Source organism: Arachis hypogaea, chromosome 14 (genome assembly GCF_003086295.3).
Source record: "Arachis hypogaea cultivar Tifrunner chromosome 14, arahy.Tifrunner.gnm2.J5K5, whole genome shotgun sequence".
NCBI lineage: Eukaryota > Viridiplantae > Streptophyta > Magnoliopsida > Fabales > Fabaceae > Arachis > Arachis hypogaea.
The window spans coordinates 133,706,287-133,850,465 of record NC_092049.1 but is presented as its reverse complement, the minus strand read 5'-3'; the positions used below and the strand labels follow the sequence as shown (position 1 = coordinate 133,850,465).

At 31.5% G+C, this 144,179-nt stretch overlaps 9 protein-coding genes, 1 long non-coding RNA gene and 2 pseudogenes across 44 annotated transcripts in view; 5 read left to right on the top strand and 7 right to left on the bottom strand.

The window, feature by feature from the left end:
* The first annotated feature begins 1,318 nt into the window (after positions 1-1,318).
* On the top strand, positions 1,319-4,703 carry LOC112744305 (phosphoglycolate phosphatase 1A, chloroplastic). The gene is made up of 10 exons (XM_025793883.2): positions 1,319-1,749; positions 2,514-2,581; positions 2,685-2,777; positions 2,872-2,943; positions 3,084-3,155; positions 3,321-3,380; positions 3,463-3,515; positions 3,638-3,735; positions 3,891-3,990; positions 4,261-4,703. Exons 1-10 carry the CDS (start codon positions 1,470-1,472, stop codon positions 4,469-4,471), a joined length of 1,107 nt encoding a protein of 368 aa, XP_025649668.1. The 5' UTR covers positions 1,319-1,469; the 3' UTR covers positions 4,472-4,703.
* Positions 4,704-15,689: 10,986 nt separating this feature from the next.
* On the bottom strand, positions 15,690-21,296 carry LOC112744303 (protein FAR1-RELATED SEQUENCE 5-like). Its single transcript, XM_072215092.1, has 4 exons — positions 20,952-21,296; positions 16,221-18,506; positions 16,052-16,127; positions 15,690-15,963 (listed from the first exon to the last, which is right to left on the bottom strand). The coding sequence occupies exons 1-4, from the start codon at positions 20,967-20,969 to the stop codon at positions 15,929-15,931; spliced, it is 2,415 nt and encodes an 804-aa protein (XP_072071193.1). The 5' UTR covers positions 20,970-21,296; the 3' UTR covers positions 15,690-15,928.
* A 13,367-nt stretch (positions 21,297-34,663) lies between these two features.
* Positions 34,664-35,494, bottom strand: LOC112743255 (uncharacterized; annotated as a pseudogene).
* A 13,832-nt stretch (positions 35,495-49,326) lies between these two features.
* Positions 49,327-52,366, bottom strand: LOC112743254 (probable receptor-like protein kinase At1g11050; annotated as a pseudogene).
* Positions 52,367-73,714: 21,348 nt separating this feature from the next.
* On the top strand, positions 73,715-78,669 carry LOC112744296 (chromatin assembly factor 1 subunit FAS1-like). The gene is given in 12 exon segments (XM_072215091.1): positions 73,715-74,412; positions 74,772-74,871; positions 75,058-75,205; positions 75,286-75,409; positions 75,783-76,138; positions 76,226-76,546; positions 76,681-76,762; positions 76,838-76,966; positions 77,094-77,504; positions 77,656-77,793; positions 77,951-77,996; positions 78,084-78,669. Coding segments are annotated over 12 exon segments (2,523 nt in total). The 5' UTR covers positions 73,715-73,893; the 3' UTR covers positions 78,233-78,669.
* A 282-nt stretch (positions 78,670-78,951) lies between these two features.
* On the bottom strand, positions 78,952-82,321 carry LOC112744297 (putative metallophosphoesterase At3g03305). Its single transcript, XM_025793870.3, has 4 exons — positions 81,892-82,321; positions 81,414-81,655; positions 79,643-81,169; positions 78,952-79,550 (listed from the first exon to the last, which is right to left on the bottom strand). Exons 1-4 carry the CDS (start codon positions 82,148-82,150, stop codon positions 79,434-79,436), a joined length of 2,145 nt encoding a protein of 714 aa, XP_025649655.1. The 5' UTR covers positions 82,151-82,321; the 3' UTR covers positions 78,952-79,433.
* Positions 82,322-91,621: 9,300 nt separating this feature from the next.
* LOC112744300 (CASP-like protein 2B1) lies at positions 91,622-95,538 on the bottom strand. 9 transcript variants are annotated; one of them, XM_072215089.1, is made up of 8 exons: positions 95,089-95,485; positions 94,766-94,967; positions 94,348-94,552; positions 94,109-94,241; positions 93,201-93,405; positions 92,962-93,094; positions 92,057-92,141; positions 91,622-91,950 (listed from the first exon to the last, which is right to left on the bottom strand). In XM_072215089.1, exons 5-7 carry the CDS (start codon positions 93,311-93,313, stop codon positions 92,112-92,114), a joined length of 276 nt encoding a protein of 91 aa, XP_072071190.1. In that variant the 5' UTR covers positions 93,314-93,405; positions 94,109-94,241; positions 94,348-94,552; positions 94,766-94,967; positions 95,089-95,485; the 3' UTR covers positions 91,622-91,950; positions 92,057-92,111. The 9 variants fall into 9 exon arrangements, with proteins under 9 accessions (XP_072071190.1, XP_072071188.1, XP_072071187.1 ...); XM_072215087.1 differs by having other exon boundaries at positions 92,057-92,261; positions 95,089-95,484; XM_072215086.1 differs by having other exon boundaries at positions 92,057-92,261; positions 94,348-94,967; positions 95,089-95,538.
* LOC112744298 (large ribosomal subunit protein uL30y) lies at positions 95,539-101,320 on the top strand. Of its 6 annotated transcripts, none has more exons than XM_072215083.1 (8): positions 95,539-95,950; positions 99,221-99,280; positions 99,375-99,528; positions 99,614-99,711; positions 99,813-99,870; positions 100,447-100,526; positions 100,618-100,720; positions 100,921-101,320. In XM_072215083.1, the coding sequence occupies exons 2-8, from the start codon at positions 99,231-99,233 to the stop codon at positions 101,134-101,136; spliced, it is 759 nt and encodes a 252-aa protein (XP_072071184.1). In that variant the 5' UTR covers positions 95,539-95,950; positions 99,221-99,230; the 3' UTR covers positions 101,137-101,320. The 6 variants fall into 6 exon arrangements, with proteins under 6 accessions (XP_072071184.1, XP_025649658.1, XP_025649656.1 ...); XM_025793873.3 differs by having other exon boundaries at positions 95,588-95,950; positions 99,369-99,528; XM_025793871.3 differs by having other exon boundaries at positions 95,588-95,950; positions 99,363-99,528.
* A 305-nt stretch (positions 101,321-101,625) lies between these two features.
* LOC112744302 (putative metallophosphoesterase At3g03305) lies at positions 101,626-104,751 on the bottom strand. The gene is given in 5 exon segments (XM_025793879.3): positions 101,626-101,880; positions 101,883-102,211; positions 103,064-103,644; positions 103,882-104,123; positions 104,362-104,751. Coding segments are annotated over 5 exon segments (1,599 nt in total). The 5' UTR covers positions 104,621-104,751; the 3' UTR covers positions 101,626-101,692.
* A 21,743-nt stretch (positions 104,752-126,494) lies between these two features.
* On the top strand, positions 126,495-136,653 carry LOC112744294 (glutamine synthetase nodule isozyme). 12 transcript variants are annotated; one of them, XM_072215070.1, is made up of 9 exons: positions 126,513-126,776; positions 126,898-126,994; positions 127,225-127,280; positions 127,398-127,504; positions 128,343-128,408; positions 128,699-129,462; positions 129,809-129,890; positions 131,110-131,175; positions 136,162-136,316. In XM_072215070.1, the coding sequence occupies exon 6, from the start codon at positions 128,874-128,876 to the stop codon at positions 129,348-129,350; it is 477 nt and encodes a 158-aa protein (XP_072071171.1). In that variant the 5' UTR covers positions 126,513-126,776; positions 126,898-126,994; positions 127,225-127,280; positions 127,398-127,504; positions 128,343-128,408; positions 128,699-128,873; the 3' UTR covers positions 129,351-129,462; positions 129,809-129,890; positions 131,110-131,175; positions 136,162-136,316. The 12 variants fall into 10 exon arrangements, with proteins under 12 accessions (XP_072071176.1, XP_072071181.1, XP_072071182.1 ...); XM_072215080.1 differs by having other exon boundaries at positions 126,511-126,776; positions 128,699-129,448; XM_072215073.1 differs by having other exon boundaries at positions 128,699-129,448.
* The window catches only part of LOC112744295 (uncharacterized), an 11,876-nt gene continuing 3,123 nt past the window's right edge, over positions 135,427-144,179 (bottom strand). Inside the window, exons 2-3 of the long non-coding RNA XR_011871424.1 lie at positions 143,591-143,701; positions 135,427-135,612 (exon numbers count right to left, since the gene is read on the bottom strand). This is a non-coding gene — a long non-coding RNA (uncharacterized lncRNA). The remainder of the gene's footprint in view (positions 135,613-143,590; positions 143,702-144,179) is intronic.
* The window catches only part of LOC112744293 (chromatin assembly factor 1 subunit FAS1), a 5,309-nt gene continuing 2,378 nt past the window's right edge, over positions 141,249-144,179 (top strand). For 5 of the 11 annotated variants that reach the window (XM_072215063.1, XM_072215061.1, XM_072215059.1 and 2 more), the window contains exons 1-3: positions 141,950-142,589; positions 142,699-142,843; positions 144,031-144,117. The gene's annotated coding sequence lies outside the window, so the exon portion shown is untranslated. Of the gene's footprint in view, positions 142,844-144,030; positions 144,133-144,179 lie in introns of all 11 variants that reach the window. The other 6 variants (XM_072215065.1, XM_072215060.1, XM_072215068.1 and 3 more) reach the window with 3 other exon arrangements.

Genomic DNA, 144,179 nt, shown 5'->3' with positions numbered 1-144,179 from the left:
ATCTCTTAAGGGTTTGATACCTTTAATTAAAAACCTGATATTCATTTAGTTCTTTTTTATTGAGGCAACCATTCATGTCTTTGATCACAAATTACAAATATTTTTCTTAATACTCTCGCATATCTACCTATGGAAGCAATTATGTCATAATCAAACAATGGATTGGGCAAAATAGGAAGCTCCAAGACCTAAAGGCAGTTAAAGTTACTGATTAAATACCAAGAACTTGAGTTTTGTAACATAAAGAGTCAAACATTACTCCACTGTAATAAAACATTTTGAACATAATACTTACAAAATTGGTAATAGGTGTTTAATTAACTTAAATCTATATAAAGTTTGGTCAAGTTTTCAGATTTAGTTAATTTTTATGTGAGACTCTTCTAACTTTGAAAACATTAATTTAGATTTAAAATTATTTTATTCAGAATTAATTATTTCTTTTTAGAATCACACATAAAAGTAAGACTTAGATAAAAATAGTCAATCATGACAAATGAATCAGTTCGTGCTTTATTAAAACTTGAGTTATAATATTAACTATGGTATTAATATATAATATTTTATTTATTAATATTAAAATATCTCATTTTAAATAATATTAATAAAATTTATTCTATATTAACTTTTAATATATATTCTTATAGAAACTTTAAATAATACCATATATTAACTATTAACAAGATTTTATATATGATTTTTCAATCCAAAATAAAAAATTAAAAAGATAAAATTTGAACAACAAAAAATAACTAGATCTAAATTCAATAGAAAGTACTCCATATATATAGATGTAGTACTCCCTCTTTAGTTGTTCTGCAAGCAAATACAATTTGAGTTTTCAAAATATAGATGCAGTTACATTCATCTTAGTATAATTACATAAATTAATATAATATAAGAATAATATTTTAAAAAATATTATTCATTTCAGACATTTTTGTTGAGTATATAAATATTGCAGTCTTTTCTCTCCTTGTTTTTAATTACTAATTAGTGATTGAAATTGTAATTATAAATAAAAAATAAACTTGAATGTTAATGGAAGGAGAAAATGAATACATATAAAAAATGTTTATGTGAAAAAAATGAATACCTATAGAGTAGTAAGAAATTAATTACTTGTTATATAGAACTTTTGACTTGTTTGATACATTACTGTTAGGGATATCCAACTTTATTGAATTCATTAAAAAAAAAACTTACAATATCAAGTTGTATGATTCAACTAAAAAAACTTTCACTGAATAGGTGTCAATTTTTTATATTAGTAAAAGTCCAAGACAATAACATCCATACATGAAGTAGATTATATGATCTATAAAGTGCATACATCATGGCCACTCAAAAACAAGAGGTTCCAACTCAATCTACATACACATGCCATCTAAGTTAGTGGGTGAACCCACACCACAAAAAATTGTTCTTAAACCAAAAAAGGAAAAAAAGGAACTTACACTAAACAGAAGATGCTTAGGACTGAGAGTGTTCTAACTACCCGTGCAGTTGTAACTGCACTCCCACAAACCCATAAAAGTAATAATAGTACATTATGGTTCCAATCAATTCCAAAAAGCTATAAATTGTGTTGTAATCCTTTATCTTTGAATAATTCTAGAAGGAAGGCTAGTTATTCTTCTTCTAACCGTTCAAGAATGACGAGTTTCACTACACGCGCTGCAGCACAACCTTTGAAAAATGCGGATGAGCTCATTGACTCCGTCGAGACTTTTATCTTCGATTGTGATGGTAGCAACACTTTTTCTTTTGTCACTTGAGTGATTCTGATTATGAGTTGCTGTTGTTTCTTTTTGGTTATTTTTACGAACAAGTTATCTGCAATTAAATTGATGCTTGTTTGTTTTACGGAAAGATGAAAAAGATACGGCATATCTCAATTGGGTAAATAGAAATTATTTTGAGTTGAGCTGATTTTGTGATTAGAATACTGTGAGCGAAAAGAATTGCAGAACACATTTAGTTGAAAGGGAGCTTCTTGGATGAAGAGTAAAATTGTGTAAAAAATGAAGATTTTGACTAAATTTATAGAGAACATGTCCATTGTACATGATTCTTTGGGTATTTTTTTATTATAAAGGAAATCATTCTTCACTCTTTATCGAAAGTTACAATGTACAGTAGCATCATCCTATCTGAAATGTTATTTTTGTTTAAAATTTGGACAAAACACTGGGATAGGTCTTTAGAAAGAAGAATATTATGTGTACTCAATTCGTCTCTATATTGCTGAATAGAGTGTGAAAATGATATAGAATGAGTCTCACACAGTCACACAACATTATTGCATGTCAGCTAGATGTATGAGATAAGAATGAGTACAAATAACACATCTTTAATAGGAAAAAAAAATTTAAATATAAGAACTTTACTTCTTGTTGAGTTAGATTCTTGATATTTCGCATCTTTTTATTATTAGAAAAATGGTTTATCCTCCCAATTACTAATACTGCATTCAAATGTTCACTTCTTTTCCATTTACACTTAATTTGTAGGTGTTATATGGAAAGGTGATAAATTGATAGAAGGAGTTCCTGAAACACTTGACATGCTTCGATCAAAGGTTGTATATTAATGTGGCCATTAGCCCTCTACCTGCAATTGCAAAATGTGAATAGTAATTATTCTTTAATTCATGATATAGAGCTTTTGATTAACTTCTCCAGGGAAAAAGGTTAGTTTTTGTCACCAACAACTCAACAAAGTCTAGGAAGCAATATGGAAAGAAGTTTGAAACACTAGGCTTGGATGTTAGTGAGGTTAGTCCACATTTTCTTCATAATTTTCCCTGTTTACATAGAAATTCTCAATCAATGTCCAGTTTAAATAATCATAATTTTAATTACCTTTTAGGAGGAAATTTTTGCTTCATCTTTTGCAGCTGCTGCATACCTGAAGTCCATTGATTTCCCAAAAGATAAAAAGGTAATGCATATCACCTTCTACTGCATATTTCAATACAATAAATTTCACAGAATCTTCTTTAAATTTGTCCAAACTAAGAATATTTTTTTGATTTTTTTATGAAGTTGAAAATAAAGGACTTATAATTAAGCATGATTCAGGTTTATGTCATTGGAGAAGATGGCATTTTAAAAGAGCTTGAACTTGCTGGATTTCAATATCTTGGTGGACCAGTATGTATTTAGTTCCATTATTAAAAAGCTTTAATGTCAATCAGATTTCATATCATAACATGCAACACTGTATTTTTCAATATTTAATATATGTATTGAATATTTTTCAATCGTGATTATTGATGTTTATCATTCTTTCTCCCTCTTTGTATGTTGCTCTTTTAGGAAGACGGTGACAAAAAGATAGAGTTGAAGCCAGGGTTTTTAATGGAACACGACCATGATGTGTGTACTTCCATTTCTTCATTTGTTATTTTTCATTTGATAGTATTAGGACTTCTTATTAAAAGATTATGTTTGTTATCAGGTTGGTGCAGTGGTAGTTGGGTTTGATCGTTACTTCAACTATTACAAAATCCAGTAAGATTTCAAACATTGACCACGAAACATAACTAGTTCATATGTATTTAGTCAAATTAACTAGTGGTGGCAGGTGATTCTTACATTTATAAGTGTGTTTTTTTTCTCTTTTGTGAGTAAAGGTATGGAACACTCTGTATTCGCGAAAACCCCGGGTGTCTCTTCATTGCTACGAATCGAGATGCTGTTACACATCTCACAGATGCTCAGGAATGGGCAGGTTTATACTTTATTCTTCTTCTTTCCTTCTATTGATCTTGTTTCCGAAAATTTTGTATATTATAGTTAAAACAGCAATATTTCTTGATCTAAGCATGCTATGTTACATTTGTTATGATCAACATAATTGCTTAAAATTGTAGTTTGAGTTTTCAGGTGGGGGCTCTATGGTTGGTGCTCTTGGAGGATCTACTCAACGTGAGCCTTTAGTTGTCGGAAAACCCTCAACTTTTATGATGGACTACTTAGCAAACAAGTAAGATTTCTTTTTCCTTATTTCATACTATTGATGCGCGATATAATCCATGACATGGATAATATTATAAGATTGAAGCGGTATACATACATAAATTAAAATTCTATCACATATTTTGTTTCGCCACATTTGACAAATTTACTTCTACAACATGATATCAATGTATTCTTTCTTAAACTTATCTTCCAATACTGCATATAATTTTACATGTTAATTACAACATCATAAATTTTTCTTTGACTGAGTTGTAACCTTACTATGGAACAATAGATTCGGCATTGCAAAATCACAGATATGTATGGTTGGAGACAGATTGGACACTGACATATTATTTGGGCAAAATGGCGGCTGCAAAACTCTTCTTGTCCTCTCAGGGGTTACCTCACTGGAGACTCTTCAAAGTCCCAACAATTCCATACAACCAGACTTTTACACCAACAAAATCTCTGATTTTCTCTCTCTCAAAGCTGCGGCAGTATAATTCAACTAGAAAAATTCCGCGCTCTAAATTCATGTGCTCAACAAAAAAGGTTTGAAATGGCAATATCTTTTAGAATATTATTCTTATATTATATTAATTTATCTAATTATACTAAGATGAATCAGACTACATCTATATTTAGAGTATTGAAGTTGTATTTGTTTGCAAAACAACTAAAGATGGAGTATTACATCTATATATTTTGAGTACTTTCTATGGAATTTGGATCTAATTATCGTTTGTTGTTCAAATTTTAGCTTTTCAATTTTTTATTTTGGATAAAGGAAAAAAATCGTAACTAAGTCTAAAACCTTGTTCTTTGTCACACATCAAGCTTAAAAGAACCAATTTTAGACACGCATTTGAATTCTGGGATGGGGTTTATTATGTTGGAATTCATCTTTTTTTTTTATATATACTAAATAAATATATTTTTACTTATACTCATCTTCAGCATTTCTTAGAGAATGTAATCATGATAACTATATATATATATATATATATATATATATATATATATATGTTAGAAGAATCGAAACAATAAAAGCATAAAATTCTATAATAAATATATAAAAAAGCTATATAAATATAGATGATATTAACTAATTTTAATTGATCCTAATTATACTTTAATATCCTCTTCAAATTCAAGTGGGAGCTAAGGATACCATTTTTTGCTTGGATATTAGAGTTCGAAAACGGGTAGGATGATGAGCCTTCGTGAAGATATATCTGATCCAGAATTTCAACAGCTATGAGACAAACAGCATCAATAAAGAGACGTTGCTGAACAAAGTGACAGTCAATCTCAATGTATTTGGTGCGTTAATGGAAAATAATCATTATGGGCAATCTGAATAGCAATGCGGTTGTCACACAAAAAATTAGTCGGGGACAACTAAGGAGCACCCAAGTTTTCGAGAAGCAAACAAATCGAGACCACCTCAATAGTAGTATCAGCGAGAGCACGGAATTCAGTTTTTGTGCTTGATCGAGCAGTGAGCATTTGTTTCTTGGCTCGCCAGAAAATGACAGAGTTACGAAGAAACAAACAATAACCAGTAGTAGAATGACGATCAGTTGTGTCACCAGTCCAATCAGCATCTGAGTATGCCTGAAAGAATAAAGAGGAATGGGCAGAAAAATGAAGACAATGAAATAGAGTGCCTAAGAATGCAAAGAGTTGACAAGAACCGGCTAAGAACATGAACTGGATAGGCGATGTCTGGTCGTGTGACAGTCAAGTAGACGAGACCTCCAACCAACTGTCGATAGAGAATATGATTATCCAAAACAGTGTCACCCATAGGGGTAAATTGAACATTAGGCTCAAGAAGAGTAGACTCAGTGCAACTATCTGTAATTCCAACTCGAGCAAGAAGATCCGAAGCATATTTAGCTTTAGAGAGATAGCTACCATCATCTGTGGATATGACTTCTAGACTAAAAAATAACTGAGAGAACCAAGATCTTTCATCTCAAAAGTATAGTGAAGGGAGGTTTTGAGATCAGGGATACCATCAACATCATCTCCAGTAATGATCATGTCAGCAACATACAAAAGTAGAAAAATAACTCTACGTTTACTTTTACGAATAAAGAGAGCATTCTCATAAGGGCTGCAAGTGAAACCGAATTTGTATATAGTGGTGCTAAACTTGTCAAACCATTCACGAAGAGCTTGTTTAAAACCATAAAGTGTCTTGCGAAGGGGACAAACTTTGCTGGAAGGATAAGGATATCCTGGAGATGGTTTTATATAGACCTTCTTTTTTAAATCCTCATTAAGAAATGCATTCTTCACATGCATCTGACTAAGAGACCATTTTTTGACCGCAATAATGGCAAGGAGAGCGTGAACATAAATGAGACAAGTAACAGGAGCGAAAGTCTCTTCATAGTCAATACCATACTCTTGCGTACATCCTTGAGCGACCAACCGTGCTTTATAACGGTCAATAGAACCATCAGAGCGAGTCTTGATCTCATATACCCATCTACTATCCACAATTTCATTATTAGAATGAGGATAAATCAAGTCCCAAGTGTGTACTTTTTCAAGTGCTTGGATTTCTTCCTACATTGCTTGCTGCCAAATTGAATTTGTAGAGGCTTCTCAGAATGACTGAGGTTTATGGTGATGAAGAATAGTAGAAAAATAATAATAATAAAGAAGATGAGTTGGTGAATTTCTTATCCTAGAAGAACGCCTGGAGGGAGGAGGCATGACAGTAGGAGCAGGATCATCGTCCGGTCTAGAATCATCGGGAGGTGAGAAGGCGGAAGAGTAGAAAGTTCGAGAGGTTGACTGGAGATAGAACCTGTAGAATCATCACTAGAAAAAATATCAATATTGGCATTAGTGAAGAACGGTGACTGAGTAGAAAGAATGGAATCAAAGGAGGAGAACTTAGAAAACATGTGATGTTCCCAAAATATAACATGACGAGATATATGAATACGTTTAGAAAGAAGATCCCAACAATGATAACCCTTGTATTCAGTGCCATAACCAAGGAAACAACACATGCGAACCCAAGGTTCAAGTTTAAAATGTCCATGAGGCTGAAGAAGAATAAAACAGACACAACCAAAAATTTGAAGAGAACTGTAATCTGGAGAAGTATGATAAAGAAGTTCAAAGGAAGTAATATTACCAAGGACAGAAAAAGGGAGTCGATTGATGACATGGATAGCAGTAAGGACCGCTTCACCCCAAGTATGCTCAAGACACGAAGAAGAAATAAGCATTATACGAACAGAGTCAAGAATGTGACAGTGTTTGCATTCAGCTCGTCCATTTTGTTGAGACGTATCAGAAAAAGAAAACTCAGACAAAGTACCATGTTCAGCAAGAAAAGTTAAAAGTTTGGAGTCATGGTATTCCATAACATTATCGCATCGAAAAATTTTAATGACCTTGGAAAACTGAGTTTTAATTATAGTGGCAAAGTTAATATAAATATGAGGTAGCTCATGGCGATTAGTCATCAAATAAACCCAAATAAAGCGTGAATAATCATCAATGAAAACTACAAAGTATCGAGCCCCTTCCATAAAAGCGGTGGGAGCAGAACCCCAAACATCAGAGTGGATAAGATCAAAAGAAGAGCAAGCAAGAGAGAAATTATTGTGAAAAGATAAAGCAGATTTTTTGATAGTTTGACAAGTGATGCAATCAAAAGACTTATGATTAACTTGACCCAAAACACCCTTAGACACAAGAGAATGCAATTTTTCTAAGGAGCTGTGGTCAAGACGATGATGTCATAAGTGAAGGATAGATGGAGAAGAAACAGCACAAAGATTTGACACATGAATATGAAGATTCTCGAGCTCAAACAACCTTCCAACCTTACGTCCAGTCCGGATGATCTGTCCTATCCGAGGATCCTGAACACGATAACCAGAAATTGAAAAATTGACATCAAAACTGAGTTCAACAAGTTAACCAACAGAGATAAGATTAAAGTGTAAGTTTGGAATAAAATAAGTATCAGGAAGATGAAGATTGGACTGTGAAATAAAACCCATATGTGTCTCATGCAAGAGGGAACCATCAGCAGTGTTGACAAAATGTGCATTTGTGGTGGTAGATAAAGATGAAAAAGGATGACGCAAATGAGACATGTGACTAAAGCAACCAGAATCAAAATACCATTTAGAATTACCTAGATGAGTGGAAATAGTAGTTGAGGTATTACCAGAAAATGATAGAAGTAGCTTAAGAAGAGACTCAATATTGGATGGAGAACAAAAGGTGGATTGAGAGAAGTAGAGTTAGTGGATTCAGTAGCAGTAGCAGCAGTAGAAGCAGACATATTCTTATTAGTGTAGTTGAAACGAGAATGATACTTGTTTTGATCCGAACGTGGTGGGCAAGTAGGACAGGTAGTAATCAAGTGTCCCAAGAGCTTGCAATAATGGCAGAATAGTGTTGGACAATGGTAGCTAATGTGAACTTTCTGCTTACATTTGCGACATTCAATAGAAGGATAGTATGAGAAGAGGTGTCCAGAATGGTTACAATTCTGACAGAATTTATCCTTTCTGTCTGTGGCAGCAAAGACATATGATTTTTTCATAATAGAAACAAAGGCGAAAGAGAGAAGAAACTATAAAATCGGGGCAAAAATTGAGAAAACGAAGTACAGAATCGAAAAGAGCTCACCAAAAAATCTTAGGGAGGGTCCCACTATCTACCATGTCAGCAGGAAAGGCCACGTGGCAATGCGTGAGAGGAGGAGGAGATCGCGTCAGCACTGACGCGGCAAGGAGGTGACACGTGGGTCGTGAGGAGGGTCGGGTTGAATCGGCAGAGTCATGGGTCGAGCAACGGATCCGTGGAGGAGTCGCAGCGTGACACGTGGCGCGATCGTGGGCGTGGATTCAACGACGCTGGAAATGTCTGGAGGGAGGAGAACCTCAAACGGACAGGGGACTTCAGGTGGCACGTTCGGCGACGATTCGAGAGGCGTTGAAATCGTGACAACGAGACGAAGATGATGACGAACCAAGACATCGGAAAAGGATCGAAAAACAAGGATAAAGAACTGTCAGAGGAGACAAAACATAAGAACTAGGAACTAATTGTCATTGAAAAAAAAAAAAACCTATATTCTTGATACCATGTTAGAAATAAGATAGTAATTTGAAGAGTGTATTATTAAGTGTGTAGTCGAAGGTACAATGTATAAGGGTATATATAAGTGTAAGAAGAATCAAAACAATAAAAATATAAAATCCTATAATAAATATACAGATATGCTATATAAATATAGATACTACTAACTTATCTTTATTGATCCAAATTATACTCTAACAGTTGATTCAGTTTTCATGGACCGAAAATGTTGAATTGGCCAACAAATTTAATAAAATCTCTAATTTTTCTTTAATCACAAATCCTAATCTCATCCTCTCCCAATCCCTCCACACTCCTCCCAATTTCCACCGCCATAACCTCTCACTCTATTCCAATTCTGACATCACTTTAACTTCTCATTATATAACTTGTTCTTCATCAACAATTACAAAAATGAATTTTTTATAGACAAAAAAAAAGATAGATATAAAAAAAAGAAAGATCGAGATTGCATGAGACTATGAAAACCTAATTATTGAGGAAGAACATTGTAGTGCCCTAAACTTCTTTCATAGTAGTAATTGGCAGTTACTGCTGTTAATTCTTTGAGGTTGAAATCTGGTAATTGTGTTCTTTTTTTTATCATCTTTATTGTGGTGGTGGTGTTCTTAGAGGTAGAGGTCTTTTCTGTTGACATAGGAGATGCTCTTGTGTGATTCGAGTGAACTCTGTCAAGCACTTCTTGAGATTTTTGTGAGTGATTATGGATAAAAAAATTGGTTCATTCATAAATTTTTATTATCATTTAGTTGCTAAAATTTTAATCTTTCTCCCTAAAAAATAGATGCATTTGGCTTGATAGTGATGTTGCATGATTGATGGTGATAATCCTCTATTAGTCCATTTTTATCTGTGAAGAAGAAGAATTTTTCAAAGAGAGAAAGAGTGATAATAGAACCAAGGAAAAATTAAAAATTTTATCAAATTTTGTTACCAACTCAATATTTTTCGTCAATGAAAACAAAATTAAATGATAGACGATTTCAATTAAATATGATGATGGTTTTGATGTCTAAAAAAATTATTCACATGACGTGATTATGTGGATCCACAGCTTATAGTGAGTACTTCACCTGTTGTATCGGTAGGTAGGCGAATTAAGAAACAGAAAAATTTTTATTTTGTCCTCTGTTAACGTGGTCATGAGCGCAGCTAGTAAACAACTCATCTATGGCTAGTAGAGCAATGGATCGACGTGTTTGATTAGTGGCTAGACCTTCGTATAGTGGGCATCAAGATTTTGCCTCTAATTTTTAGAAGGTATTGTCCTATTTTTGGTTATTTCCTTTGGCAAACAAGTGTAAATGGACTTTTTTTTTTTGGGTTTTAATTTTAATTTTGCTACTGAAATTTTTAGAAATCTCATTTCTTCACCTCCTCAAATCCACAAATTATATATAACACTTTACTCATAATTCAATTTTTATTAATTAAAAATCTTCACACAATATTCATTATTATTGTTGTTGTTGCCGACAAAAAAAAATTGATATTAATTTATTTAATGTGGTAGTTTAATTTAGATATTAATTACAATGAAATATTATATTATTAGAGTTTAAATTAATAAATAGTTAAAATATTATTTTTTAATTTACCAAATATTAAACCAGCACTTCTCCAAAAAAAACTTTACTAGTTGCAAGGCATTTTTTGTTCTATTTTCTATTTTCTCAGTAAAACATTAATTATGTTTCAAAAATTGCAATCTAAAATAATTTAATACAATAAAAACTCAAATAAAAGAAAAAATTTAAGAAATGTATGTCATAAATGAAGAATTTTTTATTTTAATAAATAAAATAAATATTTTTTGAGAATTTACCGATTTAAATTCTCTTGCTATATCTCGTTTATACTATAAATGAAATGATTTTTCACGTAAGTGTAAACGAGATATATATATAAGACAAATATTCAGCATCTATAAAAGGATGTGTAACCCTTAGTATTTTTCACACATATTTCATATCCTTTCTTTGTCTCCTTTTTCTCTCAAAACCAAAGCTGAATGGCCAGTAACAATCCATTCATAGTTGCGCTTCTTTATCCGAATTGTCGAATGAGAAATGGCGACAACAGGGTGACATTTGAGTGTCAGGATCCGATATTGTTTCGCACTCAGCGTGTGAAGACGTTGTCGGATTTGAAAAGTTTGATATTGAGCAAGGTTGGTGGGACACAAGTGAGAAAAATCGGAAGGGTGGCGTATAGGTTGCTGGCACCCATGGAAAATGGAGTCTTCCGGCTTCGACTATTCCGACTTCACGGGGACGAGCATATGCGACTGATGTTCGACATTCATGGGAGGATCATGTGTGAACAGGTAATGGAGCTGTCCGCCGAGGGGGTCACGTTGGTAGTGGGGGTTCTACACACGAAACCTATGTGCAGGACGACCAACCTCTCGCACCACCGCCCATTCATGTCGCGATTCCGGAGCATGAGGCAAAGGAGGGTGAGGAGGAGTCGGACGAGGATTACGTGGCAGACAGTGGAAACAATGAGTCTTCCGATGGTGGCGATGAGGATGAGTTTGTGCTGGAGACACCTGCAGGGGCTGTGCGCGCCATGTGCTGCCTCCACCTCACCCGATTCCAGTGCTAACGGCTGTGCCAAGTCACTATCACAATCCAACCAACCTAACACATCGAAGGAGAGCATAAAGGGTTCATTAAGTAACATACCAAAAGATTTAACAAAATTATTTAACTCAAATACATAAAAAGACATTTCTCACCTCGCAGCCAGTGGATACTGATAGACGCCTCTATCTGGTGGACACCACTGGAAAAATCTATGATAAATCCAGGACATCAACAACGGAGTGCAGCCAGCGATATCCATTATGCCCTGCTGAGCCGCCAAAGAAAGGGACTGATACGTCCAGGTCAGCACAGCCGAGCCCCAGGAAAACGCTCTACACTCCGCAAAGTCCCGGAGCAACGGTAGCCAATGAAGGTGCACCAGATTGTTGGACTTGTCGGTCATCAGATACCCTCCGATTAGTAACATGATATAACACTTGGGGTACTGTCGGAGGGTCTCGGGATCGTTTGTCTGGGACATCTGGCGGACACGATCCCGTAGCCACACAAGCTTCAGGGTGAACGACTCCATCCTCTGCACCGCCTGCTGTGCTGCCGCGGGAAGCCTGGCACCGAGGAGCTGCTCCACCAACGCCCACGTCTCCGTATGGTACCACCTACCAAAGTCACAGAGGCACCCCCGACGGGGTTACCGTCGCGTAGGCCTAAGTGGTACGCCACATCCTGCAGGGTGATAATGACCTCACCCCACGGGAGATAAAACGTGTGCGTCTCTGGACGCCATCGCTCCACCAGTGTCGAAATCAGGGAATTGTCAAAAGTAAAATCCCTGAGGGGCACGGTGTCGCCGAATCCGGCCTCAGCCAGATACGGGATGATGGCGTCCGGTGGAGGTAAAGTATGGCTCACTCGTCGGGGCAGTAGAAGGCAAGGCCTCTGAATAATGACAACCAAAAATAATATTTAAATTATATAAAATCAATTATAAGTTATAAATTATTTTTTAACATTTTAAAAAATTAATTTTACTTTTGATAATATTTATCTCTCAAAAGTCTCAAGATTAATTATTTTTATCATTACTTTTATTACAAATTAAATAATATAATACAAAAAAATAAGTCTTAAATTTCTAATAAAATAAAAATATCAAAATTTATTAATGTAAACCGTGTTATACTGTAATGGCATTAAATTTATAAATACTAACAACATAGCACAGGAATAACAGAGTTCCAAACTAATAATATTTATCTCATACCAACCTAACACAAGTGGATAGAGTTCTAAATTAAGCCTACAGACCTAACTCCTAACTCATTTACCAACGTTCCAGATCTTCATGACTACTCTAACAATGGCAACATCATTAAATTTAACAACCATAACGAAACTAACCTCGAAGTCGGCTGCCCCGGCGTAATGTGTTGTCTCGTTCAGCCTATTTATGTCCCCGTCATTCCCCACTTAGCGCGCCATCACCGTTTGGGTCAAAGGTATAGTCAGAAAGGGTTAAAAGAGGGAAGAAAGATGTTGACAAAGTCAAACTGGGGCCCGAAAGTCGGCTATAAACGACTTCTATATATAGACGCGCACGGGCCATATCTCGTTTACACTGTAAACGAGATATACACGTGTCACGCTGACGTGTCATATTTTGTTCACAGTGTAAACGAGATATAGCAAGGGAATTTAAATCAGTAAATTCTCTAAAAAATATTTATTTTGATAAATATTACATTTATTTAATTTATTAAAATAAAAAATCCATAAAATGAATAAATTTTATATTATTACATACTGCTATAATAATTCAATTATATATTTTTAAATTATAAAATAGTAGATGTAGTATTTATTATATTTGTAACTGTTTTATTATAATTAATATATAATAAATTATAATATAATTCATACTTGAATTTAATTCGCTTTAACCCCTTTTCATTCAAAATGCCTTTAGTTCAACCTACTCATTAAGACCAAATCTGTTATTCTTTTGTTTCATGTTTATTGGCACTTTTTATATGTTAATATTTAATAGGTTTATCTTTTTACATGCTCTAAAATATTATTCGCTAACTCTTTTTTATAATTAAATTAATAATACATTCTAGACAATTTTAGTTTTCTTCTTACATAATATTATTTATACTTTTTAATAAAAATATAATATTTTAAAATTAAATTTATGTTTTGTACATATTATAACTTTTAAAAAATATTAGTATTTAAAATTTTTTTTATTTCATAAATTTGATTTCAAATAAATTAACTTAGTACGACTCTATTATTGAATATATAATGATAATGACTTGAGAATTTTATTAAAAATAAGTGTGTATAATTTTAAAATTTAATAATATTTATCCATATATATATATATATATAACGAATTAAAGTTATGCCAATAAATAGAGTTTCATTGCATGATTGGGTTGTATTATTCACAGCCTCGCTAAGCCCAGCCCCGTAGCCCATGACATTTGAACGGAGCCCGGGAGACGTTTATATCCTACTGCACTATAAATTCGACTTCAACAACTTTTTAATTTTGTTCTCATTGCTCAACAGTTATTGCAACATAATTATCAAATTGGTCTTTTAAGCAAAACTCAAGAAAAGTTTATAGTAATTCACCGCACACAACACGACAAAAGTTTTAATTTCGACCGGACTGTATTTGACATACCAGTGTCACAATAAAGTAATGGCACACTTAAAAACTTTTCATATATTGACATACCAGTGTCATAATAAAGTAATGGCACACTTAAAAATTTTCCATCATTACCAATTAATATCTGTACAAAAATACATATTTGTCATATAATTTTTCTATTATACTACTATAAATAGATTTAATTATTTTATTATCAAAATTTTGATTATTCTATTATACTAGATTTGATTATTTTTGTAATTAATTATTTAGTTAAAAATGGTACGAATTAATTCTTTTTGACTTACAAGTCTTACCTAGCATAGTTCCCTAGCATGTAATACATTACCCCTAGCATAGTTCCCTAGATGTTATAGGAATCAGCATAGTTCCCTAGCATGTAATACATTACCCCCATCTGTGCCTCAATCCCTGTAACAGTGCTTTGTTGTCCAGGTGCATTACCATATATCTTCAAAGCCTTCTTCAAAAGCTTCAACCCTTTGAATCACAAATCAATGGTGGCAACATCTACTTCATGGCCATTTGCTGACATAGCCATGCTTGCAAGAACATAGTGCTCAAGTGCAGCCTCATAGTCACCCTTTCAAGAGCTGTCTAACAAATTCTTAAAACATTTATTATTAATGTATTATGTAAATCAAAGATATGATATGGCAAGTACTTTAAAATTCTAGCATAAAAAACTGAATTGGATTAATGTTTATGAATACTTGGAAGTTTCAAAATTATGAAGTATTAGCCATTTAGCCTCTTAATCCATGACAATAAGGGATGGGAACTCTGTTGAGCAGAATTTGAAAATTGATCCTTTTGAGCATATGTACCCAATTTTTGTTCAGTAGATCTTATACGAAAAGCTCTCCCAAACTATTCTTACAACATTGGCTTTCAATCTCTATTTCTAAGTAGTAAGTTTCTAGCAAAATGAGTTCTAAGAAGAGTATAAACTTGTATAGTCCCTGACAAATATATATATATATATATATATATATATATATATATATATATATATATATATATATATATATACACACACTAAGCTCTCATAGTAATTTACTAGTTTGGAGCTACCAAATATGTTCATGAAAAGAATAAAAGAGGCCACCCAGAGATCAACATATTTGATTCCTGTTTTTGAAAATTTTGAGGCTAATCATTTGATGAAATATGAGGAAAGCTTTAATGAATGACAAACAGAAGTAAGAACTAAAATATGACTTCAAGTGCAAATTCTAAATAAGGAAGGGAGTCAGCACACAATCATTAAAGAAACCAAGGTAAAAAGGACAAATTAATTCTTCTACAAATCAAAATAAGAGCCGGTAGAAGAGAGAACTATTGTCAAATAAAGATAAACCAATATAGCTTATGCTCAAATAAGGATGCAATGAAGTCAGGTCACAAGCATGTTGCAGATTAATGAGGGAACAACAATCCCTTATCTGAAATGAATAACTCATTCTCCTGTTCTAAAGTATTTAAGATTCAGAGTGATGTAACCAAGTTCCAACAGTAAAACTAATAGAAACAGAAAAAAAGTGCTGTTAAACTCCTCTTTGATTGTTGCAACGGATGGTTCACAACTCTGCCTCATCATCATCATCATTTGCCCCTAAAATTTAAGCAACATATTTTTAAGTTTAAAAAGAGTAAACTAAGTATAACAAAAAATAAAAAATAAAATTTAAAACATTTTATACCACCAGAATCGTAATCCATTGAGGACTCAGTCTCGCCACCACTCTGTTCATAATACCTTGAGGAATCTAAATATTCCTGGATCAAAACAGCAAATAGGAAGGCTTATGAGCTAGCCATACAATATTATATGTAACAAAATATACTTGAACTTAAATGTATTGAACTTACATCTTCCTCCTCAAACCATTCAGTGTGAACATACTCATCACTTTCAGCATCTACGAAGGAGTAGTCTTCACCCTCAATATTCTCCGCAGCGTCATCATCAAATTGGGGAGTCCTTTCATCCATTTTCTTCATGGAACACGTAGCAATGTTATGCCCACCCTTGCGACAGTAGCTGCAACGCTTAGGCTTCCTTGTGGTCTCTATCTCAGTACTTCCATTCTTTGCAAGGTCTTCATACATGTATTCCGCATGCTCCTCCATCATGTTATTGTCCCCGCTATGAGTCCTAATACATGAAAGTATATTTACCAATACATCTCGTGATTCATTAAAAATATCCCCTTTTAGGCACCCTTCGTTCATAATTTGTTTACACCAATGTGCCAAACATGCACGCCAACTGATAGCCAAGGAATCCTCCATCAAGCCGCCCATGTCATCATACCCACTAATGCCTTCCTTCGCTTTTCTAGTCCATCTTCGCAGCACTAATGATTTTGGCAGCTCTGCAATGTCTAGAAAACCCAAAACAGCAAGTATATGACTACATGGAATACCTATGGAGTCCATTCTCATGCATGAGCATTTAAATTCATCTTGCTCTCCGTGAAAAGACACATGCCATATCATATTAGGCTTGTAAAATTTTGACACCTGATAAATCTTGCAAGAACTCTTTTCCTCTTCATATATTACCTTCAATGTGCTGGCCTTGTGGAGCATTGAACGGAACAAGACAAAAATTTGCCAGGTATAAATGGTAGCTGCTGACCTTTCTAATTGTTGAAAGTGTGTCTGCATCACAGGTTGTCCAGTTGATGATTTAAAGTCTGCCAAATCCTCTCTGTGCCGCATGTAGCTCAAACAACGCTGGAAGTGTTGAACAAATTCTGTCAAATTATAGCGTGATTTAACATATCTTTTGAGGACAGCATGTAGACTTTCACACCTCGAAGTCGTTCTAAACCCAGCAAAGAATTTTCCTCGGATATGAGCGGTAGCCCACATGTTTCTTTTCCCATACATATCTGCTATCCATTCCCGATCTTCCACTCCAAAGAATCCAACCATTTCCTCCCACTTTTGTTCGAACACACCAACTTCGTAATCACCTAGCATTAACTTTGTAAACATTTTCGTAAATTGAGGTTTGTGAATATTGCTTGTTGCATTACGCATCAAGTGCCATGCACATAACCTATGATGTGCATTCGGAAACACCTCCTGAATAGCGATAGCCATCGATTGATGACCATCCGTAATTACTGAAGTCGGTATCTTTCCCTTCATTGCTATGAGAAGCTGTTTTAGTAACCACACATAGGTGCTTTTCCTCTCATTCGAAACTATCGCAGCACCAAATACAACGGTTTGATTATGGTGGTTAACTCCCGAGAATATTACCACCGGCAATCTGTATCTATTCTTCTTATATGTGGCGTCAAATGCAAGCACATCTCCGAACAGATCGTAATCCAACTGACACCGGCCATCACACCAAAAAATTTGCCGAAACACTCCTTCTCTGCCCTTTTCAACACTATAGAACAAGTTTCGATCCCTTGCTGCTAGCATTTCCAGGTAAGCCATTGCAGAGGTTAAATCATCAGGTAATTGTCTTCTTTGCTTCGCAACTTGATTGTGCATATCCTTAATTGAAAAATTAATGTTCTCATACCCACCACACTGGCTAGCTAATGACCCAAATATGTTTGGTATGCTGATCCCCACCTCTTTCATATGGTTCATTTGACTAATGTCAGGCTCAGTCATTTTCTTGTGAGATCTTAACATTCTTGCTAACTTTGGAACAACAAGATCATGATTGTGTTCATCACAAAAATCTCTCACTACCCAACTCTCAATTACCGCATCAAAGAAAACATGAAGTTTACTCATACAACCACATCTTGTCTCTGGTTTTGGCTCCCTAACTCGATTTTTCATATGGTTCCATTTTTCTAATCTATACCCTTCACAAGAACAAACATATGCTTTTTCTCTAACTTTTCCATCAACTATTCTACTCCTACTCTTTCGCACACTGAAGCCCCTCGTCTTGGCATATGAATTATAAAATTCGAATGCCAAGCCAAGATCAGCAAAGTGCAATTGACAAATATTTTTCATAGATAGACTTGAAAAATCAATCTTACCAATATCTTCCCAAGAGTTTATGCGATATTGATCCATATCCACCGCATCAGAAGTTACGTCTTCATCCACATGATCACTAACATTATGCACATTTTGATCACTTGTGTGTCTTTGACTATTTGATGCTTCCTGCAATTTATAGTGACTAACATTAATTACCCAAAAAAAATAGCATAAATTAGGTACAATTTATAATCTAATAAGCAAAATTAACCAAAAACCATTGAATTTTCAAAAAGAATCACAATACTAATTTCTGAATTTTCTTATGGCAGCTTAAACTCTATCTCGTCTCATATTTTGGTGATTAAGATCAATTATATAGATTCATATATGGGTGGGCATGGTTTGGATTTTATAAATCCAAACTGGATCCACTTCAGAACCAGTTTTATGGTTCATGAAACCAAACCAATACTGTGAACAAGAGGGATTACGATACAACATTTTTACATGATCATTTCAAGTTAAACAAGAAATCTGTTTAAAGCTTAGTCACAAACTGAACTAGGATATAGTTAAATATATCAATAATAATAGATAACATTCAACAAATTCAAATTTAAGCATAAATCAACAATGTGGGTCTTCTTAGGAGACAAATATTCCTGCAGAGTTGCAGTAATACACGAATTTGGAATTACTCAGCACAAAATAAAACAACAAAATAACATTTAAAATTTTAAAGCAAGTAAAAGAACAGCAGTTATATGTGAGTATAATATTTTTTTTTTCCAATCCACTATTAACCTTAAAGATCAAACCTTAGAGAGAACAAGAACAATTATACTTTAACTAAATACGAATACAGATAGTCAGATATCACAATAGCTAGTTCAAGTTCTCTAAAGTCTTAATGACCCCAAAATAATCATAAGAAAACAATTTATATAAACAGTATTAATTTATTACCACATAACAATGCAACCTAAACAAGAAAAACCAACCTTCTATTCAATTTCAATCCTTCAGTTCTCTCAGTCAATGCTATTTAAATTTACGTTTCATAGTTACTTTTGCACAGTAAATAAATATTAAAAAATTATTCAGAGTCATGTATATTAGACGAAGAACCAACTTTAGTGGGGACAAAGAGGTGAGGAGAAAAGAATGACATGTTTCACGTGGAGCACAACTAGAAAGCCAAAGTCAGAAGGGCAGTCTAGGATCTCAAAAACTTGAGAGCTTTCAATCTAGCTATGCTGGGGAAGCAATGTTGGCGGCTTCTAACTAAAGATCACTCCTTATTCTACAAAGTTTTTTGGCAAATATTTTGGTTCTATAATTGAAAAGTAACTAAATGGCAAGTTGGTAACTAGTATTGAATCAATATCCATTGAAAATTAATTAGAGCTAATAATTTTACATATGAAATGGGTCAGGCAATTCATCGAACACCTGTAATGCAAGGCAGTGATGTAATAATATGAAGCATGTATAAGAAAGGGAATTACTGTGTGCAAAGAGAGTGTTCAGGGAATTTTAAAAAAAGTGTAGGAAAATTAATTTGCAATAAGTAATTTGTTTAATTTTGCACTGCTGTGAAAGAAGCTGTTTTTTTAAAATTTAAAATAATTTTAAAAAAATTAGCTGATTTTCTAACATTACTCAAATCTAAAACACTCACTTTACAGGCACTTGCTTAGTCAACCAATAAATTGCAACAGTTCATAATAAGCTTTAAGCAAAATGATACTACTGAAATCCAAATTAAAAGCCAAGGGCATATATATGCATGTGCCTAATAAATATGATATATAATCATGTATCAGAATTTAGGTAATTTTCCTTATTTCACAGTGACATAGTCATTTCATTTCACTACCGCACATGTTCTCAAACATAATGTAACACTAGTCAACAAGCATTCAAAGGTTTCCTTGAGTCAGTTGTTAAACTCATAATAGAACCATAAATGTAAACAAACAGTAGAGCAATTTTCAAACTAAACTCAACAACTCCGCTGTTGTAGCCTCCAAAAGTAATGAAATAAAAAACACAACATCAAATAGCTAGAACTCATAACTTGTTCAATACTTCTATAAATAGTTTGGCATAAGAAAAATCATGATCTAGATGAACTATTTTCTTTTACTCATTTCATTAAAAAAGAATCATCTATAAATAGTTTGGCATTCTTCTTTTAATGCAAATTGCATAACTAACTAAACATTGGTTACTCAAAGACAGAATATAAGAACAGGTTAACTAAAAACCAGAACATCAGAGTTTGTTACATCACTAAAAAGTAAGAACTGAGAAATTTACTTCTTACGCATCCACATCCATTCTCGTACCATTGTTTGTAAAATCCATGAAGCCTCATGCCTCACTATGTTAGATACCAATAGAACAATAATTGGCATGAATCTTAGCTACGCCAAGATACTTGTAGCACAAAACAGAACAAATATAGCCTACAACCCGTGAATCAGAACAAATAAATAGAACAAAAAAATTGAATGAAATCAACGAAAGGAAGCAATACAACAGATTCATACAAGGGATTGGAGGAATGCAACAAGAAGATAAAAGGAACAAAAAGAAAATTAAATCAATGAAGTAATTTCATACCTGAGTCTGAGGCTCCATTGTTACTCTGGAAGTGGAGGATGCAGGGGGAATGGAGCACCAGAGCGCTGACAACCACTCGAAGAGAGAAGAGAGAAGAGAGAAGAGAGAAGAGAGAAGAGAGAAGAGGAGACGGGGAGGGAGAGCCTACGAACGACGCTGGAAGATGGATTGGACGGCAACGGCGACGGCTTGGCTGAACGGCGACGGTGAATGCTAAGACCAGTGGAGAGTAGAGTAGGTGGCGGCAACTGGTGAGGCAACTGGTGAGTAAACAGGGGGAAAGGAATTGGGAATTAGGGTGTGAGTTTGGGGGTGGGGCTGAATTTGGATTAAGGGTTTTGTTAGTTAAAACATAAAAAAATTATTATTATTATTAAACCCCCATGTGGGGTATATTTTTAATTTATATTTTGTGTCTATTAGAAAAGCTCAAAAGGCTTGAGCTTACTAAAGACAGACCCTTACAAGTTGGGCCAAACCCAACAGAAGTTACGCTCACCCGCAAAAACGTATTAACACGCGCATTACGTTTCTAAAACACTCTTTTACCATTATGAACGACTCTTCATTTTCTTCCTCGATGAAAATCACAACTGTCATTTTTTTTTTCGTGTTTCTCCTCATTCTCGTCCTCTTCTTGCTTCTTCTTCTCCTTCTTCTTTGTGTTTTTCCTTTTTTTCTTCGCGTGTTTCATCTTCATCGTCGTATTTCTCCTCCTTCTTCTTTTGATTTTGCAATTTCTTTGTTTGATTTTTTTCTCCCAAAAAGAATTATAAGAATATGAAATAAGAAGATGAAGAAGAAGAAACAGCAGAAAATGAGGAAGAGGAAGAGGAAGAGGAAGAGTTTTGAATTATGCAGAACTTATCAGAATAAAAATACACCCAAATATCTTTGTTTTACACCCAAATTTGCTGCAAATACAGAAATGAGTTATGCTATGTGTACACTAAAATCAACCATCAAAGTCAGCCACCAGTATAAAATACATACTTGAATACAAATATACGTTGAAAATAAATTAAAGCACACATGTATTTATACACAAATACATTGGTAGCTGATTTTAGTGTACAAATAGCATTTTTGTACAGAAAAATAGTTTCTCTAATACTACATTTTTTTCTTCTTTTTTTTCTTATTTCTTTCTTTCTTTTAGTTAAATGAATATAAGTTCATCATCTTCCAAGTAAGTTTACAGCATTATGTATTTTTTCTTCTTCTTTGTTTGATTTTTTTGTTTTTATTCTTGTTAAGAGAGTAAAATAAAAAGAAATTTGAGAAGGTAAAACAAAAAAGAAAGAATGAATAAGAAAAAAAGAAGAAGAACATGGTGATGATGATGAAAAAAAAAAGAAGCAGCAGCAGAAGATAAGGAGGAGGAAGAAGAAGAGTTCTGAATTATACATAATTTATCAGAATAAAAATACATCTAAATATCTTCATTTTACACCCAAATATCTTCGTGTTACACCCAAATATATTCGTTTTACACCTAAATTTGCTGCAAATACATAAATGAGTTATGCTATGTGTATACTAAAATTCACCACCAAAGTCAGCCACCAGTATAAAATACATACTGGAATACAAATATACATTGAAAATAAATTAAAACACATATGTATTATACACAAATACATTGGTGGCTGATTTTAGTGTACAAATAGCATTTTTGTACAGAAAAATGTTTCCTCTAATGCTACATTTTTTTCTTCTTCTTTTCCTTATTTCTTTCTTTCTTTTAGTTAAATGAATGTAAATTCATCATCTTCCAAGTAATTTTGCAGCATTATGTGTTTCTTCTTCTTCTTTGTTTGATTTTTTTGTTTTTATTCTTATTAAAATAGTAAAATAAGAATAAAGTTGAGAAGGTAAAATAAAAAAAAAAAGATGAATAAGAAAAAAAGAAGAAGAAGATGGTGAAGATGATGAAAAAAAAAAAGAAGCAGCAGAAGATAAGGATGAGAAAGAGGAAGAGTTCCGAATTATGCAGAACTTATCAGAATAAAAATACACTCAAATATCTTTGTTTTACACCCAAATTTGCTGCAAATACAGAAATGAGTTTGCTACGTGTACACTAAAATCAGCCACCAGTATAAAATACATATTGGAATACAAATATACATTGAAAATAAATTAAAGCACACATGTATTTATACACAAATATATTGGTGGCTAATTTTAGTGGCTGATTTTAGTGTACAAATAACATTTTTGTACAGAAAAATATTTCCTCTAATGCTATATTTTTTTCTTCTTCTTCTTTTCCTTATTTCTTTCTTTCTTTTAGTTAAATGAATGTAAGTTCATCCTCTTTCAAGTAATTTTACAGTATTATGTGTTTCTTCTTCTTCTTTGTTTATTTTTTTGTTTTTATTCTTGTTAAGAGCGTAAAACAAGAAGAAACTTGAGAAGGTAAAACAAAAAAGAAAAGATGAATAAGAAAAAAAGAAGATGGTGATGATGATGAAAAAAAGCAGCAGCAGAAGATGAGGAGGAAGAGGAAGAGTTTTAAATTATGCTGAACTTATCAGAATAAAAATACACCCAAATATCTTCATTTTATACCCAAATATCTTCGTGTTACACCCAAATTTGCTGCAAATACAGAAAAATATTTCCTCAAATGCTGTATTTTTTTTTTCTGAATTGAACCACACCTCAGTCACTTGATTGGATTCAAAAATAATAATCAATTTTATTCTTGTTTAATTGATAATCTGAACTTAAATTATTTATTATATTCAACAACGAAATCATTAATGATGGAGGAGAAAGAGAAAAAGAAAGGAAGAAAAGAAAATCCAATAAAAAAAGAACAAGGAAGAGGAGGAGGAGGAGGAATATGTGGTGTTGATGACGACGATAACGAAAAAGAAAAATAACGAAGAAGAACATGCAGTAACATGAAGAAGAAGAAGAAGAAGAAGAAGAACGTGCACGCGTTGATTGAAAAATCTGTTAAGGAGGAGCGTGAAACATACGTGCCATAAGAGATGCGTTTTAGAAGTAAGTGAATTTCAAAACCTGTAAGACTTGTATAGCAAAAAGACTTATATATAGAGATTAATTCTAATCTATATATGTTTTGTTTCTGAAAAAACTTAAAATATGAAATAGATTAGGATAAAAATTAAAAAAATAAATAAATATTTCGTGTCTAAAATATGTCATCATGTCTATTTAAAAAAATGCCTCAATAAATAAATGGAAAAAATTACTACACCATTTTATGTAATCATGTCTATTGTAAAGATAAACACTATTTAATCACTCTTATGTTTCTCAATTTGACCAGAAGAGAAGATTGGTCTATAATCGTATTCTCTACTATCAAACTTGATTTTTTATTTTGAAGACAATTAAAATTTTTTGAAGTAGTTGGATTTTTTGGAACATTCTAATATTAATAGCAATTGTCTATACTACACTTGCGGTACATAATTAGTTCTAAATTTAGATAAATGAGGAGAGTTGTGTTAGGCTTTTGACAGCCAATATAAAAATGGTTTAATTATTCTGTTGGTCTTTATAATTTTGCGAAATTTTTAATTAGGTCTATGTATTTTTTTTCCTTTTAATTGAGTTCTTGCACCAAAATTTCTTTTTAATCGGATCTCTACACTTTTTTTTCTTTAATTTGGGTCCCTGTACGAATTTTTTTTAAATTGGGTCCCTATAAAATTAAACCAATTACTGCCAAGAGGGACCTAATTGAAAAAAAAAATTGGTGCAGGGACCCAATTAAAAGAAAAAAAGTATAGGGACCTAATTGAAAATTTCGCGAAACTATAGGGACCAACAGAGTAATTAAACCTATAAAAATTTAGTCGAATCTTCATGACATAGACTAAAGACATTATTGCGCTAAAGTTAGGTCGTTGCCCGGAAGCAACGCGCTATATGGCTCGCGTATAGTGTCAAATGAGCAAGAGTCGATGTATCAGTATTCGGGTGTAGTGTTAAATGAGTAAAAGTTTCCGCATTTTCATGAATGGACGAGGGTAAATAAGTTAGTTTATAAAGAAAAAGGTAAAGATAAAGATCAAAGCGACAGAAGGTTGAGATTTGGGACTTGAAACATAGGCACTCTAATAGGAAAATACATGGAGGCGGTGGATACCATGATAAAGAGAAAGATTAACATCATGTGCTTACAAGAAACAAAATAGGTCGGCGCAAAGGCTAGGGAGTTGAATACTTCCGGGTTCAAACTTTGGTATACAGGAAAGGTGAAGAATATGAATGGGGTATGTATTATCGTAGATAAGCAATGGAAAAAGGGCTTTGTGGATGTCAAGAGGGTGGGTGATCGGATCATCTCTATCAAACTTGTGGTGGAAGGAGGTACTTTTCATGTGATTAGCGCCTACGCATCGCAAGTGGATTCGGATGAGCAACACAAGATAAGGTTTTAGGAAGATCTAGAGAGTTTGGTCCAAGACATACCTTTTGAAGATAAGATTTTCTTAGGAGGAGATTTAAATGGCCATATTGGAAGAGAATTTACTGGTATGAAAATATTCACAGAGGACATGATTTTGGAGTGATCAATACTGATGGTAAAATTATTCTGGATCTTTCCTCAACTTTTGACTTTCTCATCGCAAATACATATTTTAAGAAGAGAGACAGACATCTTATAACTTATAGGAGTGGCATAACAAGCTCTCAAATCGACTTCTTCTTGTTGAAGAGAGTCGACTGAAAATTTTGCATTAATTGTAAAATTATTTTGAGAGAGAGTTTAACAATACAACATAGGATGCTCGTCATGCATTTTCGCATTGAGTAAAAGTTGAGGAAAAGACATCGTACAAAGAACTCAAGGACAAGGTGGTGGCGAATGAAATGTGAGGAACAAATAAGCTTCCTAAGACGGGTAGGAGAAAAGACAAAGTGAGAAGGGGATGAAAGCACAAAGGATATGTGGAAGGAGATGACAAAACTTATTAGAAGAATAACAAAAGAAAGTTTTGGTTAATCTAGAGGGATAAGACAAGGAGTCCTGTTGATGGAATGCGAGTATACAAGAAAAGATAAAGGCAAAAAGAGAGTACTTTAAATAGTGGTCTTTGTACCATAATGCAAATAATTGAAAAAAATATAAGGCGGCTAAGAAAGAGACAAAAGTGGTTGTAAGTGAAACAAGAAAAAGAGCATATAAAGGTCTCTATCAGCTTTATGCATGAACGAAGGAGAAAAAGGTATATATAGAATCGCAAAGAGCCGTGAAAGAAGAACGAGAGATTTGGATGAGGTTAAGTGCATAAAGGATAAAGACGGAGATGTTTTGGCTCAAGATGAGAAGATCAATGAAAGGTGGAAGAGCTACTTCTACGAGTTATTTAACAAATGACACAAGACTCTTCCGAGCCTTGGTTAGTTATGCATGAGGGAAGAAGATCAAAACTTCGACTGCTATTGAAGGATCCGAGACTTCGAGGTAAAAGAGGCTCTAAAGCGGATGAAAAATGGCAAGACAATAGGACTAGATAATATTCCGATTGAAGTATGGAAGGGTCTTGGAGAGAAAGGCATCAACTGGTTAACCAAGTTTTTCAATGAGATTTTAAGCTCAAAGAAGATGTCAGATAAGTGGAGAAAGAGCACATGTATCTACAAGAATAAGAGGGATATACATAGTTACAAAAATTATAAAGGGATCAAACTCATAAGCCATACCATGAAGTTATGGAAAAGAGTGATAGAACGGAGGTTGAAACAAGAGACACAATTAATAGAGAACCAATTTGGTTTTATGCCCGACAGATCCACCACTGAAGTTATATACCTGTTAAAAAAGATGATGGAGAGGTATCGTAGTAATAAAAGGGATCTATATATGGTGTTTATTGATTTAGAAAAAGCGTACGATAGGGTGCCAAGGGAAGTCTTATGGATGATTTTGGAAAGAAAGAGAGTAAGAATCGCATATATTCGTACAATTAAAGACATGTATGATGGGGCTACAACTAGTGTGAAGACTGAAGGTGGTGTGACAGAGAAATTTTCTATTGGTATAGGATTACATTAGGGATCAACCTTAAGTCTATACATTTTCACATTAGTCTTTGAAGTACTCACAAAGCATATCCAAGAGCGTGTGTCATGGTGCATATTTTTTGCCGATGATATCGTCCTTATGGGAGAGTTAAGGGAAGACCTAAATAAGAATTTGGATTTATGGAGAAAAATTCTAGAAGTGTATAGTCTGCGCATAAGCCGTAGTAAGACAGAATATATGGAATGTAAGTTTGGCCACTGAAAAAAATATCATAATACAGAGGTGAAGATTGGAGAAAATATTATACGAAAAGTTAAAAGTTTTAAGTATCTTAGATACATCATATAGGATAATGGAGAGAATGAACATGATGTAAATCATAGGATCCAAACAGGTTGGTCAAAATGACGGAGTGCGTCTGGTTTTATATGTGATAAAAAAGTGTATTTAAAACTTAAAAATAAATTCTATCGCACTACTATCAGACTGGCTATACTTTATGGTACTGATTATTAGATGGCCAAAAGGGAGCAGGAACATAAGTTAAGTGTGGTAGAGATGAAGATGTTGAGATAGATGAGTAGTCATACGCAATTGAATAGAATAAGGAACGAAGATATAAAAAAGAGAGTTGGAATAGCACCTATTGTGAAAAATATGATAGAATTGTCTCTCAGGTGGTTTGGACATGTAAGAAGAAGACTGACAGATCACCCAGTCATGAGAGTGGATGAGATAGAAGATGAATAAGGGATGAAATGCATAGGAAGGCCTAGGAAGACCATCCATGAGGTGGTCAAACAAGATTTATATATAAATGGTCTCTTTGTAGACATGATACATGATAAAACTCAATGACGTTGTTTGATCTATGTAGCCGACCCCACATAGTGGGATAAGACTTTGTTATTGTTGTATAATATTAATAGCAAGAATATTTGATACTAAAAAACAATCAATAAAAAATTAATTATAAAAATTTAATTATTTTTTTAAATGATAAAAGCTTACAAAAGAATTAAAGTTTAGTTTGGTAAATAAAAAAATCGTATGCTTATATTTTTAGCTTTTAAAAATCAAGAATATTTTTAGAAGTATCTAAAAAGAATTTTTTAAAATTAATTTATAATTATTAAAATTTAAAAGTCTAATATAACATCATATTAAATGTAATTATTGATATTAATATCTATTAAAAATTATTTTTAATTTAATTTATAATTATAAGGTGAAAATTCACAAACATTTGTTTTAATATGAAGTTGCTAGTTAACAACGGGCGCGTCTAAAGCGAGCACAATAATTTTGTGCATATTGGATGTGCCATTTTCTACAAACCATTAGTTTTACTAGATAAAAATCAAAGAATGTTATAAAAAAAAGTATTGATAGACTTTATAAATATAGAACATATTAGTATATATGTAAATGAATACATTTTAGAGTATATAACTATATACTCAACTAGGTCGTCTCTGAGAAATTTTGCATCGGATATTTTGGTTTCCAAAAAATTTTTATTACATAGAGGTCCTTAAATTTTATAAAAATAAGACATATAGATCATTTTATCACACTTTTAAAGACTTATTTGTCAAAATAAAACAACATATTTGACTAAAATAAAAATTTATATATGCTATTTTTATAAAGTTCAGAACCTCAATGTAATAAAAAATTTTAGGGACAAAAACGTTCAATACAAAATTTTTCAAAAATCTATTTGAGTATATACACTATATTTTAATATATAATATTTTAAAAATGACACCCATAATTTTTTGCTTTAAAATAAATAAATATAAAGTATATAAACAAATCTAGTTTTATTTGTTAAGATTAATTATTATGCGGTATTAATTTTAATTTAATTATTTTATATTAATTAAAAATAATAGATTATTTGTTAAAAATAAAAAATATTAGAATAGTTAATTTTGTTAAAAATATATTATTATGCAATACAATATTTTTAATCCAAATATTTGTACCTGTTTTCTTTTTAGTTGACAGTTAACACCACCATTGGTGAGAAACAAGAATCTTTTGGTAATGTATACTTGGTGATTTAAATTTTAATATCGTTAATTAAGTGAGAGGCTAATAGTTATGTATACATCATACATGTCTATTTTTTCCATTAACCTCAAATTTGAGAGTTAATTACATCAAAAAAGAACTATAGTTCCAATTAAATTTATGTAAAATTATCTAATTGCTAGTTTATTTTCCTATGGCCATAGTGGTTACTCGTTATACCTCAAAATATTTTATTGTAAATATATTATATATGCAAGATCAGTGTTAGTAACATAAATCCAATATATATATATATATAAAAGATTATTATTATCATTGTATATTATACTAGTGTTAAACCCGTGCGATGCACAAATTTACATTTAAATTTGATATGGTTGGTAAATTAATATTTTATAATCATAAATTTATCGAGTTTGGTATAACACTATCATCGTCATTATTTAACATATGCTGTTTTATCTTTATTCAAATTAAAATACAAATAGAACAGTTTGAAGTCTATAGTATTCCTGAAAAAATAAGAACATATATAACTGTAATAGTAGCATATTAATTTTATACTAAACTTTATATCAAAATGCTAATGAAAATTTACCGATAACCTAGTATCTTACTAATCTCATTAGAAAAGCAATTGACATATGATATTGTACTCCCTGTTACACATTTCATCTCAAGTCTAAAAGTAGAGTTATAGATAAATTAGTTATATCTACAATAAATATTTGTACAAAAGTGTAAATCATAACATGTTATTAAAATGAAAATAATATTTTTCTTACCTAAATATTGTTAAAAACTTTTTTGAACACAACATTTGTTGTTGTCTTGTTGAAGACTTTGGATTGCCGTATTAGTCCAGAATTAGAACCTTGAGGCTACTGTGACTCTTAACTCTTGGCAAAGCAACATAAAGTTGTCCATGAATGAACACTAATTTTGCCAAGTAAAGCCCTACATGTGATAATGATTGACCCTGACTTTTGTTAATGGTCATTGCAAAACACACTGTTAATGAAAATTGTCTCTATTGGAACTTAAATGGCAATCCTAAATCTGAAGGGATCAACTTCATTCTTGGAATGTACACTTTGTCGCCAATATTTCTACCGGTCACTATAGTCACTCGAATTACGTTGTTGCCAAGTTTGTTAACTATTAACCTTGTCCCATTGCATAAACCTGAAGTCTGGTCTATGTTTCGCAGTATCATTACAGCGACTCATGGCTTCAAAGTCAATTTGTGATTGGGTAGTCCCGAACATTTGATGTCATTCAGGAACTCTGGTGTGAACCACTCATGTTGCACATCTTCATTCTCATCAACTTGACATGTTGTGTCAAAATTTAGATACTCCTTTTCCATCCCTGGAAAGATTGTCAAGACAAAATTGTTTACCTTCTCGACACTCTCAAGCGTGGGTGCAAGAATGTCCTATTCTGAAAATACCCGTAATCTGACATGTTTGGTAACAAATTTGGATATGTAAAGACTACCAAATGAGAGAGAGGGTCATCAGTAACTGTAATCAATAGATCATCTGAAATTTCAACTTCTGACTCATCACCAATAACAGAACCAATATTTTCATTTTCAACATCAAGTATCCAATTAGCAAATCTCTTCATTTCACTTTCAAGTTGATCTGAAGAAGACATTAGAAACCTCATGTTCGTATGTAGCTTTAGAACTTTACAGAATAACCACATATGGGATGAATTAATAGCTAATGACAATATATCGTGTCTACTCCTTTTCGAAATCATCGAAAGTATCTGTTTGAAATCACCTCCTAGAACAACAACCTTACCACCAAATAGTTGATGTGTCTTATGTTGATCGATAACTGAGATAAGATCCTTTAGCATCTAATCAAGTACTTCAAAGCACATTTTATTGAGCATTAGAGCTTCATCCCAAATTATTAAGCTACTTTGGATGAGTAGTTCAACCTTCAAACTGCCATGCTTGATGTTGCAAGTAGATTCATTAGTAATTGTAATGGGTAACCTATAATGAGCCGTTCTGTCACTAAGTAGGAGTAAAGACACAATTTCACTGGATGCGACATTTAAAACAATCTTTCCTCTAAACTAAATAGCAGAAAAAAGTCCATTCTAAATAAATGTCTTACCATACCCACCATACCCATAAACGAAGTAAAAACCACCAGAATCTGTAATGACAACATTGAGTATCTCTTCGAATACTAACCTTTACTCATGAGTCATCTTTTGTTCTGTATATAAGTTTGTATGAGTCAACTCATTTGTGTCATATGCGAACTCCTCCTCTATTAGCTTATTCTAAAAAAGGCGAACATCAGACATCTTAGAATATGACATTGATTGATGGTCTCTTAAAGATCTTCCATTACTATTGAGTATCTTCTTAATCTCAATAAGGCATAAATTTTTCAATTCCTCATCAGTTATGTTTAGTCCTAACAAAAGCACATGATGGTTTTATGAAATATTTAATAACTAATTCAATAATAAAATTATTAATATTATTAATAAAATAAAAGTAATAACAGAATATAATTTTGATATAAAAGAAAGACATAATAAAATACCTTGATTTTTCAATGTTTTTTTCCTTTCATATAGTATCTCGTCTGCTAATAATGTCCAAGTTACATTCCAAACATGCTCTGATTTGCTAATGCTATTAGATATCAGTAGCATCGTAAATAGTTTTCTCAATTGATGACCAAATGCAAGTTCAGCTACCTCATTAATAGCTGTAATGAATTCGCTATCATCACATAGTAATCTCATGAAATAGCAAGCATCTTGGAAGCTAGAATATGTAATTCCATTAACTATCGTAATAGACTCATATGTTGTGCAAACTCTCTAAACAGCTAAATAAATTCTCATATAGTAAATATCACTTATACCCGGTGGAACATAGTTTAACCTTCCGATAAAATACTCTTTTTTTGCGTGGATGTCATTCCCTTGCTTCTCTATCATAAACAAATTGATTTAGAAACTCGGCATATGTTAAAGTTTGACGTGCTTCAAATTTTTTGTTGGCCTCCATCCATGCTAATAACATCGTACATTTTCCTTTCTTTTCTTCCATAATTTTCTCAAAATTGTCATCATCTTTTAAAATGATATTTTACTCTCCAGACAAATAAAATGTTAATGTTAAATATAATTTTTTATAACAAAATAAACAAAAACTAATTACAATTTAAAAACTAACCACTCATAAAATAGTATCAAATTATATACATATTTTATATTTTTAAAATTTAAAAATTAACAATTAAATTAAAATTTCAAACACAATTTAAAAAAATTAATAATTAGTTAATTAATATTTTAAATTCATAAAAATCAAACAACATAAAAAATACTTTTTTTGTAAATTATGCTTATTATTTATATTTTTAATATTAACATGCCATTACAACTTAAAAATTAACCACTAATAATATAATATCAAACTATATATATTTTATATTTTTAAAATTTAAAAATTAATAATTAAGTTAAACTTTCAATCACAATTTTAAAAAATTAATAATTAATTAATTATTTTAAATTCATAAATATCAAACCACGTAAAGAATATTATTTTTTGTAAATTCTACTTATTATTTATATTTTAATATTAACATGCTAATAACATTTTACATAAAAAGATAGAAAAAATATCTCTTCAGTGATAACAAAGTTTTTTCAACAAATTGAAATTCTTTAAGCAAAAAAAAGTTTAATATTACAAAAATATTCATAACAAAATAAGTTGAAATAACAATTTAAAAAGATGATAATAAACTTTTAAATACATAAATTTACAATGAAGTCAATATCCAATTTTCTAGATTTACAAAAACAAATATATGATTATCCATCATCGACCTCTAATTCAATAATATTGTACTTGATAGACTTGTCATCCTTTTCAAAAGTTATTTCACTTCCAATTTTAACAAGATATCCAATAACATCTATAATTAATTAAAATAAAAAAAATTGTTGTCAATAAGTTTGTTAAGAAAAAAATACAATTGAAATTATCAATGATATAAATAAATTGATCAATGATTTATACTTTTTTCTAAAACAATAAACTTACCAACCAAATAGGTGTAATTAAACCCACGAGCATTAAGAGTGTCAAAACTCATAAAATTAAATCCATATTGTGGGATACTTGACGATTCTAAAAGTATGTGCATATAGGTATGTTGATTTAAATTAACTACATACTCACTATGTGTAGTCTTGAAGTTATCCATATTGAGCCCAACACCAAAAAAACTTATTTGATAAGATATTTATTCTCTTAATAAATTCATGAATCGAGACATAAGAACCTTATTAACTAAGGCATGTACTTTTTCTTCCTATAATTGATAAATAAAAATCAAAGAACAATTAAATGGGGATAAACAAACAAATTTAAAATATAAATAATATAAATTTAATATTATTTAAAAAATTGGAAGAAAACTCATGCCTTCATCAAGCCAAATCATCTCAATTGAGTATGGCAATAAGAATTTCCGTAACTTGGTAGTGTTCATAACCTTATCACTCGTATACATACACACAAAGTCTGTAGGATTGATCTGAAAAATTTTGTGAACATGAACCGCTATTAAAAAAATAAAAAAATTAAAAGGAGTAATCAATTATACTAAGTAAGAGAGGTATGATGCTATGTATCTCTATTTCATATTTTTATAGTTGACTTATAGTTAGAATTTTTTAAAATTTAATTAATTTTGATTTAAATTTAAAATATAAAATTATTATTGTTACACAAAAATTAATTAAATAATTATTAATTATTATTATTATTATGTAAAAATTACTAATTGAATAATTATTGATTATTATTGTTATTATGTGATTTAAATAGAACCATTTCGTTTTTTCCAAAAATTTTAGTGCCTTCTTTTGGAATATGCAGTAACAACCTAAGTAGATCATGCGTACATTAGATTTTAAAAATGTAAAAAGTAACAACTAAGCAGATAATTTAAAATTTAAAAAATAAAAACCTAAATAAAATAGTATAAGTAAATAATTTAAAAATAAAAAATAATTTAAACAAATAATAAGTTATAATTTATAAATAAAATTTGATAAAGCTCTAATGCTGACACCTAAGTAAATAATTTAAATAAGGGTAAAGTATACATTTTGTTCTTGAAGTTAGCTAAAAATTTTAAAAATATCCCTAAATTTTGATTTATTTTAATTTTATCCATCAAATTTTTGATTTGCATTAATTTTATCCTAATTACTAATTTTTTGATAATTAATATTTTTCTTTTTAAATATATCTCTCCCTTATACCTATCATCATCATCATCACAATCCTCTGTCTCTTCTTCTTTCTCTCTTTTCATCTCACCGTCATCTCCACCACCATCACTATTATTGAGCAACCACTGTCAACCTCTTCCTTCATCGTTGCCGGCCAAACTCCTCATTCTCCTTCTTTCTCCTTTCCCATCTCTGTTAAGCTCCATTCTTGATGACCACCACCCTTTTTCTTCTTCTTCGCGAAAACCCAATACCGTCGAAACCATCGCTCTTCCTCCTTATCTGTTAGCAAACCTAGCTTCCTATCTTTTCATTGTATGTATATATCCTGTATGCCCTAATCAACAATAATACTAATAAATTAGGTCCCTCTTGTATTTGACTGCAAATTGAGGCCTAATTGAAGATTCAAAGCTTTGTTATTACTACTGTGACTTTGTATTTGATGATTTGAAGAATCAAGAAAGTTGCAAGGCTTGAAGATGTTGTAAGCCCTATTATTATTATTATCTGTATTAGTATTAGAGAAATTAAATATGCAAGAATCTTGCTGTGGAGAAGCAGCAGCTTGATATGATGATGGTAGAGATGAATACCAATTACTATTTGATGCTTTTTCGACCAAAAAGTTTGAATCTTGATCATTGGGGTTGAAGCTAATTTGGGATTCTTCACAAACTGTAAAGTCAGAATAGAAGTTGTTGGAAGAAGGATCATAGAACCAAGGTGTATTAGTATTACTGTTGTTATGATTATGATTATGGTAAGAAAAATCATGATGATTTTTGTTTGGAAAATTGGGCGGTTGAAGATAGTAATTTATGGTGGCTTTCCTTGCTTGAAGCTGCAACATTTTTTTCTTCATCCTCTCTTTCTTGTGAACATTTTGGTGCCTACCAAGTGCATGTAAATTTGCAAATTTCTTCAAACATTATTGGCACTCAAACTTCTTCTCATTATTATTAGTGGTTGTGGTTCTTTGATCTTGTGCTGTGGTTTTGTCCCCTCATGAAAAAACTGGGTTAGATGATGAATTCACACTTTCATATGATCCTTCTGTAGTGTTAGGATCTTTCACATTGTTTGAAGGTGGATTTAGCTCAAATCCAAATAGCCTTAGCCTTTTCTCCACAGAATTATTGCCATTTTCACAATCCCATGCGAGAGAAAGATCACACACATCCCTTTCCATTTTTTTTCCTAAGCTGGGTTTGTTAACAGAGAAGGAGGAAGAGTGATGACTTCGACGGTGCTGGATTTTTGCGAAAAAGAAGAAAAATGGTGGTGGTCATCAAGATGGTGGTGATGGAAATGGAGAGTCGGAGAAGAAAGGAGAAAAAAGGAGAATGAGGGTTTGGCTGGCGATGATGAAGGAGGAGGTTGACGGTGGTTGCTCAATAATGATGATGGTGGTGGAGATGACGGTGAGGATGAAAAGAGAGAAAGAAGGATAGACAGAGAATTGGGATTATGATAGGTATAAGGGAGGGGTATATTTGGAAAGAAAAATATTAATTATAAAAAAATTAGTAATTAGGGTAAAATTGATGCAAATAAAAAATTTGATGGACAAAATTGAAACAAATTAAAATTTAAGGATATTTTTAAAATTTTTAATAAACTTTAAAAACAAAAAATATACTTTATCCTTTAAATAATTGATTGTATTGAGCAAGGAGTTATTGTATTATATATCTCTAATACATATTTTTATAGTGGACTCATAATTATGGTTTTCTGAAATCTAATTGACTTTGATTTCAATAAATAACTATTTAAGGCGCTTTTGAAATTTAGTTTTCACGATAAAAACCATTTAAACCAATAATAAAAGAGGAGTGTTAGGGCTTAGCAACTTTTGTGTTTTGTAACCATCAGTTGGCCATCAATAGTATTTTTAATGATGTGAGATTAAATCCAATGGAGTGGAATCATTCAATTTTCTTTTGATGGTTAAATACTGGCTAACTTTTTAAAGAATTGTTGGCCCCGAGACTTTTCCATATTAAAAAGTAAATACCTAATCACCTAAGAAAACGCTTTTAAAATTAATAAAGTAACAACCTAAGCAAACAATAATTTATAATTTATAAATATAATTTAAAAAAATTTTAGTGACGACACCTAAACAAATGAATTCTCAAACTCAACGTATGAGCGCCACATCAACAGATGAGCTCCTCATTTGTATTACTATAAAGATAAAGATAAAGATTAAGATAAATTAAATACCTAACAACCTGAGGTCACCAAAAAAAAATACCTAACAACCTGAGAAAGCGAAATTTAAAAGGTAACCACCTAAGCAAATAATAATTTATAATTTATAAATAAAATTAAAAAAATTTCTAAAAACGAGACATAAGCAAATAAATTCTCAAACTTAATGTATGAGCGCCACGTCAGCATAAGAAATTTTCATTAATAATTTATCATTTTTAAAAATTTCAAGTAACGACACCTAAGTAAATAATTAGTTTAATAAAATTAAAAACTAAATACCTAACAACTTAATAAAACATAATTTAAAATTTAAAAAGCAACCACCTAAGCAAATAATAATTTATGATTTACAATTTATAAATAAAATTCTAAAATTTTTTAAAGACGACATCTAAGCAAATAAATTTTCAAACTCAACGTATGAGTGCCACGTCAGCACAAGAGATTCCTATTAATAATTTACAATTTTTAAAGATTTTTAATGACGACACCTAAGTAAATAATTTGTTCAACAATATTAAAAACTAAATACCTAACAATCTAAGAAAGTGTAATTTAAAATTTAAAAAGTAACTACCTAAGAAAATAATAATTTATAATTTATAAATAAAATTCTAAAAAATTTTAAAGACGACGCCTAAGCAAATAAATTATCAAACTCAACGTATGAGCGCTACGTCAGCATAAGAGATTCCCATTAATAATTTATAATTTTTAAATATTTCCAGCGAAACCTAAGTAAATAATTAGTTTAACAAAATAAAAAACTAAATACCAAACAACCTAAGAAAGCGTAATTTAAAATTTAAAAAGTAACTACCTAAGTAAATAATAATTTATAATTTATAAATAAAATTTAAAAAATTTCTAAAGACGATACTTAAGCAAATAAATTCTCAAATTTAACGTATAAGCGCCATATCAGCATAAGAGATTCCCATTAATAATTTATAATTTTAAAAAATTTATAGTGACGACATCTAAGTAAATAATTAGTTCAACAAAATTAAAAACTAAATACCTAACAACTTAAGAAAGCATAATTTAAATTTAAAAAGTTACCACCTAAGCAAATAATAATTTATAATTTATAAATCTAGTTTTAAAAATTTCTAATGACGACACCTAAACAAATAATTTCTCAAACTCAATATATAAGCGCCACGTCAGCATGAGAGATCCCCATTTGTATTACTATAAAAATAAAGATAAAGATACATAAATAAATAAAATAAACAAATAAAAATAATCTATGAACAAATAAAAACATAGATAACTTTATTAAGATTAAGTACAGAAAAACGCATAATAATAAATTTATATATCTTTAAATAAAGAGATTAAAAATGAATAGCTTATAGCTAAAAAGAAAGAGAAAGAGTACTTTTATTGTGCAGAGACAATCTAAAAAATAACAATGTGAATTGAATAAAAAAAATTATAGATATAACAAATAAAAAAGTTTAAATTTAAAAATTAAAATTTTTAAGAAGTTACTTAATTAAGAATTCGTGTTAGAATTTCAAATTTTAAAATTTTAAATAGAGATTCATGATTATCAAATAGAAATTAGAATTAGAATTTGAAAATAAATATTATTTGTCGATAAAATATAAAACAAATATTTGTTTTAAAATATAAAACTTCTATATCAATTTTCTATTTGTTAAAACATTTCGAAGTTTAGTTTTCTGTATAAAATCTTATACATCTTAGCTAACAAAAATTTTTAAATGTAGAATATTTTTAAAATGTTATACTGTTTAAAAGGTTGCTAAAACATAGATAAAAATAATATATTTATTATCACGTAGATAAACTTAAATTAAAAGTTATTATCATGTTTAAATTATTATTATTATGCTCAATTCTTTGTTTCCATGTTAAAATTTTAGCGGCCAATTCTATTTGTTTCTCAATTTCAGCATACTATCTAAAAGGGCATTCTGCATAAGTAATAATGATTGTCAAATACCAACCATACAAAGATGATAATTTATATTAAAGAAATACTTTCATAAAAAATATAGACAATGCTATTACAATCTATTATAAACTAAAATTTAAAGATTCACTTAAAAAGTTAATATTACAATATTAAAATATTTTTTTCTTAAAAAATGTTTCAAACAAATTAATTTATACGCATTCAATTTATACGTATTTTATACGCATGTTATCTAAATTAATTTAAAATGAACCACTTATAAACGAATTATATTTTTATGAACTCGATTTGCAATTTTTTAAAAAGAATTGAATTAATTTGCCAAAAATTATATTTATAGAAAATAAAAGGTTTAAATATATAGCTAAAAAATTCAAAAAGAATTGATTATCCATCGTTGATTTTCAATTCAATAACATTGTATTTGATAGATTTGTGATCCTTTTTAAGAGTTTTTTTCACTTTCAATTTCAGTAAGATATTTAATAATATCCAAAATGAGTAATTCTCCACGTACAAGTGATTTTTCATATAAGTCATACAAGTCATTTATAAACACGCCGTTTCACGTTTTTTTTTTTTGTTCTTCTTCTTCTTCTTCTTCTTCTTCTTCTTTCTCTGTGTCTCTTTTTCTTCTCTTCCTCCCTCTTTTTTTATTGAAATTTCTTCTCCTTTTTTCGTTTTCTCTTTCTCCTTCATCAAAATCAACAGAAAAAACGAAGAAACATTATTCAAGGTACGTTTCTTGCCTTCTCTTTCTCCTTCTTCTTCTTCTTGCTACACGTTCTTCTTCCTCTTCCTGTTCTTCTTCTTCATTTACGTGCTTTTCTCTTTGTTTTCTTTCTTCGTTATTCTCGGTTTCCATTGTTTTTTGACATCAAGCTCTGAAATCGTTTTTGAAGAAGAAGAAGCAGCAGCAGAAGATGAGGAGAAAAAAGAGAAAGAGCTCTGAATTATGCATAAGGTGTACTTCAACGAATTTTGGGTGTATTTCTTAAATTCTTTGGGTGTATTTTTGTAATCCTTTGGGTGTATTTCTATAATTCTTTGGGTGTATTGATTTCAAGAAGAAATATACTGTCTCTCCCTATATTGGGTGTATTTCTTAAATCCTTTGAGTGTATTTCTGTAATCGTTTGGTTTATTTCTGTAACTGTTTGGGTGTATTTCTGTAATCCTTTGGATGTATTTCTATAATCGTTTGGGTATATTTTTGTAATCGTTCGGGTGTATTTCTGAAGTTCCATCATCTTCAAAACAATTTCAAAGCTTGATTTCAGAAACTATGAAAATCGAAAAAAACAGAAGGAGATCGAAGGCAAAGAGAGAACACTTTTCCATACAAATCATACAAGTCATTTATATTCACGCTTCTTCTTCTTCTTCTTCTTCTGTAACGCGCGTGTTTCTGTAACGCGCGTGTTAGGCCCAACTTGTAAGACTTGTAAACAAAAATGACTTGTATGTGTAGCACTCCTCAAACTCACACAAAACTAAATTCATATTGTGGGATACTTGATGATTCTAAAGTCTATGCACATTAGTATGTTAATTTAAATTCACCATGTGTAGTCTTAAAGTTACCCATATTGTATCCAACACTAAAATATGTGATTTGATACTCCATTCCTTCTGTAAGCAAATTCATGAATCAAGACACAAGAATCTTCTTAACTGAAGCATGTATTTTTTCTATCTAGAATTGACAAACAAAAATAAAAGAATAATTAAAATGAGGTAAATAAACATATTTGAAATATCAATAATATAAATTTAATATTATTTAAAAAAGTGGTAGAAATCTCACATCTTCATCGAGTCAAACTATCTCAATTGGTGTTCATAACTTTATCGCTCGTATGTACACACAAAATTTAAAAGGAGTAATTAATTGTACTAAGTAAGGGAAGTGTGGTGCTATGGATATCTAATTCGTACTTTTATAGTTTAGTCATAGCTAAAATTTTCTGAAACCTAATTGATTTGAATTTGAATTTAAAATAAAAATTCTGACAACTAACTAAAAAATGATATGATGTAAACAAAATTATTACCGTTACATGAAAACTAATTGAATAATTATTAATTATTATTGTCACTAGCTTAGGAATAAATTTAAATTAATTCGAGTTGACTCATACAATAATTAGGTAAACTTATTTGCTTAGGGATAAATATAAATTAGTTTTTTCAAAATTTTAATTTAATTTTAATTTATGAGCAGATAACTTAAAATAAAAAAGTAACAACTTAAATAAAAAATAATAATTTATAATTTAAAAGAGTAATTTATAAATAACTTAAATTAAAAAAGTAACAACCTAAACAAATAATAATTTATAATTTATAAGTAAGATTTAAAAATTCAAAAGAGTAATATGTAAATAACTTAAAATTAAAAAGTAACAACCTAAGTAAATAACTTAAAATTTAAAAAATAACAACCTAAGTAAATAATAATTTATAATTTTTAAAAATTTCCTGTGACGATACCTAAATAAATATTTAGTTCAACAATATTAAAAACTAAATACCTAACAACCTAAGCAAGCGTAATTTAAAATTTAAAAAGTAACAACCTAAACAAATAATAATTTATAATTTATAAATAAGATTTCTAATGGCGACACTTAAACAAATAAATTCTCAAACTCAATGTATGAGCACCACGTTATCATAAGAGCTTTCTATTTATATTATTTTAAAGATAAAGATACATGAGATCAATGCTAGAGATTTTCGTTTCTAACTTGAGTCTACAAGCTAAGTATAAATATTTTTTTAAATAAAATATATATTACGAATATTCGGATAAAAAAATTATTATATAGTAATATATTGTTAGGAAAATTAACTATTACAATATTTTTAATTTTTCAATGAATAATCTGTTATATTTTAGTAATATAAAATAATTCAATTACTTTATATTTTATAATTAAAAATAATACTACATAATAATTAATTTTAATAAGTAAAAAATATTTTTACATATATTTATATGTTTTATATTTTTTATTTTTAAAATATTATATATTAAAATATATTTTATTGATATATACACTAATATATTCTGTATTTATAAAGTCTATTAATATTATCCTTTTATAATATTTTTTAATTTTTATTTTGTAAAATCTAATGGTTCATAAAAAATGGCATATCTAATGCGTGCAAAATATTATACTCGTTTTATATATATTCCGACGAGAATTATTAAATAATAAAATTTAATATATTTAACTAAATTGTTATTCAATTATTTTTAACTATTGACTTTATAATTGTACGTGAGTTTTTATGGTAATTATAAATACTATAATTTTTAGATCATTAAATTTTTTTTTGATAAATTACGTATTAAGAGTAGAAGGTTTACTAAAACAAATTTTATGTTTTAAAAAATTCATACACCTATATTAATTAACACTTCCACAAATCTGATTCTCTAAGAGAAAAAAATCCTATTGGTCCACAACTTGTAAGGAAGTGGGAACAAATGAAATAGAGGGAAGGAAGCCACCAAATATTTGGGTAAGATGGATGTGCCTGCAACTATACTTAGATTTTAGAGTACTAAAGTTGTATTTGCTTACAAATCAACTAAAGATGGAGTACTACACTTATATATGGAGTACTTTCTATGGAATTTGGATCCAATTATCTTTTATTATTCAAATTTAATCTTTTCCAATTTTTTATTTTGGATAAAACAAAAAAACATAACTAAAACTTAATTAATAGTTTTTTTTTTAAAGAAAGAGCTCAACACACATGTGGAGCATAGAATACAAAACAAAATAAAGCAGTTGTACAACTCCTATGTCATCTCCGGCATTGCCATCAACAACATAAATTATTCACAACACCATTCTCTGGCATATGAAAAGGATTGATCCACGCAATCTGTAACCCCTTTTTCCTTATTATGAAAAATGACATCATTTCTGCGTAACCATATACTCCAAATCACTGAGAAGAAGCAAACTATCCAATATCTGCGCACCTCTTCCCTCATTCGGACAGCTCTCCAACTCTGAAATTGCTGTTTCACAGTACCGGGCATAATCCACTCTTGTCCAAATGCTGATATCCAAGCACACCACACCTGCCAAGAGTACTCACAAGTAATAAACAGATGTTGTATATTTTCATCATCTTTCTTACACAGCATGCACATAGTATCATTCTGTTGTAGGACACCCAGTCGACTAAGTCGATCCTTTGTATTGACTCGGCCCACCAAAACAAACCAGGAGAATAGTTCCACTCGTGGCGGGACTAGGCCTTTCCAAATGTCTTTTGTGAACTTGTAGTTTAGAAGCTCCTCGTCCATAGTCTCTTCCTGCAAAACCTACACAAATGAGTTAGTTGTATAAACGCCTTCCTTGTGAAACCTCCACACCACTCTATCTTGCACATCTGCTATCAATCTAACAGATTGCAGGACAAGTAGCAGCTGGTCCAGTACATTCGTCTCCCATTGTCGTAGCTCTCTTCTCCATTGGAAGTGCCACACCCACTCTATCCCATCCCAGAATCCACAATCCCCAATAACTGATCCTTTTTTGTTTGAAATCAAGAAGAGTCTCGGAAAGTTGTCTTTCAGCTTTCCCACTTGGAGCCATTTATCTTCCCAAAATCTGGTAGTCCTACCATCTCCTACTTCCATAGCAAGCCCATCAATCATCTTCTGCCTGACATGTTGTTCCTTTATTTGCACTTGACATATGTCTCTCCATGGTCCTCCCCTCTTTGGCAATATCTGAGTGGACAGCAGGTGATTTGGGTTCAAACTATTGCAAGAGCATACAATCCTCTTCCATAGGGGACAATCCTCCTTCGAGAATCGCCACCACCATTTAAACAATAAAGCCGTATTCCGAACCACCGCATCACCCACCCCCAATCCTCCTAACTTCTTTGGTGCCTGAACCATCTCCCATTTCACTAGTGCCATACCAGGTCGCCCATCATCCTTTCCCCAAAAGAATTTCCTCTGTAGTGAGATAATTCTCCGTGCAACCACGTTTGGCATCTTGTACAAACTCAGGTAATAAATAGGCAAGCTGTTGATAACTGACTTAATGAGTACTACCTTTCCAGCCTTGCTAAGAACCTTTGCCTTCCACAAGCTGAGCTTCTCTTCCACCTTTTCTATCACCGGCTTCCACGTTTTTACTAACCTCGGATTCGCACCTAAACTAATCCCAAGGTACCGAACCGGCAATGCTGTCTCCTGACATCCTAGAATCTGACACATGTGGCTGACCCATTCCTGGCTGCAGTTAACTGGTATCAAGTTAGACTTCTCGAAGTTGATGCTCAACCCAGACATCATTTCAAAACACCTCAATAGCCTCTTATAGTTCCTTATAGTTTCCTCTTCTGGCGGACAGAATAAAATAGTGTCATCAGCAAACTGTAGGTGTGATAGCTCTATTTTATCCCTACCAACTAACAGAGGAGATATCCGATTGTTCCTAACCGCCTCCCCAATCATCCTGTTCAGCACGTCCACCACCAGTACAAACAAACATGGCGATAAAGGGTCTCCTTGACGTAGTCCCCTCTCGATTTTGAGCGGTTTCGACGGTGATCCATTAATTAGAATAGATACTGATGTCGATGTAACACACTCCCTCACCCATGTCCTCCATGTTCTTCCGAAGCCCATCTTCTCAAGTACAATGTCAACAAAGCCCCATTTTACTCTGTCATATGCTTTTTAGAAGTCCAGTTTAATAATCGCTGACGCCTTTCTCTTCAGTTTTAACCATTGCACAGTTTCGCATGCTATTAGAGCTCCATCATGTATCTTCCTCCCCTTTACAAAGGCACTCTGGGATTCCCCAACTAAACCTGGCATTACACCCCTCATTCTCCTTGACAATATTTTAGAAATAACTTTGTAGACACACCCAACTATACTGATAGGTCTCAGGTCTTTTATCTCCTTAGCCCCAACAAATTTCGGAACCAACGCTACCCACGTGACATTAGCGTCTGTTGGCAAGCTTGCAGTCTCAAAGAAATTCAACACGGCTGCAGTGAACTCCCTTCCAATCTCATCCCAACACTTTTTTATAAAATTCATATTATAACTGTCACTCCCCGGCGCCTTAGAAGATTCACAGTCCCATACTGCCTCTTTCACTTCTTCTACTGATGGAAGCGCCTCCAAGGCTTCTGCTTCCTCCTTCTCCAGACGATTAACCAATCCATCCCTAAAAGTCACCTTTGGGGACGCTTCCTGGTGGTACAGCTGCTTATAAAAGTCCCGGATAGCAATCTTGATTCTTGCTTGATTCCTCACTAGCCTCCCATTGATCACCAAAGCCTCAATCCGGTTATTTCTTCTCCTCGCCGAGGCAATATTATGGAAGTACCTTGTGTTTCTATCCATCTCAGTAGCATATCTAGATCTTGACATTTGCTTCCAGTACATATCCTGCCTTACATACCACTTCTCACAGCACCTCACTAAGGCCCTCCTCCTTGCCTCTATTGTATTATCGTATCTTCCACTACTAACCATATCATCCGCCTTGCGTATTTCTTCCTCAAACCTCTTTATCCGCTCAGTCATATCCCCAAAATGCCGCTTATGCCATAAGCGTAGAGGTTCTGACAGTGCTTTCATCTTTTCCAGGAATTGTACATTGCCTAGTCCCCTCCATTCCTCCTTCACCATTCTCAAGAAACCTTCATGCGTGAACCAGGAGTCCAGACTACGGAACGGTCTTGGACCATCAAACCTTCTGATGTCTTCCATGATCAATGGGCAGTGATCAGATAAACCTCTAAACCCGCTTCTCAAACGCATCTCCGGGTACTTATCAAGCCACTCTACAGAAACCAAGCTCCTGTCAATACGGCTGCACGACTTTCTCCTAAACCATGTATACTTACAATCATTAAGTTCCAAATCTACCAGCTCCATATCATTTACCCATGTTCTAAATTCTGTCGCGGACGCTGGTAAAGTAGCAGCTCCTTTCCTTTCCTCCAAGAGCAAAATTTCATTAAAGTCCCCTAGAAAACAAATCGGTACCTGACACAATCCTGCAATATAACTTAGCTCCTCCCACATAGAGATTTTCTCAGCTCTCTCATGTGGTCCATACACCAAACAGATAGCACAATGAAAATTATCTTTTACTACAACTCCTTCTAAACATAACCATCTATTTCCTTTATAACAATTATACAGTTTAAAGGCTGGTTCATTCCATATTAGCAACAGTCCACCAGAAGACCCACTGGAACCTACGAACTCCCAACATGCTCTGTCACTTCCCCAGATATGAGCAACATCAAATTTAGTCATGACCTCCTTCTTTGTTTCTATCAGACCCAACATTTCTAGCCTAAATTTATTTTTAAAATTCTTTAACATACTAGCTTTTGCAGTACCTCCCAACCCCCTTATATTCCAAGAACTAAAAATCATTTTGCCAAGACATTACACACCTGTTTACGATTTTTTGGCCGGCTTCTTCGAGCTTTTTCTTTTTGCTTGGCCTGTCGTCGTTTCAACGCCATGATTTCGTTCTGCTCCTGCAAGATTGCCATGATATCTTCTTCATCACTGCACTGCGCACCTGACTCTACAGCTAATTTCCATGCCTCTTTGTTCTCTGCCATCTCTTCATCCCAAGTAAGTTTGTGCTCTTTGCTGTCTAACATTCCCGCCTCTGAACCAGAATCTGCGTCATTCTCATGTTCTTCTTCTCGTCCTTTACCTTTACTCTCAGCCGTAACATCCACCAAGAATTCCCCTTCCTCCAATCTGGAACCTATATCTCCTCTAAACTGGCTTTTCACCTCTGGATCGTTGCTTCGGGGTTTGACAGCATCAATTCTGTTTCCCCCATTTCGTGCTGTTCTCGTCCTTGGGGCAGCTTCAGGTGCTGCGTTCAACTCCACTTCCTTCCCCTTCAGTCGCCGGTCACTGCTGGCATAGGTAACCTCCTCGATAGTGGGCCTCTCTACACCAGTCCACCGGTCCTCCTTCTCCCGCGATTCGGCCTCCTGGTCGCCGCTTCTCCTTCGCCCGCTTTCATCTGCCATTCCCGATTTCCCCGCCGCACCCTCCATATCACCAGCAACACTGCGCAGAACTGTTGGCTTCCTCCCATGCCCGGTCGGTCTTTCACTCAGCTCACTTGTCTCCGACACGCTGTGTTGTCCAGCGTCGCTCCTGTTCGGCCAGCCTGCATCTTCTCCCAGCTGCGCCGTGCTTACCGTAGGTATCCTCGTGGATTTCTCTTCGTTTCGGGCAAGCATTGCAACCGGGTCAGACCCAGCCCGTTTTGGATACCCGCCCGCTGGCCCGCATCTGCTGTCCATCACCATCAGCCCATCATCTTGTCTCTTCTCATCCATAGTGGGCCTCCTTTTGTCCAGCCCTTTTTCTTTTCTTCCAGATCTGTTGTCAATCACCATCAGCCCATCATCTTGTCTCTTCTTAGCTATATTGGGCCTTCTTTCTTCCAGCCCATTATCCTTTCTTACATTTTCAAACTTATGGCACTCATAACCTTCATAATAATTGGAAACCATTTCTTTCGAATCCTTACTTTCACACGATCCCTTAGAATCCGCCCGCCCATTTAATTCTCCTTGATTTCCGTTTATAGATAATCTGTTTGAAATTTTGTAATGCCATTCGTTTAAAATGATACTTGAATTTACCACCCTGTCCCTACCCTGTTTGTCGTTCCTATTGTCAACCGTTGTCTGCACTACCGCCGGATCCCATGCCACCACCATTGGTTCACGCTGTATGTCTTCTTCATTTGTCATGTGTCGAACACTTGCCTCCTCTTTTCCTTTCCGAAAGCACTCCTCCCGATACACCTCTCCACCCACTTCTCGTACAAGGACGTCAAATTCACTTGTTCCTATTGTAACATGAATCCATTCATTGATCATATCAAAGGTGCATGTATCGATGAGGACTCTACCCGCACTGAAGGAAATACCCGATTCCGTCAGTTTATCACATTTCACTACTTCTCCCCATTGCTCTCCTATTTTATGAAAAGTGTTTCTTGACCATGCATGTATTGGGACTCCATAACATTCTAGCCATACCCTTCTCGACTCGCTTTTCTCGGTCTCATCCCATCTCCATACTATATAGAACATTTTTAATAATTCGTTCATTCGAAATGTGTAAGCTTCTTCATCTCTAAGCACCGAATTGAACGTTATCATTGCTTTATATGCCCCCAATTCCCTTACCTGTGTCACACCGGGCCAATCCCTATGAATCTTCTGCTGTAGTGAATTAAAATCAATCGCCTTCTTTGTGCCGCCTACAATACTTCTCTGTAACCAAACCACATTCTCACTCGATATCGGCACTTCTATCTTCTTTGTCCATCCATTACTACTTTGACCTTTTATGGGTTCATCTGATATCTGTCTCACCATTTTACCATCAACCACTCCCACCCTATGTACCCGTGTATTGTGGCTTCCAGCATCATTTCTGGTGATCACTTTCAGTCGGTTCTCAGTCGTATTTTGCACCGTAGCTCCTCTTCTATATTTCGCTTCTCCTACAAACAGCTTTCGTCCTCTCACCACCATGCTGTTCATGTCTGCAATAGCCTTCAAAGCTCCTCCCTTTGTGGTGTACCGTATAAAGGCAAACAGATATATCTGGCCATTTTTATTCTTACGCGACAGATATATGTCGATGATTCTCCCTGTTCATTTGAACATATCGAACAGTTCTCTTCTTGATATGTCTTCCGGCAGATTGTCGACAAAGACGGAGAAGGAATCAAGCTCCAAGCGTTGATACTCTTCTTTGTTCCAAACCCTAGGATCTTTACCCCCCGTGTGTTTTCCCACCTCCCAGACTCTCGAATCCTTTCTCTCTCATCCTCTCTCTCTCAAAGTTAATATAATTTAAAATGAGATATTTTAATATTAATAAGCAAAATATTGTATATTAATACTATAGTTATTATTATAAGTTTATAACTTTACTTTGTGATTTTAGAATTACTACACCTATAACTTCTTTTCAACTCAATATATAAATTTATTTTTTAATACGGGTGGCAAGCCAGTTGAAATTCGTCGGGTTAGCCCGTATAATTCATCATAAAAAATAGGTTGAAATGAAAATTTAAAACTGCCATAATTAAAAAATTTGCCTATTTCACGGGTTTGAGCCGCTTCTCCAGCGGGCTCATTATTTTTTATAATTGAAGATAATAATTGAAAATGTTCTAAATTATAATTTAGATTATATTCTATGTTTAATTGATTAAAAATTTAAAGAATATTTAATTATATGTTTTAGACAATGTTTATTTTATTTTTACAGTATTAATTTTATTATTTTATTTTGAAAAATTAATTGATGATAATGTTTATTATTATATATTTAAAATTATAAAAATTTTAATATTTAAAAATTATAAATTTATTAAAATAATTATAAAATTATACATGGAAGAATGAACTTTTAACTAGACAGGACAACACAAGTGAGCTCATTTGTTATCCCTATCTTTTAGCAATAACTGCATTTTTAAATAAAAAATTGAATTTTATTCGATGGGGTTACTAGGTTGGAACTCATATTTTATATAATAAATAGATATGAGTTAATAGTCAATTTCGTCCCTGAAAGATACCTCGAACTCCATTTTCGTCCTTGAAAGTCAAAATTAATCAAAATCGTCCTCCAAAGATACCTTACCTGATCACGTTCGTCCTTCCGTCATCTTCCTAGCTGAGTTGGCAAACGTCCGCTGACGTAGACCGTTAACTGCCAAGGTGGTAAATGCCAGGCTGTAGCATGTTGTTGATGACAAGATAACTCTTGTTTAAGACGTCAAATTAGTCCCTGGAACCCTAATCCCAATTTGAATGATAAATACATCGCCGTGAACACATGCATCACACGACAGATAAGCCAGCCCCTTTGCCACATCCAAGATTATGCTCTTCCTTTGAGGCCAAGTCAGCGATTTCTTCAACGTTTGCTGCTCACTCACTAGAAACAGATGGTCTTCAAGGTTTTCATTCGGCATGTAATCATAAACCAAAAACCTCTGGCTTCCCCTGCATTAAATTTTTCATCATCATCATCCACTACACAACAGCCTCGAAGAGGCACCAGATTCCGGTGCTTCAGGTTGCTAATAATCTCCACCTCATTACAAAACTCCACATCCCCTTGAAAATCATATTCCAAGATCCTCTTAACCGCCACGACTAAACCATCGGACAAAACCCCCTTGAAAACAAGCCCAAATTCGTCCCTGCCAATGAAATTCTTGGTTGAGAATTGCATCATCGTTAAGCTTCTTCCTATCATACCAAACATAAACCCCTAACAAACAAGACATAACTAACAAAGCAACACCAGCACCAATTAACCCAAAAACCAAACCCTGGTGACTTTTTCCACCAGAACCACCACCCTGTGTGTAAAGTGACATACCAAAGATGCAACTCATGGCACCATTGCTTTCAGGTCCATACTGATTCACAAACACAGCAGCATATAGAATAGTAAATTTGAAACAATTTTCAGAGTGAGAAGCATTACCATCAATGAAGACAAGTTTATGCTGCACCTGAAACCCTGCAGTAAGACACACATCACATAGCGAAAGATCAGTGAGGTCTTGTTTGCAACTAGTATCAAAAGGCGTGATTTGACCAAGCTTCTTGTCCCAATCTTTTAGTTAGGGTTTCAATTCCTGCGCAGACGTTTCGGGACATGACGAACTGGTGAAGGTCAAAGCACAAGTCAACGAGGTTGTTTTGGAGAGACAGGGAATTGAGCTGAGACTGGAGATCATGGACGCATGAGGTTGAGGTTTCAAGGTTTGGGAGGTTGAAATTTGTAGTTGCTTTAAGGTACTGTGCGAACCCTATTCCGATTAGAGATAAGAGCGAGATGCAACAGTTGCTCAAGTTTGATAATAAAGAGTGGAAATTCTCACATGTTGAAGGGTTTCATGGAACTCTCTTAACATAGCTGAAGTCGATGGGGCATGTTGAAGGAGAAGAAGGAGAAGGTGAAGGTGAAAGTGCTGCCATGGTGAACGTTTGAATCCCTCCTCTGAAGAGAAAACGGCGACGTTTCAACCCTAGGAGCGCTTTCTATCAAAACGACGTCGTTTTTGTTCTCTGCCACCTTGGCAGTTAACGGCCCACGTCAGCGAACGTTTGCCAACTCAGCTAGGGAGATGACGGAAGGACGAACGTGATCAGGTAAGGTATCTTTGGAGGACGATTTTGATTAATTTTGACTTTTGGGGACGAAAATGGAGATCGAGGTATCTTTTAGGGACGAAATTGACTATTAACTCAAATAGATATATTTTTACTCATACTCATCTTTAGTATGTAATTATGATCATATATATCATGTTATATATAGAAAAAAAATTTACAATTAATAAGTCTGGGTATAAAAATATATATTTGTTATATAATATTTTTTATATTATTATAAATAAATTTAATTATTATTGTAATTTTTTTATTATTCTATTATAATAAATTTAATTATTTTAGTAATTAATTATTTAATTAAAAGTTATATGAATTAATTATATATTTTATTTTTGGCAAAACTTAAAATATGAAAAGAGGTTCGGATAAAAATATAAAAAATAAGTATTTTACGTCTAAAATATGTCCCATATATATATATATATATATGGCAGAAATATTAGGTACCAGACAAATGACACGGCAAATATAGAGATAAAAAATTAGAAATTTGTATAAAATATGAAAACAATTAAATAATTTTCTTTGAGAATTATAACTTTTCTCTATCATAAGGAGACTACAATAACACTCTTTCTTCACAAAAGGAGAACACTCTTCTTTCTATCATATATAGGAGAAAACTACTCAAAGAAATATTATGTTATTCTATCTGGATGACTTGATTGAAATGAATTAAAGAAAAACTCAATTTATAGGTGAGTCTCTTCACTATGAGCCATCCGTCAATTAGAGGTATATAATTCTTCTCTTTTTCAACCATTAAAATCCTAAGGTTATAAACTAAGATTGTTTATTACCTTTCATTTTATTTAGTTATTATTTATTTATTTATTTTCTAAAATTAGCTTTACTAATTTTTACAATCTCCCACTTAAAGCTAATTTTGATAAATTTTCAAATTTCATGTTGCTCATGTATTCCATAGGCCGTATGAGGATTTACACCATTCAAACTTTTCTGTGTTGATTGGTTTTATCATGGCATCTGCTAGGTTATCTTTAGTGTGAATCTTCTGCATATCAACACTTCCTTCTTCTACTACTTCCCGAACAAAGTGATATTGTACTCCAATGTGTTTTGTTCTTGAATGAAAGGCAGGATTCTTTGCAATGTGTAAGGCACTCTAACTGTCACAATACACAGAAATCTTCTGTTGTTTGTGCCCGAGTTCTTCTATCAACCTTTGGATCCAAATAGCTTCCTTGCATGCTTGTGTAGCTGCCATATATTCAGCTTCTGTAGTAGATAAAGCTACAACAGTCTGTAATTTAGATAGCCAGCTCACAGCTCCTCCTGCAAGTATAAACACATAGCCTGTAGTAGATTTTCGTTTATCAAGATCACCTGCAAAGTCTGAGTCGACATATCCATTGACAATGAATTCCGATCCTCCAAAACATAATGCAACATTCGAGGTTCTTTTTATTATCTCAAGATCCTCTTAACAACATTCCAATGCCCTTTACCTGGATCTGCCATAAATCGACTTACCACTGCAACTGCTTGAGCAATATCTGGCCTTGTACAGATCATGGCATACATAAGGCTTCCCACTGCTGATGCATACGGCACTCGAGACATTTCCATCCTCTCTGCTTCACTACTAAGGCACATACTTGAGGATAATTTAAAATTCATAGGAAGTGGGGTTGAAATTGGCTTACATTCTTGCATGTTGAAGCGTTGTAAGATCTTCTTCAAATAATTATTTTGCGATAGCCAAATCTTCCTATCTTTTTTGTCTCGGTGAATTTGCATCCTTAAAATCTTGTTTGCTGATCCCAAGTCTTTCATATCAAACTCCCTAGCTAACTGTGCCTTCAATTCTTAGATTTGATCTTTGTTGGGACCTACCACCAACATGTCATCCACATACAACAGCATAATGATAAAATCATTATCACCAGACCTCTTGTAATAAGTACAATGATCTGAACTAAGTCTGTTGTATCCAAGACTAATAATGAAAGAATCAAATCTCTTGTACCAACACCTTGGCGCCTGCTTTAAACCGTACAGAGATTTAGTTAACCTGCAAACCAAGTTTTCTTTTTCTTTTTCTTCAAAACCTTCTGGTTGGAGCATATATATCTCTTCTTCAAGTTCTCCATGAAGAAAAGCAGTCTTTACATCTAATTGCTCTAGATGTAAATCAAATGTAGCACACATAGCCAAAATTACTCTAATAGTAGTTAGTCTCACCACTGGAGAAAATATTTCATTGAAGTAAGTCAACACCTTCTTTCTGAGCATATCCCTTGACAACCAATCTTGCACGATATCATTCCACCTGACCATTACTATCTCATTTGATCTTGTAAACCTATTTGTTACCAATGGCTTTCCGACCTGCTGGAAGTTCAACAAGTTTTCAGGTATGGTTCCTATGTAATGCCTCAATTTCTTCTTGCATTGATGTCATCCACATAGAAGCGTATGGATTGCGCATAGCCTCCATAAAAGTTGTTGTCTCTCCATCTTCTGTCAAAAGACAATATGCATCATGGTTTGTCAAAACATAATTTGAGTGCCATGATGGTGTTCTTCTTTGTCAAGTGGATCAACGAACTTCTATGTCATTAGCCTCTGCTTCTTGTTCTTCATGCTGTGGTTTTGCTTCAGAAAGATCACCTTTTCTGCATTTTTCATCTATTTGAACAGTGGTTATCTCTTTAACAGTGCTGTCATTTTTTTGTTCTTTTTGCAATTCATCTTCTGCAAATATCACATCTCTACTGACAACTACCTTACGGACAGTGGGATCCCACAGGCGATATCCCTTAACTCCGTCAGCATAACCCAAGAATATACATTTTCTAGACTTTGGGTCTAGCTTTGTTCTTTCTTGGGAATTGTACATCACGTACACAGGACAACCAAATATATGTAAAGAAGAATAATTAGGTGGCTTACCTTGCCACATCTCCATTGGTGTCTTTAACCCAATTGCAGTTGATGGTGACCGATTTATCACATAACAGACAGTTTTAACAGCTTCTGCCCAAAAAGACTTGGCTAAACCTGCAGTTTGTAACATAACTCGTGCTCTTTCTAAGAGAGTCCTATTCATTCGCTCTGCTACACCATTTTGTTGAGGCATATATGCAACTGTGAATTGTCGTTGAATACCAGTTTGCTTGCAAAATGTTAGAAAATCACCATCAACATATTCTCCTCCATTATCTGTCCTTAAACACTTGATCTTCTTTCCAGATTCAAGTTCTAACTTTGCTTTGAACTCTTTGAACATCGCAAACATGTCTGACTTCTTCTTGATCGGGTACACCCATAGCCTCCTAGAGTAATCATCAATAAATGATACAAGATATTTTGCTCCTTCTAGGGACATCTCCGACGATTCCCACACATCAGAATGAATCAACAACAATATGTGCTTGCTCCGAGCAGTTGATCTACCAAACGTCAATCTATGTTGTTTGCTTGTAACGCAGTACTTACAAAACGGTAAGTTTACCGATTTGAACCCGGGAATGAGATTACGTTCTACAAGAATCTTCAAGCCTCGTTCTGACATGTGGCCTAGTTTGCAATGCCATATCATCGTCATTGCTTCTTGGCTTGTTGAAGCAACTGATGCCTCTGCCTCTTGCAAAGTTTCTCCCACAAGCATGTATAGATTTGCTGCAATCTTTTCTGATTTTATTACTACAAGAGCTCCTTTAACAACTTTCAAGATCCCACCTTCAATATGGGTCTTACAACCAAGTTCATCCAATTGCCCAATCGACAACAAATTCTTCTTCAAGCCTTTCACATGTCTTACCCCTTGGAGTGAACGAATAGAACCATCAAACATTTTTATTTTGACAGTACCCATTCCAACAATTTCTAAGGCATGATTGTTTCCCATAAACACCGATCCTTCCAAGACAGGTTCATATGTACAAAACCAATCACGATAAAGAGTCATGTGCCATGTTGCTCCTGAATCAACAATCCAAACATCAGTGAGCTGTTTGCTACCTTTAGAACTAATTGTTGCTTTGCCATACAGGATTTCTCCATCATCAGAGGTGCTCACAACACATCCTTGAGAACTTGATCCTTCTGAAACCTTCTCTATACTCTTCTTATTCCAACAATCTTTCTTGAAGTGCCATTTCTTACCATAATTGTAGCATTTGACCTGCTTCTTACTTTGTGACTTTGGTCTACTTTGACTCCCACTGGAACCACGCTCCATTGATCTTCCTCTTGTCATCAACAAAGCCTCTGCTTGTTTTGAGTTCTCTAATCTATCTTCCTTATTTTTTCTCCTAGATTCTTCTTCAAGAACCGCAGCAGCCATGTCATCAAAAGAAAGATAATCAGTCAAAACATTATTAGTTAAGTTAATGATAAGCTGATCATATGAATCTGATAGACTTTGAAGTAAGAGCTTTGCACATTTATTTTCTGCTATGGTATATTCTAACGATGAGAGTTGGAAAAATAGCGTATTTAGATTGTTGATGTGATCTGTTGCCGACGTCGACTCACTCATTCGAAGAGTATAAAGTCTTTTCTTCAAGAATATCTTGTTGTGAAGTGACTTTACTTCATATAATTTGGTGAGAGCATCCCAAATTTCCTTTGCTGTCTTTTTCTCTACTGCACTTGATAAAACTGAATCAACTAGTGCCAAGTATAAGTTTGCAACAACATTGTTGTCCATCTCCTTCTATTTTTCATCTATAATTCCAGTGGGTCTACCTTCAATTGCTGTCATGCAATTGTCTTTTCTCATAATGGCTTTTATCTTCAAATTTCATATGGAAAAATTACTCCCACTGAATTTCGGAATTTTATACTTTGCTGCCATTTTTTTTAGACGGTAACTCGCAGCGGAAAAAAAATATATTAATCACTAACCTTTGGTTCTGATACCACTGTTAGGAACCAGACAAATGACATAGCAAACTATAGAGATGAAAAATTAAAAATTTGTATAAAATATGAAAACAATTGAATAACTTTCTTTGAGAATTACAACTTCTCTCTATCACAAGGAGACTACAATAACACTCTCTCTTGACAAAAGGAGAACACACTTCTCTCTACATATATAGAAGAAAACTACTCAAAGAAATATTATATTATTCTATCTGGATGACTTGATTGAAATGAATTAAAGAAAAACTCAATTTATAGGTGAGTCTCTTCAATATGAACCATCCGTCAATTAGAGGTATATAATTCTTCTCTTTTTCAACCATTAAAATTCTAAGGTTATAAACTAAGATTGTTTATTATCTTTCATTTTATTTAATTATTATTTATTTATTTATTTTCTAAAATTAACTTTACTAATTTTTACAAAAAAAAAATAGGTAATCATGTCTACTATAAAGATAAACACTATTTAATCACTGTTGTGTTTCTCAATTTGACCAGAAGAGAGGATTGGTCTAATAATGGAATTCTGATATTCTCTACTATTACACTTGATTTTTATTTTAAAGACAATTAAAATTTTGAAGTAGTTGGATTTTTTGGAACATTGTAATAATAATAGCAAGAATATTTTATATTAAAATATCAAAAATTCAATTTAAAATTTGTTATTCAATATAAAAATTTAATTATTCTTTTAAAATGATAAAAGCTTACAAAATAATTAAAGTTTTATATATCTATGTTTTTTGTTTTTAAAATTTAAACATATTTTTAAAAACATCTAAAAAATAATTTTTTAAAATTAATTTATAATTATTAAAATTTAAATATTTAATATAATATCGTAATAAATATAATTATTGATACTAGTACTTATTAAAAGTTATTTTTAATTAATCTATAATTATAGATAAAAATTTACATGCAGTTGTATTTATGTAAAATTACTAATTATAAATCGTTAGATAATTTGACATCTCAACTTTATAATTGCATGTGAGTTTTTATTGTAATTATAAATAGGGTTAAATACAATTTTGATCGTTGAATATAGGCCGAAAATTTGTTTCATCCCTGATCTTTTTTCTACACAAAATCATCCTATATTTAACTTAATTTTAAAACCATCGTTCAGATCGAAATACCCTTCTCCTTCTTCCCAAAATTTTTAGTTTCTCTTCTTCTTTTTCTTCTTCACCATCACACAACATTTCTTTTTCTTCTTCTTAATCACAGCACCAGCAATAACAACAATAAAAAAAATAATAATATAATAAACATAAAAGCATAAGAACAAATCAGAATTGCAACAACAATGAAAATAAAAAAAAGAAGATGAATGAAATTAGAAGAAGAACACAAAAAAGAATAACAATGAAATCAGAAGTGCAACAACAATGAAAACCAAAAAACAGAATTAGAATCATAAGTACAACAATAATAAAATCAGAATTAGAATTCGAAGTAGAAGAAATTAGAAGCATAATCGAAACTCTAAGGAGGACCAGCGGCGAGGACGCGAAGCGGCGGCAAAGTTATTAGCAGCGACGGCAGTGGCGGAGAGCAGTGACGAGGGACCCCTCTTCCTCTCCCTGGCTGTGCGTTCTCTCTCTCTCTCTCTCTCTCTCTCTCTCTCTCTTCGCGAGCTCCTCAACGGCGACAAGGCGTGGCGGCAAAGCTCGCGTCACTAGCTCGCGTCTCATCTCTCCCTCCCGTCACTGATTTCGGACGGTGACGGCGGCTCCAAGTCTCGCCGGTGCCGTCTCCTATTTCCCCCTCTTCTTCCCTTCCCCTCTCTTCCTCTCTCCAACTTCCTTCTCTCTCTCATCTCGTTCTCTTTCTCTCTCTTTTTTTTATTTTATATTTTTTTAGTTAGGGATAATTTAATAATAAAATTTAAAATTTAAGTAGAATGGATAATTTTAACATCAAGTTAATTTTAGGGACAATTTCATGTAAAAAAAGGTTGGAGATTAAAAAAATTTTTAACCTATGCTTTAGAGACCAAAATCGCACTTAATCCTTATAAATACTATAATTTTTAAATATTTTTCAAAAAATAAGTTTGATAAATTACTTATTAAGAGGAAAAGGTTTACCAAAATAAATTTCATTCTTTAAAAAGTTCAACACCTATATTAATAACACTTCCACAAATCTTATTCTGGAAGTGAAAAAAATTCCATTAGCCCCATAAATAGAAGTGTTTATGAATCAGATTTGATCTGCATATCGATTCAATCCGCAAGATTATCGAATTGTGGATTTAATTTAGTGTTATATCGAAAATAATATTTTCGATTAGGATGTCATTGAATTCTTTGATAAGCCAATGTTTGATAAGTTTAGACTTCGATGATTGCCAAGTACCAAAATAATATTTCGATCAACCCCAAATAATGTTACAATTAATTTTGGATTGGAGCCAATTAGGTACTTCGTATGTACTCTCTATTAATCAATTGACTTAAGTGTGGAAATCGAAGAGGCAGACTCGACGAAGGTCAACTATATCGAAGAAGTGCGATTTGTTAGTCGAAAAATAACAAAGTTGTGAACTTCGAGGTGGAGTCATCCAGGATGGTCAATCAATGAAGGAGAGAAGTTGTGAACTTCGAGGTGGAGTCATCGAGGATGGTCAATCGATGAAGGAGAGATTGTTGATCGACTAGGACTCATCGAGAAGGAGTGAAGCAATCGAAGAAGTGAAAAAATTAATAAGTGAAGATGGTTAATGGCAGTTACAGATGGCACTCAAAGAGAGCAGGAACGATTATTTAAGGATTGACGCACGTGAAAGTTATATCTGAATTTGATTGGTCGAAGACTTCCATAAATACGGGAAAGATCAAAGAAACAAAGGTTGGAATATTTTCGGAGAAAACACTCACACTCACTCACATCCCCAGCAACTTTCTGAGTCGGTCAAGGGTCTTTTTTCTTCGGAGAGTTCCTTCATATCTTTACTCTTCATTTAAATTCCCTGCAACTTTCCTTTTCATGCAATTTATCTTATTTGCAATGTCATTTCGATTCATTTAAATTCAACAACTTTTATCCTTTCCAGTCTTGACCTTTCAATTTGTCCTTTATTTTTCCAAACACTTTTTCTTTATTTAATTTGATTCCCTTTTATTCAAGTCATTTAAATTTTATTGTTCATTTCGAATTTCTGCAAAACTTAGTTCTTTCTTCTTCGTCATTGTCAAAGGCATATATTTTGATGCAGATAAACTGGTACCCGCAGAGGAGTTGGTTTCGCTCCCAGACCATTAGAATCGAACCACCATCGATTTGCTAAAAATCGACAAAACATTTAGATATTCGCATATCCGATCTGCATATTCGCGGATCCGCAAAAATAAATAAATAAATAGACAAATACCAAATTGGTATTCGAAAGATTTTGACGCTGACAAAATAGTATCTGACTTTTGTCATTGACAAAATAGTCCCTAAAAGATTTTAAAATTTGACAAAATCTCCCGACCATGAAAGAATGATGTCATAGTGAATGGAAGGTGCTGATGTGGCCGTTGGAAGAGAGTTCCGATGATGGCAGAAAGCTTTGGCAACGTTTTCAGCGACCTTATTCTTTTTCTTCGTGATCGCTATTTCTTCTTCTTCAACACGCCGATGTGTTCCCTTCCACCATGGCAGCTGAAGAAGAATACCTCCATAGCACGCCGCTACATCTCGCCGCGTTCTTCGTGTTCGCCACTTCTTCTTCTTCAACTGGCCGAGCTTCCCCTTTTGTGTCCCCTTCCGCCATTGCAGTACCTCGCCGCGTTCTTGTGTTCGCCGCTTCTTCTTCAACACACCATTGCGTCCCTTCCGTGTCTCCTTTGGTTGTTGCGTCCTTTATTAGCGCCATGGCAAAGAAGAAGAAAGAAGAAGTCGCTGGTGCTCTTGCCATTATCGTAACTTTCTCCCATTATCCAAGCTCTCTTCCAATGGCCACATCAGCAAGAAGAAGAAAAAAAGATAGGAGACGTCGCCGGTGCTCTCTCCCAATGACTACAACAGCATTTTTTGTTTACTGTGACGTCATTTTTGTATGGTTAGGTGATTTTGTCAAATTTTAAAATATGTTAGGGAATATTTTGTCTATAACAAAAGTCAGGTACCATTTGTCAGCGCCAGAATCTTTTGGGTACCAATTTAGTATTTATCTTAATAAATAAATAAGTAAATATTTTTATATTTTATTTTAACTAATAATTATTATATATGTTGTATTATTTTATTTTTATTATTTAAAAAAAAATATATTTAATAATATTTTAAGAATAAACATATTTAAAAAAAATAAAAAAATATTTTATTAATATTTTTTAATATAAAAATTTTTTTAAAATATTTATATATGTTATGAATATATGCAAAAACCGATCTGATCCTCAAATGTACGAATCAGATCCAAACTTAAAAATTATAAAAATTTGATTCGTGGATCCAATAATTTTAGTCCTATTTAATTATCCGATTCGATCCGAGTTATTCGCAACTTATTATCGAGTGGGAACAAATGAAAGCATGAAATGGAGGAAAGGGGGAGCCGCCAAATATTGTGCGGAAAAATTTCATGAAAAAGTTTTAATGAATAATCTATTATCTTTTAGTAATATAAAATAATTGAATGACTTTATATTTTATAATTAAAAATAATACTATATAATAATTAATATAAAAAATATTTTTATATGTTTTATATTTTTTATTTTTAAAATAAAAAATTATATCTATTATTTTTAAAATATTATATATTAAAATATATTTTATTTATATATGCAATAATATATTCTATATTTATAAAGTCTATCAATACTATTTTTTTATAATATTTTTTAATCTTTATTTAGTAAAATCTAATGATTCATAAAAAATGATATATTTAATGCGTATAAAATATTGTGCTTGTTTTATACATATTTGATGAGAATTATTAAATAATAAAATTTTATATATTTAACTAGATTGTTATTCAATAATTTTTAATTATTAATTTTATAACTGCACTTTAGTTTTTATGGTAATTATAAGTACTAAAGTTTTTAAATATTAAAAAAATCGATAAATTATTTATTAAGAGTAAAAAATTTACTAAAACAAATTTTATTCTTTAAAAAATTCAACACCTATATTAATTAAGAGGAAAAAAATCAGGTTCATCCACAATTAGTAAGGAAGTGCGAACAAATGAAATGGAAGGAAGGAAGCCGCCAAATGGTTGGATAACATGGATGTGACTATATTTAGATTTTAAAGCACTAAGGTTGTATTTGACTATTTGCTTGCATATCAACTAAAGATGGAGTACTACATCTGTACATCTATATATGGAGTACTTTCCATGAAATTTGGATTCAATTATCTTTTATTATTTAAATTTAATCTTTTTCAATTTTTAATTTTAGATAAAACAAAAAAAATTATAACTAAAACATTATTAATAATTAATGTATGGTATTATTTCAGATTAGTATACGAGTACATATTTAAAGTTAATATAATTTTTTTGTTAATATCATTTAAAATGAGATATTTTAATATTAATAAGCAAAATAATGTATATTAATACTATAGTTATTATTATAACTTTACTTTGAAATTTTAGAATTACTACACTTATACTTTTTTTTTTCAATTCAGTATATAAATTTATCTTTTAGCAGAGATGGCAAGCGGGTTGAAATTCGTCGAGTCGACCCGCATAAGTTATAATTTAAATTATATTCTATGTTTGATTGATTAAAAATTTAAAAGATATTTAATCATATATTTTGAATAATATTTATTTTATTTTTATAGTGTTAATTTTATTATTTTATTTTAAAAAATTTAATTGATAATTATGTTTATTACATATTTAAAATTATAAAAAGATTAATATTTATAAATTTAAAAATAATAAATTTATTAAAATAATTATAAAATTATATATAAGAGAACGAGGTTGCAGCGAGAATGATAAAACAAGTTAGCTCATTTGCACCTCTATCTCTTAGCAATAGCTGCATTTTTAGATTAAAAAAACTCATATTTTATTCGATGGAATTACTAGGTTGGAACTCATATTAAAAAAATTGTAAAATTTGTCGGGAAATACGATGAATTTGTTATGAACAAAAAAATTATATTTAAAAAATTAAAATTAAAAAATAGTATTTAAAAAAATAATTTATTTTATTTTATTTTAGAAAAAACTAGTCATATATATATATATAGAAAAAAAAATTATATATTTGTCATATAATAGTATGATCATGTTATATATAGAAAAAAAATTCACTACTAATAAATCTGGGTATAAAAATATATATTTGTCATATAATATTTTTTCTTATACTATTATAGATAAATTTAATTATTATTGGAATTTTTTTATTATTTTATTATAATAAATTTGATTATTTTAATAATTAATTATTTAATTAAAAATTATACAAATTAATTATATATTTTAATTTTGGCAAAACTTAAAATATGAAAAGAGGTTCGGATAAAAATATAAAAAATAAGTTTTTTACGTCTATAATATGTCATATATATATATATGTCAACAAATAAATGGCAGAAACATACTACATCGTTTTAGGATTTTTTATTTAAATAAATAAAATAAATTTACTAATTACTAAAATAATAATTTAAAAAATATTTAATGATTTAAATATGTTATCTCGTTTACACTATAAACAAAATATATAAAATATTCATCTCGTTTAGAGTGTAAACAAAATATATATAAGACAATCGCAGTAGTTATAAAAGCATGTGTAACCTTTGGTATTATTTACAAACTTTTTCTATCTCTTTTGTCTCATATTTCTCACGAATACAAGGCATTAATGGCCAGTAATAGTCCATACATAGTTGTGCTTATTTATCCCAATTATTGTATGAGAAATGGCGACAATGGGATGACATTTGAGTGTGAGGATCCGATATTGTTTCACAATGAGCATGTGTCGTCGGATTTGAAGAGTTTGATATTGAGCAAGCTCGGTAGTACACAAGCCAGGAAAATCGGAAGGGTTGCGTATAGGTTGCTGGCACTCATGGGTAACGGAGTCTTCCGGTTTCGACTATTCTGACTTCAAGGGGATGAGCATTTGCGACTGATGTTTGACATCCATAGGAGGATCATGGTGGAGCAGGTAATGGAGCTTTCCACAGAGGTGGGACACAGTGGTGGTGGGAGTTCGGTACACTCGACCTATGTACAGGACGACCGACCTCTCGCACCACCGCCCATTCATGTCGTCATTCCAGTTAATGAGGCAGTGGAGGGCAAGGAGGAGTCGGACGAGAATTACGTGGCGAACAGTGCGAACAGCGACTTGTCCAATAGTGGGGATGAGAATAAGTGTGTTTCGGAGACACCTGTCCAGACTGTGACGCGCCATGTTATGCCTACACCTCACCCAATTCTGCTACTATCGGTAGTGCCAAGTCACTATCACAATCTGAATCTGGTACGCCACGTCCTGCAAGGTGATGATGACCTCACCCCACGGGAGATGAAACGTGTGCGTCTCCGGACGCCATCGCTCCACAAGTGCCGAATTCAGAAAATTGTCAAAAGTGAAGTCCCTGAGTGGCACCGTGTCGCCAAATCCGACCTCAGCCAGATACGGGACGATGGCGTCCGGTGGAGGAAGGGTATGACTGACTCGTCATGGCAGTAGAAGGCGAGGCCTTTGTGGAATAAAAAAAATTAACTTATACAGAGATAATAAAAAAAAACTATAGTCTACTTAAGAATATAGAACTACTTCTACTTAAGAATACACTTTCATGTTTCTAGTCTACACATGTCTCTAAATTACATATGCCAGTAAGCAAATCTTAATTAAGTCATAACAATCTTACACAAGCAAATACAATTCTAAATTCATCCTATAGACCAATCCCTAAAACATTTTACTCCGTGCTTGTCACTACAGGACTACCCTAACAATGTCTACATACTTAGACTAACCAAACAGTACACAACTAACCTCAAAGTCGGCCGCCCCAACGTAATGCGACGTCTCGTTCAGTCTGTTGATGTCTCTGTTATTCGTCTGGCGTGCCATCACCGTATCATTCTCAAATATGGTAGAAAAGGGTTAAAAGAGGGGGAGAAAGAGCTTGACTAAGTCAAAATGGGGCCAAGATACACGCTGTAAACGACTTATACTTATAGGTGCGGTACGGCCTTATCTCGTTTACAATGTAAACGAGATAGTCGCATTGCAGCCGACATGTCTTATCTTGTTTAAATTGTAAACGAGATACATGCAATATCATCTCATTTACACTGTAAACGAGATAAGACTAAAGTATTTAAAACGGTAAATATTTTTTAAATTGTTTATTTTAGTAATTATTAGATTTATTTTATTTATTTAAATAAAAAATCCCACCATTTTAGGTAAGAGGGATGTTAGGGGGCAGCAACTTTTGGGATTTATAGCCATCAAATAGCCATCAATGAGGCTTTTAATGGTGTGAAATTAATGTGAGATTTCATTCAATGGCTCACTCTTCTTTGATGATTACATGTTGGCCATAATTTGATAAAATTACTCGCCCCTAAACTTTTCCTTTAGGTAATTATGTCTACTATAAAGATAAACACTATTTAATCACGGTTATGTTTTTCAATTGGACCAAAAGAGAGGATTGGTTTAATAATGGTATTCTGATATTCTCTACTATCACACTTGATTTTTATTTTAAAGACAATTAAAAATTTTGAAGTAGTTGGATTTTTTGGAACATTGTAATAATAATAGAAAAAATATTTGATATTAAAAAATATCAAAAAATTAATTTAAAATTTGTTATTTAATATAAAAATTTAATTATAAATTTTTAAATTATATAGATTTAATTATTCTTTTAAAATGATAAAAGCTTACAAAAGAATTAAAGTTTTATATATTTATATTTTTAGCTTCTAAATTTAAAAATATTTTTAAAAGTATCTAAGAAAGAATTTTTTTAAATTAATTTATAGTTTTTAAAATTTAAATATCTAATATAATATTGTAATAAATATAATTATTGATACTAGTACTTATTAAAAGTTATTTTTATTTAATCTATAATTATAGATAAAAATTTACATGCAGTTATATTCATGTGAAATTACTAATTAAAAATCATTAGATAATTTGATATCTCAACTTTATAATTGCATGTGAGATTTTAATGTAATTATTGTTGAGTTTGAAAAACTTATATGATGATCAAATATTATTAAAATATAAATTAAAAAATTATTAAATTTATTATTAAATATTTTATTTAATAATTTTCAATAGATTGTTTGGTAATTTTTGTTCAAGTGTGCAGGAAGCAAATTAGTTTTCTATTGGGCCAAAAAGCTAATCAAGTCCACTTTGAAGAATGAATTAATTTAGCCTTGGACAAATTAAATAGATCAAGTGGCTGAATTTTGTGATTGAGATAAACCCAAATCAGAAGCCCATAAACCAAAGTTGATAAATCAAAGAATGGAACCCAAGGATCTCAAGCATGCTTCCTTGCTCCATGCCTTGGTTATTGGAACCCAAATCTCAACTCAATTAAGTTCATGCCTTGGTAACTAAAAGAGAAAATTCAAATTGATTTAATTGCATTGAATGCCTTACACATTACTTTATGCCTTGGGGAACGGAAGTGGGAATTCAATTTTTTTAATTCCATTTATTGCTTCCTTTGAAAGTTTTCTCTCTTTTCTCTCCTCTCTCTTGCTTTTGGTCATGTCAATCCATCAAAGAAGAAGATAGAAGAAGCTATCAAAAGAAAAAAGACTATGAAGTATAAAGGCTATTGAAGATCTTTACTTCAAAAGGAAAGATTTTGGAAGATGGCTTCAAGATTTTGATGTCAAGAAAAGAAACAATCTGCCTCGATGAAGAAGCAAATCTAAGTTGATAAAAGTTCATTTCCATTTTTGTTCATCAAAGATAGAAGATAGCTTCTGAAGTCTCAAGTAGGAAGAAGCAAAAATAGAAGGCAAGAAGCTATCCTGGGTCAGAAGATCATCAATGGTCCGAATCCTTTCTTGGAGCCAAAGACAAGATCAAGGGTTCAGATTGAAGCAGCTTGATGAAAGGGTTGAGAGAGGTATATGCATGTTGGTTTTTCGTTTTTCCTCTCTCTTCTCTTTGACCGAACCACTGCTGCTCTTGGTTGGAGAAGAAGTTGCTTGATTGAACCTGTTTCAACCTTGAAAGCTTTCCCTTTTATATTATGGGTGAACGGCCAATGGTTGAGATCAAGGAGAGAAAGTGAAAGCATAGAGTTTTCGTAGCTACCCGAGCTTCCTGAGTTCTTCTCCTTCAATGGTGGAAAAGGCAAACATGGTGAGGTTTATAAGAAAAAGCCAGTGAGAGAAAAAAGGCAGTGATCAAATTAGAGAAAAGCCAGAGATGTCTCAGAGTTTCTTTGTACATCTATCTGTTGTGTGTCATGATCCTGTAGGAATTTTTCTGCAAGTTGGGTTAGCATTTTACTGTTGAAAGCTTGGTTTCAGTCCAAGTCAGATTCAGATTGGGTTTAGAAGTTGGGTTTGTCCCTGATAGGATTGGGTAGATCCTAGGGAAAGAATTGGTGATTATAATCTTGCAAAAGATAGTGAAATTCCATCATTGTTGTGATGGAGACTGGATGTAGGCCACATTGCACCTAATGGATGAACCAGGATATATCTGGTGTCAATTCTTCTTCTCCACCACTTTCTCTGTTTCTGTTAATCAGGAGACAAAAACAAAAGTGTCTCTCAACTCGGCACAAGACAAAACAAAAGTGTCTCTCCACTCGACACGAGACAAAAGCAGAAATATCTCCTAAAGTTTATTTGAAAAATCAGAAATTGAGATCCAGCAAAAAGGAGCTAAGATTCAACCCTCCTTCTCTTAGCCACTGATTACCATCAATTATAAATAGGGTTAAATACAATTTTGGTCCCTACGATATAGGCCAAAAAAACTTTTCGCCCCTAATCCTTTTTTTCCACACAAAATCATCCTAAGATTTAACTTAGTTTTAAAACCGTCATTCGGATCGAAATAGCCTTCTCCTTCTTCCAAAAACAATAAAATAAAAAACTTATCAAGTTTCTCTTCTTTTTCTTCTTCACCATCACACAACATTTCTTTTTTTTTTTCCTTCTTAATCACAGTACCAGGAACAAAAACAATAAAATAAAAAATAAAACCAATGTAATAAACATAAAAGCATAAGAACAGATTAGAATTGCAACAACAATGAAAACCAAAAAAGAAGAAGAATGAAATTAGAATAAGAACACAAGAAAGAATAATAATGAAATCAGAAGTGCAACAACAATGAAAACAAAAAAAAAAACAGAATTAGAATCATAAGTACAAAAATAATAAAATAAGAATTAGAATCAGAAGCACGAGCAAAACAAATTAGAAGCAGAATCGGAACCTTAGGAAGGATCAACGGCGAGGACGTGAAGCGGTGGCGAGGTTAATAGAAGCGACGGCAGTGGCGAAGTGCCACAGTGATGAGACACCCCTCTCCCTGGCCATGCGTTTTCTCTCTCTTTCTCTTTTCGTGAACTCCTCGATGGCGACAAGGCATGGCGGCAAAGCTGGGTCACTGGCTTGCGTCTCCTCTCTCCCTCTTTCACTGATTCCCGACGGCGACGACGACTCCAAGCCTCGCCGGCGCCGTCCCTCCTTTCCCCCTTTCCCCCTCTTTCTTTTGATAGGAATAAAACACACAATTTCCTACTTGCAAGAATCAGAGGAGAAACAATATCCACTCACAACAAGTATTAATACAAGCACAATAATACCCAATAGCATCAGAAAAATCACATAAACCAAAAATTAGAAACAAGCTAACACACCAAGATTTTTAACGTGAAAAACCTCCTCAATGAGAGAAGTAAAAACCACGAGTCACCAAGACCAGGATATAGCTTCACTATGATAAAAAATAGGGTACAAGAGAGTCACAAATTACTGTACAAAACGTGCATACAACAAGCCAAACAACCCAAGCTTCAAAGCTTACAAAACAAGAACAAGAAGATGAAAATACCACAAAAATAAAGCTACTGTGCGTGGCCAATATCTCCTGATACAGATGTTAAATTGAAGATCCGAACGGTAAAATCAAAGAATGAGATGTGTAGAACATACTATCCAAATTTGAGCTCAATCCAACGGTTAACGAATCTGTAGTAACAAATTTACAGAGACAGCTTTGTGTATGTGCGAAAATGACTTTCTCTCTTCTCTTCTCTCTAGTGTTTGGTGTTCTCTTTTCCAAATGACCTCTCTCACTCAACCCCAACTCACCTCAGCCACTTCAACTATTCATGGGCTTGGATACTAGCATTTGGGCTTTTTCTCCACATAGGAAGGGAGCCAAAAAACCCAACAAATCTCCCCCTCACGACTATGTGGAGGTAACTGCCAATCTGGTGATTAAGCAACAAACTTCAAACTTCCATCTTGGTAATGCCTTGGTCATCATATCAGAACTATTCTCATCAGTATAAACCTTTTCAAGTTCCAACAACTCAGCATCCAAAACATCACGTATCCAATGATACCTCACATCAATATGTTTGGATCGAGAATGAAAAGTTGAATTTTTACCAATATGTATAGCACTTTGACTATCACAAAACAATACATACCTCTCTTGAGTAGACCCGAGTTCCTTCAAGAGTTTCTTCATCCAAAGCATCTCCTTGCACGCTTCGGTAATGGCAATAAACTCGGCCTCGGTAGTAGACAAAGCAACACATTTTTGCAATCTAGATTGCCAAGACACAACTCCACCTGCAAAGTTGATCAAGAAGCCTGAAATGGATCTTCTAGAGTCAATATCTCCTGCCATGTCTGAGTCAGTGTAACCAACTAAAATAGGCTTATCACTTTCATAACACAACTTCATGTTAGAAGTACCACGAAGATATCTCATTATCCATTTTACAGCATTCCAATGCTCTCTTCCTGGGTTTGAAACAAAACGACTAACACAACCAATAGCATGAGCTATATCCGGTCTTGTGCACACCATAGCATACATTAAACTACCCACGGCTGATGCATATGGAACTTTTTCCATGTCTTTCTTCTCTTTATCACTTGATGGACTTTGCTTGCAACTCAATTTGAAGTGTGTAGCAAGAGGAGTACTAACAGCCTTTGCTTTCTCCATTTGAAACATGTGCAACATTGTCTCTATGTATTTCTCCTGTGACAACCAAAGTTTCTTCTCCTTTCTATCACCCTCGATTCTTATGCCAAGAATCTCCTTTGCTGGCCCAAGGTCCTTCATTGCAAATGACATTGCAAGTTGCTTCTTCAACATATCAATCCTAGAAGCATTCTGACCAACAATAAGCATGTCATCAACATATATCAAAAGGATAATAAAATCATTACTAGCAAACTATTTAACAAATACACAATGATCAGAAGTAGTCTTCTTGTAGCCTTGTTCTGCCATAACAGACTCGAACTTCTTGTACCATTGTCTTGGAGCTTGCTTCAAGCCATACAAGCTCTTCTTCAATTTGCAAACATGATCCTCTTTGCCTTTTACCATGAAACCTTCAGGTTGTTCCATGTAAATTTCATCCTTAAGATCATCATGAAGGAAAGCAGTTTTCACATCCATCTGCTCTATCTCTAAATCAAGACTTGCAGCCAAACTCAAAACAGTCCTAATAGAAGATCTTCTCACAACCGGTGAAAAAATTTCATTATAGTTAACTCCCTTTTTCTTCCTGTAGCCCTTGACCACCAATCTAGCCTTGTACCTTGGATACTGAGAATTTTCTTCATTCTTCAACCTATAGACCCACCTGTTCTGCAAAGCTTTCCTTTTGGCAACTTCACAAGCTCAAATGTTTGATTATCATACAAGGATTTCATTTCATCTTGCATTGCATCAAACCATTTTTTATTGTCGTCGCCTTCCATAGCTTCCGCATAACATTCAGGTTCTCCCCATTAGTCAAGGTCACATATCCATCAGTAAATGTTACATACTCACTAGAAGGATACCTCGTTGAAGGTCGTCGCTCTCTAGTAGACCTCCTAGGATGGAAACCTGGTGGATCTTCAGGTAGCTCAGGTTGATTATCAGCATCATCATCAACTGGAGCATCAATTGGATCTCCAATATCCTGGTCATCAGGAACCAAAGGCTCATTTTGCTGCATATGCTCCTGATCTTGATTCTCTGTTTGTTCTGACGAAGGAGGCGGCTGAACTGGATCTACATCAGTCAAGTCACTGCTCTCTTGTGATTGACTCTTTTCTGCCTTATCAATGTCTTCAATGGTCTGGTCTTCAACAAACTCTACATCACGGCTTCTTACAAGCTTCTTTTCAACTGGATCATAAAGCCTGTAACCAAACTCATCTTGACCATACCCAATAAAGATGCACTGCCTTGTCTTCACATCCAACTTGGACCTCTCATCCTTTGGAACATGAACAAATGTTTTGCATCCAAAGACTCTCAAATGACCATACGAGACATCTTTGCCCGACCAAACATGATCCAGAACATCATTATCTAAAGCAATTGTAGGACTCAGATTAATCACATGAGCCGCTGTAAGTAGCGCTTCACCCCCAAAAGACTTTAGGTAGCTTAGCTTCAGTAAGCATACACCTAACTCTTTCAATCAACGTTCTGTTCATCCTTTCTGCCAAACCATTCAACTGAGGTGTTTTAGGAGGTGTCTTTTCATGCCTAATGCCTTGCTGCTTGCAATACACATCAAATGGTCCACAATACTCACCACCATTATCAGTGCGAATACATTTAAGCTTTTTACCTATTTGCCTCTCAACCAAAGCCTGAAATTGTTTAAACTTTTCCAAAGCTTGATTCTTTGTTTTCAAAGCATAAGTCCAAAGCTTTCTTGAATGATCATCAATAAAATTAATAAAATAAATAGCTCCACTAAAAGACTGTACCTTCAAAGGACCACAAATATCGAAATGTACCAATTCTAAGAAGTCTAATTTTCTTGAAGGTTGATGCTTCTTGAAAGATAATCTTCTTTGTTTGCCAGCCATGCAATGAGAACATTTTTCCAACTCTGCATTCTTCAAACCTGAAAGAGCATCCTTTCGAGCCAAATAGCTAAGTCCTTTTTCACTAATATGACCAAGTCTTCTGTGCCACAAGCTACAAACTTCTTTACTTTCAATCGCATTCACACTACCTTTTGCAATCATGGCATGTATCACATACAAACTTGAAGTACCTTTTTCTCGAGCCACCACTAAATTGCCTTTAGTAAGCTTCCATTGTCCAAAGCCGAAAGTGTTTACAAAGCCTTCATTATCAAGCCTTTTAACTGAAACCAAATTCAAGCGAACATCTGGAGCGTGTCTAACATCTTTAAGTAGTAGCTTCATTCTCATATTAGTCTCAAGACAAACATCTCCTACACCAATAACTTTGGCCAAGCCATCATTACCCATCTTAAGTACTCCAAAATTACCTGGAGTATAAGAAGTGAAGAACTCCTTCTTCGGTGTAACATGTATTGAGGCGCCACTATCAATTACCCAGCTGAACTCATCATCAGAAACAAGATTGACCTTGTACTCATAATCAGCAATATCAACAGTAAGAAGATCATCTGAAATAGAAGATACACGATCATTACCACTATCATCCTTCTTTTCTTGCTTACCTTTATTTTCCTTTTTTCAAAGATAGCAATATTTTTGAATGTGACCCATTTTGTGACAGTAGTGACACTCAACATTCTTGTATCTTCCCTTGGATTTGCTCCTGCTTTTACCTCTACCCTTTTGAACTATATTCTAATTTCTCCCCCTGGTTTCAGTGACTAACATTTCAGAGTGTGACGAAGAATTCTGCGTCTTCCTTCTCATCTCTTCATTTAAAATGCCACCTTTAACAAGTTGCATGCTCACTTTACCATTCAGAGTAGAATTAGTAAGAGAGATACGAAAAGTCTCCCAAGAATCTGGTAGAGTATTCAGCAACCACAATCCTTGAACCTCATCTTCAAACTTGATTCCCATGCTTGACAACTGATCCAAAACCCCTTGAAATTTATTCGAGTGATCTAATACTTGTGATCCCTCATTGTATCTCAAATTCATCAACATATTCAACAAGTACAATTTATTATTGCCAGACTTGGAAGCATACAAGGATTCAATTTGATTCCACAAAGCCCTAGCATGAGTCTCATTAGCAATGTGATTATAAACATTATCATCCACCCATTGCCTAATAAAACCACAAACTTGTTGGTGTTTAAACTCCCATTCTTCATCTGTTTTAGATTCTGGTTTTTGTGTAGAAAATACGGGTAAATGTAGATTTTTGACAAACAACAAATCTTTCATTTTGCCCTTCCATAGATGGTAATTAGTGCCATTCAAACTTATCATCCTAGTAGAATTATTTGCCTCTATCTTTCAAGCAAGTTATAACTAAATACCCAAAACTGAGCTCTGATGCCAATTGATAGGAATAAAACACACAATTCCCTACTTGCAAGAATCAGAGGAGCAACAATATCCACTCACAACAAGTATTAACACAAGCACAATAATACCCAATAGCAGCGAAAAAATCACATAAACCAGAAATTAGAAACAAGCTAACACACCAAGATTTTTAACGTGGAAAACCTCCTCAATGAGAGAAGTAAAAACCACGAGTCACCAAGACCAGGATATAGCTTCACTATGATGAAAAATAGAGTACAAGAGAGTCACAAATTACTACACAAAATGTGCATACAACAAGCCAAACAACCCAAGCTTCAAAGCTTACAAAACAAGAACAAGAAGATGAAAATACCACAAAAATAGAGCTACTGTGTGTGGCCAATATCTCCTGCTACAGATGTCGAATTGAAGATCCGAACGGTGAAATCAAAGAACCAGATGTGTAGAACACACTGTCCAAATTTGAGCTTGATCAAACGGTTAACGAATCTGCAGTGACCAATTTACAGAGACAGCTTTGTGTATGTGCGAAAATGACTTTCTCTCTTCTCTTCTCTCTAGTGTTTGGTGTTCTCTTTTCCAAATGACCTCTCTCACTCAACCCCAACTCACCTCAGCCACTTCAACTATTAATGGGCTTAGATACTAGCATTTGGGCTTTTTCTCCACATAGGAAGGGAGCCCAAAAACCCAACATCTTTCTCTCCCCATCGGTCGCGTGAGTAGTGACTCCCTTCTCCCTCTCATCCTGTTTCTCTTTCTCTTTTTTCTTTTATTTTTTTTAATTTTATATTTTTTTAGTTATGGGTAATTTTATAATAAAATTTAAAATTTAAAATTTAAAATTTAAATAAAAAAAATAATTTTAAAATCAAGTTAAATTTTAGGGACGATTTTTTGTAAAAAAAATTGGAGATGAAAAAAATTTTCGATCTATAACTTAAAGACAAAAATTATACTCAACCTTTATAAATACTATAATTTTTAAATATTTTTCAAAAAATAATTTTAATAAATTACTTATTAAGAGCAAAAGGTTTACCAAAACAAAATTTCATTCTTTAAAAAGTTCAACACCTATATTAATAATACTTCCACAAATCTTATTCTCGAAGTGAAAAACAAAAATTTTATTCATCCCATAAGTAGAAATGTTCATGAATCAAATTTGATTTGCATGTCGATCCAATTCACAAGACTATCGAATTGTAGATTTAATTTAGATATTCGTATATCCGATCTGCATATTCGTAGATCCGCAAAAATAAATAACTAAATATTTTTTTTATATTTTATTTCAACTAATAATTATTATATATGTTGTATTTTTATTATTTAAAAAGATATATTTAATAATATTTTAAAAGTAAACATATTTAAAAAAAATTAAAAAATAATATTTTATGGATATTTTTTTAATAAAAATAAACTTTTTAAAATGTTTATATATTTTGCGAATATATTCGGAAGGAATCCGATCCCAAAGAAAAAAATTAGAAAAATTTGATTCACCAGTTCAATCATTTTAGTGCGGATAAAATCAAAATTTTAGTCATATTTAATTATTGGATCCGATTCGCATGGGGGGAAGGGGGAAGGGGGAAGGGGGAAGGGAGCCGCCATTTGGCGGGAAAATTTCATGAAAAACTTTTCACATTCTTATTTATCCATTCCTTAGTTTCCGCCATTTCATTTTCATTACAATCAGGGTTTCTAAAGGGAGAGAAATAGGAATAGGGTTAGATGTCTTCGTTTATCAATTCTAGTCAATCTTCTCTTCAAATGGCAGAACCGATGTTAATCGATCTTGACGCTAAACTCCATCCTTCGAAAGATCCAAAACCTAATCGACCCAGAAACGGTTGGAGTCGCAAGAAGGTTACCTCGATGTTGCAGAATCTGAAGACCGCTGAGGAGAAGCAAGCGTTCGTCGAATCGCTCGAAAAGGAGCTTGAAGGGTTGTTCAGTTACTACAGGGAAGTGATGGATCAGAAGGTTAGCATTGAACTTGGAGAGTGCGGTTCTAGAAACGGTGTTGTTGCTGCGCTTATGGAGGAGAGCGAGCTTCCGCTGTCGAAGCTTGTGGATGAGATTCATGACAAGTTGAAGAATGGTGATAATGCTGCAGCGGTGGAGCAAGTGACTCACGCGTCTGTGAAGAGCAGCGTGCTTATCTTGGGACAGAGGATGATGTACGGTGTGGCCAATGCCGATGCTGATATATTAGAGGACCAATCCGAATCCTGTTTTTGGTGTTGGGAGGTGATTGATGATTCTTTACATACTATTCAGTCTTTTTCGTAGAACTGTGTTAATGTAGAGTATGATTCTTTATAATAGAGTGAAATTTTCAAATACCTAGAGATTTCTTACTATGATCCATTATCTTCTTCTAGAATTTTCTTTGAGAAGGTAATGGATGTTTATGGAAACAAGGTGGTCCATATTGAACATGGAATGGACTACAACAAGAATTATCTTCTTGCTCCAAAAGCATCTAAAGGATTTTGATATGAAAGCCAGTATATATTGCAAATTTATATTTCAAGTTTATACGAAATATAGGTTATTTTTTATGGAATATCTGTCTGTTGATTAATTTGCTATTGGGTACTTTGTAGACCAGGGATATGAAATTGATTCCCAAATCTGTTCGAGGACAGTTTGTCGTTCGGCGTACTTGCAGGAAAAGAATACATGAGAGGATAACAGCTGTCTCTGGTATTGTGTTTCCTTGAGTCATTTTATGTAATTCATAGGCTAGAAGGGTTACATTGTGCATGTTAATTAAAAAATTACATGCCAGTGTTTGTTGTGTTTGGCCATTTTCTAGATATTTTTATTGAGTTCAGTGCAAGGGGTAATTTGCCAGCATACTGTGTATATTTGACTTGCACCACATTTCAGAAATGATATCATCAATGAAGAATCTAGAGAGTGAGCGAAATTACAACCAAGGAATATTGAAGGCATCAACAAAGCTTGGTAAAGCTATTACTGAGGCAGATATCCGTTTGTTAGTGGATGGATTGTTTCAGAAAAACAGCATAGACATGTACGTCATTACATAATGTTTCCCTGTTATGTTGGATATATAAATTTACTTGATCTGATTTATTTGAATGATATTTCTAGGGATAAGAAGAAAGCAAACCTAGAAGAAAAATTGCTAGTTAAGAAGCTGGAGAAAAATAGGAGGGAAAGTGAGAAAGAGAAAGGAAGCACGACCAGTGAAATGAAAAGAGAAATGCAGCCTGGAGTAAGTTTTGTTTGATCCTTTTTTGTACTTTTGTTGTGTTAATATTGAAATTGCTTATTTCTTGTCGTTGTTTATAGACAGTCTTTAGAAATATCAGCTAGCGCTCATTTGAGTTGAAAATTTATATTGCCAAAGAAAAATAGATAAAAAAAAGGAAAGGTGAAAATGCAATAAAGCATTTGCAGGAGGTTTAATACGATTTGCATTTAACTTCTTGGCGCTACTACTTTTCTAGGATTGTTTGTCACCTTTTAGATTATTTGTTATAACTTGCGGTGGTTAAATATGTTTTTCCCCCTAAGCTTTAGTATGCAGTAAAATGATTTCACCTTCTGAGTACTAGAGATTGTTTTCTCTGTGCACTTTTTTGCAGCAGTTAGATTCGAAATTATTGCAAGGTGAAGCACAAAATGATGAGAAAAGTGGTGAAAAGAGGAAACCGCAAAAGCAGGCAGATGAAGCAGTAAAGAGTCAGCGTCGCTGAGAGAAAGAAGAAGCTGAACTGAAAAAGAAGCGTTCTATACAAAAGCAAGCCTCAATCATGGAACGTTTTCTTAAAAGAACTAAAACTGATAGTAACCCTGCATTTCAGAATGATGATGTCCCACCCAAAGAAATTGCACCTGATTTGTCTAGTAATAAGAGTGAAAGTGTGACTGACTCAGCTACTCTTTCAATGGATAGTACTTTTGCATCAAGTAGTGAAATTGTGCTTGAGAATATTCGCAAGTAAGTTTTTTCTCTTCTTTTCCTTTGGGTTTAGTCTTTAACCAAGTTGTTTGTAGGTCTCAGGAGAAAAAAAATCTGACTTTGCAGGTTACACTTTTCAACATGGCGCAATTTAGGTCAGTTAATTAGGTCAAACAGAAAACAAAGATGGGGTTTACGTCAAAAACCCAGGACTGAGATTTTTAAGGAACTTAAGCTGACGGGTTCTAAATCTGATGCTAATTATGATGAGTTGGGCATGGAAGGACTTGAAGACAGACCGGGAGAATGCAGTTCTGATATTGGATCATCCCCAATGAATGTAGATAGTTCACCTCCTGAGGCTAAGAAGTACTCTCGGGCAAAACAATTATTGCAGTTTGATAAAGCTCATAGACCTGCCTTTTATGGTATTTGGCCCACAAAAAGGTTAGATTATGCTCGAGTAGATTTTGGGGTTAGTGCTATGTGTACTTAAAGCCCTTTACTGGTCATCACTATTAAACCCTCATTTGTTGATTAAATTCTTGAATTTGCATATTTGTTGAAATATGTATTTGTAGTAATGCTGTTGGACCACGCCATCCTTTAAGAAAGGACCCAATCCTGGATTATGATGTCAGCAGCGATGAGGAATGGGAAGAGGTGCATTGAATTTTTGTATTTTAAGTTGATGAAATATCAAATGGATTCCACCTGCTAACGTGCATAATTTTCCAGGAGGAACCTGGTGAAAGTCTTTCAGATTGTGACAAAGATGAAGATGAATCTCCAGAGGACTGTCCCAAATCTGATGAAGAAAGTGAAGATGGGTTTTTTGTACCTGACGGATATCTCTCAGAAGATGAGGTAGAGGCTGTGCTAGTGTTGTACTCAATTTGCATGTGTTATGTTTCGAATTCAGTGATTCCAATTTGGACCTTTTGGTATGTTCCTATATGCCTGAGCGTCATTAACTCTGTTTATTCTTATGTAGGGTGCACAAGTGGACGGAATGGAAGTTGACATTGAAACTGAGGGGGTTGATAGCACGCCAAGCAGTAAGGATGACAACGAAAACGAGGAGTTTTATGCATTACTTCGACATCAGAAATATTTAAACAGTTTGACAGAGCATGCTCTTCGAAAAAATCAACCGTTGATTATAACAAATTTGACTCATAACCAGGGTCTGTTATTGGATCAAAGTCTAAGTGGAACTCCTAAACAGGAGCAAACGTTCTTGCAGGCCTTGAGTATGTGTGTAATACCTGGTGGCTCATATATAGAAATATCTATAGAGAAAGTGCAAGATGAGGACCACGAAGCCTGTCTCCCTAATGATAAAGGTGGTGCTACTTCTTTGTCTGATATGGCTCCTATACTGGACTCAGACCTACCAATAATTGTAAGCTTGCACGGGTTTCATTAATAACTTGTATCTCTTAGGGATTGCTTTTGCAAGACTGCCCTTTATTTATCTGTGTTGAATTTTTAGCTTGATATTATGCTGCAGTATGCATATTTTATCATCTTACAGGGTAAGGCTATTTTTCTAGGTTACTACTATTCAGAATTGTTCTCAGAGCATAAATAAAGTGTTAGGGTCTTTGCAACAGAAATTCCCATCTGTCTCAAAGTCCCTACTAAAGAATAAAGTGCGTGAAGTATCAGACTATGTTGATAACCGCTGGCAGGTATGTGAGCTTGAAGATTCCACAATCTACTAATTGCTGGCTCAAATGATTCCTTTCCGTTCATACAGTGCTGTATTGAGTCTATTGGTGTGATACATTTTACTTTATGGTCGATGTCATGTTTGTATCTTAAAATCATGTTCTTACTTTAATCCAGGTGAAGAAGGAAGTTTTACTTAAGCTTGGCTTGCCTGTTAACCCTGGTATGCAATTTTGATTTTCCCACTCATTTACCCAAATTTTGATTTAGTTTTCCTTCATCTAAATTAAATGTATATATGAACATGCAGAAAAGAGAAGCATTGCTGCATTTTTCTTCAAAAGATGCTTGCCACCTGCGGATGGAAGTGTGAGACCCGGTGAAATTTCACCAATATCATCCCTGAAATCACATTCTGGCAGTAATCAAGAACAGCAGCAGAGTTCGTACAACATCTAGTCCAATGATGTCATTACCTAATGGCATTTCTGCTCCTTTCAGATTTATGTTTATATTTTTGTGAAGGTTGGAGGTGTTAGGGGTCGTGTTTAATGATCATTAAGCTAGTTTCTGGTTACTATTTGTCGATACTGTCTGCTTTTTCTGTATGTATGGCATTCACAGAACTGTCAAGCGACTACACTATACATGAAACAGCGCAAGTCTATTTGCGCCATTGGGAGTCTCTTATTATGCAATATGAAATCCAAAGCTGTATTGTATAATAGCACCATGCTATAAGCTGGACTGTAAAACCGAGAAAGAAGTCAACACCTCCAGTACAATCGGCCCTTTCGTTGACTATATTTGTCTTACTCTTACACTATTTTGTGTTTTGGACTTTGGTAGCTGATGAGATCAAATGAAATTGAGATGTTTCTGATTTGAAAAAGAAATTCTAGATGTCAGCAAAACATTGACTAGTTGCTTTTTGCTTGCTTGATTTTTCTCTTTCTATTTATTATTTCTTGTTCTCAAGAATTTATAAAGAAATAAAAACATAAATTCAGAGCACAAGAATTATCCCTTTTTTTTATCAAAATTTTAAATGCATGAAAATGGACATCAAATAAGCTTTGGTATTAATACGGTATAAATCTTCTAAATTACATGTTATGAATACGTCACTATGACCGTGAATTTCATTACCCCTCCCCCACACAAAAAAATGTAAACGATTGATGGTAAATACTTTTGATTGTTCTATTTTAGATTGGAATGCATGATCGATATCACATTACAATTTCAAATTCTTATGATTCAATAGTCAACTAATAAAATTACAAGTTTTACAAAAACTTATTCAATAGGCTTAGATGCCTAACTCGGTCATCACAAATACGAGTAGTAACAGCGAGTAACCTTGTTGCATATTTCTTTAACCAATCCAACACCATAACACATGCAGCACTGCAGAGCCCTAGACTCTGCTTTGGGCATTCTCAGGAAAAAGTGGTTGTGAGTTGTGACTGGGATTACATGATCTCTATGATGGCTTCAATTCTAAAGAGGTATATATATTAGTCGAACCCTCAAGTTTCAACCAATTTTTAGACTGTGGTGACCTCACAAAAATAAATCTATAGTTAGAATCATCCAAAGAAAGCTTTGTCAAGGAGAGTGAGTAGTGAGTACTAGTGAACCCTTCCAACCAGTGTTGTTAAGCACTTCTCGTTTTGCCAATAGCGTATGCCAACAACAATGGGATCGAAACACCATACCCCATGAAATGGAACACAGGGTTCATGTCATAAGCTTTTGTCAGAGTTCTGCAATTCTGTAACAGAATAGTGAAAAGTGACAAAATGAGCGAAGGCTAGAACAAAAGGGAAAACAAAAAATAATAGCCAAAAAACAGTTAAGCCTTACCATAAAATGCTTCGTACAAATCACCAAGCACACCACAAATAGAAGCTTCCGAGTCCGTCGGTTGCATCTTCTACTGTTCAAATCAATATCATCTTTTTTTTTCCCTGAAGACGCTAACATGTGCTCCCGGTAAATTGCTCTTTCAGCCGTCAGTGCACCTGTCACTAAAATTGCAGGCAAAACCACGAATAATAGATGGGGAAGAACCACCACCATGATATCCGGAAATCCAACATACTCATGCTGCCCCTTTCTATCAGAAGTCTCAATAACCCAGCCTCTAAAGGTCATGTATCCTTTCCTTTTCGCTTCGGTAAAAATATACCCCATAAACCAGGGAAACAATATAAGATAGAATAGGTATCCTACCCAACAGAACCACAACGTTTGAACCCTACAGAGCTCTTGGAGAATCCATAAAACACCACTTATGAGCCCTTTATTGGTGAGAAAGTTCTTGTAAGTGTATATCTTCTTTGGAAAAACAAGAAGAGCTTTTGGAAGAAGAAGAATGAAGAACATAGCATAAAGAGCAGACCAGAATAACGGAAAATATAGTGCAGCCCATTGACATCCCATGACCAAAAACTCCTTCCAGCTCCAAGAAAACTCGAAATTGTGACCATTAATGGAAAATGGCCTTAATTCACTAAAAGTTGATCTGTCCATGTTGTCTTTTGCTTCAATTTGAAGCCAATACCTATCAGGAGAAGCATCCTCATAGGCTTTGTAATTCCATGGAGCAACATAGAGGCTCTCCCTGGAAGCCTCATCAGCATGCTTATTCATTTTTGCCTCTGCCACTAAAACAAGACTTCCAGATTGCAAATCATAGACCCTAGCCATAACAGACACCATTGGAGAATCAGAAAACACCAGAGATCTAATTGTCTCATAAGACGACAGGGCCACATTTTGACATTCATAGTTGTGATGGGATAATGATGTCGACATGAAACGAGAGTCTAAAGGAAAAGTGGGTAATATAATCACATCTTTGGCTCCTGACTTGAAATTGAGATCAATGAATGAAACATGGCCTCTATCAATGGCTAAAATTCGCATGGCTCTATTCCATCTCCAATCACCCATCTCCCACTCCCAAAACTCCTGAATTGGTGGAACTTCTGATGAACAATTTACAGTACTTCCAAAAGAACTCCGATGCATGTTAGTCTGAAACAGCTTCTGGAAAGGTAGAAACTGATTACCCAACAGATGGTGTCGCTTTAAGTTCTTACCAAATTTGATATGGAGATGCCCACACAGGTAAGCTGAGATGGAATGCTTTAGGAAAACATCTTCCAACGTCCTTCCAGAACCAGACGGTGCGGAAAATGAGAGTGGAAAATGCCCAAAGGCGATTTTGGTAACAGGTTTTTCTGACTGAGAATCCCAGCGTGAGAGTTCCAAGTCTAGATCACTTAGTAATTGGTCTGTGGGATGCCCAAAAAGATTGGTTGGACCTCGTAAGCCAGTCAACATTGTGGTGTCCAACCCAACAAAGAGATGTTTCCGCAATGGTGTCTGTGTCGTTGTATGCAAGCATGCATGAATAAACAAGGGAAAACTATATATATACATATACATATAATTCAACCATGGTTGACTCAGCAGTGTTACTGACAAGGAGAGATTTTCTAAATTGACAGAAGAACATACAATCCACCAAAATGATAGAAGGGAAAAGGGTAACACTATTGACATATAATTCAATATGAGCAAATGACATATAATTCATATGAGCAAATGACTGAGCGAGTAAGCTGACCTCAAGGGTAACACTATTGACACTTCCAGTCCTGCCCAACTGCCCACTGATGCTGAGCTTAGAAAAGAAATCGAACGAACCTCCAACATCCGGTACACCGAAATTATCATGATTGCCTCTCAGGTCAAAGAACAAGCTCTTGTCAATCCCACTCCTCTGAATAACACTGTCCATCACAGTCTTGTATTCCATCCACTCATCCTCATTTTGCTTCATTGTTAATAAGTCCTTGCTTTTTCCATCTGGACAGTGGCAAATTCAACATAACACAATAAACAACATTAAAATAAAATCCTAACAGCACCCTCGTTGAAACATGAAAAATGCTGATAAATTCAGCTGATTAGCATGTATGAAATTAACATAATTACATAACATTGTTTACAACATCAGCATAGCATGTCATATAACAACACCCCACACAGAAAAAACAACATCTTCGCTCATTGAAACATGAAAAATCGAAACAGAGACATACCAGTAAGATCACCAGTGATGAGGACCAAGGAGGGGTTGATGAAGGAAAGTGCGGGTCCCACGAGGTCATGGAAATCGATGGCTCTGTCAGGATGGTGAACACTGAAATGGAGGTCGGAGAATTGAACCACCCAAAGCACAGAATCATAGGCACCTTTTGTTTGAATCACCCTTTCTTCTGTTTTGCTTCCATTGCCAGCAGTTGTTGGAGTGTAGAAGGAGCTGAAACAGAGAATCACAAGAAGAAGGAGGAGGTTCATGTTCCTTCTTCGTTGGAGGTGAAATCGTGTTACCCTTCGCTGATTTTGGTTTTGAATCCGGAATTTTTTTTTTTTTTTCGTGGGAAAAATTGACTTTGGGCAAAGCAAGTTGATGAAGTAGTCCAAAACCCTTAATTTGGTTCATGAAAAGCAATGTGATGTAGTGAAAACAGGTTATATTCTAAATTAAGCAAAATATATTTGTATTCTTGATTAAATATTTAGATTTTATCATGTTAATTCCAAAATATTCAATATATATATATAATTTAAACTAATCAAATAAAATTAATTAACATAATTTAGAGTAGTTTTATAATAACTATATAAATATTTGAATAAAATGATAATTATATCCTTAGAATTTTAACTTTGATCTAATTAATCTCTTAAAAAAGATACCAATTAAATTATTGATGATAATAAAGAGTGGATATTAAATATTAATACTATTATCCTTTTTTTTTCTCAAACATCTTCTCTAGTGCAGCAAGATAATTTAACATCTTAAAAGACAAATGATTTTTCAATAAATAAAGAAATTAGAGGATGTTTAAAGAGTCATATTAAAATGATCAGCTATTTGTTTAATATTTAGTTATTTACATACTATTAATTAAGAAATTTAGTTTAAGATAATGTACAATTTTCTTAAAACTGAAATAAATTACTTTTGAACAGAAATATAACTAAAGTATACTCTTTTTTTTCCGTCATGGCAAATATACGTGTATGTTTTTGGCATAGCAATTCATTTCCTAATTGTGTTTTCCCTTTTTGGTGTTGTTCATTTTGAGTGTGTTAATTTTTGGTATCGAGAAGTCATCATTGTTGTTTCAAAATTATTCAAAAATAGTCACCAAAAAAAAATTATTCAAAAATACCCAAGTGAAAGCCCAAATTAACTTTTCTCTAGCTTCGGGATCATATATTTAAAATTTAAATTCTAAGCAGATGAACGCAAAAAAAAAAAAAATTATTCGAGTTAATTATTAATTTAGTATTCAAAAAATTCAGGCGTCCATAAAAAAATATCTAAAAAATATTATCGATAAAATAGTCTATAAATAATTTGAAAATGTGACAAAAATAACCAATAAATATCATGTTTTTTATAAGCGACAAAATTTTATATTTAGCAAATGACTTATCGACTGCATTTGAATTTTTGTAGCAACATTTGAATAAATATTTCAAAAATATACAAAAAAAAAATTCAAAACAAAATTTGCTCTCTAGGTTTTTTTTTTACTTTTTAAAAAAATTTGGTTATTCACAATAATTTTTTTTAAAAAAAATCACTTAATATAAAATTACCAATTTTTGAAATAAAAAATATCTTATTTTTCTAATGATACTTGCAAAAAATTATATCAAAATGTGATTTAAACAATATTTTTTGTTAATATATATATTTAATACCTAATTCTATTTTGTTGTATTTTTTAATTTTTTGAGAACTTATTTATTATTAATTAATATTTTTTAGAATTATTTTTGTCAGCATTATGAATTTTTTTAGTACTATTTGAGTAGTTTATTTTTAATTGTTCTATATAATATTTTTAAGTAGAGATCATATTTCAAAATAAAATGAAAAAAATGCTTCAAACTTAATTTTCAATTATCATATTTATAATTAGAAAAAATTAATTTTTATGTACTTTTATTAGTATAAAAAAATTTGTATATCATAAAAATAACAAACTTTTAAATTGACTAATTAAAAAATTATTAAATTCATAAATATAATTAGATGATAATGTAAAATTTTTTGTACCGTCAATATATCGAAATAAAACTCTTACAAAATACTAAAATTGGTAAATGAAAATTTTTTAATAAACGCATTGTAAGTGAAAAGTGATCAACCTAATTCCATTTCACAACTCAGGGTGTGTTTGGGAAACTCGTTGTGATAAAATTGTGAAAGAATAGGAAAAGAATAGATGAAGAAATTTTATTGATTGTTGATTGATTGAATTGTACTGAAGTGTGTTGTAAACTATGAAGGTAAAACTAAATATATATAGAGCATTGTCCTATGAAAGATAAAAGCAAATAAAGATAAGATAAGAACAATTAAAGATAAGATAAAGATAAGATAATAAAGACTAAAATTAAAATTGAATTTTTGTATTCTGTTGGGCTGAATTTGTGGGCCACGATACTTCTTTATTGTTGTCATGGGCTAAAGTAGAAGAGTAGTTTAATACGTCCCCGCAAGCTGGTGGATGGAAGATGTCAATAATCCACAGCTTGGATAAGTTCCGATGAAATTGTTGAGAAAAGCGCGTCTGACGTGGTGACGCGGAGGAAGATGCGTGCGGCAGAGCTTGAGCTGCCTACTGCAAAAATATAAAAGGAGATGCTGTGCTTGAGCAGCGATCTTTAAACAATTGCGTGCGGCGGAGCTTGAGCTGCCGACGACAAAAATACATAAAAGGAGATGCTGTGCTTGAGCAGCGATCTTTAACCAATTGCGTGCGGCGGAGCTTGAGCTGCCGACGGCAAAAATACATAAAAGGAGATGCTGTGCTTGAGCAACGATCTTTAAACAATTGCGTGCGGCGGAGCTTGAGCTGCCGACGGCAAAAATACATAAAAGGAGATGTTGTGCTTGAGGGAGAGAGAGCAAACAGCGATCTTCATAAAAAAAAGAATGAAAAAATAAAAAATAAAATAAAAAAATAAAAACGCAACAAGATTGATCTTTAGAGGGCGCGTATGGCGCAATAAGAGTGGTCTTCAAATGGCGCGTAGAGCGCAATAAGAGTGCAGATGGAACTGCTAGAACAGATGCACATTGAACTGCTAGAACAGATGCAGATTGAATTGCTGAAACAGAATACTGACGAACTCCCGGAAGAAGTTGCAGATGAAATGCTAGAAGAAGGCGCAGACGGAATTGCTGGTAAAGAACTGGGATAATCAAAACTGTGGTAGAATTTTCACTTGGATGCATGTAACTAAATCTATGATTATTTATTGTGGGAGGAAGTTGAAAAAGAAGCATGGTGATTTCTCACCGAAAAGATGATAACTTATATATCCTCCTCAAGGAGGATACCATGGCTCTGATACCATGATAAAATTGTGAAAGAATAGGAAAAGAATAGATGAAGAAATTTTATTGATTGTTGATTGATTGAATTGTACTGAAGTGTGTTGTAAACTATGAAGGTAAAACTAAATATATATAGAGCATTGTCCTATGAAAGATAAAAGCAAATAAAGATAAGATAAGAACAATTAAAGATAAGATAAAGATAAGATAATAAAGACTAAAATTAAAATTGAATTTTTGTATTCTGTTGGGCTGAATTTGTGGGCCACGATACTTCTTTATTGTTGTCATGGGCTAAAGTAGAAGAGTAGTTTAATACGTTGGAAGAGAAGAAACACGTTTAGACTTTTTGAAAGCTTCAACTTTTGGTTTGGCAAAATTTTTTTCCATGAACGCAGAAGTGATTTTGCTACCAAAACCAACGTTTATAAGAAGCAACTATTTTTAACTTCTGCGTTTTCCTAACGAGCTTTTAGCCATGGATACTAACCATTTATTTATCTTTTACCAACTTTATCCTTCATTTATGTTATTATATTATTTATAAAATTCTTGTTATTTCTATTTATATGAGCTCTATTTTTTTATTATTTATTATTTATATTTTTTTCAACTGTTTATTTGATATTATACACTTTTATAATTGTGATTTTTGTGTATTATGTTTGTTATTATCTTTTTATAATATGATTTATTGATTCTATTAGGTAAAGTAAATTAAACAAAAAATTAACTATAAATAATAATAATAGTAAAAAATTATAGCATACTAAAAAAAGAGTACTAAAAATATTAAAAATATATTATATAAAAAGATCATACAAAATTTTCAGATTTATTTCAATTACTATAAAGTAAATATTTAATTTTTTTATTATTTTCAGTACTCTCTTTTATAATTGTAATTCTCATATACTATGTTTTAGTGTAATTTTTTTATAACATAGATTATTATTCTATTAAAAAAATAAATTAAATAAAAAATTAATCATAGATAATAATAAAATCATAAACGTTGGATTCCAAATTAATATTAAGAATAAGATTATTGAGAATATTAAAATAAGAATACGATGTAAAAAAAAATACTAAAGTAACATTCTTAGTTAATACTTAAAAAAAATGTAACATATTTAATTAAATATTCTTTTATATATATATAATTTATATTGTTTTATTTTTATTTAAAAATATATTTTATCTATTTTTATATGTTATTTTTATTTTAGTAAGTAAATATTAATTTTATTATAAAATTAATTAATAAGATCTATTTAAATATCTAAATTAGAATGATAGGATAATATAAAAAAATTATTTAAGTTGGGGTCTATTTTAGTAATTTTTTATCTAAAAATGATTTTAAATGGTATAAACCAAACAACATTTATTTTATTATAATCAATTTTGATACAAAAATTACCAAACATAAATCACTTTAACACAAACTTACTTTTTATCAAAATCAAGTTTGCAAAATCAATTTTATGCAAACTCCCGTTTACAAACTGTAATCCAAAGACACACTCACTAGTTGAACCAAGGTTATTGGTTCATAAGATAAACTCGTTCCATTTCACAACTCTACGTACTTTCATGAAACTTTCCACTAACGTTTAACACTCTATATGCCACTATATATTGTTGGACTTGTCAAAAAACAAAATACATTCACCAAGATGGATACCATAGAGTGAAATGAGCTCATGAAATCATATAAGAAGAAAAAATAATAAAAAATGGTTAAGGCCCATGATTTGTGTTATATGTATCATACTCATATATTATAGGTGATGGTACTATTAGAAGTAGGTCAAAATTAGCTTTATCTCTGTCTAATTCAAGCGTTTCTTCTGCTAATCTGGTCGGTTTGTCGTGTGTTTATTACTTGAAAAATTTAAATTTTTATATATTTTTTTATTTCCATCCGGTGATAAATTCATAATTAATTACTTTGAAGAATTATGTTTTTGTAGAGTTTCAGAAATTGCTTTTTAATTTTGTTGTTGCCTTTTCAGCGATGTTTAATATTAAAATTTAGTATTTTTTTTGTACATGGAGATCACAAATTTAATTGGGACTTTTATTTTTTTTAAATTTTATAAATTTAAAGGATAAGTTTATTTTTTATTTTAATTTTTTAAATATATAAATATAACTCTCAAAATTTTTATTTTAGTATTAAAAATCTTTTAAATGTATAAATCAAAATTTTCAATTTATTTTATGTTAAAAAAATTCAACACAAATCAGATCTTTCGATTTATACATTATAAAATTTGATTCTTATTTCTCTACAAATTTTATTATCTCTCAAATCTAAGAGTCTAATTTATTATTTAAAATTAAAAATTAAAAATTAAAATTTATATCAGAATAAAACATATCAATTAACTATTACACCGAATAACACACCATCTTCTTTCATTTCTAAAAATATTAGCATAATTTAATTTGTGTATTCATATTGTTTTAATTTGCTTTATTATTATTATTATTACTATTATTATTATTTCTAAAATAACTTATTATAAAACTAAACATGTTTATTTTATTTTAAAAAAGATATGAATAAACATACAATAGAAATATTAAAAGAATTTTGCTAAACTATGTCACTTAATAAAAGTACTATTTAAAAAAATTTAACTAAAAGTTATTAAAAATTAATTTTTTACATTTTTCAATACATGAAATACACTAAAAATAAAAAATTATTATTATACTCTTAATATATACCCCTAAAACATAAATTAACTAAATCTATATTAAAAACTTCGAACTTTTAGATTCTCAACAAAATTATCTATATTTATTATTTAATACCTTGAAATTAAATGTATACACGTCTTTAATTTAAAGAAAACGTTCACATATCCGTATAAGAAAAATTTTAAGTGTATCGAGAAATACTGGTGTTTCAATTGTTTTAACTGTTGATTTCAATTAATAAATATTATATATATTTTTTATAATTCAGATCAACTGTTAAAATAACTGAAACACCGATATTCTCAGAACACTTAAAACTCTTCCGTAAGTATAAACGCTCCTATAAATGTAGATGGAATGGATTAGGCAGGTCCAAGATAAGTTGCATGCCTATTACTTACATTACCAAGGTAATTAATTAAGCATGTTTTTTACGGTGGCAAAAGGGGATGGCAGAACAACAAGTTTGATTTTAATAATCCACTTACTTTATTTTTTGTATCTTAGAAAAAAGTAGTTTGAAGGCCATGTGTTTTACCCATTCTTTGATTCCTTTCTTCACAGTCAAACTTATAAGTATTGAATTTGCACTCTTCGAGATTAATCTTTTATCTCTCATCAACTCATATATATTATTAAAAACTTTTCTTTTTGTATTCATTCTCTTCGTAGGTGTGTCTCCATCTGTGTACTGTTACTAGCAGAAGACCCGTGCATAAAATTTCTGTTGCTAAGATTTATCTCTCTAATCTACTAACTCATAAAATATAAGACAAAAAAATACCACATCAAATGAGACAAAAGAAGTTTTTTTTTTTTTTTATATTTGCATTATTTGTTAAACGTACTATGGTATTTATATATTTGTAGCAATTTATGGGAAAAAACATCGAAAGTGATCAAAGTGACCAACTACGTCCACCGTAGAATTTTTAATTAAATATCACACAGCTTTCTTTTTCTCCTAAAAAAAATTGTCCAGTCTTAAATTTTTATTATAAAATTTATATAATTCTCCTTCTTAGACAAATTAATTCTTTCGTTCTTCTAACAAAATTTTTAATATATACATTAAAAATTAAGTCTTTCATAAATTAAATAAAGTTTAAACTAATAATTTTCAAACAATAATTAATTAACAATTTTCTTTTTTATTTGTAGTTACAACTCAAATTTTCAATTATAATCTTGGTAGCTAATTATTGTTTAAAAGAACTATTTTACCAACAAAATTATAAATTTATTATAAAATGCTTAATTCTACAAAAATATTATTATACCATACACTAATTCTATTTACGTTCCACTTACACTGTTTTAATTTTTTTAAAATTCTCTAAAAGAACAAAAATTTATCCAAACAAAAATGTGTAATTTATATTTTTAATATTAAATTGGTTAAATTACTTTTTTTTTCAAATAAATTTGAAATTTATTTAAAAAATCAAATTAAATTATATTAAATACTACAAAAAAATTTCATTTATCGGAGTTAAAAAAAAGGTGAACTTCAACCAATTATGATCAATGTTACATTAATCTAATTAATACACAAATTGAAGTATTATATATTTAATAAAAGAATTTACGATAAAGAATCATTTATTCTAACCAAATAAGTATCAAAGAATAATTAAAATTTTTTTATAATACTTAAATAAAATTCATTCATATATATTAATGTATTGTCAAATGATTATTAGATTTTTGAGAATTTCTGATTTTTTATTACACAGCCATGTAATAAAATATGTTCTTTTATATGCATATTAACACGGTCAATATGAAAAGATAATTATTTTTATTGATTTAATGTTGCATAACAAATGTGCAAAACTACTTTATACTGAAAGAAAATCGCACTTTATCACAGATGTGGTCCAATTTTTTCTCTTTAAAAGAGAACCACACTTTTTCACCTATTTTAAAGAACTTTTAGAATTTTCAACCGCAAAATAAAAAATCCAAAGAAAACACCAAAACCCAGAACAGAATGGCAAGGGATGAACTTGGGTATTAATGTGAAATTGACAATCTTAACTTATTGCATGTGAGGAAGGAAACTAACTAAAGAAACATAAAAATACCAAATACAAAATTGAAAGAGAATGAGAATTTAAGTAAGTGAAGCCCATAGCCTCGTAACTTTCAGGTTCAATACATTCTAATTAGAAATCAATGGCTTCATATGTATGGACAAAAAACGTTCATGAATTTCTACCTACATTTGGCACAAATGCAATAATGAGAATGAGTAATAGTAGTATAGAAATATTTATATGCATGTGTGTGTATAACCATATATCAAAAGATAATGATACACATTTATCATGACATCAGTTTATTTTTTTTTCTCAAGTTATGATAACAATACAAATCTGAAGAGATCACATAAACAGTTAAAGTTAATCCAAAATTTAATACCTCGCAGATGACAAAACAATAAAGTTAATCCAAAACATCTCATCAAATGAGTTCAGAATTTTAAAAAAATAAACTTGCTTTTTTTTAACCCAAGCAGCAATATATTTTTATTTTTAAGAAAAAAATCCTTAAGAAAACCAAAGCTAAAGTCAATTATACACAAGATAGTCTCCAAAAGAATAAGAACTACTAAATCTCTGTCAATAATTTATTGAAAATATAAGTTCGGGAGAAGTTATGTAAAAATTTAAATCAAGATTTTAAAACATGCCAAAAACACATTTTGAAAAATATAATAGTAATACTCTCAAATTTAAAGGATATAAAACCACTATTAGAAAAATTAAAATAAATAAGACAATAACCCATCAATGAAATGCCAACTTCAAAAAGACTGCAAGAGATCAATAAGCATAACCATATGCAAAAGCATTGGAGCTAAAACAACAGGAAATTCATATAGATTTAGAAGAAAGTGAAAACGCACCTGTAAGACAAAAAAAAGCACAATGACACCAACTAAAAATTACACGTTTAACACATCACATATGGAAAAGAGAAGTGCTACACATACCAAGTCTTTTTTGTTTACAAGTCTTACAAGTTGGGCCTAACACGCGCGTTACTGAACCATCTTCGCGTGTTTCATCTTCGTTTCCTTTTTTACGAAAAAGAAGAAGAACAGACACAGAGAAAGAAGAAGAAGAAGAGGAAGAGGAAGCACGGAGAAAGAAGAAGAAGAAAAAGAGGCACAAAAAAAACGTGAAAACGGCGTGAATATAAATGACTTGTATGACTTGTATTGAAAATCACTTGTATACGGAGAATTACTCTATGGAAAAACAGTAAACTTAATCCAAAAATGCTCATCAAGTCAGTTCACATTTAAAAATTATAATTCTCCACTTTTTTTTCAAACCAAGCAGTAAGGTATTTTTATTTTTAAGATAAAATCCTTAAGCAAAGCAAAGCTGAAGTCAATTATATACAAGATAATTATACAAATCTGTCATGACATCAGTTTATTTTTTTCTCAGGTTACGGCAATAATACAGATCTGAAAATATTACATAAACAGTTAAAGTTAATCCAAAATTTATCACCTCATGTCATAGAACTAAGTTGGTGTGAGAACAAACAAATAAAACTTCTTTTTTAAATTAAGCCTATCAAACTTGAAAATTTACCTAAACTTGTGGAACCTAGAAAACTAAAAATTATAAAATAAAAAAATATATATTATCACTCATGTTATATCACTATGGACATAATGACAAATTACTTTTTTATTATGCCTTTGCATGAATTTATAAAAAAATAATTGATATTAATCAACATGGCAACAAAATGCTTGAGGAAAAAGCAAGATGTTGATGCAAGAATCTTGATAATATTGTGTTTTGACCACAATGTATAAGACAACAAAAAAAAAGTAGGATGCGATCTTTCAAATATAAAAGGGTACTGCTCAGCAGAGAAAATGGCCCAAGCTAAGGGCTTGTTGAAGAGAACACTTCCCCTAACCAAACTCACAACACAACGGAGTCCTTGAATCAAAGAGTATCCAGCAGCCAAACCATTAGCAACTACCAAGAATCTGCAAAGTTTTTTAATCCATCAAAAACTAATGAATTAGGACAACAAAACATGCAACACTTTTATTGCTAGAAATTAACATAGAACATAGATTAATAGATACTTACACCAAAGCCTTAACATCAGTGAATTTAGCTTCCTTCTCAAAAGAGAAAAACACCTTCACTTGTGAATCAGTTCCAATAAGAACAGCTGCAACAACTCCAAGACCAAGAATCATAAACCTTAACACCAAATCAGCTATCTTGATCCTCTTATCCAACAATTTCAGGTTTGTGCTATGGTACACTGGAACTGTTCCAGGACTAACACCTACACCCAAATAACTCATTTTCTCTAGACACTAACAATGCAAAAGAAAACAAATATACACAAAGCTAAAAGAAGTATGCATCTGTGTACAACAAAGGTATGTTTCTTTAATCTCCTAAGAAAAATTAATCAATTAGGAAGTGAAGTAAATAAAGAGTTATCTTTATCTAACCAAAGTAATTAAGTACCTAAAATTAGCTAATTACCATACAATCAAATTAAATATCAATGAAACCCGTTAAACCTTAAAACCTAATGATAGAACAGCACAAGCAATACTAATGAATTAAGTTGGTGTGACAATTTTGCCTAGTTAATTTCACATGGGTTCATCACCTCATTTCATAGAACCAAGTTGGTGTGAGAACAAACAAATAAAACTCTTTTTTTTAAATTAAGCCTATCAAACTTGAAAATTTACCTAAACTTGTGGAACCTAGAAAACTAAAAATTATAAAATAAAAAAATATATAGTCACTCATGTTATATCACCATGGACATAATGACAAATTACTTTTTTATTATGTCTTTGCATGAATTTATAAAAAAAATAAGTGATATTAATCAACATGGCAACAAAATGCTTGAGGAAAAAGCAAGATGTTGATGCAAGAATCTTGATAATCTTGTGTTTTGACCACAATGTATAAGACAACAAAAAAAAAAAGTAGGATGTGATCTTTCAAATATAAAAGGGTACCTGATCAGCAGAGAAAATGGCCCAAGCTAAGGGCCTGTTGAAGAGAACACTTCCCCTAACCAAACTCACAACACAACAGAGTCCTTGAATCAAAGAGTATCCAGCAGCCAAACCATTAGCAACTACCAAGAATCTGCAAAGTTTTTTAATCCATCAAAAACTAATGAATTAGGACAACAAAACATGCAACACTTTTATTGCTAGAAAGTAACATAGAACATAGATTAATAGATACTTACACCAAAGCCTTAACATCAGTGAATTTAGCTTCCTTCTCGAAAGAGAAAAACACCTTCACTTGTGAATCAGTTCCAATAAGAACAGCTGCAACAACTCCAAGACCAAGAATCATAAACCTTAACACCAAATCAGCTATCTTGATCCTCTTATCCAACAATTTCAGGTTTGTGCTATGGTACACTGGAACTGTTCCAGGACTAACACCTACACCCAAATAACTCATTTTCTCTAGACACTAACAATGTAAAAGAAAACAAATATACACAAAGCTAAAAGAAGTATGCATCTGTGTACAACAAAGGTATGTTTCTTTAATCTCCTAAGAAAAATTAATCAATTAGGAAGTGAAGTAAATAAAGAGTTATCTTTATCTAACCAAAGTAATTAAGTACCTAAAATTAGCTAATTACCATACAATCAAATTAAATATCAATGAAACCCGTTAAACCTTAAAACCTAATGATAGAACAGCACAAGCAATACTAATGAATTAAGTTGGTGTGACAGTTTTGCCTAGTTAATTTCACATGGGTTCATCACCTCATTTCATAGAACCAAGTTGGTGTGAGAACAAACAAATAAAACTTTTTTTTTAAATTAAGCCTATCAAACTTGAAAATTTACCTAAACTTTGGAACCTAGAAAACTAAAAATTATAAAATAAAAAAATATATAGTCACTCATGTTATATCACCATGGACATAATGACAAATTACTTTTTTATTATGTCTTTGCATGAATTTATAAAAAAATAAGTGATATTAATTAACATGGCAACAAAATGCCTGAGGAAAAAGCAAGATGTTGATGCAAGAATCTTGATAATCTTGTGTTTTGACCACAATGTATAAGACAACAAAAAAAAAAAAAAAAAGTAGGATGTGATCTTTTAAATATAAAAGGGTACCTGATCAGCAGAGAAAATGGCCCAAGCTAAGGGCTTGTTGAAGAGAACACTTCCCCTAACCAAACTCACAACACAACAGAGTCCTTGAATCAAAGAGTATCCAGCAGCCAAACCATTAGCAACTACCAAGAATCTGCAAAGTTTTTTAATCCATCAAAAACTAATGAATTAGGACAACAAAACATGCAACACTTTTATTGCTAGAAATTAACATAGAACATAGATTAATAGATACTTACACCAAAGCCTTAACATCAGAGAATTTAGCTTCCTTCTCAAAGGAGAAAAACACCTTCACTTGTGAATCAGTTCCAATAAGAACAGCTGCAACAACTCCAATACCAAGAATCATAAACCTTAACACCAAATCAGCTATCTTGATCCTCTTATCCAACAATTTCAGGTTTGTGCTATGATACACTGGAACTGTTCCAAGACTAACACCTACACCCAAATAACTCATTTTCTCTATACACTAACAATGCAAAAGAAAACAATGGATTTACACTAAGTACAGAAGTACAGAATTCAAATTCGAAATAGAACTAAAGGGTAATTTCATATCCTATAAAGTTGATTTACACTTTTGTATCAAACATAAATTTAAAAATTAAAATTAAAATAAAAATGAAGAGTAAGATGCATAGACAGCGTAACCTTGTAGAATAGCGTTAGGGGATTAGGCGTAGCAGAGTGGAAGAGAATCGTGAGCGGTCAGCGATGAAGTCAAACCAAAACGCTGTGTCGTGTTGTTTGCAATGGACGGCGACGGAGCTGTGAAAGCGAAGGCTGCAGCTGTTGTGTCTCTGTGGGTTGAGGATTTCGGAGAGGTCTGCTGCCTCTACCGCGTCCTCCTCCTCTGTGGTTTCAGACAACGAATTCCAGCAGCTAGGGTTAGTGTTTTAGGTGGGGGTCGTCGGGATTGGTGATTTCAGAACAATGAAGATAGAAATTAGCGAACATTGAAGACACATACAAACCTGAAGGTGCAAAACGGAGGTGAAGAGGTAGGGTTTGGGAGTAAGAGCGAGAGAGAATGTGAGTCGCAATCGCCAGAAAGAGAGAGCAGATAACCGAGAGAGGATGTAATCCGGAGATCATCCGTCGGTGATGGTGTTGAAGCCGACGGTGCGGTTGGCTTTTATGGGGAAGAAGGAGATCCATAGAAAGAGTGAGACACTGAGACGATGAAGGAAGGAGGAGATAGAGAGAAAGTGAGAAACATTCTGCTTTACCTTTAGGTTACCCTTTTTCATTTTTTTATTGCAAATGAACGTGAGAGTGACGCGTGGCTTAATGCGCCACGGTCATTAGACAAGTAATAGATAGATAGATTAGGAGATCCTTCATCTCTTTAGGTGGATTATCAAAAAAATTAAATCCAAATTATTTTCTTATATTCTTATATTAGCTTTGGCCAAATGGTCAGCAGAAATGTTGCCACTTCTATGTGTGTGCATAACTTTGATCTCCCAAGACTTATCCTTCGGTTTCTGAATCTTAGTCCTACGATCCCAGTGTCCGTAACCAAACGCTACCAAATAAACCATAAGAATAACTTCAATTGCAAGTTTGCAACTATGGTTTTTGGTCAGGACCGTGGGCCACAAAGGATCCAGACCCAGAAAACAGAAACCCTATTACTTCAATTGCAGCTTGCAAGTGGAACTTATTGAGCCTAATGGGCCTTCTTCCTCGTGGGCCAAACAGAAAACCCTAGAGTATATATATTAGATGCATAACTTGCCCAACCCATAGCCGAGACAGAGAACCCTAGAGACTTTCATATCTGCTCTGCGCCTGCTGCCTCCCTCCAAGCCGTGACTCTTGCTTCTCTGTTCTGTGAGTTCTCTTCTAATTTCTGCTTGTTATCTCTGTTTTTGTCACTGTCATGCTGTAAATTATGTAGATTTGTATCTGCTTCTGTGATTATGTAAATGATCGATGTTATTATTGGTCTTATTCTTTTTATTTATGTTTGTGTTTGTGTTTCTGTTTTAATTTTTATTGATGTTTTTTTAATTTGTTTTTGTAATGTCAATCCACACATGGATTTTCTTTCCAATGTATGTTTGCAAAAGTATAAACCCTAAAAATTTGATAAAACAATACTAACCAAGCAAAACTTTTAATTTATTCAATTAAATAATTGTCTAACAATTTACTATTATTATTTTTGTATATATATATATGGAGAGAAAGAGAGAGTATCTTACTTAGCTTACTGTTCTTATAACATGCAAGAAAAGTTCCAAAAAGGAAGAGACATTCCCGTTGAAGAGACATTCCAAAAAGCATAACTCTTTTTTCAAAAGAAACTTAATTAAGATGTTTATCTAAATTGAATTTTAGACATATACACTCTTAGTTTTCCTAAAAAAAATTACGGTGAATTTGGTTTTAACTAGAATTTTAAAATAAAAAATTTAAAAGTAAATATTGCACCGAAAAAATTGTATAGTCAATATTCAAACACAAAAAAAAAATTCAAAATGTTTGAAAACAATAACATCCAAAATTAAATTTTAAAAAATATTTGACATTTATACTAAACAAAAGTTCATCTTTAATAAATTTTATAATAAATTTGTTATTTAATAATCTGTTACGATATTAGTTGAAATTTGACCATTATAATCTTGATTTTTAAGTATTACTCTTTCAAAATATATACTCCTTTTAAATTTTGGATCCGTTTGTCTTCTTTTAAAATTAATTTGAAACATTATTTACATTGGATAAATAAGATTATAAATGCTTTCATTGAAATTATTTATATTAGGTTTTGTTTTGTAGATGATCAAGTGCCCTTACACTTATTAACATTCAAAAGTAGCTAGAAAGTGTTTATGGAATTCATATATTTATTGTCATTTTTTTTTTGGTTAAAAGAAGCTTATTTTTCTGTAGTAAAGGTAATTGAGTTACCCAAATTAGTTACTTTTGAATTATTAATAGGTGAAAATTCAGATGCTATCAACTTTAAAGTTGATAGTTGAGAGACGTTAAATGATTTAATTAATTTGACTAAATTTTTATCTAATGATTTTTAATTATATAGTTGAGAGACGTTAAATGATTTAATTAATTTGACTAAATTTTTATCTAATGATTTTTAATTATTAACTTTATGTAAAGTTGACTGCATCTTAATTTCTACTTTATTAATAAATACCCTTAAAATACTTTAACGGAAAATTTTTTTATAGTATCAAATATAGTTTAATGAAATAATTTATGTATATTGACATTGTTGGATGAAAACTAAAGTGTAAATTTAAGTCGAAAAGATTAACTGTAATTTTGATGAAAAGATCAGAGTAGAAAGCGTGTTTGAAGTTTGAACTCCACCAGTTGAGCATTAATTACGAAATGGTCATCATCATTATCATCAATCCTTCTTCTTTTCATTGATTTTGGTGTGTCTATGTGATTTGAAAAGATCCCCAATAGTGTGCCCTAGAATGAGAAGAGCCCCATATTCATTACTATAATATTCATTAATTCATGTATCTGCACCTAGCACATCAAAAACATGAAATACAAGTACAAAAATATTAGAAAAATAACAAAAATTTAGATATTTAGAATGTGAGGTTGATAATTAAAAATTATTAAATATATATTTAATTAAATTTATTAAATTATTTAATAATTTTTAACTATTAATATTATATAAAGACAAATTATTTATGAATCTGCACTTTAAAAATATCATATTATAAATGAATGCATTTAAATTAAACTCTTTTAGTAATATCAAAGAATTAACAACAAAATATATAAATATATAAATAAAAATCAATTATCTCTTGATTAAAAATGACAAACAACAAAATAAATATAACCTTACGAGTTCACTATTTGTAAATATAAGAGCATATTTATATGTTATTACATTATTAAATTGCTTTTTATTAAAAGAGTTTTTTATTTTAAATATATTTGATAAATTTTTAATAATAAAAATAAAAATATTAAAAAGATAAAAAAGTTGAAAATATATAGTTTATATCTTCTATAAAAAAATTATTTTTATGTAACTTTTTTAATATAATAAATTAATAAAAATTATTTTTATATTATTATACTAAAAAATAATTGATAAATAAAAAAATAATTTTTTTTGGTAATAAAAAAAATACAAATAGAGAAAGTCTAGGGAGCCAATGGCCTAAGCGTACAATGTGTACAATGAAGGTTTAGGGAGTATTAGAGATATCATTATTAGTGTTACGTTATCCTGTCAGGTTACGCTTTTGGGATGAGTGGTTTCAAGACATGGTATAAGAGTTTCAGATGCGGAAGGTCAAGAGTTCGAACCTTGGTGAACCCAAAATTAATTTTTTATAACATGAGATGTTTATTATCCCTGGTATCCGGATAGTTATCCTTGCTATCCGGATGGTTATTCTGCATAATAAGTGATGTTCATTTAATTCATAAACCAAAGATTTAGCCCATTGTACATATTGTACACTTAGGCCATTGGCTCCCTAGCACTACTCATACAAATATAAAATTATTAGAAGCACGAGTAGCCCAAGACCAACTTGCCAACGGGCCAACCCATTGCCCATACAGAAAACCCTAGAGTTTCATATTAGATGCATAAACCCTAGAGGCTTTCATATCTGCCTCTGCCCCTGCCTCCTCCCTCCAAACCGTGACTCTTCAGCGACGCACGCTTCTCTGTTCTGTGAGTTCTCTTCTAATTTCTGCTTGTTATCTCTGTTTTTGTCACTGTCATGCTGTAAATTATGTAGATTTGTATCTGCTTCTGTGATTATGTAAATGATCGATGTTATTATTGGTCTTATTCTTTTTATTTATGTTTTGTGTTTGTGTTTCTGTTTTAATTTTTATTGATGTTTTTTTAATTTGTTTTTGTAATGTCAATCCACACATGGATTTTCTTTCCAATGTATGTTTGCAAAAGTATAACATTATCAAAATAGGAGCCATAATATTCATTTTCTGAAAATTATTGATGTTATTTATTCTCTTAATTTTCTGAAAAGTATAACTTAGTGTTGATACTCTCTTGTTGCAATTTGAATTTAGGTTTTTTTTAGTTGATCTCTAAGAACGAGTGTTTTATTTTGCCAACAGAGAAAGAGAGATGCAGAACGAGGAGGGACAGATCACTGAGCTCTACATTCCTAGGAAGTGGTAAACACACCTTCCTTTCAAACCTTTCTTCTTTCGCTCACTGATTTTTCTTTAATAAAATATAATATGTATTTTGCTTAAGTGCTAGCTTCAGCAAACCAGACTCTCTCTTGAAGAAAGAGAACAGGACCGAGGAGTGGGCCCTCGCCAAAACCCAACAGCTCCAAGCCGCTAAGAAAACCAGCTTCCAAACTCGCAAGTTGATTTTTAACAGAGCCAAACACTACTCTAAGGAATACGCCCAACAGGTTCAACGCAACCAATTGCATTTTCATTTTTTGCTTTCTCAATTCACTCTTCTCAATTCCTAATTACATTTTCTTCTTTTTACAGGAAAAAGAGCTAATTAGGTTGAAGCGTGAGGCCAAGCTTAAAGGAGGCTTTTATGTCGATCCTGAAGCTAAACTCTTATTCATCATCAGGATCCGTGGGTAATTATCTTCTTTTCATTTAAAATTATTAGTTATTTTAATACCAAATTATCTAAAGTGTTTTTATACAAGCTTCATTGTTGTTCAATGTATGATGTCAGTGTCAATGCTATGCACCCTCAGACAAGGAAGATTTTGCAGCTCTTGCGGTTGAGGCAGGTAAATCTATTGTTATGATTTGAACTACTATGTTTATGTTTGTGCTGCCATGCATGCAATGTGTTTCTCCACTGCTATGCGTCTATGCCATTGATACTGGCATAGTCAGTTTTGGCCACGAATGATTTTTGGACCCTTCAACTATGCTATAGTTATGAAGTCTGTTCTTAAGTGCTGTTTGGATCTGTTTTATTGGTTCATTTGCTGTTATAGAGAAGCTATATATTTAAATTGGAATAGGTTATATTTGTCTGGTCATTTTTTATTGACGTCAAAATAATTCCTTAGGTGCCCCATTGTACTGAATTTTATTTTGTCAATTCTCGAGAAGCATTTGTTGTTGTTAAATATCATGTATTCTGATCTTCTTGGTAGAAAAACCTCACTTTGGAAGGTAATGGTTAGAAACATTATTCTTTTGATTGTGCACAACATAAAATTCAAAGTTATGTTAATTTTCTTTCACAGCTTATTCTCCCCCAAATTATGCTCTTAATTGTGGTGTATCTTATATTTATATACTATGTCCTTGTGGTATTAGAGTATAGCCTTATTTCAAGTTTCTTTTGGCTTCAGATCTTTAATGGTGTATTCCTCAAGGTCAATAAAGCAACGATGAATATGCTGCACATTGTAGAGCCGTATGTTGCATACGGGTATGCGAATTTCACATATTCAGAGACCACATCATCTTGAGTTGTTTACCTGCACAATGCCTTCTTAAAGCATTCAAAATTGATATTTCAGGTATCCCAATCTGAAGAGTGTTAGAGAATTAATTTACAAGAGAGGCTATGGAAAAGTTGAGAAGCAGCGAATTGCGTTGACAGACAACGCCATCATTGAACAGGTGAGTTTGGTGTATGATTTATGTTCCCTTCAATCTCTTTTATATGTAATTGTCACTTTTCTTTCAATCTCTTCATATACTTGTACATTGATCCAATGGTGTTAAACTATGATGGTGACAGAAAAAGGAAACAAATTGAGTGATTGTTATTGTAATGGCATGTTCAATTGCCCTTATATGATTAAAATTTTCAATGTTAGGCATTGGGGAAGCACGGAATTATATGCGTTGAAGATCTGATCCACGAGATAATGACCGTTGGTCCACACTTTCGAGAAGCAAACAACTTCCTATGGCCCTTCAAATTGAAGGCTCCATTGGGTGGTTTGATGAAGAAGCGGAATCATTATGTCGAAGGAGGTGACGCAGGTAACAGGGAAGCTTACATAAATGAGCTTATTAGAAGGATGAATTAATTTTACTTTTTTGTTATATGGTCATTAGTATTGTAAAATCATTAAGGATAATATGTTATTTTCGTTCTTCAATCGGCCCTTTCGTTGACTATATTTGTCTAACTCTTGCACTATTTTGTGTTTTGGACTTTGGTAGCTAATGAGATCAAATGAAAATGAGATGTTTCTGATTTGAAAAAGAAAATCTAGATGTCAGCAAAACATTGACTAGTTGCTTCTTGCTTTATTTTTCTCTTTCTATTTTTTATTATTTCTTTTTCTCAAGAATTTATAAAGAAATGAAAACATAAATTCAAGCACAAGAATTATCCTTTTTTTTAATCAAAATTTTAAATGCATGAAAATGGACATCAAATAAGCTTTGGTAATATACGGTATAAATCTTCTAAATTACATGTTATGAATACGTCACTCTGACCATGAATTTCGTTACCCCACCCCCACAAAAAAAAAATGTAAACGATTGATAGTAAATACTTTTGATTGTTCTATTTTAGATTGGAATGCTTGATCAATATCACATTACAATTTCAAATTCTTATGATTCAATAGTCAACTAGTAAAACAAGACTTTATTGGTGAGAAAGTTCTTGTAAGTGTATATCTTTGGAAAAACAAGAAGAGCTTTTGGAAGAAGAAGAATGAAGAACATAGCATAAAGAGCAGACCAGAATAACGGGAAATATAGTGCAGCCCATTGACATCCCATGACCAAAAACTCCTTCCAGCTCCAAGAAAACTCAAACTGTGACCATTAATGGAAAATGGCCTTAATTCACTAAAAGTTGATCTGCTCATGTTGTCTTTTGCTTCAATTTGAAGCCAATACCTATCAGGAGAAGCATCCTCATAGACTTTGTAATTCCATGGAGCAACATAGAGGCTCTCCCTGGAAGCCTCGTCAGCATGCTTATTTATTTTTGCTTCTGCCACTAAAACAAGACTTCCAGATTGCAAATCATAGACCCTAGCCACAACGGACACCATTGGAGAATCAGAAAACACCAGAGATCTAATTGTCTCATAAGACGAAAGGGCCACATTTCGACATTCATAGTTGTGATGGGATAATGATTAGGGATGTCAATGGGGCGGGGCGGGGGCGGGGGATGCCTCCCTGCTCCCCGTCCCCGCCCCCAGAATTAATCCCCATCCCCGTCCCGATCCCCGCCATGGGGGGATAATTGTCCCCATCCCCATTCCCCGCGTTCCCCATATTCCCCGCGGGGCCCCATTCCCCATCCCCTAATATTTAACATTCATATGAAAATTATAGTAAAAAATATCAAAAAAATAAAAAACAAACTACAAAATACTATTACAAACACACAAACATATCTTATCCAAGATTATAAGTCCAGAAATACAACATAGCAAATTATAATCCATAAAATAAAATCTTAAAATACAACTTCTATTCTAAAATAAAGCAATAAGATATAGTCTTTAACATCAAGTATTCTTTGATGGTCAGCATACTTAGCAAGAGAAATCATAATTGCTTTAGATACATAGAAGGAGAGAAAATCAAGCAACTATTTCAAAATCAAACCCTAACTATTTCAAAATTATAAACCTTATATGTCTAATTGCTTTAGATACATAAAAGAAGAGAAAATCAAAATTATACAACACAGTGAGTAGGAAAGACTGAATAATAGGGTTAGGATTTTTTTAATTGGTAAAATTACTAAAAAACCCACCTATGTTATAAATAAAGTAAGGTTATTTAAGAAATTTCAAACATTCGGGAAATTATCGGGGATGGGGCGGGGATCCCCGCTCGGGTCCCCGCGCTTGTCTCGGGGGAATTTTGCTCCCCATCCCCATCCCCACGGGGAAAATTCCCCACCAACGGGGCCCCATTCGGGGCAGTCCCCGCAGGGATCCCCGCCTCTTGGGGATTTTTGACACCCCTAATAATGATGTCGACATGAAACGAGAGTCTAAAGGAAAAGTGGGTAATATAATCACATCTTTGGCTCCTGACTTGAAATTGAGATCAACGAATGAAACATGGCCTGTATCAATGGCTAAAATTCGCATGGCTCTATTCCATCTCCAATCACCCATCTCCCACTCCCAAAACTCCTGAATTGGTGGAACTTCTGATGAACAATTTACAGTACTTCCAAAAGAACTCCTATGCATGTTAGTCTGAAACAGCTTCTGGAAAGGTGGAAACTGATTACCCAACAGATGGTGTCGCTTTAAGTTCTTACCAAATTTGATATGGAGATGCCCACACAGGTAAGCTGAGATGGAATGCTTTAGGAAAACATCTTCCAACGTCCTTCCAGAACCAGATGGTGCGGAAAATGAGAGTGGAAAATGGCCAAAGGCGATTTTGGTAACAGGTTTTTCTAACTGAGAATCCCAGCGTGAGAGTTCCAAGTCTAGATCACTTAGTAATTGGTCTGTGGGATGCCCAAAAAGATTGGTTGGACCTCGTAAGCCAGTCAACATTGTGGTGTCCAACCCAACAAAGAGATGTTTCCGCTCTGGCGTCTGTGTCGTAGTATGCAAGCATGCATGAATAAACAAGGGAAAACTATATATATACATATACATATAATTCAACCATGGTTGACTCAGCAGTCTTACTGACAAGGAGAGTTTTTCTAAATTGACAGAACATACAATCCACCAAAATGATAGAAGGGAAAAGGAATCATTTCATGATTTTCAATTTAATAGAATGACATATAATTCAATATGAGCAAATGAATGAGCCAGTAAGCTGACCTCATGGGTAACACTATTGACACTCCCAGTCCTGCCCAACTGCCCATTGATGCTGAGCTTAGAAAAGAAATCGAACGAACCTCCAACATCCGGCACACCAAAATTATCATGATTGCCTCTCAGGTCAAAGAACAAGCTCTTGTCAATCCCACTCTTCTGAATAACACTATCCATCACAGTCTTGTATTCCATCCACTCATCCTCATTTTGCTTCATTGTTAATAAATCCTTGCTTTTTCCATCTGGACAGTGGCAAATTCAACATAACACAATAAACAACATTAAAATAAAATCCTAACAACACCCTCATTGAAAAATGAAAAAAATGCTAAGAAATTCAGATGATTACCATGTATGAAATTAACATAATTACATAACATTGTTTACAACATCAGCATAGCATGTCATATAACAACACCCCACATAGAAAAAACAACATCTTCGCTCATTGAAACATGAAAAATCGAAACAGAGACATACCAGTAAGATCACCAGTGATGAGGACCAAGGAGGGGTTGATGAAGGAAAGTGCGGGTCCCACGAGGTCATGGAAATCGATGGCTCTGTCAGGATGGTGAACACTGAAATGGAGGTCGGAGAATTGAACCACCCAAAGCACAGAATCATAGGCACCTTTTGTTTGAATCACCCTTTCTTCTGTTTTGCTTCCATTGCCAGCAGTTGTTGGAGTGTAGAAGGAGATGAAACAGAGAATCACAAGAAGAAGGAGGAGGTTCATGTTCCTTCTTCGTTGGAGGTGAAATCGTGTTACCCTTCTCTGATTTTGGTTTTAATTCCGGAAATTTTTTTTTTTTTTTAACGTAGGAAAAATTGACTTTGGGCAAAGCAAGTTGATGAAGTAGTCCAAAACCCTTAATTTGGTTCATGAAAACAGGTTATATTCTAAATCAAGCAAAATATATTTGTATTATTGTTTAAATATTTAGATTTTATCATGTTAATTCCAATATATATATATATATATATATATAATTTAAACTAATCGATATAATTAATTACCATAATTTAGAGTAGTTTTATAATAACTATATAAATATTTGAGTAAAATGATAATTATATTCTTAAAATTTTAAGCTCGAACTAATTAATCTCATAAAAAAATATCAAGTAAATTATTACAATAATAAAGAGTGAATATTGATATTATTATCCTTTTTTTTTTCTCAAACATCTTCTCAAACATCTTCTCCAATGCAGCAAGATAATTTAACATCTTAAAAGACAAATATTTTTTTAATAAATAAAAAAATTAGAGGATATTTAAAGAGTCATATTAAAATGATTAATTATTTGTTTAATATTTAGTTATTTACATACTATTAGTAAAGGAATTTAGTTTAAGATAATGTACAATTTTCTTAAAACTGAAATAAATATAATAAAAATATACTATGATAATATATTTACTTTTGAACAGAATTATAACCAAGTATACTCTTTTTTTTCCGTCATGGCAAATATACGTGTATGTTTTTGGCATAGCAATTCACTTCCTAAATTGTGTTGTCCCTTTTTGGTGTTGGTCATTTGAAGTGTGTTAAATTTTGGTATGGAGAATTCATCATTGTTGTTTTAAAATTATGCAAAAATGCCCAAGTGAAAGCCCAAATTAAGCATACTTTTCTCTAGCTTGGGGATCATATATTTAAAATTTAAATTCTAAGCCAATGAACTTAAAAAACAAAATTAATTATTCGAGTTAATCATTAATTTGGTCCTCAAAAGATTCAGGGTCGATGAAAAAATATCTACAAAAAATTATCGACAAAATAGTCTATAAATAATTTAAAAATATAATAAAAATAATCAATAAATATTATGTTTTTCATAAGTGACAAAATTTTGTATTTAGCAAATGACTTATCTACTTCATTTGAATTTTTGTAACAACATTTGAATAAATACTTTAAAAGTATACAAAAAAATTCAAAACAAAATTTGATTTCCAGATTTTTTTTTCTTTTCATAAAAATTTGGTTATTCACGATAATTTTTTTAAAAAAATCACTTAATATAAAATTATCAATTTTTGAAAATAAAAGGATCTTATTTTTCTAATGATGCTGGCAAAAAATTATATCAAAATGTGATCTAAATATTTTTTTGTTAATATATATATTTAATACCTAATTCTATTTTGTCGTATTTTTTTAATTTTTGAGGATTTATTTATCATTAATTAATATCTTTTGGAATTATTTTTGTCAGCATTGTGAATTTTTCGAGTACTATTTGAGTAGTTTATTTTTAATTGTTCTATATAATATTTTTAATTAGAGATCATATTTCAAAAGAAAATGAAAAAAATGCTTCAAATTTAATTTTCAATTATCATATTTATAGTTAGAAAAAATTAATTTTTATGTATTACTATTAGTATAAAAAAAATTTATATATCATAAAAATAACAAAATTTTAAATTGACTAATTAAAAAATTATTAAATTCATGAATATAATTAAATGATAATATAAAATTTTTTGTACAGTCAATATATCAAAATAAAACTCTTACAAAATACTAAGAGTAAAGTATTGTTTTTATCCCCAACGTTTGGATTAAATCCTATTTGTGTCTCTAACGTTTAAATCGTCCTATTTGTATTCCTAACGTTTGTAAAAGTGATTCAATGTTATCCTGCCATCAATTACATATCATTAGCGCTTTAGTTTGAGTTTTAAAAATCTCTTCTTAAAGTTAAAATACAAATGTCTGGGATATAATCGATGATCCACTCCGAAAAATAGCTCATTAAAAGTTGAAAATAATTCTTACAACATTTACATAATTCACTTTTCTAGGGACATAATTAAATCTAAACAAAAATAGTAGATATAATATTAAAATTGAACACATCCAAGTAAGACCTAATTGAAGAATGAATATATTCAAGTAAGAATAATTGAAAAATATAATCTAATTTGTTAGTATAATTGATAGTAGGATAACATTGAATCACTTTTATAAACATTAAGAATACAAATAGGACGATTTAAACGTTAGAGACGTAAATAGTACTTAGAATGATACTTTAGTTTTGTCAAGGAGAGTGAGTAGTGAGTACTAGTGAACCCTTCCAACCAGTGTTGTTAAGCACTTCTCGTTATGCCAATAGCTTATGCCAACAACAATGGGATCGAAACACCATACCCCAAGAAATGGAGCACAGGGTTCATGTCATAAGCTTTTGTCAGAGTTCTGCAATTCTGTAACAGAATAGTAAAAAGTGACAAAATGAGCGAAGGCTAGAACAAATGGAAAACAAAAAATAATAGCCAAAACACAGTTAAGCCTTGCCATAAAATGCTTCATGCAAATCACCAAGCACACCACAAATAGAAGCTTTGAAGACGAAACCATTTTGAAGCAAGGAAGAAAACAAAGTATGCTGTCATGCATGAATAATTATTTGCATTGGTTTGCGGCTGTGCAAAATATAATATCTTATTCATTTGCTTGTCTATATGTACCAATTTTTTTTGTCAATACAAGTCAATTTTTTAAAAATTATTTTATTTATTTTAAATTTAATATTTAAATCACAATTCCTTAAATTTTAAATGAGTACATTATAAATCTAAATAATAAAACTAACTAATAATATTGACTAAATAAAAATTAATTTTTATATTTTTTAGATAAAGTACAAAATTATGAGTTAAAATATGTGTTATAAATTCATAAGTTAATGTTTTTATTTCATAAAATATATGAAAATATAGTAGATAAAAGTTATTAGATAGTTTAATTTATGTTTAATTACTCTGTTGATCCATATAGTTTTGCCAAATTTTTAATTAGGTCCTTATATTTTTTTTTAATTGGATTTTTATATTATTTTTAATTTTATAATTAAGTCATTTCTAGTGTAAATAATATTAGAGTTAACTGAATATTTTTTTTTGTAAATTAAAAGTAACTAGATCTTTAATTTTATGTATTTTTGAATAAATATTCTGTTAATTTTAACAGTTTTTGATATAAAAAATGATCTAATTATAAAATTAAAAATAATAAAAAAATCTAATTTAAAAAAAATAAAAACCTAAATAACTAAAAATTTGATAAAACAATACCAAACAAGCAAAACTTTTAATTTATTCAATTAAATAATTGTCTAACAATTTATTATTATTATTTTTGTATATATATATATACAAAAATATCTTACTTAGCTTACTGTGTTCCCATAACATGCAATAAAAGTTCCAAAAAGAAAGAGACACTCCCCTTGAATATTGTTTAAACTCTTTTTTTAAAAGAAATTTAATTAAGTTGTTTACTTAAATTGAATTTTAGACATATACACTCTTTGTCCTCCTAAAAAAAGTTACGGTGGGTTTGGTTTTAACTAGAATTTTAAAATAAAAAAATTTAAGAGTAACTAAAAAAAATTCAAAATATTTGAAAACAATAATATCCAAAATTTAATTTTAAAAAATATTTGACATTTATACTAAACAAAAGTTCATCTTTAATAAATTTTATAATAAATTTGTTATTTAATAATCTGTTACGATATTAGTTGAAATTTGACCATTATAATCTTGATTTTTTAGTATTATTCTTTCAAAATATATACTCCTTTTAAATTTTGGATCCGTTTGTCTTCTTTTGAAATTATTTTAAAACATTATTTACATTGGATAAATAAGATTATAAATGCTTTCATTGAAATTATTTATATTAGGTTTTGTTTTGTAGATGATCAAGTGCCCTAACACTTATTAAAATTCAAAAGTAGCTAGAAAGTGTTTATGGAATATTTATTGTCATTTTTTTTTTGGTTAAAAGAAGCTTATTTTTCTGTTGTAAAGATAATTGAGTTTAGATAAAACTATCTTGATTAAGAGAATTGACTAAGAAAATGAAAGTGATAGATATCTTTTAGTTTTTTCAATGCAGAAACTATTTTAAAAAATTATAAGTAATATGCCTTTCCTATTCAAATTTTTTATTTGTTAGTAAGACCCAAATTAGTTACTTTTGAATTATTAATAGGTAAAAACTCAAATGCAGTCAACTTCACGTGAAGTTTATAACTGAGAGACGTTAAATGATTTAACTAATTTGACTAAATTTTTATTTAATAATTTTTAATTATTAATTTTATATAAGTTTGACTGCACCTTAATTTCTACTTTATTAATAAATATCCTTAAATTACTTTAACGAAAATTTTTTTTATAGTATCAAATATAGTTTAATGAAATAATTTATGTATATTGACATTGTTGGATGAAAACTAAAGTGTAAATTTAAGTCGAAAAAGGATTAATTATAATTTTGATGAAAAGATCAGAGTAGAAAACGTGTTTGAACTCCACCAGTTGAGCATTAATTACAAAATGGTCATCATCATTATCATCAACCCTTCTTCTTTTCATTGATTTTGGTGTGTGTATGTGATTTGACTCCCAATAGTGTGTCCTAGAATGAGAAGAGCCCCATATTCATTAATTCATGTATCTGCACCTAGCACATCAAAAACATGAAATACAAGTACAAAAATATTAGAAAAATAACAAAAATTTAAATATTTAGAATGTGAAGTTGATAATTAAAAATTATTAAATATGTATTTAATTAAATTTATTAAATTATTTAATAATTTTTAACTATTAATATTATATAAAAATAAATTATTTATGAATCTGCACTTTAAAAATATCATATTATAATAAAGGAAGATATTATCAAGTGACAAAATTGTTCTATTTAAAATTTTGTATTATTAATAAATTAATTTTTTTAAAATTTAATATATTAATAGTGTAAAAAATTTACAACTTTTTATATATAAATATTTTTTTAACACATTTATTAATTTCTTAGTAAATGGAATTCTTATTTTGGCACATTTTTATATAAATCAAATGACTTTCATTCGATTTGCCAATTTTTCTATTAAATTGAAGCCGTCCAATTTGGATTACCAAGAAAAATGCAAATCGAATCAGTTTGAATCAATTTATGCATGCATGTAACGTTTTCTGGTAAATCGAATCACATTGATTCGATTTATGTATGCATGTAACGTCCCTAATAATTCGAATTAAGTATTTTTCGATTTATCCCTGGTTTTTGTTCTTTTATAATTCGAATGGGATTGATTCGAATTACTATGCATTCATAGATCGAACTAGATAAATTTGATTTAGTATGAGGCCAACCTATATAAATATGATATGAACGTAAATTTCTTATGAGAGTGAAACACAATGGCTAGTGAGGATAGTTTTTTAGTATTGGTGCACTATAGAGGGTCGATTAAGGAAAAAATATGATCTGAAATTAAGTATATTGATAAGGATCCCCTTAGTGTTTTCCTGAAACCTTCAACGAATTTCGCTGAGTTCCTAAATTCCATAAACCAAAAACAGGAGTTGCAAGGCGTGAAAAATGTTGAGAAGTTATTCCATAATTGCCGATGATAGTGGTGATGACATAACATGGAGTAATCCAGCTGGGGGTGGTGGAGCGTTTAGTTCAGAAACTCAGCAGTATCCCCTGTACTTTTTCAATTTGGACTTGGATGCCATGAGATAGCAGGGAGTTCCTGACGAACCTGTTGAATTTGGTGCCAAAAATACACGGGATAATGGAGGAGTAGCGGAGTTTCAGGCTGGTCAGCAATTTCAGGATAAAGAAAAGATCGTGTTAAGCGTGAAGACCTATAACATCCGACGCGGTTTTAGTGTCATTCGAGAGAGTTGCTAAATCAAGTCTGACTCATTCGATTTACATTAAGAGGTGCATTAGGGAGATCCATGTAACGTTTTCAGGTTTGGATGAATTGTGTAATTTTGAGCTGGATTTGGTTTAATTGTGTATTTTACCCTTAAAAAAGTTTTCACTGGTAAATGTAGACGGATCCAAAAATATTATTATGGGAGGCCAATAACATATATAATATTAAAAAATTATACAAAAAAATTATATAATGTAAGATGTATTACAAAAGTATATCGACAGAAAATATATTTTAAAGTACAAAAAATATGTGTGTACTTTTTACTAACAAAATGGTCGATTCTTCATATCATAAAATTCATTGATAATAGAATCTGTGCCAAATTTTTCAGTAATTTTTTTAATATAATTAAAAGAAATTAACAAGAAATTCATCTTTCATTTTGTTTCTGAGTTATTCTTCACAATATTCATAGTTGAAAAAGATCTCTCAGGTATAAGAGTTGAAACAGAGAGAATTAATACGAAATAATTCAAGAAAAACGGTTAAAAAAGAAAAATAAAATTCATTTTATGTGATTTGAAAATTTTTATTTAACTAAAAAATATTAGTAATAATATCTTTTTCAGATTTTTTATTATTGTTATTTATTTTTTAAATATTAAAAATCATTAAAATTTAGATTGGACTAAATTTTTAATTATACTAAATTAAATATTAAATAAATTTTTAAAAAATTAAATTATATTTAATAATTTATTTCTATTAATTTATTTTTTAAAAAGACTGGGAAAAGGGGGTGAGACCTCCACTTTCCCCCTATCTATATCCCCTTCCTGCTAAAATTTTTTAGCGCAAAAATATAAAACGTCTAAATTTTAATTATAGATAAATATATTAACAACTATTTTATTATCGTTAAAAACAAAAGAAATAACTTCTAAAAATAATTTTCTAGTAATGATATATTAATTTAGCTATGTAATTGATTTTGTTTATCGCTAAAACCGTGCCAATCGCTATATAAGATTAAATGGACAAAATCCTCAAATCACTCCTCACCTCAAATATATATCTCTCTAACACACATATGGGGCTTTTGTCCAAGCATGGTCTCTTACTTCTGCTTGAAGTTTTTTTCTCCATATTCCCCAAACAAATAATACCCTATACCCATAACTTGGAGAATTTTGAAGCATCAAAGAGAAAAAGAAAATGATCAAAGAAACCAAGCATATGTCATTGGCTACGCATAATCATAATGGAGAGGAAAATAATATTTAAAATAAGGTGAAAGCAAAATTTATTTTTCTCTTCTAGGGTACAAGCCAAAAGAAGAATTTGTTGGGTTTTCCTTTTGATTATATTCATACATATTTATTTCTTTAACGAATACGTCAATGTTTTCGTTTTCAAAGTTATCGTGATTATGGGTCAAAATTATTTTTGCCTTTAATTTTTCTAACTCCTTTTCCTTTTGTTCTGATTGGGTAAAGTTTTTACTTTTTAAAAATAGTTTATAAAAGTTAACTTTTAAAAGATGGCTTTTTAAAAGTTGTAGCATTTATGTTTGGTAAATCAAATAAAAAATAATTTTTAATAAACATAAGCAACATCAATTGTGTTTGGTAAAATAACTTTTAAAATTTAAAAATACTATAATAGACATAAATGTAAGCATTAAATTTAATAATTAGTTAACATATGAGGTTATATTAGACTTTTAAATTTTGAAAAGCTCTATTTTAGATGCTTTAAAAAGTACCCCAATCTTTTAAAAACTGCAAGTACAAGTACATGATCTTTTTGATTTACTAAACACACCTCTTCAAAAAATTTTACCAAACCAAGTCTTAGAGTGGTCCACTATATATATATATATATATATATATATATATATATATATATATATATAGAGGATCATTTAATTTATTTTGTTCCTACCCCAAGGCATGGTAAAACAAATATAATTCACAAAACATGCACATATTATATTTTTGTGGATTATGACGTTCAAGCATTACCTTTTTTTTTTTTTCGTCACATTGTGATTGCTTCATATCTAAAGGAATCATAATAATTAAGGTAACGTTATTGTTTAATTGGTCATCATTTTTTTATTGTATTTTATATATAAAGAGAGAGTTCAAAATATAATATAAATTGTGAATGTTAAGCCTAGGCTTTGTCCATTTCTGGTTTCATATTTTATTTTCGTGTCTTTGATATATGTTATATAATATTATAATCTATCCACTGATACAGGTTATATATATTGAGTTTTAGACTTTTAGGGTGTTATTAATGTATAATTATTTATATGTTTTTATCTGATAGTTTAGATTTTTATAATTAAAAAATCTAATATTTATTTCTTATTTTTTCAAAAATAAATTTAAGATAACACAAACAAAAGAAAAAAAAATTATGCAAAAATTTAAACACAAAAAAGCCAAAGCTCTGATATCACTGAAGAATTACCATGTGTTTATAACACGCAGTGAAAGAAAATAAAGTAATCCTTAAAGATCTATTTTGTGCTTAAACTTTATTCCAATAATATATAGATAGTAGATCAGATCTAAAATACCTGAGTACGCTAGTAAAAATCATTTTCTCCTTCGATGGTACGAAGGCGCTATGCGTATCCACACCGAGACCAACATTTGCTGTCAACTTCTTGACCAATGGACATCTGATATAAATTGAGAAACCTCTTGCAACTCTTTGTAAACCATAAATTTTTTCTCCAAGAATTAGGCTCACATACATTTATGTGTAGAGGTAAAGGAATAAAACCCTTGTGTTTTATTCTCATCTCCATCCCCTTCCTCTACTCTTGGCATACATATATATAGTATGAAATTTGTTACTGATTTTAAATTTGAATCTCAATTCAAATTTAAAACATACATTTTTATTTTAAACTTGAATCTTTCAAATTTATGAATCATATCATAACTCAATTTGAAATAGAATCAGTTAGAATCTCATCCAAATTTAGAATTCAAGTTTAGAAATAGAATAACTAATTATTCTCAAATCTCATATAATATTCTCAATTATCATACTATTATTATATTTTTGGTGCTAGCAAAAAATATAATAATATTCCATTTGAATTAATATAATTATTTATTTGATCAAATCAAATTAATAATTAAATAATTCTACAGCACAGATTAGAACATTCGTTAGTGTGTGACCCCATAGGTTCAATATTAAGCGGGTAGTAAATTAGTCATACTAAATTTACTAATCAAGGTTGGCGTCTAGCAACACTCCTCAACGACCCGATAGTATGAAGTAATATATTTTTACTAAGAACCTTAGAAGAACAAAGTATAATTCCTTCCATCTTTCCAGCTCTTGGTTAACCCTTAGAGTATGGTTTAATTGTCAAACTCTAACTTGTTACCATTATTATAATGAATTGTGAATGACCTAAGAAACTCATTTCTTCATTCATTCAATCCCCTTGGCCAATGTTTTATTCATCTCAGTCATTATAATCATATAGCTCAAACTCTTTACCGAGAGTTGACGGATTCCTTATTGACTAATCATTAATTCTACAAGTATTTAAATCATACCCAATATCCATTCAACTAGCACCCTAGGGTATTAGGTGTCCGGAATCAAAGTATAATAAATACATTGTTAATTACTATGACAGTCGCAGGTCAAAGGAAACTCTATTACTATGTTCATCTTAAGAATATCCTATTGACAAATATACGGTAATTATAACCATTAGGAATTCTCAAAGTGAGTCAGTTCAATGGTCATATCTCTATATGCACCATCTATATATATAATTTAATAAATGAGATCTATTAATCTTCATCCAATGAAGACCATTATATATATATTGATCTTTCCGGATTATTAATGTCCTTTTTAATAATCATATGACCAAGAACAATTTAGATTAAATTATAAAAGATTTATCTCTTAATATTATGATCACTATCACAATGACAAATCTCTAAATTTAATCAAAGATCTTATTATATTAACATTTTAATATAATAATAATAATAACAAATTATTTGACACATGATTGATTGGATTGTGTCATACTTCTTATTCCCAACAAATATCTGTCAATTTGAATATTAGCATTCACTTTCATGTGTTATTTCATTTAAGGATTAGATTAAGACTTAATTAGTAAATTAATCTCTCAAAACATATATACACACGCAAATACACCAGTTTAGTATCTGGAAAATTTATAACATCAACTTTGTTCCTAGCCAATATATATAACATATTATTTTAGTTTTTACAAAAATGTAACTTTAATTTAATTACAAAAATATATACATCACAGTCATTTAATCATTATAAAATATTAAAGAATATCTATTTTTTATGATATTTTTTTTCTATAATTTCATGTGTTTGTGAATATTATTTGAGAATCTTTTTTTATTTTTCTTGCTGTCTTAACTTTTGAATATTGTATTTATTTTTTTATTAAATAAAATATTATTATTATTTAAAAAAAATATTAAAAAATATCATGCATTTTTTAGGAACTAATTAAATTGAAAAATTTTAGAGTTTGAATTGATGTCATAAATTTTTCGGTGACTAAAATGACTCATATTAGTTTCACTTTTTGAGAAGCGAACTGTTAATTTATTTTTAGACTATTTGGTTGGTCGTTCTCTAAATCTTTTCTAATAAATTATAAAAATTAAATAGGTTCATATATTTAAAAAATTTGTAATTAAAACTCTAAATTAAAAAGATATTTTTTTTTCTAGTACTTTTGTTCTGATTATTATATTATCTTTGTCCCTATTGAAATTTATGTTAAAAGAAATTTTATATTAATTATTAAATTTAATATGAAACAATATTTATCTTATTATAAGTATCAAAACTAAAAATAAATAAATAAATAAACAAACTTAACATTAATAAATATTGATTATGTATTTTTTAAAGCTAACCAAATAATTAATTACTAAATTAAAACTTAATTTTCTAAACATAAGTGAAATTATTAGTTTTATTTTCTCAAACACAATACACCTATACTATCTAGAATAACCATCCGGGTATTAGGGATAATAAACATCTGATATTCTACTAAATCGAATATTCCTAAACCCCTATTATACACATTGTAAAGATACTCCATTAACTCCCTATACTTTCTCTTAATTTTTTTACTTTATCTTACTTGTAATTGAGGGATTTTAATTTCTCATCTCTCTATCTCACAAAATGTATTAGTTAATATTTAAAATTAATAAATAATATAATTAACTATATATTTTATAAATAAATGTAATTAAACTATTTTTCAAACACTTTTAAAAATATAACTAATTAAATCAAATAAAATATTTTAATTAAAAGACTAATTACAATATTTGAATCTTTTAATATTTAAAATATGCTAAAATTTAAAATATTTTGTTCAAACGACACCCGTATATTCTTTATTATACTAGTGCGATACTGATTCATGACAAATATCATCTACTTATCATACAAAGACATGAGTCATTAACCAATCACATAGCAAGTGTTTTTTTTTTTTTAACTAAGAAGTTCTTTTGCTATTTTTTTTTTGTGACTCGTTCTTTTGCAATATACGTTCTTGATTTGTTGTTATATAAAAAGAAAATTAATAAAAGAAATGTGCGTTGCAAAGGCTTATATACATTGGAATTGAGAGTGAAATTATGTTCCAGCTGTATTGGATTGACAGTGCATTATTGTGGCATCTTTTCTCGTTGCTCTCCAATTTCTTTATGTGTGGGGGTTTGAACCCTTTGTTTGCTCCTATTTACGGGGAAGCTGAGAGTGACATTCATAATAATGGTCCTGCTATGTGTATAGTGAAAAATCATGCATATCAAATGTAGTAGTGGGGCTGAGAAAGGGCTTTGATTTGATTTTAAGATATGAGAATTTTTTTTTTCAATTCATTGTTTATAGGGTTTTCTTTTTAATAATTTTAATAAAATTAAAAGATGTGTTATATAGATAAAATTTAAGATCATATAGTATGAGTCTTACATTTCACTTAATAATAAAGAGAGATATATATAGATTTAGAGCTAATAAGTTTATTATGCACTAAATAGTGAGTGCTTCCCTTGATGTACTCAAATACAAGTAGTCAGGCCCGGTAAAAAAAAAAGAAAACCAAAGAAAAGATATAAGACAAAATTGAGAATGTTGATGGGTGGTTCATGTTGAATAAGTTCATAACTGAAGAACTAATTAATAAAATCAAATGTGTACTGCATGCTCTCTGATCTCACATGCACGATTACGAATAATAATGAACATGTACAATAATGTCTTAGTCATATGGGCATAATTTATCCAAATAATATCTTATAATTATGAAAGGAATCAACCCCAAATTGGTAAAATTTAATCTTTTCTAGTTGGGGTCCACTCCTTTGATCAACAACATAATAATGAAGCTGCGTCAAGTGGGGGCATATGCAGTCGCTTTACAAATTCTGCTTTACCCATGTGTGGGGGTTGAAAATTTTCAAATACCCATAATATTTCTTCTTCTTTTTTAAATTTTGAAAAAAATAAATAGAAATTATAAGTTGGAGACGGATGCAGTGATATGCACAATTGAGTTGAGAGTGGTGAAACATAAATAGTAGATATAGTAATTTTTGAATAAATGTAAAAAGTAAAAAAATATTTATTTAAAGAAGAAGATAATACATAATAGTGAGAGTGGTAAAATAAGAGGTCTTTAAAGAAGGTGTTGAGAAATGAGAAATGAGAAATGAGGGGGGCACTTGGGAGTTGGGACGTGACTTGTTGAAAGGGAACTTTCCAAAAATGGAATAAGGTCCACATGTTATTATTGTTGACGCAGATAGTGTTCGGCCCAAATAGGCAAAGTTTCTTGCAGCCCTTGTTCTTAATGGGTCCCATAACATTCAACTCTTTGGGGTTTGGAATATGAATGGTCCCCCACCCTATTACTACACCTACATTCTCATAGTGATAAGTACTATATTTGTAGAACAAAGATGTTGCAATTTTCAATGTTTTTCTGATCCTTTAATATATTTGTGCTGTGATGGAAAATTTTGATGGTGTGATATAGCATGAGCACTTTTGTGGCCCAACAAGAACAAAGGCTCCTCCACTATTGTAGGGTAGATTGGGAAATTAAAGGCACACAAGTGGGGCACCATGATTGAATGTAAAAGTAAAGGCACCTACATAGGTGGTCGGTGGTCAGAAATTATTTTTAATATGGAAATGAAAATGGTATTTTAGTTGAATATTGATATTTGAAGTGTATTTTAATATTGTGAAACTCATTCAATACGTCTTCACATGTTGCAACACTCCCCTCACGTGTTGGCCAGAATGCTGCCACGTGTTCAGCACACTCCCCATGTATTGTAACATGCCTTTACGTGTTGACTTCTTACCTACAAAATCCACCTATCTGTAATTACATCAAATAATCCCATTTCAAAAAAAAATACCAACATTTTTTCTATATAAAAAAAAGAGCAATGCTAGAGAATCAGCAATTTTTGTGATTGATAGCTATCTAATAGCCATCAATAATGATTTAATGGTGTGAGATTGATGTGAAATTTTATCTAATGACTCACATTTCTCTGCTGGTTACATGCTGGCCAACATTCAATAAAATTGCTGGCACTTAGACTTTTTCTAAAAAAAATCAGCCGTCGGTGGTCTCTATCAAACCAAGTATTGAGGCAGTTACTCAGATTTTTGTGGCACTCCGACAATGCAACACAACACATACAACTATGTGCCACCTCGTGTGCAATGCTCTGCAATTGGTAAAATAATTTAGCTACTATTACGACATTCCAATCAATTAAACAGCGCGCTATTTTCTAAAAATTAATTTTATTAAATCTAAATCTAAATTATTGTAATACAATATAATAAATAAAAAAATTAAATTTGTTTAATTAAACAAAGAATACAATACTTTTTACTTAATAAAAAAGGTTTAAAAATGAGTTATATACTTGCACTACTTTTTAATTTTCACTTGCTTTTGAAAGTTAATAACGTGTTTTATGATTTTATTTATGTTTTTGTAGATAGTTAAAAATAAAAATGTATTAAGTAGCGTTTGTTTTGAGATATTATGATGGAGACTGAAATTCAAAAATTTAGTATCATGTTTATTGATCTAGAGACTGGTATTAAAATTTTAATTTCTGTCTTTAAAATTTTAGTATTTCAGTATCTCCAAAAAATAAAAATACAAAGTCTAAATTTTTTTAAACGAAGATTGAAATTTTAATAATATTTTATATTTAAAATATCTCTATTTTAATTAATTAATTCAAAATTTATTTTTTATATAAATTAAATTAAAATTTTATTCTTATTTTCAGTGATTTTCTCTCCCTTTGTACCAAATACAATACAAGTAATTTAATACGCCCCTACAAGCTGGTGGATGGAAGATGTCAATAATCTACAGCTTGGATAAGTTTCGATGAAATTGTTGAAGAAGACACGTCTGACGTGGTGACACGGAGGAAGATGCTTGCGGTGGAGCTTGAGCTGCCGGCGGCAAAAATATAAAAGGAGATGTTGTGCTTGAGAAGCGATCTTAAAAAAAAATGAAAAAATAAGCGCGTAGAGCGCAATAAGATTGATCTTTAGATGGCGCATATTTTTTGGTGACTGAAATAAACTAAACAAAGAAAAACAAAACAAACAAAACAAGGAACTGCTTAAATAGAGGGACAGTCCCGTTTAAGACTACTCTTAAATTTCTCCCAAGGTGAAAGAAGCTCCACATGTGAAAGTTGTAACTTCATCGCCATCTTTGCCATAGTATCTGCCACCGCGTTTGCATCTCTCGTAATCAAACGAAAGTTAACACGTCAATTCCAATGCATGATATCTCTTATTTTGAGCATCAATTGATCAATAAGCCCAAAACCATCTTGAGTAACAAGATTAAATGCTTTCACACAATCTGTCTCACAAATAACATCTCGTTGACCCACATCCCAAGCTAAGAGATATCCTCTCCAAATGGCAAACAATTCTCCTTGAAGAATACTATTACTCTCAATCATTCACAAACACCCCATTTGCCAACTCCCATTACAATATCTAATAACACAAGCAAAACCAACACTATCACCCGAACCAAAATAACTAGCATCACAATTAATCTTAAAAGTACCAATGGATGGGGATTCCAAAAACCATTTAGAGTATAGGGAAGGGACATACGTTGTAATTCAAAAATATTCCTAAGCTCCTTTTCTGAAGATAATGCAAGACAAATCACTTTTTTCGGAGGCTAAGTTTCATGAGGATTAAAGATGTCATTATTCTTTACTCGCCATATCCACCAAAGTCTCGAAAAGAACTTGAACGGATGCTCTCTGCTATGATACAAGAACCAATTCTTCAAATCCAAAGGATGACAAGAAATATCCAACCTATGCCAGACAAGCTGAGCTTTTGGACAATCCCGAATACAATGTAAAACCGATTCCTGGCTAGAAAGACATCTTGGACACCTATCTGATGACGACATCCCTCTTCTAAAGCGAAAACTTGCAATAGGAAGAGCCTCCTTAAGACACAACCAAGCCAAAAACTTATGCTTTTCCGGAACAAGCTGACGCCAAAGCCAAAGCAAATTCTCCCGCAATAAGAGTGGTCTTTAGAGGGCGCATAGAGCGCAATAAAAAGAGGGCGCGTAGAGCGCAATAAGAGTGCAGATGAAACTGTTAAAACAGATGTAGATTGAACGGCTAAAACAGAATGCAGACATGACTGCTAAAACAGAATGTAGAATGCAGATGTAACTGCCAGAAGAAAGCGCAGATGGAACTGTCGGAAGTAAGCGCAGATGGAACTGTCGGAAGAAAGGAGGCGTAGACAGAATTGCTGGTAAAAAACCGGGGTAACCAAAACTGAGGTAGGATTTTCACTTGTATGCATGTAATAAGGATTGGTTGGATCTTGAACTAAATTGGAAGATTGATTATTCACTGTGGGAGGGGATTGAAAAGAAACATGGTGATTTCTCACTAAAAGGACAATAGTTTATATATCCTCCTCAAGGAGGATACCATGATAAAATTGTGAAATAATAAGAAAAGAAAAGAATGCAAACTTTTATTGATTGTTGATTGATTGAATTAAATTGAGATGAAATGTAAACTATGAGGGTAAAACTAAATATATATAGAGCATTGTCCTATGAAAGATAAAAACAAATAAAGAGAAAATAAATAAAAGATAAGATAAGATAATAAAGACTAAAATTGTAATTGAATTTATGTATTCTGTTGGACTTAATTTATGGGACACGAGACTTCTTTGTTGTTGTCATGGATTAAGATGGAAGAGTAGTTTAATTATTATTATTATTATTAAGCAACATATTGACATCGAAATTCTATTATTATGACTAATCTAACAATTTAATCTGATATAACTAATTTGACTAAGTTATAACTCAATTATGTTATTTATACATTAAAATAAGTCACTAAATCAGTTATACATATAAAATTAATATTAAAATATAAAATATATATTAAAAACGATAAAATAATACATGTATTATATATAAATGGGTAATGATAGGTAACTAATAATTTTTTTGAACAATATGAATAATTATCAATTAAATTAAAATATATTATACTTTTAAATTACCCACCTAAATTTTAATATTAGAATAATCATCCGTACACCTAGTGAAATGAACATCCAATATATTTATTGTTCATATTATTTAGTATTTTCATTATCTACCTATACTTTTCCTATATAAATATATGGTAACTAATTTTTTCTATGTATTTAGTATTTTTTTATTGTAAAAAGGAGTTAAATGCTTTCTTTATAACAAATTATATTATCATTACATCACTCATACAGATTTAAAGATAGGTGAGTTTTATGGTGCCTTTTATTATGATGCCTAAATTGCCTAACTTACTTTTAAAAGTAAAAAATAAAATATTTAAAATAAAAAATAAAATGTTTAAAATTTATTAAATATTATGTATTTGCCTTTTTTGGTAAGTTAGGCACAATTTCAAAGGCACCATAACATTCACCTTAAAGATATGCGTTTTTGTTATACATTATACAACACATGGCTGATGTAATGATAATATAAGAAAGAGAAAATAAACTTGGTAATTATTACAGTGTAGTTAGATAGCGTTTGGTTCATGTCCATGTTTACTAGCGACATGGATACGGTGGAACGTGTATACTGTTTGTTTGTTGAGACACAAAATTTTGATGGACACGGTTACATATAGATGTACATGAAATACATGTATTTTGTGTATTTCCTTGAAGCTGTGACACTGAGACATAATTCATGAGACACAAATTTTTTTCAATTTTATTCCTAGTTATTTTTTAAAATTTCAATTTTATCATTTACCATATCTTCATAACTCTCTCTCTTTTTCTCCAATTCATTCCACCTTCCAACCTCTGTTCTACCCCTGCCTTCTCCTTCCACCATTGTCACCGCCACCACTACTGGCGTTGCCACCGCCTCTTTCCTTTATCTGCCTCTCTTCCTCTCTTCTGCTTTCTCTCTCTTCTTCCGCCGCCGCCCTCATCTCCCTCTTAGCATTGTTGCCGTCACTATCGTTGTGCCGCTTCCCTGTCGCCTTCCGTCATCCCATTGTCGTGCCGCCTCCAGATCTGCCTTGGTTCGCCTCTCTTCTTCGTCGCTTGTGTCGATGCCTCTATTGCCTTGCCTTGCCTCTAGATCTACCTTCACCCACTTCTGTTGCCTTTGTTGGTTCGTGCCGGTACCTCCGTTGCCTCTTCCTGTATATAGATCTGTCTTCACTGCCTCCATATCTGTTTTTCAAATTGTACTTATTTTTTGTATTTTTTTTATTATTCTTTTTCATTGGATATATTTTGTTCAAGTTTTTTTTCTTGGATCTCTGTTTTAATTTTTTATATATAAAAAAATTATTGATTTGATTATTGGATTAAAGATTTTGATGATATTTCATAGTTATTTAGATTGAGGCTGAAAAATTAATGGTAGTGATGCTGGAAAGCAATGTTAATAGTGATGTTGCAATGATAAGAGTAAATATGATATTTAGTAAAGATCAATGTGTCTTGTACATTATTACCAAACATAGCAAAAAAAAATGTATATTTTGTGTCTATGTCTTACTGTGTATTTATGTCTATGTATTTGTGTCTCAAAGACACTATCCACTACTATTTTTGTTACGGAACAGTAAAAACATAATTTTTAAGAATTAAAGGATGATCTGTTATTGTGTTAAAGTTTTTTTTCTAGTATAGTATTAAATAAAAATTATTACGGAACATCGTTTATACTACATGTAGAATAAAATAATTTCAGATATAAATTAAAAATAATTTTATAAAAATAACAGTTAAGACATTGTTTTTAATTAAATTTGTTCGAACAACTTAAAAGAAATAATTGACAAAGATAATACTAATTTAATATTAGCTGAATTTATTTTATTTTTAACAAGCAATTAGTATGCAAAAATAATGTTCTTAATTTTTTAAAGAATTTTGCTTCAAATAAATTATTACTTAATAAATAAATATTAAAATTTTAATTCACGACATTTTATTGAATAAATTAGTTTTTTAATAATATAAAAAGACAAATTAATTTCTTCTATTTTCAATTTTTGTTAATTTGATTCTTTTATTAAATTATTTTAGAAAAATAAATGAAATTTGTCACTTTATAAAATAGGATTTAACTATTTTGTCTCTTAAAAATATATGTTAATATCATAATTAATTTTTTTATTGAAAACAAAAAATTTAAAATTTTAATATATTTATTTTATATTTATTAAATATAAATATTTAAAATATTTTATTAATAATAATCTTATTTTATGTCCAAAAAATACATATTAACTAAATCCTATAAAATATACTATAGCCTGAATTATTCTTTTTTTATTAGAGATTAATATATTTAATATTTTAAAATATTTAATGCTAATTTGATAATTTTAAAAAATAGTTTGGATATTACTCTCTTAGTTTTATAAATAAATAAAATACACATTAAGATAAATTACATATAATAATAAATATTTGGTTATATATATATTATTTGATTAAACTATCAAAATCGTATAATCCACTTCAAACTATAAGTAGAAGAAGTATATCTAATTATAATGAATTTGACTTTATCCATATTAGATATATTATTTTTGTAAATTTATTAGATTTTATTAATTGAAAATCAAGTGATTTAATAAAACAGATATACCGAATGATTTTAATAAATACAAACAAAAAATTATTGAAAATTAAATATCTTGTTATTAAAAAATAAAGAATAAAAAAACGTTATACTGAAATTCAGTGTTAACCACTAAAATTATTTTTCAACATCATATATAAATATATAGACAAAATTCTAATATTGTTTTTACCTCTTATTTTATTTTATTTTATTTTATTTATAAAGAACAGAACCTAAAATAAGATGAAAATTAAAGAAATGAATTTTTTTGTCTCAATTTATTTTTTTTAACAATTAAAAAGATTATTCTATTTTTTTATTTACACTTAAATTTCTCAAAAAAACTAAAAAAAAATTATTCATCAAAAGGTTTAAAAAAAAAGTGGCTACAAGATTAGTTTAGAGATTTTTATATCCCTTAAGTTTAGACCATAACTCATAAAATTACTAAAATAAAAAATAGATCAAATCATAATTGGACCTAAAATAAACAAAATAAAATAAATATAAAATAAATAATAATAAAATGATGCCTATTTAATCTACCTTAACTAATGAGAATCTTTAATATAATTTGTAAAAAGTAAAACATTTAGGTTTCTTTAATCGTTAATCATTATCTTAACTAATTCTTGATATATTTTATAGACAAATGATTTAACCATATTTACAAAAAAATTTTTATTCTTAGTTGTTGCTTTTGTAAGTGGAGCAATTGACATATGACAGTTCTTAGTTTATCCCACAGAACTCGTATTATTCCCTTTCTCCTAAAAAAGATTCATCCTCAAACCTGCATCAAAATCAAAATAAGATAGGTCAAAGACATTAAAAGTAGATGACACATATATTCACGAAAAGTCAATCTTATAAGCATTGTCATTGATTCTTTCTAGCACCTGAAATAGACCATCACCCCTAAGGTCTAACTTGAATTTTCTTTGAGTAGGAAACCTCTTCTTTCTCAAATAAATTCATAAGCCACTAGATTCAAAGACAAGTTGTCTTCGACCTTTATTCACTATTTGAACTGTCAACTTATTTTTCTTTTTAATTAATTCACTTGCTTTCAAGTGTATTACTTTAACCTTTTCAGCTTTATCTTCTGCATCCAAACTAATAAAATCACTCAAAAGTAAAAATAATAAATCTAAAATAGTTCGAAAGGATTTCAAAATAAGAAAAATTTGTAGAAGAATGAATGGTCCTACTATAATAGCAAACTCAATAAAAAGTAAATAATCTTTTCAAGTTTTTAAATTCTTACCAACAACATCATATAATAAGATCCTTAACATTTGATTTACCACTTTAGTTTGACTAGAATAGAGTATAATAATTTTGTGCCGAACATATTCCACAACACTTTTTAAAAATTATTCAAAAGTTTGATGTCATGATCAGAAACAATAGTTTGGAGAACATTATACAAGCACACAACCTCTTTAAAAAACAAATAAGCAATATTTGTTACATTATCAGTTTTGTGACATGTAATGAAATAAGCCATTTTACTCAACTTATCTATCATAATAAAAATGTTATTTTTATATTTCTTAGTTTTAGGCAAAATAAAAACAAAATTTATACAAAAATATTAATCTATAAATATACAGAAACAGATAAATTAAAAAAAAAATACAAATTATGTAGTAAAAATTTAGATTTAGTCTATTCACATATAAAATATTTTATCTTATAAATTTTGTACAATAAAAGACATTTAAAAAAAAATTAAGCACAAAAATATTTTTATATCTCTTTTATATAATAGATAGATTATGATTATTTGATGTGATTTGACTTAGTAAATATCACGTATATGTTATGATATGATATATGATTTTGTTGCATATAAAAAATATATTTTATGGCTGAAAATTGTATTTAAATTAAACTGTGAAAATTGGGTTATCTAATTTTATTAAGTTGTTTAAAATCTTGTATTAAGAATTTAATTGTTAGATATATAAATTTAAAAAACTATTTGAAGTAAAATTAAAATCATCTTTTTTCAGTTGAGATAATGTAATTTTAATAGAAAAAAAAATACAGTTCATATACTTTGACTAAGTTATATATCATGTTAGAATAGTTTTCGTTAATTAATAAAAATTAAACATAAATGTAACAATGTCTTAATTTTGTTTAACATGTTTAATTATTTCCATGTAAAAATAAAAAGAAAGCAAACTAATAAAATGTTAAAATGTTTATAACAAATTAATAATACACGTTATATTTTAATTTTTTTAATGTATACTTATAAATGAATATTTAACAATTTTTTATATATCATATGAATACTATTTCTTTATAATTATCATTTAAAAAGTTGTGAGTAAAGACATAAAGAAGAAAAAATAAAAAAATATGTTATTATTGTTTAAATGGTTAAATATATATTATTTTACCGTCATATAATTATAAATTATCTAATCTATTAGTATATTACATTAAGAAAAAAAAACTTGAGTCAATAATCCGAACCGAGAAAGTCATGGTCCTTGTATAAGAAAAAAGAAGTATAATAAACTTTAATAGTTTTTAATTGCTTCAATTATTTTTAAACGGAGTTAGTAATTAATATTTAATAATTTAATAATCTACAAATAGTTGTATGGTATTACACTAGTGTGACCCCTCTCTTTCCATTCTGCATTACTCTCTTCATCCTACATTATTATTACTTTCCATTCTTCATCTTTTTGGTCTCTGACCCTTGCTTCTTTCACACTCTTAGCAACCATGTCTTTGCTCTCAGATCTCATCTCCGAATCCCGCATGCACCGGCACCCACAAGATCATTGCTGAATACATAAAAACCAGAGACTTTCCCTTTTGCATGTGGTGGAAAACAGGATCGGTGTGGATCTGGCTTCGACATCAGAAGCAAAGCAAGGTAATCTTTTTAGTTTTAATTTTATGTTGCTTAAGTGTGAAAAGCTATCAATTTTCATCGTGATTCTTTTGATTTGTGAAAATTGACCTTAATATCTTTTTCTTTTTCAATTAAAACACAGACACTCTCTGGTCCAGTGAGCGATCCTTCAAAACTTGGAACTATCATGGTTCTAGCACTCGTCAAGCTCCTGCTGAAGATAGTGAACTCATCCTATAGTATGATCCTCATTACCCTTCTTTTTTTAAATTTAAATTTATTTCAACTTTAGATTTTAGATTTTCTTTCTTTGTTAGCTTGTCATGTGTTTGCAAGTCAGAATTTTGGAGGACTGAAAACTAGAAAACAAATATATACTTTACTTTTCTATTTACACTCCTATCCTTTCGTTGATATTTCATTTTCACAAGAAACTGATGAGTGGGGTTTGCTTTTTGTGTTGAACAAGCGAGCCCACAAACCATCTTCAAGGAATTTTCTAAAGGAGGGGAGAGAATATTCTTTGTAAGTCTCTTTTTTTTTTTTTTCATTTCTAAATAATGCTGGTTTCAATTATTGTGTCAACTTTTCATTAACCTTGTAGTTGAAAAATAAAATAAATAAAAATTGTATATTTTTTAGGTTATTTGTGATGCATACACCCCAGCTGGAGAGCCAATCCCTACAAACAAGAGACACAATGCTGCCAAGATCTTCAGTCACCCTTATGTAGCCTCTGAGGAACCATGGTATATATAATTTGCAATTTAATTTCCAGTATTTTTATTTTTAAATTTCGTTAAAAAAAATAGATGTGAAAATAAAAAATATTTATTTATTACTTTTACTATTTTTTCTTTCACAAAATTTAAAAAACAAAAAATTAGAAAATAAAAATGCAAACCAAAAATGGCCTGAAATATTAAATTCCCATGCCACTTTAGTAATATTTTCATTTTAAGTTCTTGAAATTAGAGACCAGTATACATATATTCAATAACTGAGGTGGTGGTGAATTCAGTTTGTTTGGTGTTATTCGGCTGTGTTATTCTGTTTTAATAGTGTTTTACAAAATGTGAATATTTTAATTTTGGAGTTTTATATTACGGTTTTATTTATTTTAATTTCCGAGTTTTTGTGTTTGACAAGGAAATATGTGATTGAATATTTTGTGTTCTGTCTCTTTTGTTGATATCATGGTCTTTTTGTTCTAATATTGCTCATGTATGTTCTGTTCTGCTATGTTTATACATATACTACTATTGAGAATTTACTATTATGTATTAGCTAATTATATTTAATTGCTTATGTTGTTGTTGTTGTTGTTGTTGTTTGTCGATATATGTTCTTCCAGTATCATAGTTTCTAAATCTGTTTGGCCATATCTATAAAAAATAATAATAAATAATATTATGTTCATTGATATCATTATATAAATAAGGTTCATCATTGGTTTCTCTCTAAAAAAAGGTAATCAAGGTGTTCCTCTCTGAACAGATTTAGAAATTATACTTTTTGAGGAACAAGTGTCTATACTTTATATCATTGTTGGTTGGTTCTAACTTTTTTTGTTTTTCCTCCTTTCAGGAAATTACTGCAGAATCTTTTGAGCCATCACTCTTCTTCTCACACCATATCCCTGTTCCTTCTGATGTAATTTCTATCCTCTTCTGAAATATAATCTTTTAATTGCTATCTTAACCTCTTTTAGCTGATAATTCTGCTTGTTTTTAGCTAAATTCTAACCACGTACCTATGCTTGCGAAATATTATGTTTCTTTTCTTATCATATACAAAATTCAGAAGATAGGTTTTGTTGTGTGCTTAATTAGCACTTTAATTTGTTCTGCAAATATTTGGTGACCTTTAGATGCATAGATTTCTGTAATTTGTAGTATGGTGAGTTAGAAACTTAAATTTGGTGTTAATTGTTTTTGGAACAGAGTGTGGTTTTGTTAGAGGATGAAGCGGAAGCGTGGGCATAAAAAGGGGAAGGGAAAGAGCAGTAGCAAGCATGTAGTGAGTGGTAATGAGACTTAAAATAAGAAAGAAACCTCTGCTTTGGAGGATTTTGGTACTAATAATGATAATGATGATGATAAGGATGATAACTCTGGAATGGAGGTTGACACACCTTCCTCAACTGGGACAGATCAGCAGCATTACAATGTGGCCAGCATTAATCCTGATGGCTCCATTGATAAGACTGTGGGGAAGCCACTCGAGGTTGGGTGCTTTAAGGTGAAACTCAAGACTCCAAAGATGTTGGAGTCCCATTCCCAGCACACGTCTTCAGATGCTCCTACGCATAGTGACCCCGATAAGAGTAGCCAACAACACGGCTTTGACAAACAAGGTGTCGGTGCTGATAGGAAGGAAGACAGTGCAAATTCCTTGCCTGATTTGAAATCCCCTGTTCCATCAAAGAGGGCTGCTACCGCTAGCATCAAAATTAAGTCCTCCAATAAAGGTGACTATATCTTGGATGTTTATAAGGATGTTCAATACATTTGGGACAATTGTTGTAAGTATAACAATAAAGGTGACTATATCTTGGATCTTATGAGGCGAGTGAAGAAGAATTTTATTAAGTAATGGACTGCAGCTGGGTTATATTACGAACCATCAAAAGGGACCAAGGATGAGACTTCCGTGTACCTCTCCATGATTTCTTTCTTTTGTGAAAAGGATAGGTATCAAGCATTTAGTGAGTCATTCTTGACCGCCATTTTCTTTCCGGTTTTAAATATTCTTGTGATACAATATATGAACAGGATTAGATGTGCTTGTTTATCTCTGCCATTTTGTCTCCAAACTTCTTTCACTTTTGGGGTCATGCTCAGGATGGGAGATGAGTCAATAAGTGATAGATGTTAAAACATTGAAAAGTGGAAAGTTTATAGTTTAGCTATATGGTTTTCTAAGATTTTATTTTCACAATCCTACTCAAGTAAATGAAAAGAAGATGAAGATGAATATGCTTTTTAATTTTGTGAAAGATGCTAGACCATGGTCTTTTGATAGCAATTTGAGCATATTCTTCTAATGAGCAGGAGTAGAGGATGCTGCATTATCTGGTGATGGAAAAGTAGCGAAGGGTGGTCAAGCGAAGCAGAAGTCAAAGAAACGTCATGAGTGAGTACACTCCCAACTATGATATTAGAATACTTATGTGGTACAATTGCTATTATGATTGGAAGTTGATATCCCTTAGTCTTAAATTGAATGAAATCTATTGTTAATTATGTGTTTGTGTCAGTAATACTATTTTACATAGAAATTATAGACTAATATCTTTGACTCCAGAAATTCAATACATGATTGATGGTTTAATTTTCTAAAAATGAATGGTTAATCTGAAGAATAAGAATAGAGAAGCTTTGATTACTCTAAGAAATCACATTAAGTGCAATGTAATTTCTATGAAAGGTATATATAACACAGTACATTTATAAACTTGGTTATTCCTATTTCTTCAATTCTTATAATATCATACATTATTCTGCAACAATATTGCATTGTAAATTCATATTGATAGTGATACTATATAATCCTTTATTATGTAGCTTGCAGAATTATGATCTTTTTTACACTTTTTCTAATCTTACTCTAATATTTAACCATTGTGTATCTTTCTTAACTATAGTATTATTTTACTCATGGCTCTCAGTTGTTCATCATTTGTCACTAACAAGATCTAATTTCCCTAATTAATTATCATATAGAGAATTTGCGAATTTGTCTGACCAGATTATATGTATATGTTTTGATATTTGAATAAAAGTTATTAACTAAATATGCTGATTTCTCATATATCTATCTATTCATTTATGAATTGTTAATGTCATCATTGCAAGGGTCACACACTTTTTTTTCCTTCCATTTGCATGAGGCAACATGGTAATGAAAATGATGCGTGTATCTTCAAGGAGGAAAGGCACAATGAACTAGTGTGTTATGTTGCACTTATCAATGCAAGATTTTAGTGTAATTACTTTTTTTTTCCCTACCAAGTATAGAAATACTACATTCAGTAAGGGATGAAAGGCACATTGGTGAATTTTCGTTTTACAACACCCAGACCTGTAAGATTTTCTGGTGACACATGACATTGTTCAGATAGTTCTGTTAAGATTTTGACTAAATATCTTCATGAATGCAAATTTGATTTAAGATAGGAGCATTCATATGTTATTATGATGAAGCATTCTTTTTTTTAATTCAATTTTTATGAAAAGTAATCATAAATTATTGTATCATTAAGTCCAAATTATTTATTTATTTTCGTGCATCCCACAGACTCATTCACTAGTTAAATATGAAATAATAAAAATGAGTAACAATTTGGTGGCAGGTATAGTATTGAGCAAGAGTATATTGTTATAGAAAGACATTAACGGGTGGCTTCCTTGGACCACAGGTAATCCAACTTTCTTTTCCTTTTTCTTTTTTTTTTTTCTAATCTCCTTTTTGATGAACTTTTTTAACCTTTTTTTATTTTCTTTTCTCTGAGTTTGTCTCAATTTAAGCTAGGGTTGCATCTTTTACTGCATTTTATGTTGCCTCAAATTGCTAACTCTTAGCAATTTTTTTTGTCTTTAACCCAATTGTCCACTCATGCGTGGATTGAATTTTCCTTAATTTATTTTATTAATAGTAAATACCTATGATTATGATCAAAGATTACATCACCATTCACCTACTTCATATATATTTTAATTTATTAGTGTTTATCAACCTTTTTTTTTTTTTTACACAATATCGAGTTCAATAAAAAAGCATTTATAATATTTAATTATTTAAAAAGCATACTTGGATAAACAATTTTGTAATTAATTCTTGATTTGATTTTTTTTAACTACTGTATAAATAATCAAAGTGTTTGATACTATGAACCAGAAGAAATCAATAAAAAATTGTTTGGTAGGAATCTCAATTCTTGAAACCACACATGAAAAGAATAATTATAATATAGGAAGCTTTTCACCTGTTCCAGTGTATTCTTTGGAATATGACTATTTCATTGTTTGTAACCAACCAGATTTTATATAAAAAAAATACAAATAGTCTAGATTTAAGAAAAAAAAATTTGTGGACATTCACAAAGAAAGTGTATGGTGGACATGCAACCGTTACATCTTTTGGTCAGTTTATTTGACTTGAAAATGTCTTTTTTATCAAAGTAGCTTCAAGCTAGTTTGAGTAGTTATATATTAAAATTGTAGCATTGGGTGAGTTAAGCTGATGATTTTGTTGTAAGATTTCTATTCTTTTATAAAAAATGAGCTTATATATTTGCTTAATAAAAAAAAGTTGCTTAATAGAAAATGATATTCTACTAGTAAGGTAAGTGTTATTAATTTGTTTTATTGAAAAAAAATAAAAAAAATAAATATGATATATTAACTGGTATTGTTACAAATATATTTTTAATTTAATTAATTGAATGTAAAATGAGTTAAAAAATATATTTTCTTTAAATGAATAGAACAATAAATAGGACAATTTTAATATTAATATAAGTTAAATTTAATTGGTCAAGTAAGTACTAAGTACCACTGTAATAATATTAACAAAAATTTGTGCAAAAACAATATTACTTATATTTTAATTTTATCGACTAAACTCATTTCAAAGTATAAGTATTAAATTTATTGTGCTAAATTTTTAAGGATAATATAGAATTTCACAATAAATTAATTTTATCTGATATTCGTTAATTAAAGAAATAAATTAATTAAAATATTTTTTAATTAATTAATTAATGATAAGTCTTAGGAAAAAAACTAATCTTATAATTCTTGTTAACTAAATTATGATATAGAATAGTGGTATGGATAGTTTTATGGGTAGGACTTGTCAAGAAATAATTTAGAAATTGACAATAGATAAGTAACAAGGGATTGATAGAAAAAATAAATAATAAATTTTGTGCATCATTATTCGTTAACATTATTGGTGAAGAATATTTATTAAGAAAATTAAAATATTAAGTTATTAATTAACATCTTTAGATGAAAGGCATCAGTAGTCAAATTAAAAAAAAAATCCTAGAATTATAGACTCCCAAATTTTGTAAAGCTATAATAAATTAATTTTTTTGTATATAAGAAATCATTTAATAAAAAAAATTAATATTAATATTAAATCTATTATCGTTAAGTTAGATTAACTAATTGCTTACACTTGTAAGTTAAGGATCCATAACTACTTATGCTACTTATAATGGATTAGTTAAAAAATTTTAGAATCATAATTATGCTAAATTAATATTCTTTTGTTTTTAAGTCTTTTCTCTTATTTTGTTTTGAGTAATTCTTGGCATATAAGCGATTAAGGCTTGTAAGCCTTATAAGTTCAATTAAAACTAACGCTCAAAACACGCTTCGAACCATTCTTCTTCCTCTTTGTCTTCTCCTTCTTCTTTTCTTTCGTTTCTTGCCTTCTCTTTCTCCTTCTTCTTCTTCTTCTTCTTGCTGCACGTTCTTCTTCCTCTTACTCTTCTTCTTCTCATTTTCTTTCGTTTCTGCACGTTTTTCTTCATCGTCTTCCTCTTCTTCTTCATTTACGTTCTTTCTCTTTGTTTTATCTTTTTTTTTTTTTCGATTTTTCATGGTGAAAATCGTTTTTGAAGAAGAAGAAGCAGTAGAAGATGAGGAGGAGAAAGAGAAAGAGTTCTGAATTATGCATAAGATGTATTTTAACAAATTTTGGGTGTATTTCTTTAAATCCTTTGGGTGTATTTTCTGTAATCCTTTTTGGGTGTATTTCTATAATCGTTTGGGTAAATTCCTGTAACCATTTGGGTGTATTTCTGTAATCATTTTGGGTGTACTTCTGTAATCGTTTGGGTGTATTTCTGAAGTTTCATTATCTTCAAAAGGATTACAGAAATACACCCAAAGGATTACGAAAAATACACCCAAAGTATTTAAGAAATACACCCAAAATTCATTGCATAATTCAGAACTCTTTCTCTTTCTCCTCATCTTGTGCTGCTTCTTCTTCTTCAAAACGATTTTAAAGATTGATTTCAGAAACTATGAAAATCGAAAAAAAAAAAACGAAGAGGAAGAGGAAGAGGAAGAAGAACCGTTTTGAGTGTAGCGCTTTGAAAATAGGAAACGTTGAATAACGCATTAAAAGGCCTAGTAACTTGTAAGACTTGTAAGTCAAAAAGACTTATATGTGTAGCACTCCTCTTTTGTTTTATGATAAAATTTAGTTTAACATTTTCAAAAATAATGGTAATTCTTATCAAAGAAATAAATGAGCACATATGAAATTATTTGTTGTGATTTTTTAGAATCTATTTAGAATAATTATCTTTTAATTTAGATTTTAATAAGTATTATTATTAATTTTTTTTTTCATTCCTATGATAATTAAGAAAAGTAAACGAAACGAAAAGGATCTTAATATTAATAAATTAAAGATGGACAAAGGAAATATTGAATGAAAAAAATATGTCAACTTCACTATTAAGATGTATATATGTGCAATATTTTTTACTTATATTATGTGTTAGTTTTTCAAGATAACAATATTTAGTTTCACTTTTAATATATTATAAATAAGTAAATAAACAAAAGTAAAGAAACAGAAAATTTAAAAAGAATGAGAAAAAAATCATTTTTAATTATAGAGATCTATTTAACATTTATCACCAGCTTTTTTTTTCTTTTATTTCTCTTTGTTTTTCTTATTTTAAATAATATAGTAAAAGACAAATTTCAATAATATATAAGAAAGAATTAAAGAAGTCATTACATGTAAAGTAAATATGATTGTCTAAAATCTATATTTATTAAAGATAAATAATATTAATATTAAATACATTGAATAACTTAAAGAAAAAAAGTAAAATAATGTTATATATTCAAATTTTTTTGTTAACCAAGTATAATCAAATTAGTTTAATATAACAAAAATCAGTTATAGTTAGTATTATTTAATTATATGTTTCTTTTTTCGGAGGATCACATAAATTACTGGAGTGGTTGTTTCATTTGATCCCAAGCCTATCCAGGTGAAAAATGATCATCTCAAATATGAATATTTTTTTTTGAAAAAATAATACCTTAAGATTTAAGAAACAGAGAACACCATTTCCAACCCTACCGAAAAATTAAACCGATATTTTTCATGCTCCCATGTCCATTTATCTGATCTTAAAATGAATCATTTTATTGCTCTCTTTTTTCACGCAATAGAAACCAACAAAGTCTCTAATTACATGGATAGTTTTAAAGCATAATCAACAAACTTTTATTAGTTTAAAGACTCTTGAGACGAAATAATCTTTGTAGAAAAAATTAATGTATTTTATAATAAGATTTGCAGGAATCTAATTATATTATAATAAAATTTATAATATAATAAAAATAATTTTTTAAATTTGTATAAGTAATGAAAGTTTATTAAAAACTAAAATATGTTAAAAATTTATTAGAGACTAATTTAAAATATATTCTTTAAATATTTACTTTTAGGGGAGATAAAATATCAAGTTAAGAAGTCACTAGCAAGATAGGACCGCCCTTCCCTTTTATAAGAAAATCTTTCTTTGTCGTGTGAATCGTAGTCTCAACCCTATTGGTTTTGATTTTTATCTTTGGCGTTCTACTTTCAAGATTTTGTGAAGAAAAATTGAAAATAGATGATGAAATAAAAAAACAACTATTTTCACTTTTTCATTCCTAAAATTCTGAGATAACAGAAAGCTCACTATCTTTGAATGATTTAACTCCTCTTCAAGACCATTGAATCGATAATCAATGTGCTGCAGTTCAGTTACTGATTTTACATGTGGTTCTACTGTCTCAAGGGACTTGACTGCTTTCTCGAAGAAACACAACTGTTGAGGCATATCAGGAAGTAATAATAATCATTAATGCGTACTCTAAGTAATAATAAATATCCTTCATAAAGAATAGAATAGAAAAATGTTCTAAAAATAGATTATTAGCCACAGCTCCTAAAGTTGTGGATTAAAATAAACCTGCTATACCAATAATGAAAAGTTGTAAATTTGTAATTTTAACCAGCATTGATATTTACACAACTTGAAAGCATATAATATGTATGGAGCATCCTAAGTTTGTCAATCTTCTATGTCTGTATCCTAATTGTTCATGACTCCATACTCCTCATGCATTTGCATCTTAGCTAGATTAGCTAGTTGGTTTAGTTAGTTTTAGCTTAATTTCATTCATTTTCTTTGAAATAAACAAGCACTTTGATGAGTTTTATCTTCATACATTAAAGTACCAAGAGCTAGGTGAACTTTGGTCAATTTCATGCAAGTAATTTAAGAAACTTATGAATGAATTTGAATGAATGAATGTCTTGAAATTTGTTGCATGGAATGACAAAACTTTGATGCAAGTTCTTTGGTTAATGATAGGTGGAGTAGAGAGCCCTGGAGCAAAGTGAAGGCCATCAAAGGCGTTGCCAACTTCAGCCTGACTACAAAGGAGTTGCTAACTTTGGTTTTCAAGTTAGCAACGCCTTCCTCATTGCAGCATCACCACCTTCTTCATTTCAGCTATAAAGTTTCAAGTTGGCAACTTCTTCCCATTCTAAATAACAAAGGCGTTGGCAACTTGATTCTCCAAGTTAGCAAGGCCTTCTATTTTTCAAACTAACTTGGTTTCTAAGTTAGCAACTCCTTCCCTTTTTAAATAACAAAGGCGTTGGCGTCTTGATTCTCCAAGTTAGCATCGCCTTCTTTAAATCAAAACAAAGAAGGTGGAGATCAAAACATGAAGGCGTTGGCAACTTGATTTTCTAAGTTGGCAACGCCTTCCTTACGCTCTCTGCTTCAGTTCAGTGCTGCTTCTTCTATTTATTCTGTTTCTTCATCTTCGTCTTCATCAATCATCATCACTTTCTTTTTCTTCTTCTTCAACAAAGCTTTAGTTAAACAAACTGTTATTTTAATCCACCTTTTGCCTAGCTGAGGACGACCTCTTTCCAAAGCTTTTTCTTTGAGCCGGATACCTTCTACCTCCCTCCAAACTCTCTTCTTTGTGCCCAGTTACATACCTTCTTCTTTTATAGCCATAAGTTCATCGATAGAATCACGCTCTACACCGGCGGAGCCAATTTCAGTGTGGAAGCTGGTTTTGGTGGCCTCTATCGCTGTCGGGATCCACCTTGTCAATGTTGTCCAGATAGCATGGCTAATACGAATCTAATACCAAATAAATGGACTTCTTTGGTGTGGCTCGTCAGCGTCGTTTCTAACTCTGTTTTTCATCCTTTATTTAGTTATTACAGCAACACCTATAAACTCGGGTGGCGGCACCGTTCTTTTATGTTTGCTGGTGCTGTTGGCGCCACCATAGCTTTTTTGACAATTGGATTCGCCAAAGGCATTGGGTACGCCTTTGGAGACAACATCTCCAAGTATACTCAGCATCGCGCCTTCATATTTTTGGGATCGGATTATGGATCTTGGAGATTTCGATCAAACATGATCATGCCCGCTGCAGAGACTTCCTGGATGATCTTGCCAATAGAGACCAACCAAAGATCTGACTGGCATATAAGTTCTTCTCATTCTTTATGATAGTCGGAAACGAACTGGGTTACTTGGCCGCCTTATTTAGTAGATTCGATGTTATGTTAGCATTCACCGTGACAAAAGCATTTGAAAGGTTATGCGCAAATGTGAAAAGCATATCAATTTTCTCAATCCTTCTTCTACGATTATTGTCGACTGTGGCTCTGTTCTGCGTCCAGAACAAGCCAGCATTACTTGAGGAAGAGTCAAGTGAGTGGGAAGAGGAAGATGACAGATGCGCACTAGTTAAATGCTTCTGAGAAATGTTTCGGACTATGAAAAGGCTGAATAAACCCAAGTTATGCCTGATGGCGGCTGAGTTATTCAATTAGGTGGCCTTGTACGGATTCTTCTGGTACATCTTTGATTGGATGGAGACCGAGGTATTCGGTGCGAAGCATAGAGAGCTTAACTTTAGTGCAAGACCATTATATAACCCAAGCTAACGGTATGAAACTCAGCGTCTTATGCTAACTTGGATAGTTGCGGGTGTTATGTCCTTAGCTGTACAGCCCATTGGGCGAGTGCTTGGTGGCGCGAAGAACCTTTGGTCAGCTGGAAATTTTATACTTGCCGATGGCTTGGTCATAACGTTTTAGATAAGCAAGTTAGCCAAGGAAAAGCGGCGAGAGAGCAATGATTTAACACCCTTCAGCAGCATTCTAGCTTTGGTCTTCTGCTTTTTTGGAGTTATGGGCATTCCGACTGTGGTAATTAATAATATCTTTCTATTCGAATCATATATAAGATAAAAAAAATATTAGTATATGTTCTTATCTTAAATGTTTATTTATTTTGACCTCAATAAAATTAACCATTTTAGACATGTTAACCATACTCTTATTTGAATTTCAAATAACATTAAGTGTCCCACCAGCACCAGCATTCATCTACTCAAACGACAGTGGCTCAAACAAGAGTGGTGCAGGAAAAGGTATGACACTCGCTCTAAATTATACACTATAAATAATATTATACTAAAATAGGATGACATCAACTTTTAAAAAAACTAAAGTAGAATATAATTTTAGAGAATAAGCCATAACCAATAAGCAAAATATAATTCATTAATATTTAAAAAAAAAGGTTAGAAACCAATTATCTTTTAGTCAAAATCACCATATTAGAGTATTTTTTATTTTATTTTAAATTTTTGTTAATTTATATAAAAAATTATAGTAAAAAAATTGATTTGTTTTTTCATGTTAAAATTTTACAAGTTTACCTCTCAATCTTACAATTGAGGTTTCGAAGATTAGAATATATTTATGAAATATATAATTTATATATTAATTAAAGCAAGGAAATATCCTTACTTTGTGTCATTTACGTCTCTATTTGAAAATATCTTTAATACTGATATAAAAACTAATTAATAGATGTGAACAAATATATTAAACTATTTTTTTAACCACTCCTAAAAAAATTTTATTTGGAATAACTGAATTAGATAATATGTTGTATGCAAATTATAGTAACAACACTATTCCTGAAATGTAACAACCTGTTTGGAGGTGGAAACTTATCCACCTTCGTGGTAGGTGCAGTAGCGGCTGCTGTGAGCGGCATAATCGCCAGATTTTTACTGCCTTTTACGACGCAACCACTCACACTAAGAAGCGGCTAAAAAAGCAAAGACACTTCATGAAAGTATGAGTTTTGCTTCCATAGCTCAATTCTTCAGCCTATGGACTTAAGAATGGTTAACGGAATCAATCTAAAAGTCAATGTTTTTTTCTGCTGTATTCTTAAATAGTATTTAAGAACACATAAGCAGGTAAAAAGACATTGAATTTTGGATTGATATGGTTAAACATTTCTAAGTCCATAAACTAAAGAATTGAGCTGTGGAAGCAAAACTCATACTTTCATGAAGTGCCCTTACTTTTTTAGCCGCTTCTGATTGTATCTGGTTGCGTTGTAGAAGGCAGCAAAAATCTGGCAATTATGCCGCTCACGGCGGCCGCTACTGCACCTACTACGAAGGTGGGCAAGTTTCCACCTCCAAACCGGTTGTTCCATGGCAGGGTTAGTGTTGCTACTATAATCTGCATACAACATATTAGCTGATCCAGTTATTCTAAATAAAAATTTTTTAGTGGTGGTTGGAAAAATAGTTTAGTGTATTTGTCCACATAGATTAATTAGCTCTTATATCAGTGTTAAAGATATTTTCAAATAGAGAACATAACTGACACAAAGTAAGAATATTTCCTTGCTGTAATTAATATATAAGTTATATATTTTATAAATATATTCTAACATTCGAAACCTCAATTGTAAGATTGAGAGGTAAACTTGCAAATTTTAACATGGAAAAACGGATCAATTTTTTTACTATAATTTTTCATATAAATTGACAAAAATTTAAAATAAAATAAAAAATACTCTAATATAGTGGTTTTGACTAAAAGATAACTGGTTTCTTTTTTTTTCTAAAAAATATTAATGAGTCATATTTTACTTATTGGTTATGGCTTATTCTCTAAACAAATTATATTCTACTTTAGTTTTTTTCAAAAGTGGATGTCATCTTATTTTAGTATAATATTATTTGTAGTGCATAATTTAGGGTGAGTGTCATACCTTTTCCTGCACTACTCTCGTTTGAGCCACTTTCGTTTGAGTAGATGGATGCTAGTACTGGCGGGAACACTCAATGTTATCTGAAATCCAAATAAGAGTAAGGTTAATATGTCTAAAATGGTTAATTTTATTGAGGTCAAAATGAATAATCATTTAAGATAAGAACATATAGTATATGTTCTTATCTTATATGATATCTGATACGAATAGAAAGATATTAATTATCCCAACAAGAATGGCCAGAACTCCAAAAAAGCAGGAGACCAAAGCCAGAATGCCGCTGAAAGGTGTTAAATCATTGCTCTCTCGCCGCTTATCCTTGGCTAACTTGCTTATGTAAAACGTCGTGGCCAAGCCACCAGCAAGTATAAAATTTACAGTTGCCCAAAGGTTTTTCGCACAATCAAGCACTCGCCCAATGGGCTGTACAGCCAAGGACATAACACCTGCATCCATCCATCAAGTTAGCATAAAACCCTGAGTTCCATATCGGTAGCCTGGGTTATATAATGGTCTTGCACTAGAGTTAAGCTCTCTATGCTTCGCACCGAATACCTCAGTCTCCATCCAATCAAAGATGTACCAAAAAAATCCGTACAAGGCCACCCAATTGAATAACTCAGTCGCCATCAGGCATAACATGGGTTTATTCAGCCTCTTCATGGTCCGAAATATTTGTCGGAAGCATTTAACTAGTGCGCATCTGTCATCTTACTCTTCCCTCTCACTTGACTCCTCTTCAGGTAATTCGGGCTTGTTTTGGACGTAGAACACAGCCACAGCCGTCGGTAGAAGAAGGATTGAGAAAATTGATATGTTTTTCATATTTGCGCATAACCTATCACATGATTTTGTCACAGTGAATGCCAACATAACATCGAATCTACTAAATAAGGCGGCCAAATAACCCAGTTCGTTTTTTACTACCATAAAAAATGAGAAGAACTGGTATGCAGTCTGATCTTTGGTTGGTTTCTGTTGGCAAGATCATCAAGAAAGTCTCTGCAATAAACATTTGATCGAAATCTGTAAGATCCATAATCCGATCCCAAAAATGATTAAGGCGCGATGCTGAGTATACTCGGAGAGGTTGTCTCCAAAGGCGTACCCAATGTCTTTGGCGAATCCAATTATCAAAAAAGCTATGGCGCCAGCGCCCGCAAACAAAAAAGAACGGTGCCGCCACCCGAGTTTATAGGTGTTGCTGTAATAACTAAGTAAGGGATGGAAAACAGAGATAGAAACGACGCCAAGCCACACCAAAGAGGTCCATTTATCCGGTATTTCGAACTCCACATAGATTGGTATTAACCATGCTATATGGACAGCGTTGACAAGGTGGATCTCGACGGTGATGGAGGTCACCAAAACCAGCTTCCACACTGAGATTGGCTCCTCCGGTGTGGAGCCTTATTTTTTTGATAAACTCATGGCTATCAAAGAAGAAAATATGTAATTGGGCACAAAGAAGAGAGTTCAGAGGGAGGTAGAAGGTATCGGTCACAAAGAAGAAGGTATTAGAAAGTTAGCACAAAGAGAAAGTTTTGGAGGGAGGTAGTCCTCGGCTGAGCAAGAAGTGAGTTAAAATAAGAATTTGTTTAACTAAAGCTTTGGTTGATATACAGCTTCACCAAGACTATTTGGAAAGGCTTAGTTCCTCCAAGAGTGGAGCTATTTGTGTGGTTTGTTTTGATAGGCAGGGTGAATACAAAAGAAAGATTATGTCGGCTTGGGATAATTCGCTATGAGGATAATTTGTGTGTACTATGCAATAAGGAGGTGGAATCTGTTCATCACCTGTTTCTTGGATGTGAATTTACTTGGCAGGTGTGGTGCGCATGGATAGCTCATTTTGACAGACGGTGGTCCTTACCAGGTACTTTGAAGGAACATTTTCAAAGATGGACAGGAGCAACATGTCGAAAGGAGGACCGCAACAAATGGCTCATATATTTCTTTGCTGTAGTTTGGAACGTCTGGATCGAAAGGAACAGGAGGGTTTTTCAGAATAAAAGAAAAGGGGTAGAAGATATCATCCATATGTCTAGTCTTAGCTACCAGGAGTGGAGGCGTGATGACCCATTTTGTTGTTGATGGCTCTGCCGAAGATGACAAAGGGGTGTATTCTAGTTTGATAAGTTTGTGTGGTGTCGAGTTTTGTTCTTCTTTTTCGTTCTTTTTCTCGCTCCACTTTGTGTGTTGAGCTCTTTTATTTCAAAAAAAAAAAAAGAAGGTAATGAAGATGATGATGATTGATGAAAAAACAGAGTAAAAAGAAGAAGCGGCACAGAACTGAAAGAAGGCATTAATATTAAGGCGGTTGAACATAACCACCGTATTATTCTTTTATTTCAACATTTCTCTCTTATGCCTTAATGTCTCCGTTAAAAAGGGTACATTTTGGCATTTGCTATACCCGCCATTATCTCAATTTGTTTTATTATCTTTTTTAATAAAACTAAAAGAGCATATGAGAGTGAGAGGAAGTGATGTTTTTAATCATATAAGAGTGAGAGTATACGAAACCCTAACAATCGCGCCACCGTTCATCTCCACACAACAAAGCCATTGTTGCCTCCGATTGAGCTTTTGTAACTTGGTTCTTTGGTCTCGATCTGAAGTTTGCCACCGCCATAAGCGACATCGTTGTTGCTAGCCTCCGATTGTGCTTCTGCGATTTGGTTTTGCTTCTTAGTCAATTACTAATTACTAATTCAATCTACTTCATCTTCTTATTTGAATTTGTCTAATTCGATCTTCATATTATTTTGATCTGGTTTATGTCTTCAGATAATTCTTGTCATATATCCTATTTTCTCTTTCTGCCGCTGAGAAATCGGCTTGTTATAATCTCCTACAAAGCAGCCTTCATCTACATATTCGTCGGCACTGATGCCGTCATCCTTATCGCCTCTGTTGTTTCCAATTGAGCTTGGTAATTTTCTTTTAATACCTAATTTTTTTCCATTTTGGTTTGCCTAGTTAAAGTTATGTTTCCTTTGTGCTTCCTGTAATGTTCTTTTTCATTGAGACGATTTTATGTTCGAGGTAATTTTATTGTGTATGTCAAGGTTATGTTCATGCATATGAGAACCATGCATGTTTAGTAATGGTAGATTGGTAGGTAATATTAGACAATTTTAAAGGAATGAAATATTTAGCTATAGTTGTTTCAATTAGAGAGACATCGTAATTATAATTTTGAGTTTTTGATACTTTCAATTGACTAGTTGTTAGACTTCAAGGAAAAGGGCTTTTATCGAAATCAATATAATTTTGTTGATGAGTTTTAAAGATTTTACATTACGATTGGAATATTTGAGGCATTGTGAAGAAGTCATTTATCCGAATTATTGATTAATATCTCTGCACAGATATGGTTGAAAGCTGCTAAAGTTTTGGCACGGAACATACTTTTATTTCTTATTGCTTTCTATGGAAACAGATAATTCTTGAGATTATGTTTGTAGAGCAACTAGAATTACTATTGTGGCTGAAAAAGAAAATTAAGATGCATGTTTGTACTATGAGTTCAAGAGTCTGTTCTTCCTTCTTAGACAGATCTTCTCTTAAGCATAAAGTGAAAAAGGGAAGCAAAAAAATAAAATCCAACATGCATGTGAATTCTCAGGGGTTCGTATTAATCCAAGTCAGATCACATATTAACCTGATAGTTTCCTACCTGATGAGTATGACCAGTGATTGGTTCACATAAAACAATACTCTGAGCACCATTAGAAGAAATCTGAGTAAATTTTGTAGAGGCTGCCTTTCCCTTCGCAGAGTCTCTGACCTGCATTAATGAAAGAAATATTTATTCAGATTTATCATGTAAAGTAATTTCCAGACTTTTCATCCCTGAGTTTATTCATCAATAATTGAATGTATCAACTTCATTTTGAACCTCCTAAAAGTATCTAGTAACTTCTTTTTACTGAGCATTAGTTATCAATTTCATAATTGTAGCTGAATGGCTAACTTTTCATAACATGTGCATAAATAGGGAAAGTATTAACCATTAAGTGAATCAGTGGTTAGTCTTATCTCTTATGGTTAAAGTGGTACAAAATAGGGAGGAAGAGTGTTTAGCAATCCTAAATATTTGCTTATATTTTGATGCAGTTGTGACGGATGTTATGCATAAAAAAAACATGCAAAATGTTGGAACTTGCCACCAATACCCTCTGTCAGTAAGCTATAGAGACTAAGGTGCTCACCTCCAGTGTACTCCTCCTTTCCCGAGCATTATAGTCTATAGCGATCTTCTCTTA

Excerpts from the sequence above, each read along its gene's own strand:
- LOC112744305 (XM_025793883.2), top strand. The coding sequence starts at position 1,470 with ATGCTTAGGACTGAGAGTGTTCTAACTACCCGTGCAGTTGTAACTGCA. Across the intron at positions 3,381-3,462 it reads TAATGGAACACGACCATGAT|GTTGGTGCAGTGGTAGTTGG; the intron begins GTGTGTACTTCC and ends GTTTGTTATCAG. Across the intron at positions 3,736-3,890 it reads AGATGCTCAGGAATGGGCAG|GTGGGGGCTCTATGGTTGGT; the intron begins GTTTATACTTTA and ends TTGAGTTTTCAG.
- LOC112744297 (XM_025793870.3), bottom strand. The coding sequence starts at position 82,150 with ATGAACCTCCTCCTTCTTCTTGTGATTCTCTGTTTCAGCTCCTTCTAC. Across the intron at positions 81,656-81,891 it reads CATCACTGGTGATCTTACTG|ATGGAAAAAGCAAGGACTTA; the intron begins GTATGTCTCTGT and ends GCCACTGTCCAG. Across the intron at positions 79,551-79,642 it reads TTTGTACGAAGCATTTTATG|AATTGCAGAACTCTGACAAA; the intron begins GTAAGGCTTAAC and ends ATTCTGTTACAG.
- LOC112744303 (XM_072215092.1), bottom strand. Across the intron at positions 16,128-16,220 it reads AATGGTTTGAGGAGGAAGAT|GAATATTTAGATTCCTCAAG; the intron begins GTAAGTTCAATA and ends GTTTTGATCCAG. Across the intron at positions 15,964-16,051 it reads AATGGATTACGATTCTGGTG|GGGCAAATGATGATGATGAT; the intron begins GTATAAAATGTT and ends CTTAAATTTTAG.
- LOC112744300 (XM_025793876.3), bottom strand. The coding sequence starts at position 94,571 with ATGAGTTATTTGGGTGTAGGTGTTAGTCTTGGAACAGTTCCAGTGTAT. Across the intron at positions 94,242-94,347 it reads TCTGATGTTAAGGCTTTGGT|ATTCTTGGTAGTTGCTAATG; the intron begins GTAAGTATCTAT and ends AAAACTTTGCAG. Across the intron at positions 93,406-94,108 it reads CCATTTTCTCTGCTGATCAG|GTGTTAGTCCTGGAACAGTT; the intron begins GTACCCTTTTAT and ends ATTTGGGTGTAG.
- LOC112744294 (XM_072215075.1), top strand. The coding sequence starts at position 128,874 with ATGGAGGTTGACACACCTTCCTCAACTGGGACAGATCAGCAGCATTAC.
- LOC112744298 (XM_025793871.3), top strand. The coding sequence starts at position 99,231 with ATGCAGAACGAGGAGGGACAGATCACTGAGCTCTACATTCCTAGGAAG. Across the intron at positions 100,527-100,617 it reads GAGCCGTATGTTGCATACGG|GTATCCCAATCTGAAGAGTG; the intron begins GTATGCGAATTT and ends TTGATATTTCAG. Across the intron at positions 100,721-100,920 it reads ACAACGCCATCATTGAACAG|GCATTGGGGAAGCACGGAAT; the intron begins GTGAGTTTGGTG and ends TTTCAATGTTAG.